At 41.2% G+C, this 144,179-nt stretch overlaps 5 protein-coding genes and 1 long non-coding RNA gene across 14 annotated transcripts; all 6 read right to left on the reverse strand.

Annotated features, from left to right (window-relative positions):
- Positions 1-35,759: 35,759 nt before the first annotated feature.
- raver1 (ribonucleoprotein, PTB-binding 1) lies at positions 35,760-54,446 on the reverse strand (the record flags this gene model as incomplete). Of its 6 annotated transcripts, none has more annotated exons than XM_080775661.1 (15): positions 35,760-37,968; positions 38,080-38,145; positions 38,828-38,944; positions 39,563-39,634; positions 40,072-40,211; positions 40,339-40,420; positions 41,584-41,768; positions 42,717-42,795; positions 43,364-43,438; positions 44,328-44,428; positions 46,347-46,467; positions 46,741-46,932; positions 50,660-51,129; positions 53,070-53,136; positions 54,063-54,446. In XM_080775661.1, the coding sequence occupies 15 exons, from the start codon at positions 54,444-54,446 to the stop codon at positions 37,822-37,824; spliced, it is 2,298 nt and encodes a 765-aa protein (XP_080631787.1). In that variant the 3' UTR covers positions 35,760-37,821. The 6 variants fall into 6 exon arrangements, with proteins under 6 accessions (XP_080631787.1, XP_080631786.1, XP_080631785.1 ...); XM_080775660.1 differs by having other exon boundaries at positions 38,086-38,145; positions 41,584-41,783; XM_080775659.1 differs by having other exon boundaries at positions 41,584-41,783.
- Positions 54,447-55,611: 1,165 nt separating this feature from the next.
- tyk2 (tyrosine kinase 2) lies at positions 55,612-69,428 on the reverse strand. 2 transcript variants are annotated; one of them, XM_080776178.1, is made up of 24 exons: positions 69,027-69,428; positions 67,933-68,148; positions 66,859-66,979; positions 66,643-66,769; positions 66,302-66,465; positions 65,822-66,200; positions 65,324-65,506; positions 64,918-65,075; positions 63,921-64,038; positions 63,336-63,519; positions 62,860-62,963; positions 62,581-62,751; positions 62,294-62,381; positions 61,773-61,900; positions 60,424-60,559; positions 59,688-59,839; positions 59,385-59,535; positions 59,199-59,290; positions 58,786-58,981; positions 58,259-58,377; positions 57,957-58,129; positions 56,805-56,922; positions 56,525-56,635; positions 55,612-56,162 (listed from the first exon to the last, which is right to left on the reverse strand). In XM_080776178.1, the coding sequence occupies exons 2-24, from the start codon at positions 68,126-68,128 to the stop codon at positions 56,016-56,018; spliced, it is 3,516 nt and encodes a 1,171-aa protein (XP_080632304.1). In that variant the 5' UTR covers positions 68,129-68,148; positions 69,027-69,428; the 3' UTR covers positions 55,612-56,015. The 2 variants fall into 2 exon arrangements, with proteins under 2 accessions (XP_080632304.1, XP_080632305.1); XM_080776179.1 differs by lacking the exons at positions 66,859-66,979; positions 69,027-69,428 and having other exon boundaries at positions 67,933-68,049.
- Positions 69,429-69,539: 111 nt separating this feature from the next.
- Positions 69,540-77,447, reverse strand: LOC308324199 (hsp90 co-chaperone Cdc37-like). Its single transcript, XM_080776180.1, has 8 exons — positions 77,116-77,447; positions 76,174-76,455; positions 75,409-75,514; positions 75,148-75,263; positions 74,158-74,280; positions 73,078-73,260; positions 72,467-72,538; positions 69,540-70,130 (listed from the first exon to the last, which is right to left on the reverse strand). Exons 1-8 carry the CDS (start codon positions 77,221-77,223, stop codon positions 69,990-69,992), a joined length of 1,131 nt encoding a protein of 376 aa, XP_080632306.1. The 5' UTR covers positions 77,224-77,447; the 3' UTR covers positions 69,540-69,989.
- A 1,151-nt stretch (positions 77,448-78,598) lies between these two features.
- LOC308323572 lies at positions 78,599-80,396 on the reverse strand. Its single transcript, XR_013964822.1, has 2 exons — positions 79,295-80,396; positions 78,599-79,207 (listed from the first exon to the last, which is right to left on the reverse strand). It is a non-coding gene; the product is annotated as an uncharacterized lncRNA (long non-coding RNA).
- A 1,207-nt stretch (positions 80,397-81,603) lies between these two features.
- On the reverse strand, positions 81,604-84,010 carry LOC308324238 (vascular cell adhesion protein 1-like). The gene is made up of 5 exons (XM_080776236.1): positions 83,854-84,010; positions 83,252-83,518; positions 82,776-83,108; positions 82,406-82,660; positions 81,604-82,157 (listed from the first exon to the last, which is right to left on the reverse strand). Exons 1-5 carry the CDS (start codon positions 83,903-83,905, stop codon positions 82,150-82,152), a joined length of 915 nt encoding a protein of 304 aa, XP_080632362.1. The 5' UTR covers positions 83,906-84,010; the 3' UTR covers positions 81,604-82,149.
- A 1,525-nt stretch (positions 84,011-85,535) lies between these two features.
- Positions 85,536-110,945, reverse strand: LOC308324699 (hemicentin-1-like). 3 transcript variants are annotated; one of them, XM_080776924.1, is made up of 13 exons: positions 110,621-110,936; positions 106,334-106,609; positions 104,704-105,036; positions 104,133-104,354; positions 103,286-103,522; positions 102,488-102,751; positions 100,328-100,585; positions 99,878-100,228; positions 98,156-98,392; positions 90,365-90,640; positions 89,467-89,787; positions 89,113-89,361; positions 85,536-88,823 (listed from the first exon to the last, which is right to left on the reverse strand). In XM_080776924.1, exons 1-13 carry the CDS (start codon positions 110,673-110,675, stop codon positions 88,702-88,704), a joined length of 3,201 nt encoding a protein of 1,066 aa, XP_080633050.1. In that variant the 5' UTR covers positions 110,676-110,936; the 3' UTR covers positions 85,536-88,701. The 3 variants fall into 3 exon arrangements, with proteins under 3 accessions (XP_080633050.1, XP_080633051.1, XP_080633052.1); XM_080776925.1 differs by having other exon boundaries at positions 85,536-87,396; positions 110,621-110,935; XM_080776926.1 differs by lacking the exons at positions 85,536-88,823; positions 89,113-89,361; positions 89,467-89,787; positions 90,365-90,640 and adding an exon at positions 94,181-96,469 and having other exon boundaries at positions 110,621-110,945.
- Positions 110,946-144,179: the final 33,234 nt, after the last annotated feature.

Here is a 144,179-nt window from a genome sequence, read left to right on the forward strand (position 1 = left end):
CATTTCATTAACTCTGCTCTTTTGAGAAATGGAAGACGGTGCTGCTCTATTTCCCTCTGATACACAGACATCTGATATTTGTCGGCTGGAAAACTCTCTCCCTCTTTCGCTCTCCATCACTTACTGCTAATGGTTGGCAGTGGTGGAAAGTAACTAAGTACGTTTACTTAACTACTGTACTTAAGTACAATTTTGATAAAGAATTAAATATGTAAATAAATTAATAAAAGTAAAAATATTTAGGACGACTGTTGAGCCGATTCTACTCTATGGCTCCGAGTCATGGACACTTTCAAAGAAACGGTTGGATGGCACTTACACCCGCCTTCTAATGAGAGCGCAAAATCTGTCTTGGAAGAGCCACCCATCGACTAATCTAATATACAGCAACCTTCCCCGTGTTTCTTCACTAGTCCGATCCAGAAGAACAGTTTGCCGGCCACTGCTACAGAGCTGACAATGAGGTTATACCTTCCCTGGAGTCCTGCCTCAAAGCAGACCAGAGGTAGAAAACTGTCATTCCCTGATGTCATCGGTATAGGGACACAGGCCTCAGTAAGCAGGAACTGGGGATGGCAATGAAGGACCGGGAAGTCTGGCGTGATATTGTGAAATCCACTATCTCAATTTCGAGGTATTTTTTACTTTACTTGAGTAATTACAATTTCCAGTACTTTTACTTGTACTCCACTTATTTGTAAGTACTGTAAGTACAATTTTGAAGTATTTGTACTTTACTTGAGTAATTCTGATTTCCCATACTTGTACTCAACTACATCTCGGATCCAAATATTGTATTTACTCCACTACATTTATTAATGAATAGATAGGTGATTATGATGAAGCCACATGAGATGTGCTGCAGCTATATCACTCACTGATTCCCAAGCAGTTTGTGACCAGGATGACCCATTTGTGGGTCACGGTCACGGACAATTTTTTTGGGTCACGACTCTCAAAAGATATCTAGGCTAATTTTTAAATAACTGAATGTAAAATAATTGTATACATTTTAAAACAAACAAATCTAAATAAAAATAATAATTAATTAAAATAGCCGATCTACAACACGGCATGAAGATCTGCTATTTTCACTAGTTTGGGTCCGGGGCAAACGTCTAATTTTTGGGTCTCGACCTGAAGGGTTTGGGGACCGCTGTGCTATATTAACTCTATTTGGGAAAATAGCAAAAGAAACAGCAGATCTACAATGTCACAGCACAGTGCGCCGTGAGCCATTTTGAATATGTGTGCACATTTTTGCCTATAATGACATGCCCAAAATAGGGACGCCATAGGGTGGAAAGGGTTAATAATGATAATAATGACCTGGCTCCAGCTGTACACTTAATGGGACCGGATGGGCAGACAGATGTGTTTAGCGGGTCCTTTTTAGGAAGCAGAGTGAACTCCGCAAGGCAAGGACTCGCTCTAATTGATGGCAAAATGATGGGGTAAGACGCTGAGATTGGTTAATGAGGCCTGAGAGAGAGATATGCTGGGAACTCCACTCTCAGTACATCTAACGGACTAAAACATCAGAGTGTGGGGGAACATATGCTGTATGTGAATCAGCAGCGTGTCCAAAAAGAATGGATGTCTCCCACTCTGCATGTCCCCGGACGCGCTCCGTCTCACAATAGCATCCGCGCCGGCGCGCATGCACTTTGAGCGCATGACACGCACTGTAATGACTCAGCCAGTGGCTTGGCCAGAACGGAACTTTGTTGCCTGGCTTTCACGCAGATCAGGACTCAACAATATAGCAGTGCATCAAAAACGGTGCACTCACTGCTGTATCGGTCTGAAAATAATCCTGATTATTTAATCGGTTCTAGAAAAAAAATATATATATATAATTTAATTTGTGTACTAATTAGTAGTCATTCAGTTGTGAAAACAGACACTTGGAAAAGAGTATCTAGGCTATTTATTGATTGATTGAATACTTGGGCCAATCCCCTATAGGCTTGTTTCCATTGTCATCCTCTGTATAATATTGGAATCGGTCAGAATCGGTATCGGCAGATATGACCCTGCAAATAATCGGAGATCGGATACCGATCATAATTTCATAATCGTGCACCCCTAAATTGCAGTTTACGCGACATGGCCAAAGCATTTCCGGGGGTCCCCATTGAGAACCCCTGCTGTAGGTGAGGAGGCAACAGAGGAGAGTGAAACCTACTAATCATGCTTCATTCTCTCATTAGGTTAACTTTAAATAATAGTAAAATTCAACTGTTTCATTAAACAGTTCCTCATTTTGCTGTATGGGGATCCACTGGAAGCCCCATAAGGGCCCCTGGGGGTCCTCAGACCCCACTTTGAGAAGCACTGATGCTGCTCCTTGGAGGTGGCAGCACAGAGGCTAAATGTACACAGACAGCGATGCTGCCCCTTTGGAGGTGGCAGCACAGAGGCTAAATGTACACAGACAGCGATGCTGCCCCTTTGGAGGTGGCAGCACAGAGGCTAAATGTACACAGACAGCGATGCTGCCCCTTTGGAGGTGGCAGCACAGAGGCTAAATGTACACAGACAGCGATGCTTGCAAAGAGAATATGTGAGGAAGCCATGACTCTTTCCACCCCGTGCCATGGCCTGCGGGGTGAAAAATGAACACATTACATACATTCTCACACGATACCCTCCCTATGTTCTCTCTCTCATGCGCACGCACACACACACACACACACACACACACACACACACACACACACACACACACACACACACACACACACACACACACACACACACACACACACACACACACACACACACACACACACACACAGCTCTGACATAGAGTGAGCAAGGGGCCAGACACACTCAATATCTCCCTCATACATATTGAAACGCAAGAAAGGAAACGGAAATGAAGCTCAATAAAAACATTGGGTGCAGAAGCTGGTTTGGTTTAATCTCATTAGATTTGATGCCTGGGGGCCTCCTCGCACCCTATTTATAGCATCCTCACGGAGAGGAGGGCAGGCCTACATGCCCGATTTCACTGGCTGGCGCATGAGTGACAGAGGACCGAGCCAATCACAGACAGAGCTAGGATCAAATTTGACATGGAAAAAAGGCAAAACACTGCCAATGATCTGTGATGACAGGCACCCTCATTCCTTAGTCTCCACACTCACGCTCTCTCACTCGGTCGTAACATTTTCGTTCCGTCTTTCTCTGAGGTTCCTTTGCACAGTAAAATAAGCTACAGACTACACAGGAGGGTTCCATTTGTACAAACAAAACAAAAAAATCACACCCGTGTGAAATGAGGGGCGCTCTTATTATTATACATCATCATACATCACCTGATTATTCTGGTGAACAACTGAATTTATGTGATTGGTTAGCCGATTTGCTCGTCTACATATGACGTAACTTTTCCCTTCATTGTCAATGGCTGGGTTTCCCGAATGCATATGGTGTCAGACTTGTAGTGCTGCACAGATGCCCTCTAGGCCGCACACAGAAGCCTGTGAACATAGACATCTCGTGCATAGATGTGCCACGCAATGGTAGGCCTCAGGCTTGAGGCCTGGTATGGTAGGCCTCAGGTCTACCATTCTGAAATTTAATTTAATATTTGGACTGCTGGACAGCTGACTCATAGGGTGTTTATTTCAAACTTCACAACATTAATGACACTCCATTAGTACCAAACAATAACAATGATGCAAAAACAAACAAACAATCCTGTATCTCACTACGCTAACCAGGAGCGCTAGGTCGGTGCAGAAAGCTACCATGGAACTCAAACAGTCATATTGTAGTACAGCAAGCGACAGGCAGGCACTCTGGACAAAATTAACCATTTCAAAGCTGCATCAACATTTGAAACTGCTTCAGTATTACTTCAACTAGTGTGAATTGTTGCATACAAACTAACAGACATTTCATACCTTGCCACAGTTGCCTTCACCCATGCAGTGCCTCCACTTGTCTCACTCTCTTGGTCTGCTCATGTGTTTGTGACTGAGTGAAGCTAACAGGCTTCAGCTATGTGCACTCTAAACAGGAAGTTTCAAATCAGGTGACAGGAAGTATCAAAATAACCAAGAAGTAACTAAATAAGACAAAACATAAGTAAAGAATATACAAACTAAAGAAATGATTGCAGAACCAAGTCTCACCGGCAGATATATATATATATATATATATATATATATATATATATATATATATATATATATATATATATATTTATATATATATTATATATATTTTTTAGTAAAGAGAGCCTACTGTCAACTGTCCTGCAGTCCAAATATTATTACATTAACTTTCAGAATTGTAGACCTGAGGCCTACCATACCAGGCCTCAGGCCTGAGGGCTACCATTGCGTGGCACATCTATGCACGAAATGTCTATGTTGTTCACAGGCATCTGAGCATGTTCAGCACTACAAGTCTTACACCATGAGTTTGGGAAACCCAGCCAATGACATTTAATGTTTGTGTTGCCACAAATTTACGTCATATTTGAGGCACATATGACCTAATTTCTCCTTTCATTGTCAATGGCAAATATGAGACGTGTGGGGACAAAAGCTGCATATAGGAGGGGCCAGCACCCCTAAAAGAAACAGGGGGGTGGGCTTACACAGTATGTGGTTATTGTCTTAACCACATACTGTGTAAGCCGTAAATACTTGTTTGCACAAACAAATCATAAATATTGGATCTAAAACTCACAACTGAAAAATAGTTCACAGTGTTCAAGATTCCTAATATTCCTTTCAAGATTCAAGACAGTGGGAACGGGGAGGGAGGTAGGGAGGGAGGGAGGGATGTTTTCTTCATTGATAAGATTCAAGACAGTGGGAAAGGGTAGGGAGGGAGGGTCGGAGGGATGTTTTCTTCATTGATAAGATTCAAGACAGTGGGAAAGGGTAGGGAGGGAGGGTCGGAGGGATGTTTTCTTCATTGATAAGATTCAAGACAGTGGGAAAGGGTAGATCTATCGGATGCAGAAGGGCGGGCTTTAAACCGTCCGGAACGCGGAAAAACAAATTAGTTTGTGACTCGTGGTAGACTGCAAGAGATGTAAACAAACTAAACATGGAGGTGGAGGAGACACCGGCACCACACAGCGTTAAATTTACATTCACTACTTGGAAGTATTATTAAGTATCATTATTACTTACTAGTGATAAGTAATTATATATTACCATTTTAGAGTAACTTTGACACTGATGAGTAAAAGAGAAGGCAGAGAGTGGGAGAGAGAATGAGAAGTAGAAACCACCTCTCTTAACTGCCTCCCCATGGCCAGCCGGGGCGCCTGATGGAGGGGAAAGGAACTGGATGGAATAACGTATTCCTTCCATGCGCTACGTCCAACCAGGGAAACACCCCCCACTGTCAGGGAGCGGCTTGGACTTATGCGTTGAAGGAACCATGAAGTCTGTCTGTTTTGATTGATTGATAGAACATTTTATAGTTTGTGGAATGGGTACTTGTTCTCCCCAGGTTGACAGAGGGAGTGTAGCGCCTAGGATTACACTAGACACTGAGAGAAAGAAATGGGTTACAAAAATCGTGGGATAAAAATAAAAACTTAGAAGAAGAAGAAGAAGAAGAAGAAGAAGAAGAAGAAGAAGAAGAAGTAGAATGTAGAGAAAGATAGAGAAAAGAAGACACAATGGGAGTTGAGAGAGACCCATGCAGTCACCAGTGGTGACAATTAATTTGTTTTCGTAAGAACAAATAAATGTCATCCTAGCTCTCGGCAGATGCCCACTGACTGCACACAGGCAGCGCAGCAGGGTTCGCGCCATTTAGATGTAATTCTCTCTGGATAAGAGCATCTGCTAAATGCCTATATTGTAAATTAAATGGTTAGACCGTACCATTCGACTCGCTATACAGTAGCCTAGTAATAAATCATGAGGTACCTCATGCATAATGTAACAGTGTTAAGTGATTCCCACAACAATGGGATCTATGGCATGCCAGCATTGTTGCTGTGTATTCTCAGAGTATGCTCGCTCCCTCTGCTATTGCTTTGTGGATTCAAAATGCTGCATTAAGTATGATAACAGACGGTGAACTGGGTGCATTGCTTTGATAAGCACAACGGCCAATGCTCACATCTACGCTGTATTCACACAAACATATGCCACTATGAATAATTTCGAGTATAGACAGATACTATTTTTGAGCGGTGCTAACTGCTCCATCCGGCTTTATGTGTTTGTACGTCTATGCATTATTATCCCCCGCAGTGACGTGTGGCTTTGTGTGATTGTGTGTCTATGCCCCCCATGATGTCATGTGGGCAATACATCATCATCATACAGTACATCATCATCATAAGAGGCACCGCTCATTTCACACAAGTGTGATTTTTGATATAATAAAATATTATACCGTAATTGATGACATGTCATTAACACCTTGAGAAGAGCTCCCTCTGTCTTCCTATTGGTTGACCCACATGACGTCACAGAAGGCCCCGGGAATAATTACGATAACAATAGTGCACTCGCTACTCAACCCCACAATTACTATAGTCTGGTTGTTGTTATTGCCTTGTTAGGGCCATGTTAGGGCAACCACAAAAATCACACTTGTGAGGGGCACCTTTGGGGCACAAACATAAGAAGTACATACAGTAGACTTGGCTGCCACGTGACATCACCGGGGGGCACACATCATGACATCACCGGGGGCACACACCATGACATCACTGGGGGGCACAAAGCCAGGCCACAAAAAGTACATCTGTTTCAATTCCACCATCTACTGTACATTCATAGTTTTCTAGATGCCAGTTAAACTCACGTAGCCACAGTAATTTGAGTTTTTCAAGTTGAACGAGATGAAGACATGACAAGACGTGTCATCTACTCCTCTCCTAATAGATCACTGCCTCAGGCTGTCTCCCATCGCATTTGACATGTAGTTAACGCTATTCTGAATTTGAATGGTTTTCATACTGCCACGGTCATCACATAATTATTCCCAAAATAGGCTCTGAAATGTGTGTGTATGGTAGTCCTTCCTTTCTAATTCTAAGCATATCATCCAATGACACTGACATCCTGCCATGTCATTTTGGGCAAGGACATATCCTGGGGACTTGTGTACTAGCTTTGATTGATTGATTGAATACTTTAGACAAAAATGTAAACATAAACACTTGGTCTGGATGGCACCAAAAAAAAGTCTTGTTTCCAGTCCTATGTATTCAAGTCATAAACATGACATGAAAAAACAACAAAATTCACTGTCATCACAAAATGTACAGAGTGAAAGAAAAAAAAGAAAAGAAAAGGGGTGTAAAGAGTGGGGGTGATCACCTGTCTAAGGGAGCAGTGTTTATTTCCTCTCCCTTTGGCATATTGATTTTCAGGCCTGTTTTAAAGAAAGCCAGTGATCAGCATTTTTTCAGGGAAAAACACTTGGGTGGCAGTGCTGTAGTAGGATAATTTACCCATGTTTGTTTTATAAGTGGGAGGTACCAGATTGTTGTTCTCACTCCCTCTAGTATTGTGGCTGTGGGTGTCACTCAGGTAGTGAGGGCACTTGAAGGACAAGGTTTCCAAGTCTCCAACGTCTCTACTCGACAGGTGTATTGCCGGTTCCTATACTGGTTCTGCTACGTGTGCATTTGTGACTGTGCTGCTGACATACAGCAGACAGAAGTTCATGTGTCTCCACTGAGACAGCAGGTTAAAGCACATCCAATGGAGTTTTCCCATAAGGTGAGAATGGGACTGGGGTACTGTTTTTGGGGGGTTCGACTCCCGATCCCGACGGCCTTTACTGCATGTCACCCCCCCCCCCCATCTCTCTTTCCATTTCCTGTCAGCCTACTGTCTGTCCCTCCATAAAAAATATAAAATAAAGACAAAAAATGTGTGTTGTGGTCTTGTGGAGCTGCTTGATCACCTCCTCCTCCTTTCCCCAAATTGCCAATCCCAATAAATCCAAAAGTAGTGTGAATACTTCCACAGCCTAATTACTAAAGGATAAAATATCAGTCTTCTCCGAAATCTGTCAATCTTTTCAACTCAGCACGTGTTGACAACGCATTGTAAACAGAAACAGAAGCCGTGTGTGTCACTTTAAAAGTGGTGACCTATAGAATCCTGTACATTAGAATCATCATGCGATCCTCACACAGCTGTCATTAATGAATGGTCTTGATTGCCTTGCCTATGCGTTCAAGTTATACAGGGTGAAAAACCGTGAAATGCACAGGCTCAATTTACTGGTTGGCTGCCACTGCAGGTAACACACACATTTCCAAGAAAGTTGTATCAGGGCACACTACTTGTCTGACAATTTGGATTATAGTTTGCTCACTTTTCTGTTGGTCAATGAGAAAAAAGGTAAGGACTGGACTGGAGGCGCTCTCTCCCTTTCTCTCTGTCTCCCTCCCTCGCTGGGGTGAAGACGTGCGTGTACTCTCTCGCTCTCTCTTTTCTCTATCGCTCCCCCCTCCCTTCCTGGGGTGTGTGCTACAGTATACTTCTCCAGTAGCGGTGCAGAACCGAGAAAGTGACACATTATTTTGGATGTAAACTGCGCAGCTTTTTGCTTTGTTGATCGGTTTCGTGGATCGGTTGATTTTAATCGGCCACCGATCGATCGGAGCATCCCTACACACAACCAATTTGGAAACAGTATTGTGTTTTACCTGCACACCACGTTGACCCCCCCAGACATAAGTATAGGGGTCGGATCGGCCATTCTGGACAACTGCCTATCCAACGCCAGGAATTACAACATAATTATAAACTGTGATAGTGAGAAGAGCCTTTTAACCATCAATTGGCAGCCTTTATACAGAGCAGAAAAGAGTCGGATGACGTGTTTTTCGCAGAATGCAATTGGAAAAATGACACAGCGTCGCTAAACGAAGCATGAGAGACGAGTTCCTGAGGAGATAAAGCACTGCACACTGTCAGTGGTGGGCAGTTTATTTCATTCATGGGAATCTGGAGGGATTGAAATGCAGAGACCGCTTTAATAGCTGAAAATTCATTTTTGTTTTACTTAATCCCACTGTACCTTCGACAGGCAGCCTCTGTATACATTTTTAAAGCACAGCTCAAGACCCACTTCTACAACATTGCTTTTAATTGATCTTTTATTTTTTGTTATTCATGTCCTCACTGTATTGCATTACTGCTTGTTATTTAATGTTCATGCCTTGCTTTTCTTTTTTTCTCCATTGCTCTGTAAAGCACTTTGAGCTGCATTTCATGTCATGAAAGGTGCTATACAAATAAAGTTTTATTATTATTATTATTATTAAGTAAAAGTATCAATAAATACTGCAATGTAATAATAATCTGATACAAGTAAAAGTCTGGAATTCAAAATTTACTTGAGTAAAAGTATTGGTATCAAAAAGTACCGAAAGTAGAAAGTACTCTTTATGCGGAATGTCTCATTTCAAGTTTTCAAATGTATAAAAATCTTTTGAAAATAGCAGATATACAAGCTCAGAACGCGTTGCATATAGCTACACATTGAACTTGCAGATTGGCTATTTTCAAATGGCCGAATAATCTAAATCTACAAAACAACTAGTATAGCTAAAGCTGTCAAATAAATGTAGTGTAGAGTAAAAATACAACCGAGTGGATCTGAGATGTAGTGGAGTAGAAGTAAGATTAATGGAGATTGGAGATACTCAAGTACCAATACCTCAAAATGGTACTTAAGTACAGTACAGTAAATGTACTTAGTTACTTTCCACCACTAGATGAGGGTGAGTCTGGTTGCTTGCGGATGATGATGTCGGTGTTCAAGAGGAGGGAGAGTGGAAAAGCCATGATAGATTTATGATGGAGACGTTGTGTGATTAACACAGCCAGTACAAGGCTATCAACAACAATCTCAGAGGCATCCGGGAGCCTCACAATGGGGAGACAAAGAGCAGATGAGAAGAAATAGAGATGGAATCGATATTTTCCCATTTATAGAGGGGGGAAATAATATGATGAAAGAATAGATCTGCATGGAGGCAATCGTCGAAGGCCATTTTAATGGACAAGGGAGCCACGTGAGCAATATTATTGGATGAGATGGCATTGAAAATGATTTATCAAGAGAACTATGACGACTGAATTTCCCTCGGGACTAACAAAAGCCATTCCTATCAGAATATGGGCATCTTGAAAGTGATAGAGGGCATGGAACAGATAGTGAAAACCAGCATAAGCAGAGGGACTGCGTATGTAAAGCACAGCATTGAATGGACAAGATCATACAATGAAGATGAACAAAAATGTGATTACATGGAACTAGGTCGGCGCCCACACTCAGGCGCCACACAAGTGGGGAAGTCGGGAAGGAACGATGCAAGTCAGGAACAGGACAGTGTTAAAACGTAACGATGCAAGTCAGGAACAGGACAGTGTTAAAACGTAACGATGCAAGTCAGGAACAGGACAGTGTTAAAACGTAACGATGCAAGTCAGGAACAGGACAGTGTTAAAACGTAACGATGCAAGTCAGGAACAGGACAGTGTTAAAACGTAACGTTGCAAGTCAGGAACAGGACAGTGTTAAAACGTAACGATGCAAGTCAGGAACAGGACAGTGTTAAAACGTAACGATACAAGTCAGGAACAGGACAGTGTTAAAACGTAACGATACAAGTCAGGAACAGGACAGTGTTAAAACGTAACGATACAAGTCAGGAACAGGACAGTGTTAAAACGTAACGATACAAGTCAGGAACAGGACAGTGTTAAAACGTAACAATGCAAGTCAGGAACAGGACAGTGTTAAAACGTAACGATACAAGTCAGGAACAGGACAGTGTTAAAACGTAACGATGCAAGTCAGGAACAGGACAGTGTTAAAACGTAACGATGCAAGTCAGGAACAGGACAGTGTTAAAACGTAACGATACAAGTCAGGAACAGGACAGTGTTAAAACGTAACGATGCAAGTCAGGAACAGGACAGTGTTAAAACGTAACGATGCAAGTCAGGAACAGGACAGTGTTAAAACGTAACGATGCAAGTCAGGAACAGGACAGTGTTAAAACGTAACGATGCAAGTCACGAACAGGACAGTGTTAAAACGTAACGATGCAAGTCAGGAACAGGACAGTGTTAAAACGTAATATTTTAGACCCACTTGGACAGGCAGCAGGGTTCAATGAGTTGTTGCACAACAGTTGGTTTAATAATATAGGACCATCGGCCTGGGACCGGCATCATACAGTATCAGTATAGTCCCACACTGAGAAGATTCAATCAGTGAGATCAAGAGTGGATAACCGAGTAGATGTCAAGAATGAAAAAAAATTGAAAGAAAGAAAGATAGAAAATGTCAGCCTACTTAGCAATAACCGTGATGGTTGTGCAGAACTGGGGGAAGTGGTAGTAGCAGATATATGATGTTGGAAGCATATGAGAAGAGAGAGAGAAAAGGCCCCCACAGCGCCTATGGGCACCTCCAAGGAGACAGAGTAATGAGTATAGACCAAACACAAGAGGAAGCCCCCGGAGGAGAGACGTGGAAGCCCGTAGTGTGAACAACCTGTTTGGTGTCAGTGTTAGAAAGACCCAGAGGGATGCAACCCGGGAAGCCTGGATTAACGAGAGCCAATCGTTCCAGAATAATAAACAGCCTGCAGTCACCAATTAGAAGTGAGGGCTGCGAGGAAGCACCGCTATGATCCACTGGCTTAAACAGATGCTTCTGTTATGATCCACTGGATTAAACAGATGCTTCTGTTATGATCCACTGGCTTAAACAGATGCTTCTGAAATTCTAATTAAGGCTCAAGGTGATCTTTATTGATGCATTGTGTATACTGTAGGTACATAGGACTACTGTAAGAGTAAAAGAAAACACATTCACATACAAAAGATTCCATTGATCCAAGCCAGAACACAATCGATTGATTGATCATTGAAATAAGCATGCTCTGAAAATGCTCACAGCATTCATCTGACCACATAACACTTGGTCAGCGGGTCCACTCTACTGTATCGTATCTGGGCCGATGGGTGGTCTGTGTTTTGAGATGTTCAAGTGTGCCCTGATCCAGAAAAGGTTGAGAACCACTGATCTAATGTAAACATAAAACATAGTATGAACAGGCAGAGACATGCGAAAGCTAGGTTTATTCATCACACAGCCTTGAGACAAATAACAATTAAATAAAAAAAGTGGTAATAAAAAATAAATAAATAAAAATAAATAAATCACAGTGGAGGTTGTGGATTCAAATCCACCATGATGCATCCGACTTTGTCGAACGTCAATGCGAAAACAATTAGCCTGTGTTCAGGGGAAGGAAGCCGGGAGGGTAATATTACACACTGCACGTATTCCTACTGGGCTGCCTGTCAGCAGGGAGTGTTGGGTAGGAGGAGTAGGGCGAAGGCTCTATTCCTCACTGGCAGGTGAGTCAGTAGGATAAAATTGCTATGCAAAAATGCTTTGAAAATGCATTTTCTTCTTAATAAAAAGCTGGAGAGACATGGAGACTCCTGTTACTGAATAAACACTCTATACATAGCAATGAGTACTCACATAATATAGAGCTTTTTAACACTTACTTTAACCAAAGAAAATCACTTTTAAAGTGCTGTAGGAAAGCAGTGAATAGCAGGATACTGTTTGAGTTTCGTGTCTAAGCAGCAGGGGGGCTTTAGCTGGTATGGGCCAATTGTTATTCCGCTTTTCACCTCATGAGCTCACAATTCATTGCCGTTGGGCAGAAACCTTGTATCTCCATATTTCTTTGTCATACTACAGTGTCACACAAATATTGCGAGCTAATGGATTTATTTTTGCTAATATATTTATATATACTGTTTTTTGTGAAAGAGGGAATTGGTTGTGTGTCTGTGGGTTCTATAACTATTGAACCAATGTAACGTATAAACAAGAGCTTATAAATGATAGCCTACACATTAATCTACTGTAACGCAGTCTTGACTTGGACATACAAGGTTTCCACCCGACAGTGGCAAAGTCCTATAATGCATGCATGGTGGTCGAGGCTGTGCATGCATAGTGACACATCACTAAAGCCTATCAGTGCCTGGAGGGTCTGCCTTTTTTTTGGATAAATCTATCAATTTTTTTCTACAAATGCACAAAACAAGTTACCATAGCAACGGAACTGCGAGGAAGAGCTATTTCTCTGGGTTCAGCATTGGTCATTCTTTCTCTCTGAAACTTCCCTGAGTGAGCAAATGTGACATTATCCCGTTAAAACTGGGAAAGCATTTGTGTAATTTTATATTAATTGTAGCCATATTTTAACCACTTTATACTTTGGCTATTCAAACAGATCTACAAGCTTGTATATCTGTTATTTTTGACAAATGGTGAAAATGTAATCTTTAACTCAAATCTTTTCTTCTGGTGGTCCCAGAAACAATATATTTTGAGATGGGGCTCGTGGCCAAATACATTTTGGGGGTCCTTGACATGGAAAGGTTTGAGCACCACTGATATAGAATAGAATTTGTAGAATCGGCTTCAGGTCTTAATGTGTTAACACTGATACGTGATTAACATGTCATACAAGCCTAATAGCAGTAGCGGAAGAAGTACTCAACTTTTCCTGTATTCATCATTTTATTTGAGTAAAAGTACAAAAGTACACACAAAAATACACTTTAAAAATTACTAAAAGTTAAAGTAGGCTACTTTGAATAGCCCATTTTCCTACTTGATTGAAAATAGCAGATCTACAAGTGAGTTGTGAGCTTGTAAAGCTATTTTTGAATAGCGAAGTATAATATAGGGCTTATGGTTTTGTATAATCAATAATCAAAATCTGAAAAGTAAATAAAGCTGTCAAATAATTGTAGTGCAGTAGTGCAGTAAAAAGTACAATATTTGTCTCTGAGATATAATGGAGAAGAAGTATACATTATCGGGGGGGGGGGGGGGGGGGGAAGTACCTCAAACTTTTACTTAAGAACAGTACTTGAGTAAATGTACTTTCTATGCCCAACAGATTTATTCAACTCACATAAAAACAAGAATATGCAAGCCTAGTTAAGCCGGACCCCGAGACATGGCGGTGTCTGTGTGTTGGTCAATTATGTGTGCACCATTATGCCTAATACATTGGTACTGCATGCATGTTGTAAGTTTGCACCACTGTTGAACTTAAACTGACACAGGCTTTTCGGCTACCTTTCTTTCCATGTTTTTGGGGGGGTTTTTTCTATTCATATTCATACAATTATATTCTCTGCCAGGTCGGGGGCCATGTCTTCGCTCATGTCCGCCTGAACAGAATAATACACAATATCTCCGTGGTCATGTGATCAAGATGTATCTGTCAGACTTTTTCAGATTACATTCCGATTGGCTATGACTGATCGACTTCCAATTTTGGCAACCTGGCAGTGGCCAGGCTGCCTGCCTGCACCAGTGCACTCTGAGGTGAGGAGTGCACTTTTCTTGTTCATTTATTGCGCTCTTGATCTTCTGTCTTAATGCTTAATGTTTTATGAAAATCACTTTCAATTGCCTTGTTGTTGAAATGTGCTATTAAAAATAAACTTGCCGTACCTGCCTTGTACCAAAAACTGTACAGTATTAAAAATCAAACATCAAATTTCTGCTCATTGCAATTACTAGACTTGACTCACCAAAGCACTTCTCTTCCTACCCATCATATATGACGGGTAGATATTTATATATAAATATCAGCTGCAAAGTGCAAAATATATCTTTTTACATGCGTGGATTACACATTATTATTACGTTAACTTCCATGTATACGGTACATTTCGTGGTTTCTTTCAGAGACATAATTCAATATGAAGTCAATGTAATGCGAAGCCATATGGCCCTGTCTACCTGATACATCAGCATTCCAGTCTGTTCCTATTCACACATTTGCCAAAGAAGCATGAAGTTTACAATCGGGAAGCGAAAATACATAGCCAGCCTTGTGCATTTAAACCTCATTGGGTGGTCTTACAGGAGAAATATTAGACAAATTAGTACCAAAATCAAGGAAATGCATTTTAATTAGCGATGTCACGATCACGTTATTTTGCTCCCGATCCGATGATTTGATTTTGAGCATCTGCCGATACCGATTTTTCCCGATCCGATATTTATATTTACGACATCCCAAATCACAGACAATTTCCAGTCTAATATCATGATATGGATATAATATTGATACTAGGGATGTCCCGATCACGTTTTTTGGCCCGATCCGATAATTTGAAAATGACGTGATCGGCCCCGATTTCCGACCCTAATTTTAATGTTTTTTATTCAGGTATTTATTTTTACTGTCCAAGACCTGCAATAAGCAGCCTACATGACTTGTTGAAACAAGTAGCCAAATGCACGTATTTCATCAACTACAGGGAATGAACAGCGCACGCACGCACACGCACACACACACACACACACACACACACACACACACACACACACACACACACACACACGCATGAATAGTGGCAGTTAGTGAACACTGACACTTGCAAAAAGCAATACTGTTTAAAATACCAGCAATTTCACATGATGATAGGAAGAGACAGCGGAGTGTAGTTTCCCCAGCCTTAGGGTTCCCCTGATTACCCTCAGGTCGCTCCACTTCCGGATCTGCTCCACTCGGCCACTCACTTCCCCTACTGGGAAAGTGACAGCCCCAGACAGACAGAGTGGGGAGGCCGTCACACAACATTAGTCTTGCGTGGCAATTTACATGCTTCCGGTCATACCCGTCTGGACTCTGGAGCACAGAAGCTCTGGTGATGATTAAGGGGGAAAGCAGATATGCCCCAACTCGCCCCACTTCCGTTTCGTCTTAACAGTCATGCGAATGTATCGTATGAAGCAAAATCATCTCTAAGTATATATAGCTTGCTGCTTAGCAGAAATGGAAATGAAAAAAGACAATGTATAAAATATATATTTATACCGGTATGTATTTGTTTGTGTACTAAAACTAAGTGTGGGGACACACAAATCTGTAAGTTTAAGATATGAGACTGAAAGCTTGCAGATTGTACTGCAGTCAATGAAAGCGTTAGTTCCTATGGGAAATATATTTAAATTATATTGTGAGAGAGAAGACGCTTGTATTTTATAATAGTGTTTCTCAATAGTTCTATTAAGGAAGAAAGCTTTCGCTTCCATACAGGAACCAATAATTTATTGGATCTGTGGTTAATGAGATTAAAGTGGTAGGCCTATATCAAATCACTCAGACTCTCAATAGAATATTAGGTCCAAAAAAACTGGTCAGAAAATCTAATAAACTTATTTTTTTTCATGAAACCATAGGTTTAAACACAGGTACTCTATATAGGTAAGCTCAGTGGCCTGAGACTGAGAGGTTGGGTTGGGGTTCCATCCCCATCTGGGTCATGCCAAAGACAAAGAAAATGGGGCCCAGTGCCTCCCTGCTTGGCACTCAGCATCAAGGGTTGGTAAGTCCCTGCGACATACTAGCGTTATGACGGGTGATTTACGCATGTCGGACCTTTGGTGTGTCGGATAAGCGGCTCAGGCTCAGCAAGGCTTATGATATGACCATCAGAAGAATTGACCCATGCATAACTTGCCATATGGTTGGTGAATTTTAATTGGACATGCAGAGAAGGTGCCATTGGGGAGAAATTGTTTTACTTTATACCTCCTTGCAAGGTGAGGCATATAGACCACATGTGTCCGACTGGGGTATTTTTGTCTGTTTAAACGGTTGCAGTTGCCCATCAATTGTCCACATTAAATAACTACTCCCTACTAACAAAAGCTGTTGATATGTTATGACTGTTTATAATATTGTGCAGGGCACATACCTCAGGCAATGTTTTAATACATTTTGATCGCATTTTAGCTGATAGATATTAAATGATAGATCTGCACAGTAGTGTCCTTTATGTGTCTATGTCACAAAGTACCTCGCAAGCCTGTGAGTCGTGCCCATTGGTCGAAACCCTTTAGCCTTTAGACTACATCCCATAACCTGAAGGGATGACTGACTGATTGGCGAGTCTGTTGCTAGGCATGCTGGACAAGACCTACGCTGTAGAGTAGACGGTATAAATCTTTTGGGGCGGAAGTTGTGGGATTTGGGCGGAAGTACCACTCAAGGAAATGACATTGACGCTTTACAAATCTGTTTACATCTCCGTGAATGAAACAAGTGTCGTGATTGGTCGGAAAAATATCATATCCGGGGGGAATACATCTGACGGATGTTCCGGCCCGACACTTTCGCCAATACCGTCTCTGCCTTAGGTTGTGACCAGGCTTTTCTCTTCACAGATGAGTAAGCCTGGGACCGAGGCTAGTTGCTAGGCCAAGTCAACTGGCTGACCAATAGTGTTGCAGCGAGTTTCCAGAAGATGAAGATGCTCCATATAGAGCCTATCAAAGCCTGCATGAGCTCAATGCAAGCTAGCCAAGTAGCCATAGGCTAAAACAAGAGCTGTCGGATGCAAATAGTTGTTCATGAAGCCGCCAAAGGCACCCTGGCTCACAGCTTCCATTATTCTGCCATTTTTGCCATGGACCCCCCCCCCCCCCACACACACACACACACACCCAACTGAAATGTGGCTCAATCCACCCAGGCTTCAGCTCGCATGCACACTCTGTTGTGTACAACCCACTCACATAGAACACACTACATCTTAGCTTATATACTACACTACATGAGTAACCATGCTCACATCCTCCTGAATGCTTGATCACAAACATGACCTATATGGTGCACAATAAAATCCAATGTGTTCGTTGATGTTAAGACGTATACACTTACACAAACATGTGTATGTGTGCACAGAAGTTATATGCATATGCCCAGAAAATAGCAGATCTACAAGCACTCAATTCATCACAGTGCAACGCATTGTGAGCTTGTATTCATGTGTGAGCTTTATTCTAATTATTCTGCCAAAAGAGCACTTTTACGGAACTTCAGCTGCTGCCTCTCTAACATTTTCTGCACATCCCTGCAAGCACGCACGCACACGCACACACTGCACGCACGCACACGCACACGCACACACTGCACGCACGCACACGCACAGTCACACACACAGTCACACACACACACACATTCACACACATGTACACTTGGGTGGACTTGCTGCTCTCTCTCCCCCTCTCACTCTATCCCATCATGATGAGCCGCCCACGGACGGAGTAGGGCAGGTGGAGTCACAGTCACAGCGTGCTGAACACTTGGACTGCCTCAGAGCTCCTGTGGACTAAAATACAACTCCAGTCGGTTGGCCCTATTCCCAGGAGCCTGCCTGCTGCATGCAGAGGCTTTCTGCTGTGGCACACGGAAAATACTTAAATCAATAAATCAATGACAGGACAGGAGAGACACCCGACTGGGTTCTTCCCAAGAGCCCCCCATCCCAACCTTGGGGGCACACACCATATTATTACTGTAATAATCATAATCATCTGCTGCCACCGCGCTGGAGGTCGACAAGCCTTCCTCGATTGACACTTGGAATAGGGGAGAACAAAAGAGACAGGTCATATACACCATACTGGAGGCACCACAAGATGCTGCAATAAGACACAGAATCAGAAGGAGAGAGAGCGAGAGAGCGAGAGAGAGAGAGAGAGAGAGAGAGAGAGAGAGAGAGAGAGAGAGAGAGAATGGTATGATAAACTGTGAATCAGAATATGTCAGTGTTTAGATTGGAATCAGGATGCTCTGAAAGATAGTGTATATTAGGCCTAATATGGCTAAAGGAGAATAGAGGAATTAGACCAAAATAATTCAAGGGACACTATCGTCTATGCGTGATGTGAGTGAGTAAAACCATTCGTTTGGAGATTATACAGGATATTTGTTGTGAGGGGACGGACTGAAATATTGTTTCATGACTCATCCACTGAAATATCTTTCACTATAGCTCCGATGCAGTAATCCACTGCTTGAATAGCATTTTTATTTTTCCGCTTTGATGATAGATAGCTGGGAGTATAACCTATAATGTATTGTATACTTTTAACTTTCAATATCACAAAATCCACCAGAGTCTGTCAGCGATGATTAGAGTCTGATACACCAGATTTCCAGACTTTTTTACACAAAAAGTATAGGCTACCATCTTTGAATTCTTAGATGCTTTTTGATAAAAGCCCAGATTGAAGGTATAGGAGCATCTAGCAATGATTTAAAGAAAATAAAGCCATCCATCATCCATCCATCCATCCATCAACAACGAACAACACTTGATTGATGGTATATAGTTCTGTGACACAGCTTGACTCCCAATTGTTGTTCCTTATAATGAGCCAAGTTCTGCCAACATGGCCCACGGACAGGCTAAAGGGCTATAGCCTGCATGGAGAGCGCGCAGTGACAGTGTTCATGTCCTACTCCTGCGAGGCATCATGCACGAACGAACGCACCACCACTAGACCTTTGATGCCATTAAAACGACAGAGCCGTATCTCTTATCAAAGCTCGGTAGCCTACATTTAACATGCACACGCTCCCATAAACGTTTATTGATATTTGCCCGATGCTGCTTGTGTGTTTCAGTGGGCGGGCGGGCTGCAGCATGCAGTCCGAGTCGAGTCCGACTGAGCGCTTCAAAACTCTTCCAAGACGCATAACGCATTACATTCACCACCACCACACCACCGTGCAAGCCCACGCGCACGCGTCCCGACTCCTAATACAGATTGAACACTTCATTAGTTAACCACCCGTCGGGAATTCACAATTATTAAGCACTCATTAAATGCATAAAGTAGGCTACATGTACCGTATCCCCGGTTTTACGCACAAGCCTGCCTTGTGTCATGTCATGTGGAGAAATAGGTTGTCGGGGTGCATGCACAGAAAACCCTCAGCCTACCGTCTGACAATGGACGTGGTTCCATGGAAGGAGGACGGCCAGGACATCCGAGACTTCCTCAGCCCCGGTCTGTCACTTGTATCCACGGCGTTGGAGCGCTCGATCTGCCGGCGGTGGTCCGTGTCGGAGTATCCGCGGTGTTTGATTTTGATCGGAGTCCGAGGTTGCCTCCAGAGATGTTGGGGAGGCTTCAGGGTCGCCTGTCCTTCTCGTGGAACGGGCAGCGAAAGAGAGAGGCTCTTCTTCGAACATGGTGGTGGTACTTCCATCATAGTGCAAAAGAAAATTAAGGATCCCTTTTTATCTGAACTTATATTGACAAAATAATAATTATGGCTATATTAGGCCTACTACTTAGAAACAAACACACGCTTCATGTCCGTGGCTGTACTTGATCTCCGTGGCCTGTGGTGGTGTTTAGGCTAATCATTAATCAAAGTGACCAAGTCCCGTCCAGAATTAAATCTTAATTGGTATACCTGAATAACTAATAAATAAAAAACGCCACTCGTTAACTATCACAGTGGTGACATGAAACTGGTCTCGTTGTTTTTCTGCCTCTCTATTTTAGCCAAAAAGATCTCAAAGGTTTTCTGCTGTGATCCTGTCATTGATTTATCCAAGTGGTCGGCGATGATGATGAGCGACGACTCTCACCGACACTGCTGCTCCTCCTGAACTTTGAATCCTCGTCGCCCATGGCGCACATGCAGCATCAGTTATTTGAAGAATGTATTGCTTTTTATCAACCCTCTTATTGCAGAGACACATAGCAGCCTACCGCTTTGGCTGCTGCGCGGGTGCGGGTATTATTGCTGCCTGTTACCTGTACATGTCTGTCTGCTCTGCTCGCGTTTACAGTCAAAGCAATCCTCTCGCTGTCTTCAAAGTAGCTACTCAGAGCTGTACAGCGTCTCAGTGCGCGCGTAGCTACCCCGAATCAGTGTCAGTGGGCGACTCGAGCGACTCATCCATAAAAATGCTGGATCCAGTCATTTCAGTGCGAGATTAAATTGCAGTTAAGCAGTGACAGTCTCTCATATCAAATCATGATTATCTGTCCAGAACCCCCATGCGATCTGTTCTCCGCCTTCAGCTCCTGCTCCTGCGTCTCCACAGTACATAATGAAAAGTAAAATTAACAATGTGATCCTTATGGTTGGCCATATCTACCCATTATGAGTTCGACGACAAAAATGATAAATGAATGCTTGGCCACAAGAGCGCTCTCTCTCTCTCTCTCTCTCTCTCTCTCTCTCTCTCTCGATCCCCTCAAGTGCACACGTGGTTGGTTGTGGGTTTTGAGCGTTTGTTATCCCATTATTTGTTTTTCTGAGCAGGCTATAGCCTAGGCTATGTTGTGCATTGCGCATTTCTGGAAATTTTGAATAGATAGAAATAAGTATAGAAATAAACACAAATTGTTCAATATATGTAATTTAGGTTTAGAAGTTCAAACATGTTAATTCACACAAATGACAGTGAAGAGTTTAGTTTTAATAGAATAATTTCCTCTGGCTGTCATAATATCACTTGTGATTTTATTGGCTAATCTGTGATGTATTTTCAAACAAAACAGGGACCATAGGCTATACTGTGTACCAAAGCCAGAGCTATGGATCCCTGATCAGGGCTTTTGCTGGTCCCATGCCCAGGGGGCCAAAGGTCAGGAGGACCCCAGAACACTGGTTCTCAACTCAAACACTGTGTCGGGAGTCGGGACCCATATATGTGGGTCGCGGACAGGAATACAAAATTAGGGTGCGTTCTCCATGTATGTTTGTCTTTTATACGGGAAAATACAGTATACACGCATATAGGTCAGTGTGATTGTGTAAGTCTGAGTTGACTTACCATTGGACACATGGTAAACTGTGCCTGTGTGTAACGTCCGTGTGAGTGCATGTGACAGATGAGTAAGCGACCTGTTGACTAAGTTACTATGTGTTAGAACTTAATACAATTTGAGTGATTGTGTGGGTCGTGCAGGGCGGGCTTACTGTGAGCATGTGTAGGTTGTGCATGTGCATCCGAGTGAGTGCATGTGAGTGCAATAGTGCATCATGTGACAGATGAGTAAATTAAATGACCTGTTGTGACCAAGTGTGTGTGTATGTGAGAGCTTCTGTTGTCAGCAGGGCTGACAGCAGGGCTGGCCTGTGACCTAAAACAAGTGGGCAGATGTGAGTCTACGTACGTCTCTCTGTGTGTGTGTGTGTGTGTGTGTGTGTGTGTGTGTGTGTGTGCGTGCGTGCGTGCGTGCGTGCGTGCGTGCGTGCGTGCGTGTGTGCGTGCGAGCGTGCGTGCAAGCGTGCGTGCGTGCAAGCGTCTGACACACTATTTTTTCCAGTAATCAAAGAAATGTCTGCTCTAGAAAATGATGTAGCCTACTCTTTCAGAGCCTGGCCCTGAATTTCAAAACCTGAACCAAAAAGACACCACTTATACATTTTATGAACTAGACCTGGGGCGCCATTGCACCAAGAGCAATGAATGGCCCAGTAGGCTCATTCAAGATGGTCAGAATAGGTTTTTTCTGCCCAGGGACCTAAAAATCTCAACAAAGGCTCTGCTCATTTAGTTTAGCTGTTCTTTCTGGTTGCCCATAAAAATCTACTCAATGATTTGTGATTTGCTTGATAGTGTCCAAGTTCCTCTTCTCTGCCTTTACTGTGCAGTTAATAATTAATGATTAAAGGAGCACTGTGTAACTTTCCTCTTCTACCCCGGATTTGAACGCAGTGTTGAAAGCTTTATCATTGAGCTAAGCCGGCCGGCAGCCGGCCTGCTTGCTCTGGGAATGTAATCTTGAACATCGGGTCAAATTTAGTGTCAGATCCTGTGTCTATAGTAGGTGAGACATGTATGACCTTTGTGTGTCTCAAGATAAGAGCAAGGGAGACACAATACAACCACAAAAATGTTATGTTATATTGTAAATATACTCTACCATACAGATACCAAATTACATTTTATTTCATAATAAATAAGCTACAAAAGTAGAGGCCTTCAGGCAGAAGGAGCACATTTAAATAGTAGTTGTCATGGCTGGCACACTTCCCCAATCACTTGATTGAAGCACGTACACTATGGACCAACATTTTACATCAAAAGTGGATTTGCTGAAGTATCAACACGTTCTCACAACATCCCCAACATTGATACAATGTTGCACATACATCCCCTTTCTCATAGGGGATGTACTGTATGTAACAATGTTGGGGAAGTTGTGAGAACGTGTTGATACTTCAGCAAATACACTTTTGATGTAAAACTTTGCCTCCTAATTAAAGCTCATGTTACTTTCTAAACAAATAGTGTAGTAAGTATTTGCATTGATTGGAGCGGACAGATGAATACACGACAAGCACAAATACATCTACAGGTATAATGTTCTCAGCATACAACAGCAAGTTGACGCGTTCAAAGTGTTGCCTTCCAATCTGCTGTTCTACTGAAGAAAACCTTTGGTTACAGTTGAACCATACAGTCTCATTATCACATATTTATTTATTTATTATCACATATCCAGTTCATTAGCAGTTTAGCACATTTGATTACCGGTATTATTATTTGTGAATAAGTTGTCTTTAGAGGAGCAGCTAGGTTGATGCAAGTAGCCTTCTGTAAACATTTGAATCCTCTGCTACTCTGTGTCCACTCCCATGAGCCCAGACGCAGGGCACTCTAGATTAGACTAGACTAGACTCTAGTCACTAGAGTAATGAATTTATGAATGCTTGTTTGGAAAGATGCTCCTGTTATCACAGCCAATTTATTATCACAATATTTTGATTCTTTCCACCAAGAGCCAAAACAAATCACATCACAGAAAACAATTAAATAATCTTTCTATATATACCTTCCTATATTTTAACTTAAGACAATAGAATATAGGTAAACTAGAATTTCGTGCGCGCTACGCGCGCACTCATCCCAGAGCTACTTCGCCACGCACTATGGGAAGAAATAAATGGCGGGAGTTGACTCCACATGTAGTAACGGATGGGTTATTGGAAATGTACCATTGTTTTGTCCTGAATATTTCCACAGCCTAATTACTAAAGGATTGTGACTGTGGGACACACATACAGTCTGACATACAATAGGCTACACGTGTGCACAGTGAATAAACAATGACCTATATGCCCAGAGTTCTTAAATTAACATAGTTGGATTTTAACAGAAAGACAATGCCATAAATCAGTCAAAGTAAGTGACAGACTCAACAGTAGGCCTAGCACACAGCATGCAAGGCAGCGATGCATGCATGCAAACATGTTTGTCCAGCTGAGATTTAGTGTCTCCATCTCTCTGTGGAAGAGGTTGCACATGACCTGTACGGCCACACTGAGGCGCTCCAACACAAACACAGACACAACACCACGCTGTTTGTCCAGTTGACTCAAATCAACACCAATACCTAGCCTGTTTGTCCAAAACACACTATCTGCTCGCCACGTTTCTACGTTGCCACAACCTAATGTTAGTAACAAATGTAGGGGAGAGCCGCCAAGGTTGTAACGCTTCACGGTTGTAACATGGACGTTATCTCTTGATTGGTCAACGCCACCATGACGCCATCGCGTCAGTATGTGTGCAGCAACGTACTCTACGTGGCCAGGAAGTTTGAAGTGTTTACCTGTGTCCTACGGGGAGTTATTGGCGAAAATCTGACTTTTTTCAAAATGCGTATAATTTTACACCTGGAGTATATGTGTGCTGCATTTTTTTTCTTTGGTTTTGGTGAATAAAAATCCACATGGATGTCTTCATGCTTATGTTCTTCATTAGTTAGCATCGTGTTTAGACGGAATTCACGTTCATTCTGGTCTGTAAGCAACGGCAAAGAAAACGTGCAAAAGCGGGTCATTTGTAACATGTGTTACAAATGGTCCGCTTCCATTCAATGCCATTGTATGTAATATTTACATATTTGACATATTGGCCTATATTATATGTTCTAAATTTGTATTGTATTGTGTAGTGTATTCTAAAATTAGTTTAGGGTTGTATAACATTGTACAACTCAATCAATCAAACTTTTGTTTAATCAATGTATTGCCCCATTGAAAAAAAAGAAAAGCCCAAACTGGTACACCCGATACTATTTCATATTTCCCTTATGTTTGATACATTTTCTTATCACATCCATGGTATGAAAACAATGCTAAGGAGTTGCTTCAATGAAATATAATTGCTTTAAGCTGAAAACGATATGTTTAATAGTGTTTTTTAGCGTTGTTACATTTATCATGCATGCCGTTACAATTAATCCGATATGCGCAGCAAATGTAACACTGAAACAGCGTCCACGTTCGGTGTAATAACTCCCGACCTGTTTTATCAAAAAAATAACTTGAAGTGGTTTATGGTAGCTGACATGTGTAGGTCCGTTGCCTGAAAATATTACATGTGTAGCTAAACGGATCTCTGAGTAAAAAAATGAAACGTGCAGTCACTCCTGTCAGTTATTTCGTCCTAATAACTTGAAGTGGTTTATGGTAGCTGACATGTGTAGGTCCGTTGCGTGAAAATATTACATGTGTAGCTAAACGGATCTCTGAGTAAAAAAATTAAACGTGCAAAATATGTTCTAAAATTGTATTGTATTGTGTAGTGTATTCTAAAATTAGTTTAGGGTTGTATAACATTGTACAACTCAATCAATCAAACGTTTGTTTAATCAATGTATTGGCCCATTGAAAAAAAAGAAATGGCCAAACTGGTACACCCGATACTATTTAATATTTCCCTTATGTTTGATACATTGTCTTATCACATTCATGGTATGAAAACAATGCTAAGGAGTTGCTTCAATGAAATATAATTGCTTTAAGCTGAAAACGATATGTTTAATGGTGTTTTTTAGCGTTGTTACATTTATCATGCATGCCGTTACAATTAATCAGATATGCGCAGCAGATGTAACACTGAAACAGCGTCCACGTTGGGTTTAATAACTCCCGACCTGTTGTGTGTAAGGAGCGTGGTTAAAAGGCCGTGTGTTTCTGTTGTAAACAACTCATGTGAGGTCTGCGCACACTGTATGTTGCTATGGCAAGCTGTCATCAAATGCTGCTAACGTTAGCATGTGTGCTATCAGGCAAAAGCTGAGATAGATATGAAACTACTACTGGGGAAAAGGTCATACAAAACACAACACCTAATTTCGGAATGTTATTGTGACCTATTGAGCACAAACAGACCATCATGATTTGCTTGCTGGACCTATAATTTATTTATTTGCATTAAATGTCCACTCGCCCATCTTAAAAGCAAGATGGCTGCGACAGATTGTGACTGTGAGCTCGACGGAGAGAACAGAGCTGTGTGTGTGTGTGTGTGTGTGTGTGTGTGTGTGTTGTGCTTGTTGGGGAGCCAATGGGAAGCCTGGCTCCAGGTTGCCAGGTTAGCGAATTGTAAGCGAGTTGTAGTGTGTGTAATTGCATTGGTCCAAAGCAAACGTCAATTGAAGTAAAATAAATGGTTGTTCATTTTCAGGTCATGTACGCTTTTCATGAGACAGAAATAAATGTGAAATGCAATGTATAGGCTATTGTAAAATCCCAGGGTGATATAATACCCAATCCTGTGTGATTGTAAGCGAGTTGTAATGTATGTAAGTGGCGTGGTTAAAGGCCTTGTTTTCTGGGCGTGTTGGGCTTGTTTGTGTCCCTGTGTTTGGCAACAGCATAGGCAGCATTGATTCCGTGTTGCGTGTAGGAAAGGCTCGGGGATGTGGGTGTTTGGGTGTTTGTCCCGAGAATGTGTGTATTAAAGAAATGCGTTGGCGGCGTGAGTGTGGAAGTGAGGCATTATTAGTGCCAATGCCGAGATTATTCTTTGTGGGCTGGTGCTGAGTTTTGTCGAACGACGGTTTTTGAGGAGATAGGCCAGGACCACTGCGAAGGCCTACGAAGGGTAAGTGTGTGACGTCACTGGCGTGTGAGTGTGTGTGGGTGTAGTGTGTAAGATGGTGTTGTGGGTGTTGCAATAGCGACGTAGCGGTTGTGGCTTTGGGTTTTTTTCTTCTGTATGGGTACTACTTCTCACTTGTATAAATAGATAGGTCGGAGAGGCAAATTGTCGGTATCAGCGGAGAACACAGGAGTCTATCCCTGTTACAATGTGCTATATAGACCAATGGGAGATGGAATTTTGAGATGGTGCGCCACACATCAGCTCCCAGTACTGCACAACTTGCCGCACCCCCAAGCGTGCTAATCATATGCGGTGCCCGGGATGGAACCCATGATGTTGTGGTCCAAAGACAAGAGCACTACCAGCTGAGCTATACCCGGACAAAGGATACAGTCAGCATAATGTCCATGAAAACCAGGCTTTTTACAGTTACTGCAGGAACAGCTGCATTTTTTGGGACACACCCAAGTCAAATGATTTCCTAGACAAGTATTTAAATAAATTTGGTATGCTTTCAGGCTTAGACTTGGCTCAGGGAAGAGGAACACCCCTGCCATGCATAGTCCACCGTGGGCACCACAGATGCAGATACAAATCTAGATACTTCATTGGCCGCTGCAATTCATTGGAGCGACGGGTATCGCACTATAATGCGGAAATCAAGCGGAAGTGTGGAAGGCACGCTACATCGCTGCCACTCAAGTGACTACTGGCCAATCATCACAGCACATATTTTCCGGGACTTGTCAATTCAATCCAAAGGAGCTTTATTGGCATGAGAAAAAACAAATGTTTACATTGCCTCTGATTGGCCTACCGCAATACCGCATGTCAAGCTTCCGTGTGCGTCACAGAAGCTTGCCTCGAGATACCCACGCCCCACGCAGAGCCGAAGGAGGCGCCGAGGCCTAGCAGGAAGACTATCCCTATAGCGTCGCAGTCCCGCCCCCTACCAGGGCCCAGGAAATGATTCTCCGTTCATTTTCCTCATAGACATTTCAAAGATCCTCCCACAAGTTTTAAGAGGAATATAAAAATATAAGTCATCATTAGGCAAGGAATTGAAAATGATTTCCTGCAACATTCTGCAGGCCATTATCTCTGTTATACACAAAACAGAAAAATCCTATCCACTAAAGCGGCTATCCTTTGGGCCAATTTCCCTCTTGAATTCTGATTATAAATTTTGTATAACCAAAATTATTTCCGAGAGTTTGGAGACATTTCTTCTGTTCGTGTGCCCTCAATCTGTCCACACCTCATAAAGCAAGACTGAAATCATTAACATGTCAGATCCTCTCTTGAAGCCAAATTTGTCATTTTAATAAAAATCATTGTAAAGTTCTTCCAAAGCCGAGGTTGTGGTAAATGGGATCACTTCAGACTATTTCCCCATCTTTAGGGGTAATAGACCTCTGACTGAGACTCAGAGTAGACACAACATAAGCACTCTTGAAATCTGGACTAAGGCGCTATACGTCCTCTCTGGGGGGCGGGGGGGGGGGGGGGGTACAACCTGTGAGTGGGATCGAGTGTTGGCTGATGAATGAATATTAGGATGTTGATATTCATTCATCAGCCATCAGGATGTATTAGGACCTAATACATCCTGATACTGGGGGGTCAAATTATGACAGGCAATTCCTCAGGTCAGAAGTGCTAGGGAGGGAGATATAGTCTGAAGAGATGAGTCTTCAGATTACGGTTTCAGATTGGAGGGTTGGATTATGCCTTTGGTTGCCTTGTAGACCAACCTCAGTGTTTTGTAAAACGTGAGCCAATTGAGGGAGCGGAAAAGTAAGGAGATATGAGGATTTTGGCTGTTTGAAGACCAGGCATGCTACAGCATTGATAGGGCTTAAGTGAGCATGCCAGGAGGCACGAGGAGGGAGTTACAGTAGTCAAGTTTTGAGATGGCTGAGGATAAGGAACTAAGATAACTCCTGGGTGTGGAAGAGTCTAATCCTTTGAATGTGATAAAGTGTGAACCTACAGGAGTGAGTGCTGACTGTCCAGGACCACACCCCCATGTTGACACAGAAGCCAGACAGGAAGTTGTCTATAGAAAGAGATCCTGCAGTGCATGAGGCAAGACTTACATGGTTTGACATCACATGCAACAGAAACCGCTACCTAATAATGTTGATTTGCGCTGATGTTACCTGTTGCCTAACAACACTAATTATACTGACATTGCGCATGTCCAGTCCAGCGTAGTATCAGCACACCCACCACGAAAGGTTGTTGCAGTCCATATGCCCTGATTATTAAAACCAAGCAAAGTCGAAATAATGGATGCTTGTCAGTTTATCCTTGTGAGAATTTGCATATAAGATTATACTGGAGGTGAGATTTAATCAAATGTTTATGCCAGGAGTTATCTCCTTGATTACACATGAATTGGGCCATGCTTTGAATATGTAACAGTCTTGAATCACTAATCTATTTCTTACTTTCAGTTTTTGTGAACATTTATGTATAACAAAAACTGTAATAGCAAAAATTACCACGGGCGAGTGCAGTATGGACTCAAGCTCTTCTAGCTTTATTCAGCTGCTCAGTTAATTTAGTGGGTGGCATGATTTATTATGACCAAGCCGAACAAATGGCTTTCCACATTATGCATTCATATTGTGGGACATAATTGAACTGCCAAAGGACTCAATCTGATGGTGCAGATGCCATGGAAAGACATGTAAGCCTAGCTACCTTCGCCCTAATTCATTCTCTGTGTGTGTGTGTGTGTGTGTGTGTGTGTGTGTGTGTGTGTGTGTGTGTGTGTGTGTGTGAGAGAGAGAGAGAGAGAGAGAGAGAGAGAGAGAGAGAGAGAGGGGGGGGCGCACAGCATTATTTATTGGAAGGCTATAGTCGAGACTCGAGGCAGACTGGTCCTAATACTCTTTTATTTTAAGATTAGTCAATATATTTTATAGTGAACCACAAATGGATGATCACAGAAAGACCTCCCGTTCGGCCTGGCCTTTGTTCCAAACTAAATGCACACACATCAGGGAATACTGGGAATTGGATCTCCCCCTTTCCTCCTCTGGAAGGCCATGAAATATTAATCCACACCTCTTTCCTGACAGTGAGGTATAGCCTGGCATCTAATGCACACATGTGTGTTTGTGTGCACAAAGTCTGCAGGCATTTCCACACGTGCAGGACCATGAAGAGTACTAAATGTCGTGTCATGTACCATAATTTGTTTCTCTGATAAAGAGAGAGAGAGAGAGAGAGAGAGAGAGAGAGAGAGAGAGAGAGAGAGAGAGAGAGAGAGAGAGAAAGATAGGGAGAGAGCGTGAGAAAGAGAGAGAGAGATTTTGTATTCCCACAGTATGTGGTGTAGTTGCATATATACATTCATGGTAGGCCTATATGTGTTCCATTTCAGTTATGTGTTGTGTGATCCCGGGACTTTTTCTTTATGTTATGCAGTGGTGGTATATTGGCCTGTTCATTACTCTAAACTGCATATGTATTTGCATTGTGTATGCGTGCACGCATGCATGTGTGTGTCCTACTAAATTCCAGGCTATAGTCACAGTTTACAGTTTTAGAAGTATCCATCCATCACTAACAACATGAAAGCAGCTCACAATACCTATTAATGGAGAAACACCCAAATGTACACCAGAGTTCTGGACTGGAAGCAAGGTCCATTTTCATTGATGTGTTTTCAAACAGAAAGAGGGTGTGTAGCTGACAGAGGACATGGGAGTTTGAAAGAAATTATCTCATGTTGCAGCATATGGAGTTGGTAGACCTCAAGAGACGGTGCTTTACTTTGGGGACACTCTGAATGCCACTCAGAGCTTCATAGAACCGGTATTGATGAGCCAGTGGAGCTAGAAATGCAACAGGAGCCTGGAATCAAGTGACAGACTGGCGACAAGGACACACAGTTTCCTCCCCCAGACTCCCCACCCCCATAAATTATGCTTCAAAATTCAACTCAACTCCTGACTATTGGATCTTTTCTGACTGTGTGCTACTAACAGACCATAGTAATAGAATAGCCCCCACTCTTTTGGGTTGTTCTTTTTTGTCACATTATGTACATAGGTGAAATTTGTCCTTAGGAGCAGTGAGCAGATATTCTACAGTGCTCGGGGGGAAGCAATTCAGAGTTAAGGGTCTTGCTCAGGGACACAGACACATTGCTGACCTGGCCTAAAATCGTACCTACAGTAACCACTCCGCTATGGCCTCCCACACCATCGCAGTGGCACACCACAGCATCGTATTACTTAACATAATGGTAACACACCTCCATTGTTGTGCTTTGTTTTATCTATCTTTTCTTTTTTCATTAGCAGCCACATTAAGAAGCCATTGTTAAGCATTAGAAAACACTCCCTAATTATGTTCCGGTGTAATCTCCATTTCCCTGAATGGATTTCTTATTCACTCCATTGGGTTACGTCTATGCTTAGGGGGGCTACCAATAGTGCTCTATAAGCACTGTGGTCCAAAAATAGCGTGGAACCCGTGAATTTGCGCCCTCTACCGATATTGACGTCAGACTTCGGTGCTCTACATCTCACTTCAAACCTCAAACCCTTAGATCTCCATATATGGGGCTGACCTGTTCTACTTCCCCATCCATCCTTCCTCTTCGATGTCTCCCTTTTGACTGGTACCAGTCCATTTAAACTCTAGACGGGCCGACCCCAAAGTTATTAGTGCAGCCACGCCTGGTTCTCAACAGGCCTGAAAATTAAGTCCTTAAGGCCCTCATCAAACCCTGTACACTCAAGACACTGCCCCTGTTGCCACCCTTAGATCTCCATATATGGAGCTGACCTGTTTTGACATTCCATGTTGATCTGACCGCGTCAAACCCTGTAACCACTCAAGACACGCTCCATATATGGCCAGTACAGAATTCATTGCGTTGATCTGACCCCTCCCCCATGCCAAAGCACCAGCAGTCTGCTGTCACTCAGGCGTGGCGTCTCACTGGTATTTGAAGTATTGCATCCTCTTCCTTGGGCAGTTCAGTCTGTATGAGTATACCACTTATATGCACTATAATCACGTGTGAAAAGCATTCTTTAGCTCAGCCTGTTTTTGCGTATTTTTTTTGTTTTATTCATTTGCACAATAAAAATCACACCTGGAAGGAAGGAAACCCATAAATGGCTTATAATAATAAACAAGTAGTTAAACACAGCGAAACAGACACTGAGGAGACAGCCGTCTCTCAGGTGTGAACGGTCACGGTGCCTAAAGCTATACATTATTGAAGAAAGTGGAGAGGCTTGATTCAAAAGCTCTCAAAGTTGAACTTGTAATGCCTCAGATTATTAATGAACGAGCAACTCTTTCTATCACAATTATTCATAGTGGATTAGGTCATTAGGATACAGTTAAGTGTAGAAATAAAAAAACTAAATCCGTTTTGAATTTAACAAAGGTAAACGTGCAGTTATCCCATGGAAAATCAATGTGTTCAACACTGTAGGCCTATTACAAAGATGGTGACACAAGGATTGTGTATTGACTAATATAGCTCAAAACAAATCCAATTTGGTAACACTTTATATTCATGCATTTTCTTTTCTTCTTTTTTTTTTAAATTCTTTACATTATGAGGTGGTAACCCAGCTATCATGTTGGAATGAGTCATCTACTAAGTGGACCAAGAGGATTCGTGAATCAACTTGATTTCTCTCATCTCTGACTATTGCAGCACTGGAAAGCACGGTTGTGCTACAGTACAAAGGCAGTCCTAGTTGTGACACCGTAAAACTGTACCAAGGCCAAATAATAGACACACCACTGTCCCTTATTTGTCTTCATTTGAAAACTGTTGATGATGCAGTGTGGGTGGAAATGGTGGAAATATGAAAGGCAGAATTCTAAATGTGTCTGACATACATCTACTGAGCCACAGTTGTTCCCTCAGAGAATCCTGTATAGACAGACAGTGGGCACGAGAACAAAAATAGAGATGCTAAAACAAGCATTAGCCTAACTGTCAATGCCAAAATAACATTTCCTATGACATATCCAGTGGTGGAAAGTAATTAAGTACATTTACTTAAGCAATGTACATTTGAGGTACTTTTAGTTACTAAAGAGTATTTCCAATACTTCTACTCCACTACATCTCGGATCTAGTTACTTTGTAGATTTGGATTATTATTACAAAATAATAATATACATTAACCACTTAATTTCGGGCTATTTGAAACTAGACGATCTACAATCTCACAATGCGACACATTGAGCTTGTAGATGTGCAATTTTCAAATGATTGATTTTCAGATTTTTATACATTTGAAAACTTGAAATGGGACATTCTGCATAATGAGTACTTTTACTTTACTTTAAGTACATTTTGAAGCCAGTAAATCTTGATTACCAGGCTTTTAATTAACGTAATAGAGTATTTCTTCATTGCAGAATTGATACTTTTACTTAAGTCAAAATAAAATCACTTTTTCCACCACTGCTGCAGAGCCATGCTAAATAAACTCAAATCAAATCACGTGGATCTTGATATATGCATGGGAACAGTGTGTGTGGGTGAGTGGCTCCAATGCAGATCTCGGACTGTGGATGTGGATGACAAAAAAATGTGGCCAAGTTTCAGCCCGATCAGAGTCCAATTGACATTATAAAATGTAGTTAAATAGCTCAAAACGTATAGGACATATACAGACAGTCAGTAATAAAATAGCCTTTACCTATAACCTGACGAAGATGTGACAGACACAACGAAACGTCAATTTTTACTTGCACCCTGTGAATTAAAAAGGGCTTAAACTGTCTGAGTTGCTACCGGTGCCTTCCTTCCTCTTGCTACCTGTCCTGCCTCTGAGATGCACCAGATTAGCCTACCACAGGCTTGAGGAGCAGTGGAACTCCCTTTTGCAGTAATAAAGTAGCCGTTAGACACATGCATTCAACTGTATTAGAGATTGAGTTCACAATTTGCATAATACCATGATATAAAAATGTTTAATTGATTATTAAAAAAAACACTTCAATGGGGATATTTATTAAAGGACCACTTCACCACTTTTCAACCTATCTTCATATAATAGGTCCTCACTAATAATCATGATAAAATGGCACGATTCTTTTCTACTCAGTCTGCGTCTCATAGGAGGGCTGTGGGCAGTTCAGAAACCGTCTTCCAGTGACATCCATCGATGGGGAATACAAGCCAATAAAAACTGCAGGCTTTCTAGTCCTGAAAAGTTGCAATGTGAAAATGGAAGCCATCGTTCTCACGATAATGTAAATAATCTAAACATTTTTGTAAAAAAAATCTTGTTTAAAAAATAATCTGCCTAATGATGTCACTGGAAGACTGTTTCTAAACTGCCCACAGCCCTCCTATGAGACAGACTGAGTAGAAAGAAATCGTGCCATTTTATCATGATTATTAGTGAGGACCTATTATATGAAGATAGGTTGAAAAGTGGTGAAGTGGTCCTTTAATCAAGTGCTGAACAAATTAAACATAAATAAACTTGTCAACAGCACGGCTCCACTGAAGGCAAAATCAGCAGCTAATCAATCATCAATCAGCAGCTAATCAAATCTCCTGATCACTGCCATTACAGGAAAGAGCTTTTAAATGCCAAACAATCCGACGCCTGGATGTGCATTCACATTGAATCCATTAAAAACAGACCTTGCTTGTCCCTTAGCATTCCCTGCTCAGCCAGAGTAGCAGGTGACATTTCAACTTGTTTTCCCTCTGTGCCCATCTTGATGTTATCAGCAGTCTATTCTTCAGTATAATCATAGCTGATAAGAGTTGTTTTTTTAAAAGGTTGTTTATTAATTAAATCCATCTCTAAATGTCAAACTTTATGGCTAACACTATCTTTGTGAAGCATCCGAGTTCAATAACTCCATGGCTGAGTCCTTTTTTCTGGGGATGTTGCACGACCATCTACTAGTGTTGGAAAAGTTACCTTCCAAACAAATATATTTTAAATTACTTTTTACTTCAGACTGCCCCATTTTATTAGATTTACATTTAGGGTTGCAAAGGCCAGGTTTACAATCAAGTTCAAGAAAGAATTTTGAGAACAGATGGGTGGATTTACATGACTTTGTGGGACCGATCAGTAGGCTGCCCCCAAGAGATTGTGTTTCTAGAGTTGAAAAGATCAAAGGTCAATGGCCCAGTTTCTCAAAGGACACTTCTTACACCATGGTGTAAGAAGTGGTGCTCAGTTGCTCCTCTAGGCACACATCTATGCATTCCACGCAATGGTAGGCCTGCATGGTATGGTAGGCCTCAGGTCTACCACTCTGACATTTAATTTAATAATATTTGGACTGCAGGCTCCCTTTACTCTAAATATATATATTTTTTAAGGCCTCAAGCCTGAGGCCTACGATTGCGTGGCACATCTATGCACGTAATGTCTATGTTCACAGGCTTCTGTGTGCGGCCTAGAGGAGCAACTGAGCATGTGCAGATGCTTTTTTCCAACCAAGTATTTAATTCATGAATGAACATATTTTCAGAAGGTAGCCATTTCGGCATCATGAATCTTTGATTGGTTTTAAGAATATTCTAATATTTTGACATTTTTATTAGAAATGATAGAAAGTGCAATATGGCTCCAAGGGTGAACTAAATTACAGTTTTGCGAGTAGTGATAAGCTAAAGCATAAGTCGTTACGTGACATAATTGCCATATTCTTGGTCTCTCAACAGCTCCCTTGGCTAAACCAAAATAAAAAATGTAATGAGACAATTATATGAATCGCATAGATTTGATTTCTTACCAGGGTCATGGACATTCTGGAAATTACCCAACTCGGATCTCTTTACCATGGCAACTATTCAAATGTGGATTTTAATAAAGAAACTGAAGGCAAGCAAGGCCTTGGATGAGCACGCATTGACAAATTGAGCATTTTCCCTTTCATTTCCCAGATGAGGTTACTACTTTGACATGTAAGCTCTAGACTATTAAGTGCACCCTTGATCGTGTGAAAGAACGAGAACACAACAAGTAGTTTTAAATACACATTTACTTCCTCACGTCTCACTCACACAGACAAGTCACAGTTGCACAGTCTACACAGTAAAATCAGTCATTGAACTCAGACTGTTAAAAGAAAAAAAAAAAGGAAAAAAGTGAAAAAGATAAAGATACCATTACCAAATGGACCCATAAAGGGTCAATTTTCTATTGCTGAGGATTTTACTGTGTATCAGTCATAACTAAAGCAGTGTACATTATGGATCATACATTAGAGCAGCATCTCTTGCCTTGGTCCATTCACACATTAGCAATCTAAACAGTCTCTCAAACACTGGCAAACGACACAAAAATCGAGCAGCAGATTCAAATCGAGGGGGGAGGGGAAAAAGAAAAACACCAGACCAGAGGCAGATATAAGAAAAGAGTTTAGGACTCCGAGGAAATTCATCAAGCTCAAGTATTTACACAGCAAACAGAGATATGAGAAATATAGTTCCAAGACCACACAGGGATAAGATCACAGAAAAAACTGTTAAGGCTCAAGTGTAATTGCAGTTCCCATCAAAATATCAGAGGTAATGGGTTATCACAATCAAACTGTCAACCAGGGCAATAATCAAAATACGAAACCGTCACTGACCAATCATTTGCCGCCACCATCTTCCACCAATACCTCCCCATGGCAGACTGAACTCCCACCGTTGTGTTTACTGGAAACTTGTGACTGGAAAACTTCAAACATCTCAAGTATTTAAATGCAGGCTGAACCAGTCATTGTCATCAGTAGGCTATGTAATCCAACACAAACTGCCCCAAAGATGAACACCTCCCTCTGCTGGTATGCAGGCTAAAGACAACCACACATTTGGGGACTAGCTGAGGCAAGATGTACAACGAAACATTTAGTTTAAGCCTCTCAGTGAGGAAGAGAATGTATAAGTGTCCCCATGCACAGCACCTGATGTGAGATCTATGATAAAAAGGCACGCCATATTCCTTTAACCATGCCATTCAGATGTGTCGCTGAGACCGCAAAACATCCAAAGTTAACGCAGACATAACTGCCACCAACACAAAAATCAATTAACTTCTCCACAAATAACAAGTGAGAGGCAAATTCCTAAAATGGCAGATTAAGACGGTAAGAACACAGCAGAGATGTAACCCGTGCCCTCCAAGTGGCAAGTAAATCACTAAACAACCAGTGCAGAGACCAAATGTTGGAACAAGACAAAAGGGTGCGGTTCAAAGACAAGAAAAAAAAAGAAAGTTGAAATAATATTCCAGTGGGTTAACGGGGTTTTGGCAAAAGCTTAAATACCTCAAATAATAAAAACAAAATAAACAGGAACCCAGTAAATGATTACTGAACAGATCAATGAGACTATGGGGATAGGCCTGAATCTTACAAAAGGAACAAATAACCCTGAACAGGTTGGAAGGAAAGAAATCTCTAGACTATCCCTTTAAACATACTGAACTTTAAATATATATATATACACAAATCCAGGGAGGCAGTCGGAACAAACAAAAAGGGTCAGAACGTTATAGAAAATGTTTAGTTCATACCGTGTCGTATAGTTGCCCCTTTCCTTGTGTGCAATTATTATCTAACATTGCGGTCCATGAGGCAAGGGTTATGAAGCCAACATGGTTGCCATTAAAATATTATTAGACTATACAATCTACAGCTCTGACCAGTTGACACAGGGTCACTAAACAGGGATTAACTAGATTAAGAACAACTGTTTACCATATTTTCTCATTGTACATGATTCTGAAAATATATAACAGAAAAGATATCGTCAACTTGGAATGAAATTAAAAGTCAAATAAAAAAAACTAAAAACTTAATTTAACACACTGAAATTATATATACACACAAAAAGAGGGAAAACACATCAAAAACTCCCATAGACTGGCACGCAACTGTCCGGATAGCAACAGGCTGCACTCCCTAACGCCCTCCAGGGGTTGCTAGCGGGAGCACACAGGAGAGAAGTCAATGGACTGCCACGCTAAAATAGAGCCTGAAGGAGCTCTGCAGAGCTCATCATGGCCTGGCTGTTGAAATGACTAGGAATACAGCATGAGGCGCTCCCCTGTAGTCAGAATATACGCTTGCGCTTCAGATACGAGTCTGCGTAATGTCCACCCAGGCCTTGAGAGTGCTGGCCCACGTAGCCCCCTTCAGGGCTCGGCTCGGGAGATGGGATCAGACGGGAGAACACGCGTTTGTGGCCACCGATGGGGGTCTGCAGTTAGAAACACAGGCTGTCAGTTCTAGAAATGTTTTCCAATGTGATTAATATAGATACAAAAAAAAAAGCTGAAGAAATACCAGCAGAAAAATAAAATAAAACGACAATTACCTTGATGCCTAGGCCAGGTGGGTAGCTGTTGGTGAGACTCAAAGGAGGCATTCCCACAGCCTGAGAAATAATCAATTTACCGTCACTGACTGAAACAAGTTAATACTTTGGGATCCTGAGTTATGCACAACAAATTCCTTAAATACATTAAGGTGGGGTCTTTTATAGTCAAACATGCCATTCATTGCTCTCGCATGCCAATTTGAGAGTGTAACAGTGATCAATGTCTTTGTAAATTTTAACTTAATTACAACAAAAGAAACTCGTATGTTGATATTAAAACAGCACGCCCAGCGATTTGCAGCTATGGAGCCCATTTCAAGGTGCACAAGGCGCCATCTTGGATGTAGCTGAAGTAGCCAAAACACCCACGAGGGGATCGACATCAATGGGAGGTATCCGGTATGATTACTTCTAACACGACAGGACCGTGATGGGCCGTCAAAAACTATTTCATTAGACTTGGAAGCATTGATTTAGAGCAAGAGTTACACGTTTTAAGATTTTTCCTCAGACTACTTTGGATGACGTCCCAACCGGAAATGACAGAATGTTGCTCAATAGGCACTCCCAGCCTGTGGAGCGGTGCGCTTGGTTATGGAATGATCAATGTTCCGTCTTTTGATTAATCTCCGTCCTGGGCATCCAACGTAATTAAATAATAAGGTGGAGACCTCCGGCCCAGGCCCTAAATGTTTGAAGTTGCACTGTAGCAGTCAAGAATGTACAGTTCAGGGCTTACCTTGTTGAGTTGGGTGGAAGGGGGGTTGGACAGCCCAGGTCCTGAGCTGAAGTATGAACTTAGGGGTGGACTAGAGTATCCATAGCTGTAGTCAGCATGATGAGACAGCTGCAGAGACTACAGAGGAAACCCCAGTTAGCCAGTTTTGCACACAACATTTGCCAGCCTGGATACATTACGTTATGTTACTAAATGTATCCTATAGTTTGAAAGACTGATGTCATAAATTCAGACTGCACGCACACTCCAGTTTTCCTCCAAGTCCCTTGCATGAGTGTATTGAACGCCCTCAAAAACCAGGAACAAGTCAGATTAGTTCATGCCCTGAAGAACTTTTCAAAATGCCCTTTTGGGATAGATAGATTGTACTAAAATGCACTAAAATGCAGGATTTTCTTGTTCTATACGTTCTTTAAACTCATCCAATCTTCAAGGACCTTTACCCTTTGGCTGTAGCGTCGTTCAATAACTTGCCAAATATTCATAGAAAAGCGTGTGTGGAATGTTGGAAAAGTGTCTAGTCAGCATATAGCCGCATGCCAAGATGGCCCAAATCATCATAAACAACTGTTTTTATGCATACAAGTCTGCTAAAGGTAAGGAGTAACCAGGAATCACATCCAAACGTCACTCTCACAGAAGCCATTTCACACATCTCGTGTACTGTATAGGTAGGGTCTCAGAGGATGACTGTTCACACCGTCATGCACATGAGGGGTAAGAGGATATTATTACCTGCTGTCCAAAGCCTGCCAAGGCCCCAGTGTCCAGGTTCTCCTGCTGTTCATACAGGTGGGCCAGGGGATCCTGAGGACAAACACCAGATGGGTATCAGACAGGTCACTGCAATGCCCAGCCAGGCAGGATGTGCGTCATGGTAAAGGTTAACACCCTGATCAGCATAAACGGAGTTCTCCGTCCTATCAAATAGTAACGCCCAGCACTCAGGACGGAGATTGATAAAAGGACGGATATTTGATATCAAAACCGATCTCATCGCTCCACAGGCTGGGAGCGTCTGTTGGGCAACATTCGATGTCATCCAAAATGTCAATTTCTAATATTATTATTATTTGGATGACCCCAAGGATCATAAAAACCCTTGAACGATTACTATTGCAATTTATTTTGGGTCAAATCCGAGACTGACTGGCCTAAAAGTATACAGGGTCAGGGTTTAGGTGGTCAATATCAAAGCCAGTTCATTGGCATGCAGTGGGAGCACGGAGAACAGGTTCGATTACCTGGTGACGGGTGTAATCTGGGCTGTACGACTCCTGGTAGCGTAGGTTGTAATTTGAGTGTATACTTTGGTTTGTACGCTGGTTGGACATATTGCTGAGCGTAGGCCTCTTCCTGTAGGGGTGGGGTCTGCAGTTCCCCCCTGTGCAATAAAGAAAGATTGGCATGAAAACTCAGTCCCACCTCAGGGTCAGTGCCGAGATCCAAGAAGGGATTAAGCACATGGCAGAAAGCATAGTGACTCATGAGTGGAAAAGGTGACATCTCACCTGAAGGAAACATGCTGTGGCCGTTAAAGAAGGTATTCTGGGAAAGATTCACTTCTTTAGGGCCATCTCCGAGTATTGACACCTGATGAGGAAATGGGTTTGTTTTAAAAGGCTCTGTACACATGTTCCACGGCGTGATGTAAATGTAATGTAATAATAAATTTAAATGTCATGTATTTTTCTCCCCCATGGAAATCTAAGCACAGGAGCTTATAGTACATTTTGTTACTCCATCTACTCATTTAGTATTCCATATTCTATGAATTATGTATACATTTGATCCTCCAGAGAGTCTAGAATGTAGGTAATCCACAGAGTCTACATCAAATGCACCATGACAAAATACAAGCCAGTCCACCTCGTTGTAGGGAGAGAATGCATGGTGCCAGTGTATCAGCTGTTACAGCTGTAGCAGGCGCAGCCCACATTAACCGCTAACAAACTAGCAAGTTAAAGTGGCAAGTGGCCGTTTTATATCACAGGTACTGGCCTAGTCCGTTTATACCCCAGGGAATAAACCTGGCCATAGCCTGGGGGGGGGGATTTATTTGGGCCGTTCCACCGGGTGGGTTATAGGGATCGCTTTTGTTGCATAAATCAATACCCCTCCATACTTTCTCATCTTCTATTGCTGCATTTGGTGAGGCTCTCACTAGTGTTCGGTTAGGCCGTCGCAACTTTTCTGAATTTGTATTCAGTGAGTGCCGTTCTGAAGACTACATTTTAGTTGTGAATCTATGCTTTGGACTGGAGATGTGCAGAAAGCAAAAAACTACCAGAGTTTGACAGGTTTCAAAGAGCTTCAGAGGGGGGGTACATTTTTAACCTTGGGTTACAAAGAAGGCAAAGAAACCGCTCTCAAAGGGCACCTACGGATGGCTGCAATTCGAAACTGGCCTCTGTAAAATCTGAATCCCCCCACCGCACCCCCCCCCCCCCTTCACTGTATATGTATCTTTTCCCTTTTTGCTTCCCATATGATGAATTCCTGTTCTTTTCCTTAACTACATAGAAGTGTCTATTTGTATGTCTCTAAATGTTTTGATGAATTGAACAATGTGGACCCTGTTGTAAACAAGTGTAATGCTTAATTGGGTCGTCCACTCACAGTTAACAGTCTTTATATTGAGTTTGTGCTTGAAATGTACTGTAATTCTACAAACTGTTAATAAATATTTCAATCAATCAATCAAAACAGTTGAGTAGAGGCAACGGGAAAGCATTGCCTCTGTATGACCACTTTACCCCTTGTGCCGTGAGACCCTCTGTCCCGATCATGCCACCCATGAGAGGCATAGAAATTCCCTGCAAGGTAGGAGACAGACTTTGTGGGAGGCTGCATGCTGTGGGAGACTCCTGCTCCCTTACTAGGGTTCTACCGAGAGATAGAGGCTTGAGGGGGCACAAAGGATCCGTCTGCAGGCCAAGACCTGGGACCACACCACCTGGGGACAAACAAAACAAGTCTATGAAAAAAAAAACACAATGACGTAAAATTGACACTGTCCATTTGCTCAGACGTAAAATTGTCCAGTCATTGTCAATGGGATTTAAATGTTTGTGTAAGACAAAGTTAGCACGCACAGTCGCACACACACACACACACCAAAAGCTGGATATAGGAGGGGCTAGCGCCCCAAACTAAAGCGCTACAAGGCATAACACAAAGCGCTGACAAATGACCAGGGGAGTCGTCAAGATTGTGACCGATGCAACGACAGTCAACCATGTAAAAATAAATAGGGCTGCAACCAGGGGTGAGTGCGGTAGGGCTGTCTGGGCACTGCCCTGGTAGTTTGAAGATTCATGCAGGCCCGCACAGCCATTCAGTTTTCACACCTCACTAACAAAATCCGACGCAGAGTGTCACAGCAAACAATAGGAATGACCGACCTTGGATGGATATCAATGGCGGTTCATCCATTGTGTCGACCAGCTAAGTTGCCTACTGTAGGTGTTTACGCAAGTAAATAGAATACTTTTTGGGGCCTACATTTACAAGTTATTGAAATCGGTGATCGCTCGCAAGCATGTGCACGCGACATATACAGGTCTATATTTTTGCACACATGGAATAAAGCTAAATAAAATCTCAAGAATGAAAAATCTAATGTTTTAGGCCGACCAGCTGAAGAAATCATAACATTTGAGACCATTCACGTTTTTGGAAGATGCTTCTAAACTTGTATTCTATTGCTAGCTTGATCACTTTAAATACTCATTTAAAAAAAGATTAATGACCGAAAATACAAGCAAACCCTTCACACTGCGACGTGTTATTTTTGGTGTGTAGACACTCTGGCTTCTATGGAATCCAAAGGATTGAAATCAGCTGTGGCTTTCATGGATTAATACTAATAGAAGTCAAGATGCCAGACCTTGTGGTAGATCTCCGAGCAGATGGACTCCCTGCTGTAGAGACAGAGCAGCCAGAGGGTTCTCCCCGATCAGTCCCGCCTGGAGGGGCAAGAGGAATGGGGAAAGGGTCAGTGTCAGCGCAGGGTTTATGTCACTGCTGCTACCGGGCAGAAACCTTGTGGTCATCATTTGGTCACAGTCTCTTGTTAATACTTAATTCGGTCTGTGGGTTTTATAAATAATTTAACCTGGTATCCCCATTTTGGGCATACTGTAAGCGAGCATTTTAGATAAAAATAGCAGCTCTACAAGCTTGTTGTAGATCAACAATTTGGTAAATCACAGATTTGTGATGAAATATAAAGGTTCTGCCCAACAGCAACACAAAATAGTCAATCTCTGCCACAGGACCAGAAAGCAACGCAGCTTACTCACCACAGATGTCCTGAGTGAGCCTTACTCATTTACACTTCTCTGCACAATAGAGGCACACCCACCACATCACTCAACAGCACTCAAAACTCGTCCCCCCCCAAAAAAAAGAAAAACTCCTCTCAGAGCACTTACCCACTCAGCATTTTGTTAATCGGCACAGCAAATTAAAAAAAAACGAGCCTAGCACTGCCTCACACATAAATAAAGTCAAACCCACATCATTATCACTCACACAAGGTACCAGACGGTTTTCTTTATTGTGCAGCACCTGAGCCCAGAGAAGATGATTTCCCAGAAAGGCTTGGTGCTAATTGTGAAAAACAAAAAGGAGGGCTGAGGATTTGTACTGTGCAGCAGGAATAGTGATACAGACAGTGTCAGATAGGGATTAAAAGAAACAGGCTGATGGTCTAAAACACGTTCAACGTCAGATCCGGGGACCACCAGTGGTCCAAATGAGTCATGACCATTAAAATAAAAATTGTAAACGAATGGTTTCAAAGGGGCGTCCAACGTCCACCCTTTTTATATCAAGGTCCATTATTCATTCAGAATTTGAGCCACAGACCACAATTGACCCAAAATTAAAGAATATTTTGTTTTCGTTGGATAGGATTTTGTCCACAATTCCATGCTGTATTGATGTGGTAACCATAGGACATAACGTTGACCAAAATAATTATACATTCTCCAATTGTGTAGACTTCTTGGAAATTATGTAATGAAAATGTTTAATTACTTAACTCTCGAGCATAAAATGAAACCAAATGGACCCACACTCAAGAGTAAAAGATCTATAAGGGTCCAGTTGGTTACCAACTCAATCATTTACCTCGACCCCCCCCCCCCCCCATGGACCACTGGTGGGTTGAGAATCAGTGTTCTAGAAACAGATTAATTTGAGCTCATGACCCAAGAGATTAGATGTTTGCCCTGGACTTAAACTAGTGAAAATGCCAGAGCTAAAAGCTCACAATGTGTCACTTTGCACCGCCTTGAGAGCTTGTAGATCGGCCACTTTCACTACGTTTTTCATTTTATACATCAAATACTTTTTATGAATTGATGAAAAGTTGTGATCCTTTGTTTAAACATTTAAATTTATAAAAAGAAAGTCATGTTTTTTTATGTAGGAAACAGAACTAACATATTTACTTGAGTCCCATAAAAGTTGCTCATGGACATGCATACTGTACCTGCTGGACCTGAGCCTGGTTCTGGAGCAGCATCTGGAGGAGGGCAGCAGATAGGGCAGGGTTGGCCAGGAGGGGCATGGTGGGGGCAGCTCCAAGCAGACCTACACACACAATATATCTATCAGTGGCATGGTGGGGGCAGCTCCAAGCAGACCTACACACACAATATATCTATCAGTGGCATGGTGGGGGCAGCTCCAAGCAGACCTACACACACAATATATCTATCAGTGGCATGGTGGAGGCAGCTCCAAGCAGACCTACACACACAATATATCTATCAGTGGCATGGTGGAGGCAGCTCCAAGCAGACCTACACAAACAATATATTTATCAGTGGCATGGTGGGGAAGCTCCAAGCAGACCTACACAAACAATATATTTATCAGTGGCATGGTGGGGGCAGCTCCAAGCAGACCTACACACAAACAATATATTTATCAGTGGCATGGTGGAGGCAGCTCCAAGCAGACCTACACACAAACAATATATTTATCAGTGGCATGGTGGGGGCAGCTCCAAGCAGACCTACACACAAACAATATATTTATCAGTGGCATGGTGGAGGCAGCTCCAAGCAGACCTACACACAAACAATATATTTATCAGTGGCATGGTGGAGGCAGCTCCAAGCAGACCTACATAGAGCACCGGTAGAGGGCGCAAATCCACGGGGTCATGTACTTTTTATTTGCATTGTAATCCCCATACAGGGATTTTAGATCACCTCATATAAGTACTGTGTTTGAAAAATAAACATGTCACCCAGCCGCTTCACTCATATGGCTATGAAGAATCAACTGAATGAGAGAAAACAGTATTGTTACGGCTACTGAATTTGTTACATTTTCGCTAGAAAAAGACTGCATCATATATGAGTGACTGACAGTCACAAACGATAGATACCTCCCTGCCAATAATGCAGACAGCGTGTTTATTTTTGGACCACCATTCAGAACCAGGGTATGACACACACACACACAATTAAATAATTACACCCAACGCCCAGTACGGAGATTGATCAAAAATATTAAAACATGAATAACTCTAAATCAATGATTCCTATTCCTAACCTAAGATTGTGTTTGACGGCCCATCACGGTCGCTTTGCTAGTCGCGTTAGAAGTAATCATACCTCTGTTGGTTGTCGATCCTCCAAAAGGGTCTTTTGGCTACATGCCATTATATCTAGCACTATCCAAGATGGCGCCGTGCCACCTTGAAATGGGCTCTGAAGCTGCAAATCGCTGGGCGCTTTGATTTAATGTTTCCAAATGACGCTGGGCATTAAGTGTTAAACCCCTTATGGCCACCCTAATTAACAGTGGATTGTGCCTTCTACCTGCACTATTCATATAATTCATCATTTTAATGCCAATACAAAAATCCGTGATATACACACTAACAATAACTAAAAATACATTGCATGGATGCACCTGGAACGTATCCTCAGTGATGTATCCTGAGGTCAACGGGGTTTCGGGTCTTCCAACATCATACCCCTCACTCAGGCGACCCAGCTGGGGTTATCAAGTCCCGACTTATGTCCCGGTAACTAGCCTCAATCAGTCCGACTAGGGCAAAAACAGGGCCACACAATCCGTTGGAACTACTCTGCCAGGGCTGGGAGGTAAACTTCTGGTGCATGGAAGGACTAGGCTCTGTGGGTTGTCTCCTGTCCGGGCCCCTCCTACGTTGCACCAGAGTCCCAGCACCAGACAACACACTACATCGTATTTTCACGCGGCAATCCTAAGGATTAGAGACCCAGTCCTGATGGTGGCGGCAACTTCACCATTATGCCAATTTTGACCCGGCCGCCCGGGCAAAGTCGGAGCTCCTAGGAAAGCAGCTGGGCTCTCGAATGCTCATTACACAATCAGAGACTTGGTGTAATGAGGGTACCACCAAGTATAGACCCCTGGAGCACCCTGAACAACAAAATGTATAGGGTTTAAGTGGTTAATGTTAGAAGAAAAATAATTGGAAGGTTGTGGCACGTTGCATGATGATCCTCACCTTGCTTGCGGCCCTGGTTAAGGGGGTTGAGGAGCATCTTGAGGGTGGCAGGGTTGCTGAGACCTGTGAGGATCTGCATGGCTGTGGGCTCAGGGAGGAGACCTTTCCCTCTGTTTACAGCCTGAAGAGACAAGAGGGCAGAGGATTCAGCAAAAGACCCAAATCAGCCTGCCAGAAAAACTGTAATTACAGCAGTCCAGACGACAATATGGACATTTCTGGGTGTCCTTGTCAGACAGCCCAGAGAATTTTGGCTGAAGACGATACATTTTCTGCTCAAGCAGACGGTTTACCACCTCAATTTGCTAATCTGTAATTTGCGTCGTTCTGCAGACTTTCCAAACATTCTCTCGATCTCAAAATGTCATTTTCAGCCGCAGGGGGGCAGCTTTACCATAGTTTGGGCAGCAATCAGAGCAGCCAACATGCTTCTCCCCGGGGGGCCGGGGGCACAGAATGACACCCGGATGTGTGTCCCTCCCAGCACTCTGCTGTCAGCCAGTCTCTGAACCTCCTCAGCCATTTCTGCTGTGGCAAACTCCATGACTGCGAACCGCCGGAAGCTTCCATCCTGTCCCTGAGCCAACTGTAGAATACACACACACACCGTATGAGGCACACCTCCATACCATATGCTCAGTATGGCCAACCCAAAGAGCCACGGCCATCAATAATGTGAACAAGTTAAATAACTAGATCCTCTTAGACAACTAGTTGCTAGGCAGATATGAAGCATTGAGACATCAGGATACGGCTTAAAATAGTCCATAACTAACTGAGGTGTTGTGTGTAGAGGCTATAAAAAGCATGTACCGCCATTCACACATTTTGTAGCAACATAAAAGTATATTTCATATATATACAGACATGTGGAGGTAGAATATAAAATACAGCCCATATAGAGCGCCGCAGTCCCTCCCCCTTTCAGAAAAACGAGTGGCCCAGGAAATGAAAACCCAATGGATTCTCCCATCGGCACTTCTTATTTAATTTATTTAAAGACGGTTACGTCGCGGACAAAGCTAACTCGGATCGTGACAAATCATGACAATGAATCATTAGAAAGAAGAAAAGAAAGTCAGGAGACAACACTATTTGTTTTGTTTTTCGTCTTATACATTATTTGATCGGCCCAAAACATTGTGTTCATTGTCATGATTTGTCACGATCCGAGTTGGCTTTGTCCGCGGCGTAACAGTCTTTAAATAAATCAAATAAGAAGTGCCGATGGGAGAATGTTACAAAATGAATTATCTAGGTTTGCCAATAAAAATGTTTTGAAATAAATGTGACCCTGGTAATATCAAAACTACACATTTTCTTACAATAAGGATAGCCAGGAGAAACCAAGATGAGGGTTTTGATAAGACAAGCAAATATTTCTGTGATCCTACACTGAAAATCGATCTCACAAAATAGGAAATGTTTTTAGGCAATATGAGATGGTGCAGTACTTAACACATACTAATCAAGCTCCTCTGGCCCATGAGGGTTATGAAGAGTTGAGATTTGTCACGGTTATTTGACAGTATCAATGTCGCATTAGATTCATGATGCAATGATCTTTTACCTTGCAGTACCTATTTCCCCCCCAAATCCTATGAGATAGGCCTACCAACTACCATCTTAAACATATGTGGGATGTTAGATCAGCATTCATTTGGATGCTTGGTTTAATCATCTCCCTTGTTCCAACAAATTGCACAGATTTTTGAATGCAACATGTATTGTGCAAATAAACTTATATTTTGAGTAATCGAATCAGACCACCCTCTTAATTCTAGATTAATTCTGCGAAAGCCCTAAATTCTGCATCCATCATGGATGCCCTCAAGTTAATAATCACATTTAAATCTTTAATCCTGCCCAACAGCTTCTTGTTAAAACGATTACTTGTGTTAGACAGATTCACAAACATGTGACTTGTGAGCTTTCGATATTGAACAACCTTGGGCTGGGTAATTAACCGAAAATATATCAGTTAGAACCAATCAGACTAACTCTTGCTCATGTAGGTTAATCAAATACAGAGAAGCAATTAAAACAAAAATCATATAATCGAATAAACACCAAAATATTTGAATTATTGAAGGACCCCTCACCACTCCACCAATGGCATGATTATATTCTACTCAGTCTGTGTCTCATAGGAGGGCTGTGGGCATGTTTAGATTTTCATTATCGTGATGGCTTCCATTTTCGCATTGCAACTTTTCAGGACTAGAAAGCCTGCAGTTTATATCTTGTATTCCCCATCGATGATGTCACTGGAGGACGGTTTCTGAACTGCCCACAGCCCTCCTATGAGACACAGACCGAGTAGAAAATAATTGCGCCATTTTTTCATGATTATTAGTGAGGAGTCGGACCTATTATATGAAGATAGGTTGAAAAGTGGTGAAGTGGTCCTTTAAGTATTTGTATAATCCATCGACTAACTCCATTAGTCAGATTAACACTATAGTATACTTCGTAGTACAATGTGTGTTACAAAAATACAAAATGGACTATCTACAAGCTCACAACATTTCACGTTTTCTGAGCTTGTATTTGCCATTTTTCCTTCGCTTTTTTTAATCGTTCAAATGATCACAATTTCTAACTTTTGCCTTGATTATGATTAATGAAGTGATAACGTACAGCCCTAGCACAGCTTTTGACAAAAGAAATTAATAATCTCAAACCAGTGGAACAGACAGAAAGTGTTGCTATGCACATCATGCCAAAGGGACACCACTCTCTCATTCCAGAAACGCCTGTTGAATGACACCACCTGGGGTAGTCAGGTGGTCATTGCCATGGAAACCAGCTATGTTCATCATCGCTATAGAAACTCTGGAGAGTGGCCACAGGAAAAGCAGGGCAAAGGTGAGGGCCATTGAGAAAACATATTTAATACAGAGTCTATGCATGCTAGGTTTAAGACTTTAATGCCACACGGAATAGGAATACTAGGATTAAGTGGTTAAATTAAATTCTGAGGGGGACATTTGCCAAAACATTGTGATCTTGGAGATGTGAAGCTCAGAGACTTTATAATTTTCACAAAGGCAACAGCTGTAATTCATGGATTTGAACTAGTGATTAATACTAAAGAAAAGAAAGCAGATACAACACCTAAAGTTTTGCCAGGCTGTAGCATTTTTAAGATCTTTGAAGTATGCATTTGTAAGGCATTAATGAAAGCAAATGCTTTTTACTAGGGATGGTCCGATTAATCTCCAATAGGACCCGGAATCGATTATTAAAATGAATAATTTTTTTAACATTTTTTTTAAGTCTGTTGGAAAGGAAATTGTCATCCAAACAGGACAGGGCTATAGGCCTACTAAAGTGTGCCTGGGATGTGTCCGTGTAGCTGCATGACTGAGAGGAGATCGATTCCAATCAAGATTCAGGTTTGGAGGATTTAGCAGGTGTTGGGAATTTACCTAAATGGGCCTAGGCTGGGGTTGCTATGGTGATCAATTGGCTCAACACTGGTCCAGGGACCACCAGTGGTCAAACGATGGAGTTAGGAACCAAATGGACCCTTAACTCTCACAAGTAAAAATTGTTAATCATCTAAATCAGGGGTTCCCAAACTTTTTTGGCTTAGGTAACCCTTGGAGGGAAGATTGTAGGGTTCAAAAAAGAATTAATCGTTAATATTTAATTATACAAATCCCATTGTGGTTTTGGAGCTGCCTGTGACCCATCTTCTAATCTAAGGTATAATGTATTTTTATCATGCATTTTTCACTGTAGGCAGCAGCAGTAGTCAACATCTAAAGCTCTACTTCATTGAAACTTTCCAACAGGTTATGGTTAGATTTAAACCAACAGCAGCTAGTAGCTGTACAATTAAACTTTTGATGAAATGTAGCCTAAATTGAGAGAATTAATACCAGAGGTATCTCCGACATAAAAGAAACATTCACACATAAGGGCTTGCACCTCAACAGGCAAATATACAATCACTCATGAGGACATGAGTGATAAGAGTGAGAACAGTGTGTGATTAACATTATTATAATCTTCCCACAAATATATACCGGTAAGTAGTATTTTAGAAAGACATTGTGGCAACAATTTACCTGGTCCTCATAAGAGAATCTTTTCTCTCGTTAAATTAGAAAGATTCATGTTGTGGTTAGATTAGACATTTTGGGATTAGGTTTAGGGGATGGGGTTTCGAGTTTATCATCTTTCATGTTTAACTGTTAAACATGAAAAAATGATAAATTGGTATGAAAATTCTGCCATTGACTTTTAAAGTCCTCACAATTATAATACAAACATGAGCGTGAGTGCATGTGTGTGTCACACTGGACCTGGCAGAAGATGGGAGCATGCGTGTCAGCAAGGGAATTGCGAAGGTCTTGGGCCGTCAGTACGCTGGGAGGGAGGCGGTCCACACACAGGCATCTAGAGTGCAGCAGAGGGTAGGTCAGAGAGCCCACCTCAGTCCAGTGGACATACAGCATTCGAGAGCCCAGCTGCTTTCCTAGGAGCTCCGACTTTGCCCGGGCGGCCGAGTCCTTTTTCATGTACTCTACAAAGCCATAGCCCTTGGAGTGGCCGGTGGAAGCACTGTACACCAAGAAGCAGCGCTCCAGGTTGCCGAAGGGGCGCACCAGGTCTTCAAACTGCTGCTGGGTGAACGCGTGGGGCAAGTTGGCGATGCACAGAAGAGCATCTGTGGGCTGCAGCTGCACTGAGATCTCCCGGTCACGCAGCACATACTGGTGGAACTCTTTGATGGCACATTGCGCCTGCTCCCCATTGAGCAGCGTGACAAAGGCTTAGGATAAGAAGGGAGAGATAGAGAGAGAGAGAGAGAGAGAGAGAGAGAGAGAGAGAGAGAGAGAGAGAGAGAAAGAGGTTGATTATTCAAAATTGGAAGTTTACAAAACACGTTCCAGTTGATTTTTTTAATACAAATGTACTAAATGTATTAATCCAGTTAATCACTTTAGTTTTACGACAATAAAATGATCCAATCTACAAGACCACATTGCAATTCAATGCGTTGTGTCCTTGTTGACGAATGAAAATTGTTATGCATTGGTTTAGGTAACGTTTAGGTATTGCCAGGTTTCACCAATAAACATTTGAAGTTTTTCAGAAAACTTGGGTCAAGACTCTGGTCTAAATGGGTTAACGCAGACTAGTCTCCCAAGGCCACATGCCAAATACTCACTGAACTGTACCAATGAGTATAAGCTGTACAGTTCCGACTCTGAGCTTCATGGAATAACCTTTTTAATAGGGCTGCAACTAACGATTATTTTCATAATAGATTCATCTGCCGATTATTTAAACAATTAATCGGATTATGACACTTATTTAGCTATCACCTTGTTCTAACTAACAAAATATAATTCATTCAAAAATGTATTTGATTAGCTGATTAGGCTGCCATTCACATAAAAGACAAAACTAAATAAAAATTCATTAAAGCAACTCATGGTGTTTTTAGGCTTATTCTGACGGCATACTTTGGATTAAATAGCTACACATGTGTCAGTCTAAAAGGAACAGTACTCTTGTGAACTCAAATAGGGCATTTAAAAATAAATATTCAAGCCAGAGCAAAAAACTAGTGGTTAGTTGCCGATTCGATTAATAGATTACTAAATTAGTTGAAAACTAATTGAATAATCGATTAGACTACGATTAATCGATGAATCATTGCAGCCCTACTTTTTAAACAACCAATGGCAACCCCCATCAAAAATTGAAAACAAACATGATTGGTCCACCTCAGCAGGGTAAGATTTCACTCCTAATCTGGATCTTGCCTAAATTGATTCGTTTTAATTACAATCCACTGGCCACAACCCCCCTATGGTAAAATAAATAAATACATGTAATCTAGTAGTGCGAATTTCACAACTCTTTTTTGAATAGAAGTATAAAACCAGACGGCATCGAATGCTGGATGGTAGCTAGATAAGTGCTAGTTAAGGATTTTGTGTCCTAGCATCTATAGTTTAATGCAGTGGACATATTTCACAGCTGGAACAATCTCTTCCTGTAATAAAGTTATGTATGCATGCTTTTCTGTGACAATGAAAAGTTAGAAAGGGGTAAACCGCTCACACCACTCCAAAAACATGGCTTCACATTCAAGAGTTCAGCAATCCAAGGGGCATTTCAGTCAACATCTGAACTGCAGCCTTCATAGAAATTAGCCTGAGTCAAACATTCTTGCCTGGTGGATATTAATTCCAGAATCGGCCATAAAACATGTACAATCCCGAGGACGAATCTGTCTGGGAGTCACTGTAGTGTCTGTTCAACATTTCATCCAAGTCACTTTAGTGTCCGTTCTCAACATTTCATCCAAGTCACTCAACATTTAATCTAATAACAAATATTTTAATTAAGTAATGTGGCTACTCATTAGGCTATTAATTAATTCTCAAGACAAGAGTTCAATGGCTGGGTCAATTCAGAGTCAATGAAAACTGCTTTCTGGTGAATGCCCGCATTGAACGTTAATTAGTATCATTGCCATTAAGAATGTCAGTAGTGTTAATTATGAACCGTTAACCTTTGAGAAAGTCAAGAACAGTCATGTAATCAGTTTGTTAATGAAACAATAACATTATCCATTAGAATCTAATACATATTAGCCTACTACCTAATAATTAGATTATATTGATCTACCTTTGAAGTGGTATGGACTCAAGCACACACTAGTACCAATACATCACACAAACTAAACATTATACCAACCTGTGCCCTTGTATTTGTCTACAAAGCAGTACTTCAGGTCATACTGGCTCAAGAGCTCATGCACCTCCTGAAATAAAAGAAAATCAGTATGTAATCACATTCTGAAATGTTACTTCACAGGTGCACTCACTGGCTATAGGGACATTGTTAAAGCAAAGTTTTATTATTAGACGTCAAATTATCAGCGCAAGAAAGAACAAAAATGTGGAGTAAATAATAACTGACTCATTGTTGTAGGAGAAATTGTTCTACAATGCCTTTGGCCTGTTCACAAACGAATGGCGATGCCGTCTAGCATTTTCCGAAAGGTTTTGTCCCTCTCTACGCCTTCCACCTTTTGTCAGCACAGCTCCCGTTCCCATCTCGAACTCCCAGCACTCCCATTCATACAATGGCTGGCCCAGCGTTCCCCACGAGTCAAGCACGTTCCAAACCGTGAGGGATCATGTGGAAAAAAACCTACTACTGCTGCCCAACAGCCAATTACACAACTAACTACTTAATTGATTGGCATCTCCTCTAAACGCCCGTGTCCCTGATCAATCAAAAGCCAATATTACTACGAGACATGTCGCATCATCTAATAATCAATGAGGTATGTTGATTATTATCTATACAAACACATACACACACACTAGGCCTGAGTTGGCAGCAGGTCATGGAGGACAATGACACGGTCATCTGTCAATTCACCATGGGTCATCGTTAACATGCTAATTTGATAGCGTCGGGCTTAGCAGCGGCAGGGATACATTCGTGAATTACGTTAGGTAACTTGGCAAAAACAAAAAAAAGAGGTCTGCAAATATTTTTTGCAGATCCTAATCGGAGCGAACTATAATATACTAAATAATAAACTCTACTTCAGCTAGTTGGAGCGTTCAATGGCAGGCTACCAGATAGCTGCTATGACAGCAGGACAGGCATGGAGATGGACTTTATGTCAGCCAAACAATCCCAACAAATAATGCCCTGGACATCTTCACATCTCACCTGATTGCTGACATCGGATGGCAGGTTTTTGACGAGGATCTTTCGACGATTATAAAATTCTCGTCGAGTTCTGTCCAAACGGCTCTCGATCTCCTCGGGGCTCAACGACGTCAACTCTTCAACGTCGACCCTGTTGCGCTGACACTCCTGCCCCGGCGAGCTGTCCTCGTCGCCGGGCAGTGGGGCCTCGGAGTGTCCGTGGTGGTGGTGTTCCCCCCTGGACATCCAGTTTGCGTGGTGGTCTCCGGCGGCGAGGTCGTAGTTGTCATGAAGAAGTGGACGGGATGATGATGAAGAAGAGGCGAACTTGTTGTTGCTGGGCCCCGTTGTTGTATCTGTGCTTTCATCTCTGGCAGCTGCGCTAACGGACACTGCGGCCGCCATCACTCAGTGTGGAAAGTTTTTCTGTGTATGAAACAACAAGCGTCTGATTTGAGCAGTTTAAACAATACACACATGGCCACAGCGCGGCCTCCCATTGGACGAGGGGGAATGCAATTCCCACGTCACGTGACGAGGGCGGAGTTGAGAAAATAGCAGACGAGCAGACCTACAAGCTCATCATCAGTATAAATCACAGTAATCACTTGTCTACGACTAATATTATAGTCCGGCTGCCGACAGGCTTCTTTTGTTTAAAGTGGGAAATGTGGTATAGACTCTACCGTAGTATTTTTTTTATTGGCCTGCCCTTTTTGTTCCATGCTGCTGCTCTGACAAAACTGTCAAATCACTAATCAGCACAACTGATGATATTTCGAATTAATTAATCCATTCTCAAATCTTCGATTAACGGCTAGGTGTGTTGTCATGCTCATTTCAGCACGGCTGGATAGCCTACCGGTATTTGAACCAATTGATTGGTCAGAAGAACTACCTGTAGTAATATACATATTTCATTGGGCGACTCCTCTATGTACCACCAGAGGGGGGCTCAAGTACCACATGTGGTACTAGTACCAGTGGTTAGGAACCTCTGCTCCAAGTAGCATGTGACATGTCAAACTAGGGGGTTTTCATGATTCTGAATCCATTCCAACTTCCAAGTATTAGGTTTGCACAAAAAACACTCCTTATTGGGCTAAAAACAGCCATAGCCAACTTTCCCAAAATGTGCTGACCTCATCACATTTGTGCTGATCTCATCATCACATTTGTCATGACGGCTATGGATATTTTTAGGCCAAGGAGTGCTTTTTGTGCAAAACTAATGCTTGGAATGGATTCAGAATTCAGCGCTGAAGGCAGACCAGGCCGAAACATGTACGTTGTCTGCTCATCAGAGGTAAATCAATCATGTGAAAAGTATTTCTTCATTTTATCATGTTAATTCATACATAAAAACAAATAACACAAAAATAAATTATCAACCAATGTCTTTGTTATATCACGTGCAATTTTGGCCCATGGAAGCATGTGAAAAAAACAAAACAATGGCAGCTACCTATAGCCTAAACACAGTTTGATACAGTATATAGGCCTACTGTAAGGTACCATACATACAGTAGCCTACAGTATAGTACAGACACAGACACACACACGCCTCAAGCATGTAACAAATGTGCAAAAAAGATTTATTGACGACAATATTATTCCATTGTATAAAAAGAAATTGTAACCTATATTTATAACTATAATTAAAAAGAAATTGCAGTGTGCTATGTGTTTTTTATACTTTCTCTGATATATGCAAATTATATAGGCCTATACGGTGTTTAATAATGTCAGAAGTATGCGTTCATCCACATGAACTCTACGCTATAGAATAGATGGCTGAACGGCTGCAGGCAGAGGGCATTGTAGGTTAGACATAATCTTATTAATACCAATTAATTGGGGGCCGAATTGCAATATCCTCACGGCCAACCAGTGGGCTCCGGCCCACAGGTTTGGAATCAGATCTTGTGGCAATATCAAAGGGGAGTACATGAGAGAGGCTAATATTGGTCCTCCTCATGATTGAACATGGGCCATGGAGACGTTTAAGTTCGGCTGGAAATCATATGTTTGGCGAATTGCTTTAATGCTGTCCATGAGAGAGCTGAAAGTTGGCCGTTCTGCATGATCCGTGTCCCAACACTGTCGCATCAGCATGTGCACCTTATGGAAAGAAGTATGGAATCATCAGCCTCATTCAAAATACAATGATGTATATTAAACACTTGAACTCTCTACACTCTGTACCCGTTTTTTTTTTCATTTAGGCCTACACCATATCTCTTTGCTGAAAATAGCCAATCTCCTTTCTGTTGGGGGAATGGAGCGCCCAGCATTACATTAGACAACTGACACTGGGTGAAAGAAATTGGTTACAAAAATCGTGGGATTAAAAACAAACCAAAAAGCCTATCAACAAGCTCGGGATCCAGTGCGAGCTTGTAGATGTGATATGTTCTGTGAATGTTCCCCCCAGAAAAGGGTTGCTACTGTAGGTTTCAAGTGGTTACTAGTGTGGGATTTACCTCATGTGGGCAATCTCTGGGACAGGGCAATCTCTTGTGTCCCTCCAGTAGTTTTATCAGTGTCATCACAGTCATCTGACCCTGAACGTTCCCCATCATTTCAAAGAACCTCTACAATAACAAAGCATATAAGAGTATGTTTCAACATTGAGGCAAGAGACTGCACATTTTCATGTTTGAACTTACAGTAAGTAAGACAACAGTGAAATCATCAGTACGAAAACACACACAAGTGTTAAAATAATATTGAGGATTTTACAGTGAAGAATCCATCACGTACTGTTGGAGGACTCTGGCGAGACTCACAGCGAGTCAGGATCTCATACAGTGTGACACCAAAAGACCAGATGTCAGAGGAGAAGGAAAACTTGCTGTCTTTCAGACACTCAATGGCGTACCTGTAAACAGTGATGGAAGTAAGAACTCACATTTTGTACTTATGTAACAGTATCAATACGCTATTGTAGACCTAGTCTGTAACACTTGCTATGCATCCCACGTTTATAACACATTATGAACACACTTATAAGATATTATAATCTTCTCTTAAACATGTATAATTATAATTATAAGCACTGATAAATAATCATTATACTTTATAAGCTTAATCATAACACATTATAAACTTTATTATAATAACTTATAATATCAAGTATTATAATACTTCATAACTTGCTATGTATTCCATGTTTATAACGCATTATAAAAAATCTTATAAGACAATATAATGTTCTCATAAACATTTATAATTATATAAGTACTTATAAATAATGATAACCTTTATCATAACACATTATAAAGCTTATTATACTGACTTATTAATGTCAAGTATTATAATACCTAAAACACTTTATGTTTGAAATAGACTCTTGTGCCCTGAAGACGATTACAAAATCAATATCAACATCTGAATACTGTCCAATACTTCGATACGGAGGGGGGTGGAATTAGGCAGTTACTGCCCCAGTCAAAAATAAATAAATAAATGAGTGAAATAGACACTTGTGCTGGTGTAATTTGGGGCCCTCATCGGTAACACTTGCTATGCATCCCAAATAAGCTTTATAATGTGTTATGATAAAGTTTATGATTATTTCTTATAATCATGAACTTTTTATAATAATTTAACATTTGTAATAATTTATTATAAACTTTTGAGAAAATGATATTGTCTTATAATATTTTTATAATGCGTTATAAACATGGAATACATAGCAAGTTATGAAAAGCCCAAAATTGTAGTGGAGCAAAAGCACAATATTTGCCTCTGAGATGTAGTGGAGTCAAATGATTGAAAATTGGAAATACTACTTAGTTACTATCCATCACTGCCTGTGAAAGTTACAGGCTTGTATGATTTACAGTGTAAAGCATACAAATACAGTATATAGTACAAGCGGTTGATAAACCACACAATGTTGCGTGAACCAACCAAAAAACAGGGCTGTCTCCGTCCTCGCGGACACGGTAGTAGATATCTCCTTCAGGAATGTACTTTGTCAGTCCAAAGTCCCCAATCTTGACCAAAGTGTCATTCTCTACCAGGACATTGCGGGCAGCCAAGTCTCGATGGATGTATCGCTTGGTGTGGAGGTAGTCCATCCCCTTTTTGAAAAGAAAAAACAAAATAGAGGAGAAGAGAGACATAGCAGGAAGAGTATTTTAAAATAGCAATTCATCCAAAAAAATATTGTATATCTCCAAACTCAAAGTTGGTACGGTAACTTAGCTTACCTGACAGATCTGCTGGGCAAAGTCGAGGCACTGGGACATGCGTAGTTTACGTTTGGGAAGGTACTCTCTGAGACTCCCAAGTGGCAAATATTCCATTATAAGCTGCACCACCTGTCCTCCTGCCAACAGAGAAACCATTTCTATCCGTGTCATACATGTGCTGTGAGTCCAGTGGGGATTTACATTTATAGCTCTGGTTCCTATTTCTCAATATTTTGTGTTGTTTGTTGTTTGAGTGATAATAAAAAGATATGTTATTTTCTTGAAATTGTGATGTACCGTATGTCTCAAAAATGCCTATCTCATAAAACTCTGAATTCTGAGATATACTGTAAATAACAGTTACTAGGAAAATAATGAACAGGGCCACAACATGGTCCTATTACTAATACTTCCGATGCGAATCAACTGAATATTGCAACCATAAAGGCACACGTATGCAGCATGACTTTCACACCGCAGGTTACCGTGAGTGTATAGCAAAAATGATCATAGTGAGATTAACAAGCTGAGTTTCTAAGACTCACCTATCTCAGTACAACAGCCCTTGTACTTCACAATGTTGGTGTTGTTGAGTGACTTGAGGATCTCAATCTCTTTCATCCAGCCCTCATGGAGTTCGCTGCCACCTCCATCTTGCTTCAAAGCCTTCACTGCCACTAGTTCTCCTGTGCCATCATTGGCTGGGTCATACAGATACAGTGTCACTTTTCCAAAGTGACCCTGCAGACATGATTAAGAAGATTATTTTCCAAAATGAAACACATTGCAAAATGTTGCAAACCAAGAAAGTGAACAGATATAGGGTAGTTAACTGTTATGAGGACGTGTAAGCACCTGGATTCAAACCCAGGTCTGCCACATGGCAAAACCATGCATCTACTTTGCAACCAACAGAATTGTGTTGACGAAAAAATGAGACCAAAAATTTACAATTCACCTCTCCTAAGTCCCGCATCTTTTTCATGTAGCGTTTGTGGAACACACTATGATTCGCATCCTGTTGTAACTCACTGGTAGGGATGTCAGGACCTGAGCACAGTTGTGAAACATTTGATTATTGACTGCAGTGACATGACTCGAAAGGAAACCAGCTGCACATTGCAGTTGATAAGAAAGGACCTACGTGTGTTCATGATGTCTATGAGCTCTCTGAGCAGAGCACGGAAGGAGGGCCTCTCCACGGGGTCATAGCTTAAACACATGTTGATGAAGCTGGCCAGCTCCTGAGAAGGGGGCACGGGTAAGCGCCCCCTTTGCCGATAGAATTGCTCTTTCTGTTGGCGGGAGGGGAGGGGAGGGAGTTCAGAGGTCAGATAGAGCATCTCGAGGCCCAAAAGAGACATTTTGCGTCTTCTCAGGACAGCAGCATCAAGGCTGCTGCTGTGAAACCAGGCATATGATAGACTGCCAGAGGCATTAACCCTACCTCAGACAATAAGTCACCACTCATGGGTAGATCACCATTGTTGCAGATTTCTAGCAGTGTGACACCAAAGCTCCACTGGTCGGCAGCATTTCGAATCCGTGCGTCATTTGGAATGCACTCAGGAGCTATCCATGGGATCCTGTCCAGACGCTCTGTAATGAAGACCATAACAAAACAAAACAAAAACACAATCACAAAAAACACAATTAGCTATGTGATCTCAAGAACAAACGATGTACAGAGGAAATCCATGTTGTTGCTGAAATGTATGGTCATTGTCAAATGTCAAATCAAGGCTGACATTGTGGAATGTGTCACAATGTGGAAACTATAAGGAAACAGGCTGATGCAATTATTCGGTTTCCCCCATTACAAGCAAGTGTTGACAGAGAAGGTGAGTGGAAATGAGTGGAAAAGGTGAGTGGTGAGTCTGAAAAAAGCTCAAGCCATTTAAACTTTTTTGGTGAAAATGCATTGTAGCCTGTCACTTTGTCACAGGCTCACAGCTAATGTGAACACAGTACAATGTGGACTACTACTGCATTTAACATCCTCTATGGTACATTGTGATATGATGAACAGACAAGGGGAAACAAACCAAAGGAAGTAGTATGTATGAAGCTTCCTGTGACTCAATCTGATTTAAATAAGACAGCAGTCACTCTAGATGAACTAGTTGCACTAGTTTCTACTGAGGTGAATTTGTCTCTGACAGTAAAGTACATACTGTACGTACCTTCCCGTGAAAGGACGTTCAGGTTAATGCCTGGATCACTCAGCTTAATGAAGGGAGAGGTGCCAGGCTCCAGACCGCGCCGTGCCACTAGAATGTTCTTGCCACACACGTTCCCATGAACTAGCTGCTTGTTCTCCTGTATTGATCAAATACAGATCATAGAAATTATATATTAGTATATAGTATACAGAGAATTGTTAAGACAAAGGACTAAAACCAACTAATAATAAAAAATAAACTGGTATATTAGCTAGAAATGCATGCAATATTAAACTTTGAGAATGAGTCTACAGTTAAGAGAGTTATGATAAAAGTTAAGACAAAAGCAATTGGAGGTCAGTACATGCGTACATGCATATAACACATCCATACAGTATGGTGGCATATTCAAAGTTTACTGCAGGTACCTTTTGTGTTTATTTGTGCATCATATACCTTTAGGAACCAGATACTGTTTCATGGACATCACATTTCATCACATTTCTATGTTTATTGCGACAGTAGGTCGCATTTACTATGAAAACCTGCATCTCCCGATGTCAGTTAGTTAGTCTCCCCACGCCAGTCCATATATGGTCACGCCTCGTGTCATCACACCTCCATATATGGCCACACCTCGTGACATCATGCCTCGTGACACGTCACGCCACCATATATGGCCATGATCTCCATATATGAAGATCACTAGTCACGACACTGACCTCATCATCTAGATCTGCATATATGGACACGGCCAGCAACTCTACATCTGACCTCAAACCCTTAAATCTCCATATATGAAGCTAACTTGTTCTGACATTCCAAATGTTGATCCGACCCCACCTGTCCATTCTGTTCTGACATTCCATATGTTGACCTGACCTCATCAAACCCTCTACACTCAAGACATGCTCCATATATGGCCAGTACAGAAATCATTCCATATTATATATCTGACCCCCATGATAAAGTGCCATCGTTCGCCCAGCAGTCTGCCGTCTGCCATCACCCAGGCGGATGCGTGCACGCGACCTAGGTCGCTTTTCGCCCTCAGGGTGTCTTACTGGTAGTACACTAAAGAATGATATCTGCAAATAGTGTTCAACTGCCACAAAGATGGAGGGACCAGATGTTCACACTGATCATGCACTAAACTGCACAGGATAGCCTAGGGTTCATGTGTTTTTGCAGGTGTCTCCTTTTGAGCATTACTTAATATACATACCGGTACTTAAAGAAAGGATAAAACACAAGCAAGAATGTAACGTTTGAACCTCAAATAAGGGAGGGGGGGGGGTGGACAGAGTAGAGTAGATTACAGATATAATGTATGCTTAATATGAAGAACACGTGTTATGAGGTGAACTCACAAGGTAACTGAGGGCGCTGGCAAGTTGTTTTGCGACGATGAATTTCCATTGAGGAGTCACAGATGCCCTTTCTTTGCGAAGGAAAACATCCAGAGGACCAAACTCCACGTACTCCTCTACTATTATGTCTGTGAAGAAGCAAGGGGGAAATAAAGCAGGCACAACTTGTCAGGGCCAACCACCTAGACAAGAGGTATATGTGAATGTAGAGCTGGGTGAAAATAGCTGATCTACAAGCTCACAACGCTTCGTGATGTAGAGAGAGAGAGAGAGAGAGAGAGAGAGAGAGAGAGAGAGAACCCTGCTTATTTGATTAAACTACATTATCAAGATTAAGGTTAATTGCCTTGGTTTCAAATATTGGTCAGCCCTATGAGAATGTAGAAGTGAGATCTAAAATAGGAAAGCTGGATAGTAAAAACTGATCCTGTGCGTGATGGGGAAGTGTTTGAGAAGAGGAACGAAGTCACACACAGTGGGACAGAGAAGCGCATAAAGCTCAACAGTGTTAATGCTCTTACTTTCAGATCCTTTCACCGACACACCGTGCACAAACACCAGGTGACTGTGGGATACCTGACTCATGAGACTGGCTGTCTCAAAAAATGCCTTGACAAAGAAACAGGAAGGATTATCAAGAGAGCAACCAACAAATACATGAAACACTGACAAAGTTATTAGACGCTAAGCAAAGGATGACAGTAAGAAAGTAATAGCCAGCACTCCGAAGTCTTTCTGGTACTTTAAATTCATAGACGCGTGGGTAGTGTAAGCAAAGGATCATATTGCATTACCAATGGTTACTTACTAAGTCTATGTCTTTGTGGCTCAGGTCTAGGATTTTGAGAACAACTCGGATCCCTTTGCGGTCGATGAGATTGTTGTTGTACTCATCCTCTTGTTCGTTCTCGCCTCCGCCCCACACCAGCAGACGTCCAGAATAAATGTTGGTTCTGGTACCACGACCCAAATGTTGCTCCTACTCGTGAAAAAGAACATCACAGAGTCAGAGGGAAGTATCAAAACCAGAAGGGTGCAACTAGAGGAGGTCCTACAGTAACAATGCCCACAGGTGGTTTCTTTTTACCTGTTTGAACTCCCCATCTTTGATCTGATGGAATCGCAGCTGGTCTAAGTTCAGTGCAACACAGTGGTTTCCCCTTTGCCTCATCACTAGCAGGTTGGATAGTTCTATGCAACGAGGAAAACAAACACAGTACACAGCGGTACATGTACATACATTTCTTGAGTTCTTTTCTCACAATTTTGTATCTCACATTTCTGAGACATAAACTAACAAAACCCTCAAAATTCTTAATTTTATCCAGTGCTGCGAATGGGCTTCCCTAGCATTTCAGGCCAAAACAAAGACAGATTACATAATATTGAAGTTTACAATACACACACACACACACACACACACACACACACACACACACACACACACACACACACACACACACACACACACACACACACACACACTCACACTCACACTCACACACACACACACACACACACACACACACACACACACACAAAAACACAAACACGCACACTAACCTGCTGGTCTAGGTAGAAGGCATTTCTTCACAGTGAAGCAGTCTGTACCCGATTTGAGTACAAATGTTTTGAGGCTGTCTGCCAGCTCCTTTACACTGGAGAATTCCCTGTCCCAGCCTTCCAGGCAAAACTTTGAGTCTTTCTGCTGAATTCGGAACTGCTTGTGTGTAGGTGCTAGTCCATTCTGAATGGTAGTAGGGTCCAAGCACGCACGCACGCACGCACGTACGCAAACACGCAAACACACACACACACACACACACACACACACACACACACACACACACACACACACACACACACACACACACACACACACACACACACACACACACACACACACACACACACACACACACACACACACACACACACACACACACACACACACACTCACGGAATAGAGGCCAAATCAAATACCCCAATATTTTTTCCCTCTGTATTGATATAGAACTTTATATTATGGAGATGACAGTGCTTTCATATCCCAGATGATACTATCTAGTCTCATATTACAATATCGAAAAAACATCAATATAGTATATAGCTCTTTGCTAAAGTAAAGTGCTTTATTTGTTCTCTCACCTGGCTTTTATTCAGCACAGCCAGTATGATTCGATGGTAGTTCACAACACTCCAGCGTAACAGGAAGGCTCCATCATCCGGATTCTCTTTCTTTAGCCTCATCAGCACAAAATCATCACTGGAGAGAGTATTAATATGTGTCTTTATTCTTGTGTGAAGAGAGGTCAATATAAATTAGTACTAGAACTAAAGGACTAAATTAAACAGAAAACAAGTATTACGGCCAGCCGTATTTTAGGCATGTGTATATTTTGTATTATTATTTGGGAGTTTGCATGTTTGTTTGTACTTTGTATTATTTGTTGTTTTCTGTTTCTGAAGGAGAGGTGGAGAACTGGAGGTGTTGAATGGCTGTCAGCTGCCTGTGGCAAATGGATAGTCAAGTCCATTGATCACTGGCGTCTGCCAGCTGCCCATGGAGAATTGGTTCCTTGACCGACTCTGATGAGCATTGGCTTGGAGAACACTCACCATAGATAGACTATAAAGCTGACTCAAAAAATGTACTATGGCGAGAGGACTGTCAGATAATCCCTTCCCCTGTCCTCTCACCCAAACCTTTTGATTCGATTTGGCCTTTAGAATTATTTTTATTTAGATCTGTTGTTTATGTTCCATTGTATTATCGGAACATTTTTGTGTAAACATTTACATTCTGTGGGAATATATATATTCAATTTTAAATTCCACTGTCATTGTCAATTTTATGTTACTTCCCCTAACCCTAGACCCTGCCCAGGCTCTGGGCAGGGGCCTCTTGCATGGCATATTTAATTACTTCAAATTACTTAAAAAATAAACAGGAATAGTGGAAATAAACAGGAATAGTGGAAATAGCCGATCTACAAGTGCACAACGCTTCACATTGCGCTTGTAGATCTGCTATTTCAAATACTTTTTGAAAATCAATATGGAAACAATTATGACGCTTATGCAAAATAATTGCAATTATCTCAAATAATTGCGATGATGTATTAATTGTGATAGGCCAACTCACAGCATAGGTCCATGCAGGCCATTTGCAGCACTCATCACTACCCTGGGAGATGCCACTTCATGACACAGATAGTGGTGGGCATCCGCAGTCAGTCGGAAGTATCCATCTAAGAGGGAGATGAAGGAACGAGCCTGCAGGCTGGAGCTCATCTTAGCCTCCTACATCCACATACATCATAAAACACACGTACACTGAATTACCAATTACCATCTGCACTACCTCCTACATATACCATACATGTGACAGTGAATGACATTAAGGAACTACACGCACATATAGGAATTGAAATTGGAGAATATTGCACACTGCACTTTCAGACCCTAATAGAGACCTATTATTCTTACATTCGTCGTTTAAAAAATTAAAACGTTACTGCTTTTAGAGAATGAAAGTCAAGTGCTCTTACCACAGAGTGGTTATCCTGTGTGGTAATGTACACAGTGGCTCCCTTAATGGATATGTGGGATATCTCAGGGAAGTCACAGAAGGAGGTCCATTCCGACGAGTCGGCATCCTCTTTGTTGGGCTGTTGCTTTGATTTCTTCATGCTGCCAGTATAATCGGTCCTGAAGTAATTGTTAGCCTGGGCCTAAAGGGTGACAATCAAAGGCAAAATGAAAACCCATACTCTGTCTGCAAAATCAGTAAAACCATAAATGAAAAAAGGGGCTCACAACTCTCTTTTAATGCTCCAAGCTGTATTCATAACAGCAAATAACGACAGTAGAAGCAACAAACGTTTTAAGCAATGAATGTCGTTCATTGCTTAAAAGTGAAATGCAAGCGCTTTTTTCATTCCTAGAGGGTGACAGACCACACCCAAACAACAATAATAAACTTTACATGATCAAAACACCAAGCAGAGCAGAATGATGGCATGGCACATTCCAAAGTTTTACCATACCTTCTGTCCAGACAATATCCGCCACTGGATTCCATCAGTGCCAGAAACCATTATTTCATGTGTGGCCGGGGAAGCAAAGTTGTCTTCTGAAACACCGTGGGCATGGGTGGTACTGAGATAAGACCCGCTACCCTCCCCGTCTTCCCTCAACTCCAGATCGCACACAGGGAAGACTTCTGTGCCAAATGCGAGTGACAGGTGCTCCAGGGTGGAGATGTACTTGTAGATGACCTCCTGGACACCCAGCCTCCCCACATCCACCGTGTGCTGCTGGAAGGTCCGCACAAAGTCATTGAAGACTCGCCGGATCCTGATCTTGGTCAAGAAGTTCTTCTTGGCAATGTGTTTGGCAAAGGATCTTGGAATACAGTGCAAGAAGCTGTGAAAAAGAGAATATGTGCATATAATCTGGTTAAAGCGTTGACACCATAGTTGGATGGACCTGATAGCACACTGATTTTGTCTTATCCAATGCATTACTTTGTTTTCTTGGCAGCTTCTTGTATGCTGCAGTCTATACGCATCGCCTGGTGCGCGAGGTGCAGCACTGCCATTCCCAAACTCTCGTTCTTGAAGCGATGTAGCTCTGCCTCAGTTTGAGACTCATCCATCGCCACGACATCGTTCACAAAATCTGAATTAGCCTGTTGAGGAGAATCGTAACCATTTCACTATCACTGTATACAGTACTTATTTCCGTTTATCTGTACAAGGAATTTGTACAGATGTACAATGTTAAAAAATGTGCTATATACAGTAGATTGTTATTATGATTAAATACCTGTAAACATCCTTTATAATTACTATATTATAAAACACACCTGAGAGTACAGGTATTCTAGGGACGTCATTTCCAAGAGAGGGGAACCTCTGTGCTCTGAACTAGAACGCAGAGCGTAACGGGAGACTGTTGGCTCATTGATCCCATGCCAGTTCCGGAAGTAAAACCTAAAAGAAAACAGTTGAAATATGAAGCTACCATACAGTATGTGAATGTATTCAGGATATTACCCCTACCTCCCTTTTAACCTACTAACCTCATGCGATAGTGCAGTTCAAGGCCGGAGTTCTCTGGGACAAATACGTGGTTGGGGCTATACCAGCAGCCCAGTTTTGGACCATAGAGTGCAAACAATGGATGGCATAGTGGAGTTACCTCTGGAGTGGAAACAGGCACGGTACACCCACTTGAGAACATTGTCTGTATAACTTGTTAAAATATCAAAACAATCCTCAAACCAAAGTCCTTGATGTTACGGGTCCATTCTTTTGTACACTCTCGGAGTAAATTAACTCTCAGGATTCTAGTGTGTATTTCAACCCATTAAAAACGGGAAAGCATCTGTGTGTCACTTTAAAATAAAGCCCTAACCACACCAAAGGGTCAAGACGGTTTTAGCGTTGTCCCTGCAGTGTGATGTCTTGTTGTACGTTGACCCTAGTGATTCAACGCATGGAATTCAATGGCCCAAACCACACCAAAGGGTCGAGACTTGAGACGGTTTTAGCGTTAACTGCGTTTGGACCCAAGGAGTTGCATGGTGACCCTTTTTGTGGTTAGGGCGTAAGATTGTAGCATTGGCTATTCAAAACGATCATATGTACAAGCTCACGGTGACGGCGCATCATTTTGTACCGTGCTGCGAGCTGATACATCTGCTATTCGTGAACCTTTTTAAGGCATGCACGATTAATCGGTAGCATAATCGGAATCGGCCATATCAGTATCGGAATGGTCTAAAAATAAGATGGAAAAACATGGACTTGGAAAGAGGCTTTTTATTGATTGACTGAATATACTTTATTAACAGGCTTTGGGCCACACCCCTAGTGCCTAGGCTTGGTTGTCCCCTGTATAATATCGGAATCGGTCAGAATCGGTATCGGCAGATATGATCGTGCAAATAATCGTAGATCGGATTTTGGTCATAATTTCATACTCGTGCACCCCTACTTTTTTTCTTTTTTTTTTAAATCTTGAAAGTGTTTTTGAATTACGAAAAAGTTTGCCTACTGATTTAGAAGGCATTTGTACATCGGCCTCAGGTCTTGATGGGTTAATAAAAAACTACTGTATATTAAATAGCATTAACTGGTGTCTTTTCTATTACCAACAGCCTCTGCAGCGCAGATACACAGGTCCTCAGCGGTGACCTGTCCTTCTGTGTGAGACAGGTAGCGTTCCCCTTCCTTCTTGGTCCAGAACAGGTAGACATGGATGCCAGGACTGTGAGGAGATTCACAAGGACCAGGATGAGCTCCTCCTTCCCTGGTGGTGGCGCTCTTGGAGATCCGAGGGCCAGACATTGTGTCGAGCTGTTCAATCACTGAACAGACAGCAAGTTTGTACGATTTGTGTTAGGAATCTGCAATCAGGAACTTATTTGAATGAATAAATTGTTATTTTCTATTTTCTGGTTCTCAAAGTGGGGTCAAGTTCCAGGCCTACCCAGTGGTCCAGGGAGTCCCCAGCAAAATCAGTTAATAGCATCACCATCAGCTATGCTTAAATACCGGTAACTAAATAACTCAATATCTTTTAAACATTTTAACAACACAAATCTTGTATGGGGGTTCTTGTGGGTGAGAAACACTGTTAATACAAGCCCAGCAGTCAGGTGCCCCCTCCCTCTCTCTACTCTTCCTGGTGTCCGGTAGGTAGGATAGATAGATTAACAAATTGTATTGCATGATGAAGCTCATAATGCAAAATCTCGACTGATAAAGTGAGAATGAAGAACGGACCGGTCTCTACGGGAGACGTTGGTTCAAATTCAGGATAGGACGTAAAAGTGCTACCATAATAAACACATTTATCCACACAAAGTTGAAGTACAGAGTAATATCAAAATCTGAATATCTACACAGCTGATAATTTATTTAGGCAGTCAATCATGTCGTATAATGGAATGGGGGGGGGGGGGGGGGCAGTACATATTGAGCGATTAATCCAATATATTTGTAAAGGCCTTCCGGGGTTGCAACCTGTTTGTTTACAGAATAGCAAACAAAGCAGCGTCAACGTACCAATAGTCCACTCACTGTAATGTTGATAGACTACTGCGTCAGCGAATGGCCGCCCACCCGCGTGTAGTGGGTCTTTAGTTATATATTAATTGTGTCGATCGAATTGTCAAGTCAGCCACATTAATTCTGAACTTGACAAGACATTAGTAAGTACGGTAATCAGGTCCAAGAATCTTACCATATGGAGATGAGTCTCAGATCTTCTATTGTCTTGCAGAAGCAAACAGTATTATGAACACCTCTGTCGCTTCATGTTCTGAATGATGACTGTATTTCACCCCCGCCTACTCACATGAGACGTGAAAATGAAAATGAAAATTGAATTCTCATGAAAGCCTAGTCGTGACGAAAACAGTCGCTTCTCGAAACCAGCCCTCGTAAAAGAGCCACTCCCATACAACCTCACAACACTGAATACTTGTCGTCTGACAAGAGTCGAACAGAAAGATGGCCTTTACCAATTTAAATAATTAATATGCCCGCGGCCATCCAACGCTACAGTATACTGTAGTTTGGACCTCTCCTTGGTAGAATGGAAGGTAAACAGAGGCACAGAAACATATCTTATTCTGATCAATTTTAGAACACCGGGGACGACACCTGCTGGTCGATTACAAATTAGCATGTCTTGGATTTCATGGTTTATCATTCATAGTCTAGATGTGGACTTTTCATTGATCATTTTTCCAACTTTAAATAGAACCAAATATGCAACAAATTTTATTTCTGCTATGCATCCTGGATATACAGAAAGGGAACTTGAGTAATACAACCATCGGAAATTTCACCATTCAAATATGTCATTCTACAGATATTCCATGATCAAAAAGAAAAACATGATTAAATAAATGACATACCAAAATAAAAGGCTAGATCTAAAAGTCATGGAGGCTATTTTGCCTGGCAAATCACAGACACCCATGTACTGACATGCACAGACAAAACAAAGTACGCAGCATCATACAAATACATTTTTACTGAGGCCTGAAGCAGAAAATGCCTTTTCTGAATGTCTTGGATAAGTCATACATTTTTCCCCACGTTTCTGGCAACAAACTAGTCATACATATTATTACATAATAGGGATTAGCAATACAGTGAGCACATTCGCGAAAACAAGTCATCATAAAAACAGTGTTGGTCATTCATTTTTATTTTCTTCCGCTTCCTGTTTCACCTCCTCGTAGGTACTATCTTCGTCTCGGTCACCCCCAAGGCCATCCCTGGAGTTGGGGACCCAGAGCCCTGACTCTATGCATCTCTTCATGTGAATCTTGGCCTCCTAGAGCACAGAACAACAATCATTAGATGAGCCATTTAAAGCTGCAATCATCCATCATGTTTTATGACTGAATTCAAACTCAATGTAACCGTCTCAATCATTTAAAACTGGAAAAACTGATAATTATCTCCAGATCATGCGCTTAGTGTCAGAATGTATACAAGACTATTGGTGATTTTGCACACTGAATAGGAAGTGTTCTAAGCATTTCCTCAAAATATAATTTAGATAAAAGTAAAGATATAAATTATAGAGTGGTCCAGGGTTTACTTTATTTATAGGCAGGAGGAGGAAGTTAGCATCTTCTAGGTTCCCTCGACATAAAGTCTATGGGATCTTTGCATTTGATTATTATAAGCTCTGTGGTAAATAAAAGTCAATGATACTTACATTTTGTTCAGCAATATAACATTCACAAATTGCACCAGTCTCATGACTTCAACATCACATCACAAATTCATGTGTTTGGCGTGAAAACATGTAAGGTTTCCAACAACCTCTGTATTCTCATTTAGCCACTTGTAAGTAATCAAGAGTTAGAAAATATGTGATAGCATTTCACCAGTGGTAGCTATGTATGTGCCGTCTTGTATTATAACACTACCAGAAAATGAGATTCCTATATGAATAGCCTATATGAAAGTAATATTTACTGGTTTGGGATAGTGGGGATCGTGAATACGTTTGGCACAAGGGGAAGTGTAAAGTAAGATTACATTTTTATTGATTGGAGTGAGTGAGTAGTGGCCCAAATCCAAAGCTTACAGGCATATTACGGTACATTAACTGTGGCTGGAACCGGCTGGATAATCGATACTTTTTACTCTGTCAAGAATGAATGAATGAGTTAGCAATTTTGCCAACCATAGACGTGCTGTGTATATATCAACATGTTTTTCTTTTTAGAGAACTGTTAGGATTTAGAAGGCATATGTAGAATTCATTACTTATACACTTACTGTACATTAGGCTATATTTTAGTTTATTGAATTTCATAATACATTTCCTTAGAATCTATGTATGTATTCATGGTATTACAACTTTAGGTTATTTCCAGAGAAAGCTGTGTGTAACATCTTGCGACAGAAGTACATCTTGTGTAATGTATAGTGACTAATATGTTGTCACTGCCAGTAATAGAGAACATATTCTGAGCTATACCACTGCTTTTAAAAAGGAGAGGAGAGGGGGTCAATAAGAGAGAATCATAAGTTTAGCAGAATGTAGAAAGTAGAATGATTTGGTTCCATGTACAGGTATAGGCTTGAAATTCCAATTTGGGATGCTGGCTCACAGACTATAACTGTGCTACCAACAGCAATTAAGACATGCGAATACCTTGACTCCTTCAAAACTGCTCTCAAAGGGCACCAACAGACGGCTGCAATTCCAAACTGGCCCACGTAAAATCTGAATCTCCCCCCCCCTCACCCACTTTTCTTTTCCCTTTTTGAGTGGCGCAACCACTCCTACAACCAGCAATGTCTGTGACGTTCACCTATGTATGTGACGTCAACCCATGCACCTATGTATGTGTGAGCAGTGCACCAGTAGGGGCGCTGTTGTGCCATGGAGAAACAGAGAGAGAGAGACAGTGCTGACAGACTGTTGCCTGCTAATATGAGAGAGAGAGAGAGAGAGAGAGGAGGGGGGGAGAGGGGGGGAGTTGCACAACTCGGTTCACACAGGTGTGATTTTTACCTCCTTACGTGATTTCCTGTTTTTTATATAGAAGTGTATATTTGTACGTCTCTAAATGTTCTGATGAATTGAAAAAGGTGTAATGCTTTTATCAAGTGTGTCGTCCACAGTAACAGTCACAACAGAGTTGTGCTTTCATGTACCCATTCTGGAAACAGTTAATAAATACTTCAATCAATCAATGTTAAAGCAGCACTATGTAACTTTCCTCTTGTACCCCAGAATCGAACCTGGTTTTGTGCTTAAGTGCTGACATTTTTACCATTGAGCTACTAGACTAGTATTAACATACTCTACCGTACAGATTGGAACATTTTGATTTTGAAGCCTTAACTGCACAGACCATTTTATTTCAGATATCCAACCAAAAATGCATAAAACAATAAAAGAAAAAATACTTTGAGATGAGGGAACCATAAAGTGCAAAAATGCTAACTTGATTTCTGGGTTTTAGGGCTACAAACTTTGGCATTTTGACTACCACGTTAATTTTACAGTAAAAGATACTTTTGACTGGTTGTGTCTTCGTCTTATTACCATTTAACTAGGTACAGACAATATAGACACTAATATCATTTTATCAGCCACTCCCATATAAGATAAATAAAAACGACAAAAAAACGAATCTAACTTACTGTCGGGTCCATTTTGCTGATCGCGTCCTGTAACATGGAGATGTCCTTGTCATCAAAACATTTCTGCATCTCCTGCAAATAAAAAGTTAGGGTATTTTAAAAGGAGAAAATAGATACCGGTAGAGAGATTTTTGGCCCGTTAAAAAAAAATACAGATTGTTAGTCAGAGTATCTGCAGGTATCAGGACGAAAATTAAAACACATTTTACATCAAAACATGTGATTTTTAAGGCATCAGCAATCTGTATCAGTAGTCATTAATCATAGCAATGCCAATGTAGGGTTGCCACCATTCCGGGATTAGTTAAGAGGGGGTTGTGGCTAGTGTTAGGGATGCTAATTGTGAGTTATAAATGACAGATAACCAACATTAATGTTCATTAACTGTTAGTCCCAAATTAACACCCACCAGGACTGCATTTGTGGTCATGAATCTGTTACAGGAACTCAGTATGGCCAAAGGTGGGTAAATATGGTCTATGGTATATTATGGAGACCGTCTGCCCCTTAGCCAGTAGAGAAATGTATTTCCTACTTATATATATATATATTTATTCTGTAAAAAACAGTCAACTAAGTATAGGGTTTAGGTGGCAATAGTAAAGTCTTACTTCTGGTAAGGTCTCGTAAACCTCTACAGGATCCAGGCCTCCAGGTCCTATGCGCTTTTGCCGTTCCTCTTCCTCGTACTCCTTCATAGCCTTCTCGATACGGATCTTAGCCCTACCACGCACCCGCTCTTTGAAGGACTCCAGCTCTTCATTGAAAGCATCCTGATACTGCTGATCGGCAGTCTATAGGGGATATGAATTAATGAAAACTTTATTGACAGCCGTAGCCAGTAGATGACAAATAACAATTAAAAACATACAAAACAGTTACAAATAAATACATTGGTTCATAAAACTCTAAAACGCTCTCATAAAAAAAGAAGAAAATCTATAAGAGGCATACGTACCAATGTTTCCACATCAAAGAGCGGTATCTAACCATGCTAAACCTAGGATTAGTCAACATCTTAATCACGTTATTAAGTGACCCATCAAGTCTGCTTTTAAAGCTGAACATGAGGTTTCTCAAGAGAGCCTGGAAGGTGGTTAGACCAGAGTCGCAGAAGAGCTGACTAGCACTGCCACCCCTAGGCTTCTTCAGGAGAATCCTGAAGAATCCACCTTTAGCTTGCGCAATCTCTTTTTTATAGTTCACACTTAAGGGGGCTGTATACAGCGGGGTGCAGTATGTTCTAAATAGGTTCACCTTGACCTCAACTGAACAGTAGTGACATTTCCTGGCTAACATATTGGCTTGGGCATAGAGCATTCTATGCTGTCTAGATATATCACTTAGTTAGGAAGTTGCTTTGGTGCTAAATAATGGAGCAATTGAGGTCCATGGTTTCATATACCACGATGCTGTTGTATTTCACTTCTCTGTTCTGAGTAACTCACTCGCTCTGGCATGACTAAACTTTGTGCGGTGGCACAATATTCTCTAGACTATCTTTAAGAGAATGCAAGCCTGGTATCAGGGGTCAGGCTCGACCCAACACAAAAGTAAAAGAATAAAAAGAAAACACAGACCTTTATGCATATTCGTACAGTATGTGTCATTTCTAAATCACCACTGAAAATTTCAGCACCAAAAACCTCTCATGTGAAAATATAGCACAGAACAAACACAGACACACTCACCTTTATCTTGGCAAAGAATTGACGGAAACAGCCACGGGGGTCCACCTTTAAACTCTTGGCCAGCTCCAAAATGAACTGCATGACTATAGTCTGATGAGCCACTTGGTTCATCAATGCGTGTTTCTATGAAAGAAGCAACATTCGTAGAATTTTACAATGACGGACAGTGTAAATGTATTGTTCCATTGAAATAAAAAAGAGAATCCAGGCAGAAGTGCATTTTATTTAGATCACTTTTGCCACAGCTATGGCCTATATGTGCAGGGGTGCACACTATTATTTTGGGCTAGTACTCAAAGGAGCACCTGCCCATGTAGTTTGGTGCGCACAGCGCGGGGGGTTGCGGTACAGACGTTTGTATCCTGCCACAACGTTATGCTGCATTCACACGGGCAGATGCAACAGTTGCAACGCTACACTAGTACACCTAGTCACAGACAGTGTAGTCGTTAAGCAGCAGGATCATCCCACCTGCAGCAGGTGTCCGTTTCTCACTAGCACAACCACAAACGTCCAACACATACAATGAATTACTCACCTAATGCTGCCTGCAGGTTCCATGTTTAATTTCAGCGTCTGTAACCTACATTGTTTAAGTGACCGATAGTTTTCATATTCTAAATATGGTCGCTAACGTGGTTTAGCAACTAGCACTTTGACAGCTAAGAAACTGTCATCTAGTTTGTTTACAACTGAAAACCACGTACTTCCTGTCCTCGTGACTTCCTCATCAAAATAAGAGCCACTTATGATGTAATGATTAGTCAACACTAGTTTTATTTCTAAGTCTACTCTTACAGGACGTTAACATCTCATTTGAGTTCCTTTTGAGTGCCTGTCAGCATTCTCTAAATCCCTGTCTCTCATTTTTACGACGCATGCGCACTGGCGCACCGCTTGTGTGCACCCCTGTATATGTGATAAACATTGTAGTGTGCCTTGGTTAGAAAGCTGAAATGATTCATTAAAGTATTTCTTTGTAACTTTTACCTCCTCAACTTCAAGGTCGATGCACATGATGACCAGGTAGTTTGCAGTCTCCTCACATACTAGATGGGAGTTGTCAGAAAGGTACTTCTGGCTGTCATCCCAACGTCGCATCATGCCTGTACCAAAAATAACACTGATGATAGATCCTCACTACTCTTAGCTACAGTCCTGCAGCCCTTCATCATGCAGTAAAGAATAGGACGATGTCTCTGACATGCAACAATAAGGAATGAGACACCAACGAGGGGCAATGCTTCTTACCGAAATGTTTGATCTGCTTCTCATACTTCTCCACAAAGGTTTTATGCTTTTCTTCTTTCTGCTCTTCGGTCTCCTCACCAATGTCTGGCTTGACGTTGACGACACTCTACAAGAGGGAAGCATGAGAATATGTCATCAAGAACTACAATGCTGCCCTAAGGTGCTTCTCAACATGTGTGTTGGGACCATCCCTACATGATTTGCGGGGGGGGGTCTTCAGAGGCTCAGATGACAGTAAGTGACAGTTTAAACTTGTCTTAGACCTCAAAAAAGAAAGGAAGGAAGGAAGGACGGAAGAAAGAACGAAAGGTAATGAACAAACTATAATAATCAGACCCGTATGAAGTGAGGGGCGCTCTTATAATAATACATCATCTCATATCAATTTGCATCCTTACTTTTTTGTCTTCAAGGTTTGTGTTTAAACACTTTTGTCTTCAATGTTTGTGTTTACACAAACCCTCAAAGGTGGACATAGGAGGGCCCCTCAAAAACTGGTCAAACAGTGGCCAAATTGTTAAATACAATTATTGTGAAAATAGCCGATATCGCATTGCAAGACCTTGTGAGCTTGTAGATCGGCAATTTTCACGATATTTATCTGTGGACCCAAGTCAAACTAAATGTAATGCCTCAACACCTTTCAAGTGCTTGTCAGGGTGAACTTGCTAGCTCAACTATGATTATTTTGGGGCGTCTCCAATTCAAATGAACTACTGCTCTAGCAGCTTAAAACTTGCAAACATAGCTCACGACCTGTCTCACCTTGCTGAATCCCTCCTTACTGAGCGTGTCTACATTCCACGGCATCTTCTTCTCTTCCCGCCGATGGTCGTCCACTTTCTTCTCACTTTCCCGTTCCTCTTTTTTCAGTCTCTTCTCCTCGGCTTGTGCCTTGCTTAACTCCGCTTTGGCGTCATCTGTCGCAGAGTTGGCGAGTTGGCTTGTTTTCTTCTTTGCATCAGCCAGCTTACGCTTGGAATCAGCAAGTGCCTTCTCTAACTCCTCAGTCTTTGTTTGAAACTCTTCCATTTTCTCCACACGTGCCTGCAGAAGAGCATGAGAAGACTAGATCATTATCAGGTACATCAAAATAGATACAGGCCTGATGAAGTGTATTGATTGATTGAATACTTTATTGGCAGAAATGTAAACAGTACAGAGTACAGTCACAAACTTGGTCCAAAAGGATATCACCAAAAGAAAGTCCTTACTGTCTTGTTTCCATTCAGGTCCTGGTATCCACCACATCACCAATTTGCTTAGGTTTAGCCATAGATGTATTTTATGGCGTCTTTTTATAGTTTACTTTTGTATCCATGATATGCAAATGGTAAAATTGATCAAATACATCTATGATACTCTTGATCCAAGGCTAGCTTGTTAGGCTCAGACTCTCATTGTTTGGGTGAACTCCCATTTATGGGCTATATAAGAAAAGGTGAATATTTGCATTTCCTGTTGCCATCAACTCCCTTACCCTCCTTGTATTATTTAAATATAACTCATTTGTCCGTTTTCTATCGTGCAAATGATGGAAATATGGTTGACTAGGGTTCTTCACCGTTCTGTGTCATCACTCATCAACATACATATGAAGTTAGCAAACGTTAGCAACCTAGCTATCTGGTTGTTTACGGTATGTTACTCATGTCACTATACATTGTCCAGTACCTTAACACTAAAACAAACACCTAGTTACTGTACCTGGTGTCTCCATCTGAAAAGGCTGGGTGTGTCGATGTTTGGATGTGTGTCGTCTTCATCATCCGAGACCTCAATGTTGTCCCACACGCTGTAGTCTATTCTGGACATGATGCTAGCAAGATGCTAACGCAAATAACGTCAGCTTGCAAGAATGTTCCGACTACGTAAATAATACGGATTAAATGTGTGTATAGCGGTGGCAATAAACGCTCTTTGGGGAGAATGTGATGACAGAAGCTTCCTCTGTTCTATTCTGCCAAAAACTAACACTTAGCAGATCAATTTTTCGCATCAACTCCTCCTGTAGTTTCTGGAGAATTCCAGCGGAATGATTTCCGCCTCGACGTCACTGCGTCATCCGTATTCACTCACGTAGGGTAGCAACGTCCAAAATGATTTAATTAATTTAGCCTTTTAAATCATGTAATCAATTCAGTAATTTGTGGGACAAATGGACAAAATGGTCCTCAATATTACTTTAAAACTTTCACTCGGTCATTCCTATTTTGAATAAATAATAAGTGTCACTCACAACTGAACGTATTGTATTGATATTATAGATCAGATATTTGCTTAAAGGACCACTTCACCATTTTTCAACTTCTCTTCATATAATTGGTCCTCACTAATGTTAATAAAATACCACACATTCTTTTTTCATTCATGGTGTTAACATCTTATTGTAATTTATTGTCTTAAATAAAAAAACATTTGATAACAAAAAAAATAAAATACCACACATTTGTTTCTACTAAGTCTCCTAGGAGGGCTGTGGGCAGTTCAGAAACCGTCCACCAGTGACATCATTAGGCAGATTCTTTGCACCCACTACCTTACGGAGCTATGTGTATGGGTGGCTGGCTGGCTGTCTGGGTGGGTATGAGCACAAAAACAGCATGGTTGTTTTTCACCACCTGTGCGCAACCTAACACACACACACACACACACACACACACACACACACACACACACACACACACACACGTATTAACTGTATATATATTGCTTTCGGATGTGCCAGTACAGTACAGTGACAGTACAGTACAGTAGAGGGACCGCCACACGGTAACTGTCATTTCTCAACTGTTTCGGACGCGGGGCGGCACGGCCCCCTGGGCGCGTTCCTGGGGGTCTGGAACTTCACCCAGCAGTTTCTATTAGCTTGGATTCCCCATCGATGATGTCACTGGTGGACGGGTTTCTGAACTGCCCACAGCCCTCCCATGAGACAGACTGAGTAGAAAAATGTGGTATTATATCATAAACATTAGTGAGGACCAATTATACAAAGGTAGGTTGAAAAGTGGTGAAGTGGTCCTTTTTAACAGTGGCTCACGGACTGTTACACTACAATGGATAAAATGGATAGTCTTCTAGAAACAATTGGAAATAAAATGCCTGCGGTCCCAAGGCTAATCTAGAAAAGACAGATCCAAAGGTCAAAGTCTAAATCCAAGTCAGATGCAATAATCATGAAACTTGATCTTTGTCTTAAAGCCATTTAATGTTATAGGATTACAATTTGTTACATTGTTAGTCAACATCCCAAACAAAAATCTGTGCGCATTCATTTTGCTGCCATCAAATACTTTAGATCAGCATTGGAAGAAGAAAAAAAACTCAGATCAAGACGTTTAAAGACAGGGCATCATATAATTTGAAACACTGGAAATTCAACTACGGTATTATGACAAAACTGTGCCTGTGTTAGAAGTTTCTCATAAACCATAAATCTTATTTACATTTTGGAAATCAGGTTTCATCCATCAGCAACATTTTCCATACTCAAGGTTGTGATGACAGGAGTGGAAATAGTATTGCCTTGCTGCTGCTTGACCGCACCACTCGACTCGACATACTTTATCATCATCATCAATATCATGAAATGTTGTACTCAATAGTAGAAGGGCTCCCAAAGGGTTGCAAATATAGATGTTTTTATAGCAAAATATTATACAAAGCCTACAGTCAATACAGTATCCTACAACTAGCAACTTCACCCACTTGTGATGTGATGTAATCAGTCTGCAGTCAGAACTAATCAATTCTGCTAGTCATCAACTTTCCAGATAATCACATAATAGATAAATCCCTAAACATGCTCTAACATGGTAACCCGGCAAGGCAAGATAGAGACTGAGAGGAAGGCCTAGAGCCATCTAGAGAAAAGCCACAGGGCAGGAGATGAAGGCGCAAAGGCTGTAATCATGGCAGCAACAGGAGTGGAGAGCACATGACTGAAGAGGAATTCCTCAAAGAATTTAGAAAGTGTACAGTATGTCAGGTCATAGGATTAATGGTAGCCTATCCATAATAGCTCATAGCTGGAGGAAATTAACTCACATTAAGAGTAATTATGATGGATTCATGCCGTGTGCTAAATATAGCCTTTGGGCATAACAACATGTCAACATTACATAACAAGTATTTACATAATCCATGCACAACCATCATCACTGAGTTGGAAGTTCCTGCCAACATTACCGGTAGACTCTGAAAAATCAGGAGACTTTCTGGAGTGGGGGTAAGGCTAGCCACAATTTGCAACTCTAGATTTGTCTAGAAATGCGATGAATCTAGAGTTGCAGTACCCTCCATTGACTCCCATTCATCCAATTTGCTTCAACTCACCAACATTGCAGCTCTAGGCCAAGCTTGAATTATCCTCTTTCAATCTGCCAAGCTTTTGCTTCACAAAATCCAATGTAGACCTGTTATGAGCTACTTTCTGTCAAGAAATTCTCTGATTCTTTTTCTAAGTGTTGGAGTTTGGCAGTGACTTCAACGAGTGCATCACCTGCAGAGAATTTCTTGACAGAAAGTATCTCATAACATGTCTACGGTGGATTTTTATGAAACAAATGCTTGGCAGATTGAAAGAGGATAATTCAAGCTTGCCCTACAGCTGCAATGTTGGTGAGATTTACGTTGTTTAATACAAGCAGATCGCAAAAGCAAATTGGTTGAATGGGGAGTCAATGGAGTGTATTGCAAATCTAGATTCATCCCATTATAAAAAAATCTAGAGTTGCTAATTGCGGCTAGGGTAAGGCCCTGTTTGGCAGCCTATTAATGTGGTGTGTGTAACAATAATGACACCACTCCATACTGACTGATGATGTTGTTATCAATGCATGTTAACTTTGCCTCTGATTTTTGGAGATCATGATCATCTTTGGGCAACCCAACCGAACCAACCACGCACAGCAGGAGTGTAAGAAATCTGGGTCTCCAGCTAAATTTAGGTGTGGGCAGGTATGACCATCACAACAATACTGTTATTATCTATGTGGCCCTGTTCACTGTAGGCTTCTGGTCCCTCAAGAATCCCTCACAGCAGATGGAGTGGTTACCAAAGAGATGATCACAGCATCGACGCATGTCCTTGATCAAATCCTGACACATGCTCTCCTTGTATTTGTTAGCTGCAATAGAGGGGAAAAGGCAGTAATTAAAGAACAATTTTTACTCGAGTTTATAGTTTAAGCAGAAATAAAAACATGCAGCATAAGAGAAGTATTAATGTACCTTGCAAACACGTTTGAATTGCACATGCTTGCTTCTGACACACGTCTTTATTTGGCATATCTGAAATGTAAATCAGTGAGTTATGACATTCAGACATTGTAACTTGTAGTGTTGTTATGACGCACCATGGAACTCATACTCATCACGACGTTTATTTATGCGCACAAAATGGGTTGAAATATTTAAAATACAATAACAGTACTTTATTGTGCACAGCGTGCTTAATCCCACCTTGGATGGTTTAGTTTGCCATAAAGTTGTCACAAAAGACGAAACTGGTGCTCCTGCTAGCAGCGTGAATTTCTGTTTCTTCTTTATGGGGTTTCTGGCGCAGGCTGGCTACATGATTGTTTTGATCACGTGAGAAAAACACTTCTTCTTCTTTTGTGTTTATTGGCGTTTTGCAAACCAAATGTGCACTACCTCCACCAACTGGACCGGATTGTAGAACAGTAGATAAATAAAAATGAAAACTAAACAAAAACAACTAGATTCTGTCAGAGAAAAAATAATAAAAATACAAATAAAATGAACAACACTGCTGCCCCATGCTCAATACTAAACGAGTGGTAGGCTAAATGGTGTTGCCTGCCAAAAATAATCTAACAACAATGCATCATGTTACACATTGCTCTGCAGTCTGCACATGCCTATCAAGCCCTAGTCCAACTTCATTTACTTGCAGTCACTCAGTATAGTAGCCTACAATAGATGTATCCACTATCCACATAGCATACATGATGCTGTCTTGTTTTGCATATACATGTATGTGAGAAACCTGTAATGTAAACAAATTAACGGAATGCTCACCAAATGCTGCCACACTGTATTGATTTTACGTTGCAAACAGAACTAAAAGGGGTGGCACAGTTTAAGAGTAAGAGCCTATAATGATAATGATGATGATGATGATGATGATGATGGTAAATCTCATTCTTAAATATCACCTTTAATGATCTATTATTTATTTATAAAGATAAACAATTAAGAAACAGTTCTTATTTACAATGATGGCAAATAACATCAACCTATCTATGCCTGAATGTTATAACACATTGTCTTTAATCTAAATTTGTTATTTCCCATAATCAATAATTAAATATTATTTAATTATTAGTACTATAACTTAAAGTGCATGCTTTTGTAATCATATTACATAATGTAATCACTGTATAACATTTTAGAGAGTATACCGGTAGGCTACATTACTAAAATTAGGACAATATTAGTGAATTCCAAATTTGATACTGCACAGTGCACACACCTTTGTTTTAAGACAGCCACGAATAATGTACAATTACCTTACCAATCATTAATTAGTCTATACGCTTCCCCTAAAATGAATTCTGAACAATAACAATAACATCCTCTTAAATATAATTGAGCCATGGAATACATGCTAGGTAGACGTTGATTGTTTTACTCTCCTTCCAAAATGGGTAGCACCATTTCAGTTTCTTTAGGGGAACACTTCTTTTATTTCCATGCAGCACAGTGGTCCTTGTTTTACGCACCTGTGTAAAACAACAACAAACATTTCTGTAACATTCATGCAAAATGAATAGCAATCATTTACAGTGCACACTACAGAGTCCACATTCCACACAGTGTTCATTTATTTACCCATTTAGAAATTTTTTAAAAAAAGCACACCCATGCATGTAAAGTGAGGGGCGCTCTTATCATCAAACATCATCCATTCATTGTCAATGGGAATTTAATGTTTGTGTAAGACGAAAATCTACACAATAGCTGATTTTACCTTTAGACTTTTCTTTGATGATGAATTGCTTGCTCTTCTTATCCAGTCTATTAGAGGCAGTGCAGGTATATGTTCCTGGGAGCATTGAGGAGGATGTAAAGACAGCTTGGTCCTCTGATGTCTCTGGCATAGAAACCGAGGACTGCCAGGTGTATACAGGTGTGGGATTTCCTGTAGCACTGCAGTCTAAGCTGACCTCTGCATCCACTTCAAAGTCAAACATTTCCTGCTCAGGATTGAGGAATGTTGGGGGATCTAGGAAGAGGGTCATTGGGATTACTGCATGCAGCCCCAACATTGAATACTTTCACAAACAGTACTCATTAAATAACTTATAATACAGCAGCTTGTGCATTGGCTCTTGACTCACAGTGTACAGAGGCATTAAGAGGCTCAGAAGACACCGTAGGAGGAGGGTGTGGTCCCTCTGGCCCCAGATCAAGCTCTGCAACACACCTGTACTGTACTCCGTTGTCAGCTTTGGACGGAGTGACCATGAGAATAGAAGACACTTGCACAGGGGAGGAAGGTGTGAGGTCTGCGAAGGAGTGGTTATAAACCTCAGTCTGCCCTCTATACCACCTCAGCGTGAGGTATTGAACAGGAGCAATATTCTGGACCTCGCAGAGCAGTTGGTACTCTTTTCCCTCTACCATTGGACCAGTGTGGTTCACAGCACTTATGGAGACACTGTCTGGAGTTTCTAAATGAACACACAGGTATTTTTGCAATATTAGTGCGTGTGCTGTGTCAGTGTCACAGACATGATCCATATTTGTGGTATTTACTTCCTCAGAGCTGATTCATGTTTACTGTAAACTACACACCTTAAAGGGAGGAACTTACTGTAGAGGATGAGGTTGAGTTTCTCCTCACATTGCCTCGGGGCGGTGAAAAATACTCCGTAACAGATGGGCTCTTCAATCCAGTCAATGAGACTGTCTACCTTCCACTGGACAGACAGATCCTGTTGAGTATGGGCTGCGCCAATGGCTGATTCCCAGCCCAGAACACGCACTGGGCGTACAGCTTCACAGTTGACTGACACAGGCTCCCCAAACGCCACCACAACCCTGGAAGGTTTGAGGACCAGGGAGCATCCTTCACCTGACACTGCATATAGTGCATATAAGATAGCAATTATTGTCAACTTGACTATAAACTTAGGCTACCCACCATCCATCCACTCAGCCCTGTTCATATCTATCTGCATACAAACTAGTCATTATGTAATTGTGTTATACTCAAGCACCATGTTTAGCCTAAAATTCACACTTGCAACAATGTTTATTTCACTTTTACATGTGCTGATGGGGATCTCTAGGCTATAGCCTATACTGTCGGCTTTTAGATGAAAATAACAGGATACTGGAACGAACTAACTCACTTAATAATCTAACGGTTCTAACTAATTATAAAACCCCGTAGCCCATTGAATTGCCTCTTACCCAAATAGAACATGCAAACCGTTACAATCCACTTAAAAACGTAGTTTCCCATCGTTTTCGCAGTGTGTCCACCGTTGTCGATAGATCGAGGGAAAGAAATTCCACTTTGGCCGTGCTTGGCAACTCAAAAGTGAACTATGTTGGAACAAAAGGGCCCCCGGCCTCATCCTGTTTGACTTTGTGGTGGCGGGGGGTGGGGGTAATGCCTCATTTATACTCCGTAGTAGGACGGTGTCTCTTGCAGACAAGATCTGATTTCAGCTATAGCAATCGCACCATCGTGCGATAAATGCAGCACGATAGCCTAGCCCGGCCTAGATACATCAATTGAATAGAGAGGGTTTTTTGACAGCTGATAGGCCTATGAAAAGACAGCCAGGAGTGTTCATAATTTAATCGTCATAAAATGAGATGTAGGACCTGCTACCTACTAGCCTATAGGAGTGGACAGCACTGCTACTCTCTGTAAAGGCTATCAAGAGATGAGAGCCTGCAGGGCAGATGTAGCTGTCATTGCATGATTTGAGCCTAGTAGGCCTACCTGGTAGCCTACCATATGCCTACATTTAATGATTACAAGTCAAATACTCAAATAGGCCTATTTGAACAGAATGTTTGGTTTACAGCAGGTCTATAGCCCACGTCAATCCATACTTCCATAGCCTATACTGCTGCACAAAGATTATTACATTTCCAAGAAAAAAATATATAATTTCCAATATTCTATCTGCATTTCCCACTTAATCTGTCATCATAAACTCCAATGTCAGTGTTTCACAACTGTCCAACTTTATATACGTTACTGTATGGCTGTATATGGCTATGGCAATACACAAGTAGGTCTACACATATAAATACCAGTTCAAATATTTCTTCCTAAACTTAATTGTTTTAAACTTAAAACAATTTTTATAGGAAGTCCATATAAGAAGTCATGTTCTATCGCTTTCACGGTGCATCACAGTTCCATAATTAACTTTACTATGAAGCTGCAAATCAAGTGAAGCATTTCTCAGTTTCCAAACTTTCCATACGTGACCTATAGCTTTTTAATTCCAAGCTTTAATTGCTAGCCTAAATCAGCAAGTGGAGCTTTCATGTTTATTACCCCTGCTGACTAAATTGCCAGAGAGAGAAAGTAACTGGATGCTTATTGGGATATTTATGGAAAGCGCAGCTGCTTATCTCAATGTACAGCGTTCTTGTGCACTTTAGCTATGCCATTCCCTCCAAGGTCTCTGCAGAAAAATATGTTAAGCCTGTGTGCCTATAATAAGACTTTTTTCACTCTGAGACAAATTGAACAATATGCACACTGCCAGGTTGTTATAGCAACACAGTCAGAGCATACACAAACAGTGTTTCCTCGAGGAATTCACAGGGAACAACATTTACTAAACATTAAGGACACTTTTATTTATTTTTTATTTTTGTAAATTTTTTAAGGGGGCTATTGACAAATATGGGGTAAAATGTCTTTCTTTACATTCACTTTTGTTTGCACTAATTAGTATGGCACTCTGAGCACTGGATAATGTATGCCAGATAGCATAAGAGAGGGGTCCAAAGGGGTGGACAAAAGGTGGCAGACACAGTTCAGTGAAAGCCACTATACACTAGTGCAGTAGTTCCCCAACTGTTTAGCCAGTGTGACCCAAAAGAGAAATGAGATGTTTGCCAAGCTGTTTACATTTTCTTTTTAATCGATTAACAAAATGCAGGAAACCAAAAATAAAGGGATCCAGGCATAAAAATGTGTCCCACAAAATAATGGATCCCAACCCAGTGTTTGGAAACCAATAATGCACTAGTGTGACTCTTCCTCAATCAGCATTCCAACCTAGAACATCATACATTAACTTGAGCTACTCTGTGAATCAATGCATTTAAAAACAAATGCAACAAATGCATTGATTTTCCATTGATTGGAAATTGGTTCTGTTTATTTACTTCACTTTACATGTCATTCAATCATTCATTTGTCACAAATCACAACAGTAAAATAACGGAACAAAAAAAGCTGTTATCACGTACAGAAACATTATTGGCAGTGGTCACTGTTTCCAGTGTTCGAATAAAGTCAACAACACATGCAGAACAGACATTGAAATGCATCAGTGCATAATATAAAACAGTATTATATCCCTGCTCACTGTCAAATTCTCAGCACCATTACAATTCTTTGACAAAATATCAACATAATATATGCATAGTACCCACAAATACCTGAAATGTAAACAAAGAAACTCACTGTTTTTTCCCCTCATTATAATAGACACATATAACCAGGGGTTATCTGGAACCTGAGGTCTAGGTCATGAAGCAGGTTAAACTAACTTTTGACTTTTAACCCATTCTTTATTCTTTATTCAGATGGATCCCCATCTGAATAAAGATCCCCAGATGGATTAGCTGCCACCGAAGTAGAAGCTACTCTTCTTGGGGTCCATGACAAACAATACATATAACACAACACAATAAAAAATAACACTGCACAATAAAAACAGGTGCAATCTTGAAAAAAATACATTCATAATACAAAATACAAGTGCATTTAAGACATTAAAAATACAGAGAAATAAAATTGGGGTAATTGATTGATTGATTCAGTATCATCATGACTTTACTATGAGGTATAATCTTATAGCATTCGATGGGGTGCTGTACAAACACATTGACTAGTTCTGGTTCATCCACATTGATAGTTTAACTGAAGATTAACCAGGCAACAGTCTTGTGACAAAGCTAGCTTGCAATAGTATATGAAACAAGAAATACAAGAAATATGATACGTTTTGTTCATGTTCACATATAAATCCTGAAGAAGGCCTCAGTGGTCCTATAACGTTGGTTTAATAAAGTTATACTCTGCACCGTAGCTACGAGCGTGCAACCTCCATTTTTAATTTTCATCTTTTACTCTGTGGTCACCGCCAACACAATACTGGTGTGTGTGTCCCTCTTTTTTGTTTGTTATTGTTCACTAAGACATCGGCATGTTGGTGGGGCAGAGGTTCTGCTCTGGCCTCCACATATATAAATGCACCATTTCCACAGAGTGAGTGTGTGTGTGTGTGTGTGTGTGTGTGTGTGTGTGTGTGTGTATAGTTTCACCTTGATCTGCCGGAGATTAGCTGTACAAATTGACGCTAAGTGACGGGCGGACACACACAGACACACACACACACAGACAGATGGGCTGACATATAGACTTTTACAATAAGTGTGAAAAGCTGAAAGAAAATATAAAAGGCAGCTAAGGTACATGCATTCATTCATTGAACAGGCACAGTGGGTATGTGTAATAACATTATCTTTAAGCATGCAAAACAGCAAATATCCTAGGCTAACGAGAAACTAATTACAAGCACAACTACAAAATGGCACTGCTTCCATTAAAAAGTCATGCAGAATTGTGCATCCATATGACAGATTACAGAATTGTTGCCTTTTTTGTTTTGTACACATACCCAATTAAAGCCAGGACTGCTATGGCCACAGGTGGTCCAACCATAGCCCAGAATGTTGTGCGACTGTGATTCACTGTGGAGGAAGTGTGAGGGGTTATTAGGTTAACCGTTGTTCTATGTATTATTGTTTATTTTCTCATAAACCTAAATAAACTTGACACTAACACTACAGTACTACCTCTATGCAGGTTGGATATTTAGGCTATGCACATTGCATATGCCCATATAAATAAATGTCCAAGCCTGCCTACTGATGATTTCACTTTAGGTTTCTGAACTGACCACAGCACCTCTGATTGCGCCATTGTCTGTTGTAACTGAGATTCCCAGAATTCAGACACAGACTAACCGCACCAAAACTAATGCTACAGTGTCCTAGTGTTGAGGATATTTTGCAATGCAACAATAACACATTTTAAGTTTTAAAGTTATACTGTGTACATTTTTCAATTAAAAGCATTCCACTGGCATATTTTTCAGAATAACATTCTGAGTGGTCACATTCGAGAAATGGTTAAACAACAATTTCACGTAAATGTGTTGTGAGGCTATGCACATTTCTAAATTATGGTGCTCAGGACGTAGAGTGGCCGTTTGATCTACGGCCTCCCTTGTGTTACGCAAGACACTGAAACGCTAACTGCTCTCGATGAGCAACATTGGATAAACGTGCTAAATAAATGCACCATGTTTTAGCATTTAAGTGCTATCTGCCGGTGTCTGCCCCATAACTTCCACCAGAATGATGGAGGCACCCACAGGACTACTACTTTGGAACTGGAAATGCATTTCTTATTTCATTTTTATTCTGTACATGTGTCTTACAAGGCCAACAGCAAAACCACTAAAAAAAGAACTTACACAGTATGATTTTAAAAGATTAAGACATTAACATCAAGAGAGTGCAAAATAAACACATTATAAAATGACATTTGAATATAAAGAAAGAGCTTAGAATAAAAAATAATAATAAAACAGAAAACAAATAACCCTCAGTAAAAGGCACTGGCAAACAAAACGGTCTTTGATTTTAAACAATTGAGAGTTTTAGCAAACCTGCACTTTGTTCCAGATATTTAGTGCAGAAACCTTGAATGCTGCTTCTAAATGTTTAGTTCTGAATCTGGATTCTGAAAGCAGATCAGAAGACCTGAGTGGTCTGGAATGGTTCATGCTGTGTCAAAAATATATTTTGTCCCTAAAAAATTCAAAACAGTAGTATTTTGTAATCAATCTCTCTGCTTTTAGCAGACAGGGAGCCAGAGTAGAGAACTAGAGTGATATTATCCATTTTCTTAAGATTTTGCAGTGTTCTGAATCAGTCATCTGCAGTGTCCCCAACAGTGGGGACAACGTTTGCCCTCAAAATATGTTTTTCCTATATAATATTATTTCTTACAGTTCTATTTCGTATGTAATAAACTGCAAAGCCAGACACTAAGACAGCCACAAAGACAGCCATAACAATCCCAGCAGTGGTCCCAGCCCCAGGGTGACTGCCTGATGGAGAATAGTAGCATGGAGGAAATTGAATTATAAACAGAATTAAAAACGGAAAGGGAATAGATTAGAATGTTAGTTGGTGATGTTAGTAGTAGTACCTGAGCCTACGTTATACCGTACGTCATCATACAAAGATCTTGTTTTCCCAAAATAACTGATTATAAAGGAACATTTTGCATTTTTCGCTTGAAAAACATTTATTTTTGCCAAGCAAAACTATCATACATCATCATAGTATAAATTAGGCTGTATAATATATGATAGTAAGTTAGTAACACTGTCTTACCTTTGGGTATATTTATGATGAACTGCTTGGTCTCAATGCCCACATCATTGGAGGCTGTGCAATTGCAAATGCCTGGAAACATCTTGGTGGTAATAACAGAATGATTGGATTGGAGAATCTTCTCCTGATTTGCATTAGAGCACTGCCACCTGTATGTGGGGGTGGGATTTCCTGTAGCGGTGCAGTCCAACGTTATGTCATCAGCTTGATCCACTGTTTCTGTTTGGGAACTGAGGAAGGTTGGTGGGTCTAGAGAGTAAATAAAATAAATCTTAGAGTGCAAAAATAACAAAAATGTCCAATGATAAGTTATTATGTAATAAATATGCATATGATTTAGGAACTGAAACTCACAGTATACAGTCATAATATGTGGCTGTGATGGAAATGGGTTTGGACCTGATGGTCCAATGTTAATTTGTGCTTGACAGTAGACCTGAGCTCCATTATCATCTCTGCCTGGGGTGATAGTGAGGGTAGATGACTCATTCACCGGTGTAACTGAAGTCAAACTGTCATATGACTGCATGTGGATGGTCTTATGTTCTTTGTACCAGATCACAGTGATATTCCTGACTGGTGCAACGTTGATAATGTCACACTGCAGCTGGTATGCAGTGCCCTCCACCATTGGTATATGACTTGAATGAGAGATGGACACGCTGTCTGGCTCCTCTGTAAACATAATGGTGGAAAAGGCCACGAAGAGTTAAATTGCAATAATGATAACGTCCAATTTGAACTTACTGTATTAAATTATCATAATCATAAGTTACTCACTATAGAGTGTGACTGTCAATGTTTGTAAACACTGAGTATCGTTGGCTGGAGTAATGGGCTCTATTTTCCAGTTTTTTATATTTAAAGTCTCTATTGTCCAAGTGACAAACTTCGTGGTCTGTAGAATAGATGACTTATGAAAAGAGAAGGGAACCCGCACACTCGTATGCTCCAAAAGATAACTTTTATTGACGACATTTCGAGCCAAGGCTCTTCATCTGGTCAAACTCAAGATGTCAGTGATCTGTAGATGACTTTACACTTGGTTCAGTTGGTTGCATGCTGTGTACTATGCTGTGATCTGCTACTTTCAGAGCGCAACTTTACAGATTTCTTCTCCACTATAGTGCCTCCCTAATATTTGTGTCTAGTTTGTATCTTTTAGCCTATATTTAGTCTTTTTTTAGTGGAAAAGGGTAGTCCACGAAAAAATGTAGTCTACGAAATTAACACTGGTACAATCAAGACTTACTGTAAACGACGACTGGTAATTTCTTGAGACACTGTTCTCCATCTATGATGTTGATGTAGCATATTGGACTGGCATCCCATTCTTGTAGATTTGCCACATCCCAGACAACACTGTTGCCGTCGTACACGGGTTCATTGTTCCCGGATTTAGACTCCCAACCCATGCCGTCATGTTGCGTTTCTGAGGTGGTGCAGTTAGCCGAGACGGACTCTCCATATCTCGCCACAACACTGGGAGGGTTCAGCTCAAGGGGGCAGGATGCATTCACACGTCTATCTACGAGTTGTACAATTATACAAAAGACACATAAAAAAAAATGAATATAAAAGTTAGAAAATATGAAAAATATACAATCAAGCTCTCTTGTGATATAAATGCTGAAACTGAAAAAGCCACACACCAAATGGCTCACATTATAGAGCACCGAAGTCCTGGCGTCACTGTCGGTAGAGGGCGTCAGTCCCCAGGTTTGTGTATTTTTTATTTGCATTGAAATCCCCATTTTAGATCTCTTCATATACTGTAAGAACTGCGTTTGAAAAATAAACCGATCATCCCAGCCTTTTCACTCATATGGATATGAAGCATCGACTGAAGGTGGAAATGTACAAATATACCCAAAGAGTAACAAAATAAGCGTTAGAATCGAGTCAAACAACCCAGAGACTACATTTCCGGGTAGGCGGATGGCTGCATCTGCCCGTCGCACAACAGAAACTGAATGTTATTTTTATTTTATTGATATTTAATGTTTCGTGGTTAGTACGAGTCGAGTCACCACCAGCTGAGTTTAGGTCAACGAGGAATCTCAGGAATGCAATGTGTTGACAGCTGGGCGTGACGTATATTAGCAGCGACATTGCCTTCATTTGTAGTTTCAAGGCTTTTGCGGACACATTAATTCCATTTTCTCCAGAAACTGGCTGTATCAAATATGAATGGACATCATTAACGACGCACAGCCACTCCCCTGACAGAAAGGCCGGGGTGGTCAGATTATTTTTCAAACACAGTTCTTATATGAAGCGACCTAAAATCGCCCTATGGGGATTACAATGCAAAATACATGAACCTGTGTATTGGCGCCCTCTACTGAAAGTGACGTCAGACTTCGGTGCTCTATACTATAGTTAAGAGTTAACTCCATTCTTTCCTATAGAACACTTTTATCGTTGCGACAACTCATGGCAACTCATGACAACAAACACAATATTTTGGACCAAACAAATAATTACAAAGAAGAAAAACAACAAAAAAAGTGTTGTAACCTGCAGTTTTTTCCTTCTTTCTAATTATTTGTTCGGCCCAAAAAATTGTGTTTGTTGTCATGATTTGTCACAACAAGAGTTGGCTTTGTCCACGGCGTAAACGTCTTTAAATAAATACTTTTTGAAAAGTCTATGAGGAAAATTAACAGAGAATAATTTCCTGGGCCCTGGTAGGGGGCGGGACTGCGACGCTCCATAGAGGATACTATTAATGTCTCATACTGTGGGATACCACAATTAGTTCCACACACTTCCTCTGACCTCTGCTCTGTGCCCCATGAGCATATTTTCTTCTTCTAGTTTAGATCTAGATTTTTATGGCACTTTCTTTAAAATGCTGATAAAATGCTTCTTGAACAGCATTGCAACTCATGATCTATTATCAAATGTCACGCAAATTAAAGATATGGCATATAGGTGCCACAATACACTTTAGCCCTGGGCAGTTCAGAAACCCGTCCACCAAAATAAAGCTTGAAACTGAACCTTGAATGCTGACATGCTGTTGTAGGCTATCATACCAGAGCCTACTGAGTAGCCTACTCTGAACTCTACTCTACTAGTGGGCGTTAGTTCTTTTAACCACATCTCCACTTTCAGTTTCACTTTACCTCATTCCTATCATTCCTAATTTACTGAGTCATGACTCATGGCCTGAAGGCATGGTGGGAATGGAGGGAGATTCCTCCCTCCATTCCCACCATGCCTTCATGTGTCAGCCAAGAGGATAAAAAGTCTGGAAAATAACTAGAATAATATTTCTGAATCAAGCAACCACGAGTCCACGACTTCGATAAGTTGGATTTTAAATGTTTTCATCCGTTTGTTATTTCACTCGGCGCCCCGCGATGCAAACTTCTAACACCACCGATTTCATCAACTTATACTAGACTATTAACTTTAAAAGAATAAAAGTCAGACCATGCTATTAGCTCTACTATAGCTACATAAAACAGGCTATTTCAACAACAGAACAGCATCAGTCATAACACTAATGACTTTAAAGTTAACATATTCCTTTAAACACTCCAAGACAGTTTGATAGGTTGTAATATTATTTTGTTCATCATGTGAAAACAACAAGACGTTGTATAACGTTTACCTGCTAATGCAATTATTCCGATCAACATAAACATGCCCGTCGGACTCGTTATTTTCCACATGTCGCTGGCGCGGTGCAATAAAACGTACATTTCAAGTACGGTCCCAGAGTGGGAGAACAGATCTGCAGCCTCGTCCTCAGCTCACCAACCGTTATCGCAACTAATCTCTTCCATAATGATGGGAGGGGTAGGAGCGATCCCAAAGGTCTCGTGTCCCCAAAAGTAGGAGGAGGATGTTTATACTATACTATGCTGTATCAAATAAGTGTTGGAACAACTTTAAAGAGCATGTGTGTTTCTGTTCATGGAGTTAAGCTGTGTAACAGCTTAATTGTCTGAGCCCATAAAGCAAAGCAACAACCTAAAACAATTTAAAAAGAGGCTCAAACAGGAATCATTGCATAGATATAACCTGGAATGAGTGGGGAGCTGAGCTATGTTTATGCCATGTAGTGTTGGACTAAAGTATAACATTGTAGCTTTGTCTGTTTTTGTCTTTTTTCCCCTAATTTTCTATTCTTCTTCTATAAATGGCATCTGTTTGTTTTGTATATGTTGATTGTTATGCATATCTTCAACAGTATTTTGGAATACGTTGAGATATAGGCACTAATAAGCTTTAAGCTTCTGCCTATGCCTTTTCGATCACCTAAAAAAAGAAAAAGTAAACTGTTTTTGTGTAATGTCTCCCTCTCTGAAAGATCGAAATAAACCATTCATTCAAATAGTTTTCTTTGCATTCCATTTGGACCAGTCCACTTCCCCATGCAGGCCTAATTCGTGCTATTCTATAAGGAACAGCAATGTCCGTCCGACTATTAGTACCATTAGGGGCGCTGTTTGCCAGAAACAGAGAGAGAGATAGTGCTGTACTGTTGCCTGCTAATGAGAGAGAGAGAGAGAGAGAGAGAGAGAGAGTGAGTAGGGGGGGGGGGGGGGGATAGGGGAGTTGCACCACTCAGTTCACACAGGTGTGATTTTTTAAGAATATATTCATTGTTTCCTAAAATTACATTAGGCATACATTCTTGAAGATCATGTCCAAAAATGTAGGCTATTACTAGCCTACTATATGTCATATTGTGCTTTAGGAATGGGATATTATGGCAATGGTGGAATATACTTTAATTGACAGTGGAAAAAGTACAGAATGTATTCATTTAATTAATGCCTGAGGACATCTTCAGAACTTGTTGAGAACAATTTGATATATGTGAAATAGAATTTCAAATGGTGGAATCCATTGTTATAATGTAGGCTGTGGATTTCCCCAATTCCAAATCTATCAGTATAAGTTTTGATTTGCTGAAAATAAGTTTATATACCACCGGACTAAACAGCATCACAAACAGGAACCGAGTGCACTGTTGATGCATGTGCTGAAATTTAAAGTGCGAATATCATTCTAACATTAAACTTCTGATGATGATGATGATATTTCTTAACAACATTGATTTAAGCCTAGTTCTTATAGATAACATTGTTCATGAAATATCTAATAAAACACTCAAAGATGTGTAAATGTTATTCATGTAAGGCAAGCCTTAGGACTTTTTTTTATGCCTCCTTAGTTGCATTGTCCAGACTGACAGTATTCATATATATATACCGGTAGTAACAGTCATGACATTTTTTTAAACAAAACTTTAATAATTACATAGTTTTACACCAAATTATGAAAAAGTACTTTACAGCAGTATTCACAAGGGGCTACCTCCAAATATCATATTGTACACTTAGAGGTAGGGCTTTAATACTTACAACTTATGCATCCCATCTCATTATTTGAAATAATCAAATATCAAGGAATGTCTAATTTTCTCATCACTCTTTCATTGCATCAAATCCCTCCTTGCAGTCCAATTTCCACTATACAGTGTTCTTGTCTCCAAAAATAAATATGATTGACATCGGCATAAAATATTGATATGACTGTACAAACATATTTAACATAGTTAGTGTTATGGATAGTTACTCATTTGGATCATATAGTTCAAACACATGTCTCTTCATAACCTCTGACCCTAATACTTAATCTATCCAGAAATTGCAGAGCTACAAGCTCACAAAAATAGCAGATCTACAAGTTCAACGCATCACAGGCTTATCTGCTATTTTCAGTGTGCAGCGCTGATGTAAGTATAAATTGGGCTTTACACACAGTATAACTACAGTATAAGACAGTAAAACAGTGAAGCCACAAAGTCCTATAGTGCAGAGTGAGTGCAGAATGAGTAGGCTAGTTACAAAGAGGTTGAGAAACTCAGTGGACTTGGCATGTGCAGGCACAAATGTTCACAGATCGCTCTACATTGGCATGCTCTTTCAAAGGATCAATGTCACACATTAAAGGAAGAAAGCAAGGGATGGGAGAGAAACAGTGCATCTCATGTTAGTGAAGTTTTGTCAACACTATTCCAAAACGCCAGGACATCACTTGCAGCTCTGTGCTACGATTTTGAAAGCTTTTACTGTTTATACAAACATCACATTACAGTGTCAGGATCGGAGGATAAGAACCCAAAGTCAATCTGAGATCAAATCATCAGAAACAAAGAAAGCAACCTTACATTATAGCATCGTGAGCCCTTTGTGGCGAGAGGACATTTTCTCTGACATGCCATAAGACTTGACTTGACTATGATATCGTTTCACCACTCCCCCAAATTCAGTTAGCTATACTTCAGTAGTACACTTAACCCAACATCCCAAGCTGAAACTACTGAATTTCATATTCAGGCTTTCCAAAACGAAATGGAGAGAGTTGATCGCCTTGGTGAGATGTTATCTTCATACAGACTTCATAGAAAGCAACGTGTAAGGACACAAAGTGCATGTACTATGGGAGGTTGACAGGGATCAGGGACACCTCCAGATGGATATGTATCTATTCCTGAGTCTTCCAGCTGATTCACATGGATTCAGGCAGACGTAGAGACACATGGACGAGGAAAAATTAGCAGTCCAACAGAATGGCACTAGGTAGTGTGAGGAATGAGGATGATGATGATTATAAAATACAATTATTTTTTTGATACGGTATGTATATGAATGCACCTTTCTCTCTATGATTAATTTTCAACATGGATAGTGAAGAACTACACTTTGTGTATTTGTGTTTATGTTTGTGTAAAAAAGGTACAGAAAGAAAGCCCACATAGGTGCATCCAATTCTGCAACAGCACAACATATATGGTGAATTTCATCAGCTCATACAGGAAGTGAAGACAGGTTTGAGGTATACATCTCGGCTGAATGTTTCTCAATTCAGCCACATCCGATTCTCGTCAATACCTTTGCTGGAATGTTCTACCAGCATCACCTAATTTTACAGTGTGCTCTCTCCCAGTATAATGATATACTGTTTGCCATCTACCGTCTGCCTGAATCCATGTAAACATAGCAGTATGTGGTATTCACCCCCCCCCCCCCCCCACACACACACACACACAACTTAAGTGTTTGAGGGGTTATGCATTCAAAGCAGTCATAGCCCTCCATCTTGTGGTAGAAACGGATGTGAGGCTAAGACAGTTTGGTCATGGGGATGGGGAGCTGCATGTCCAAGCCGTTATGAGCTACGTTGCCATTCGGGGTGCTCAGTTTGGGTTTTTTGAGACTATATCTTCGCATCCTGGTGTTCTTGTAGTAGATTGAGTAGATGAAGACGAAGATGACAGAGATCACCACTACAGTGAGGGCCACAAAGCCTGCTATGAGGGGAAGGTAGTCCTCTGCGATGAAAGAGACAGGAAACAAAGAAACACACCAACACCCCCATTAATATGCTAACAGGCCAATTAGGCTTGTTCACGTAGAAAGGACTCCATTTCTGACCCCTGAAGGTGTCAAACCTGTGCCATAAGGATGCAACTATGAAACCTGTGGTGACTGACTATAAGAGACTAGTGGTGACTCTGGAGGCTGAGGGATTATACAATTTCTAAGTAGTTACCAAGAAATATAGAACAGGGACAAAGGAGCACAGAGTAACTGATGAAAACCATTGGGAGAATTTTGAGAGCGCATCATTAATCGATTGAGTATTTATTTAATAACCCGGATAAAGCGTTGTAAAAGGAAAATATGGCAATGGTAAGAAGCAAGATGTATAAATGAACATTATGAAAAGTATGACACTTGCAAGGTTAATATGTAATATAAACTTTATAAAGCACAGTTTTAAAGGCCTCATTTTACTTTCTGCGTCCACGTGCGAGGGTAGACGAACAGCATATCGTTATTACAAAAAAAATGTCACATGTGCAGATGCACATGTGTACAAGAGCAAGAGCGACACGGCCCTTAATGCAATACACAATCTAATAATCTTCCAGACAACTGAAGGACTTGTGCAACACATTCTCACTCCCAGCTCGTCACATACTGATGCGGACGTGAAAGATAAAAAGGCGATGTTGCCATTAAAATCACACCCGTGTGAACTGAGTGGTGCAACTCCCCTCTCCCTCCCCCCCCCTCCTCTCCTCTCTCTCTCTCATTAGCAGACAACAGTGCAGCACTAATACTATCTCTCTCTCTCTGTTTCTGGCACAACAGCGCCCCTACTGGTACTCATTATACTGGTGCTCATTAACGTCACATAGGTGAACAACACATAGGTGAACAACACATAGGTGAACAAAGACATTGCTGTTCCTTGGAAAACACGTGCAAAACAAGTTTACAACAAGGCAAGCATGGCATCAGATGTGGACTTGAGCCCAGTGAGGCACGCCAGAGCAAGGTACCAGCTGAGCGAGTGACCGTGTCAAGCGAGTGTTCGCAACTTTGCACCAAGTGGTGCGATGTCCAATTTAGTTGACTTTGCAGCGTTATATTTGCATACCGATATGGGGGTTGGAATCAATTATGATCCGTATGGTATGTTTATTGTCAACAATATAATTATAATAAATACAATGGACAGCGACAGATCACTCAACCTATCCTCCGTACAACACAGAGTACAACACTGTCATAATATCTCTGATCCACACGGATGTCCCCACTGACATGAGCCTGTGACAATATTCATGTCATAAGACACTAGTGGATCCTCGCAGCTACACAGACATGTCAAGTATAACTTGGCCTTAACTGTATAAATCATGCAAATAGAAAACAATTGAACTAACAATAAACCTCTAAGTCTCTCTATAACTTAACTCTATTATTGCTGGTGGGTTTTGTTACACTAAATGTCGCATTTTACTGTTTTTTTTGTTATGTATGTCTTGACCTAAACAATATAAGCCACACAACTCAACTATGTATACTTTCTGGCTTCAAACAGTGTGCCAGAGATCCAGTTTTCGGGAAAATATCATATATTACAGAAGAACAATCGTGCACAACTACACTTTCTATCGATCATTTTCTTAAAACTACTAAATGATATATAATTAAAATATTGTTACCTTTTAAAATCACCTCCACCGTAAAGGCTCTGGAAGCAACATCGTTAGTGGCATTGCACGTGTAGCGACCGGCTTCGGACACGGTGAGGTTGCCTCCGGTCATACGGAGCACTGAGCTGCGTAACCACTGGATCTTTGGCGGCGGGTGACCATCGGCCTCGCAGATGAGGTCCACGGGATAACCTCTGAACACTGGTATCCTCGTTGGAAGTTTAGTGGTGTTGATTATGGGTCCATCTACGAAGAGAGAGAGTGACACACACAGGTATAGACATGAGGTATGTGGAACTGCATGGGCAGAGATTTTCGTCCTCTAATCTGGGTCCCAGGTGTAATATTTGTTCTTGTCTATATAGGCTGAAAATGTTTGACATGATCTGTACATGGCAATAATACTTTTGCTGTTACATGATACTCCATGGTTAGTATACTATGTACTTAAGTATTGGACTATGACATCTCAAACTGTATTTTTGAACATCCGCAATTCTCCTGAACATTAACATTTTAATGTGTCTTCATTCAGTATAAACTTTGACATCCTAATGTAACTATAATTCACTCAATGTCAGAATGAATGTCTGTCTTAATGAATGTCTGAAAGTCTGTCTGAATGAATGTCTGAAAGTCTGTCTGAAACACTGTCGCTGCTCCTCACTGGCTGCACCAATCGCTATCACTTTTCACACAGGCATTGACCATAACATTATGGAGGTCTTAACGAAGCCATGAATTCCATTTTACAAATAAAAAATTAATATATTAGTGAATGTAATTCCGCAGAGTTCTCGACTGAACACCAGGGCTGGACTGGATCAAGAATTCAGGGCTAACATTTGGCCCAAAACATATTACAGCAAGGGGGGCGGCCCATTCATTGGGCGGCCCACTGCCCACTGGACATAAAGTCAAGTGGCCAGTTCAGGCCTGATAATCACAGACAAGTATGCAAAGCAGTGCTTCGAACGATGATGTCATGTTGTCCTGTTTAACTTTCAATGTGATATATCCATGTGTGATATATCCATCGTGTTTACGTTAACTCAATGTGCCGCGGAAGTGTCATACTCTTTCAAGAAAGAGGGGTTGAGGAAAAGCCTTCTTGCTCTCGGCTGCCAAAGGTTGCGACGGATCACGCAAGGGAGCTGACGTAAGGGGTGAAATTTCCTTGGGGCTTGGGGACCTTCAGCTTGGGGACCTTCAGTCCCCAAGCCTCTAGCCTGGCTTTAGCCATACTGACAAGTAACATGGATTCACTCTCGCTCTCCCCGATATCATAGCAACAACTTTGCAATGTTCTAACATCACTAACAAACTCTGGGGCGTGTGCCATGCGTGCATGCGTGTCTCAGCCACACAGAGACGTATTTATGTCAGTCTCAGGAATACACATGCAGACCCCCCCCCCCCAGGGAATGTACGCACGCAGACCACTTGCCTAATAATATTAGTGCCCTTCCCAAGCTCATCCATTAACAATTCCCTCCCAATCAATAATGTCTATCTATTACATCGTATTCTACACACCGTATCTAATTTGGTGTTCATATATTAGAACAGGTAAGGACTACACACACACACACACACACACACACACACACACACACACACACACACACACACACACACACACACACACACACACACACACACACACACACACACACACACACACACACACACACACACACACACACACACACACACACACACAGCTCTCACAGTAGACGGTGATGTTTAGGAGACTGGAAGTCATGGTTAGAGGAGTCTGTGGTCCTTCTGGTCCCAAATCCAAATGAGCCTCGCATCTGAACTCTGCTCCATTATGACTTCTGTCCAGACTGATGTTAATGGTGGATGATACGTTATACGGTGCCCTTGTGGACGACGTGTCATATGCTGTCCTTGTTGTCTCTTCGCTGTATGGCGTTGCGTAGGTTCCGATGGGAAGCCACTTCACGGTGAGTTTCTGTACGGGAGCCACGTTGATGATGTCACATCGCAGTTGGTATGTCCCCTCAACCAGCGGTCCAGTTTGGTTCACAACATGGATGGAAACACTGTCTGGGGATTCTTGGGAGGAAATGTGTATCAAGTCAATTGTTGAAATTTGAAATTTCTCTATTTTAAGTTGAAACATAAAATAAAAACGTCATAACATTAAATACTTACTATACATGGTAAAGTCAAGAGCTTTCTCGCATTGTCCAATTCCGTCAAATGTTGCAACACAAACGGGCCTTGCATCCCAATCTTCATGGATGTTCACAGACCACTGGGTTCCAATGATTTTGCCTTGAGGGACCCTCCAGGATATTTCTTTGGAACTGGATATGGGGGCAATGGAGTTGCATGTTGCAACTCCACTGCCTCGATACTGTACCACCATCCTTTCTGGTGTTATTTTGATGGGACATTCTGCCGTCACACCTGTGGAATTAAAAGTGAGGCGGAAACTGTCATTGCATTCCTTTCCCTATATTCTCTCTCTTTCCATGTCTACACAACAACACTCCCATGTTCAAAGCTGAGATACAATGGTTAAGTCACTTAAAACAAAGGCTGTGACTCAGTAGACTAAAAATACAGGAAAAGGGCTCAGGATCAGGAAGGATACCCCCACCCACCCACCCACCCACGCGCACGGCGCACGCACACACACACACACACACACACACACACACACACACACACACACACACACAGTCACACACACACACACACACACACACACACACACACACACACACACAGACCTAGTATGTATCAGACCTAGCTTTAACGGCGCTATTTTCCTCCAGGTTCAATCCCTGGCCTTCTGAAGACCACACCTGACCCATGCAGCCAATAGGCCTAATTTCAACAATATGAACGTTTTCCTTTCACGCGTCACAGCAGCAGCATCTAGGAGCCAATTTGCCCGTATGGTTATATGCACGCGCTGCGTAGGCGAGCACGCGCTTGTTGCTCCTAAAACAAAGACTTTCTCCTTAGGTTATTTTATTATGCCAGTGTCGCGCCGAAAACAGCCGATCTACAAGCTCACAACGCGTTGCTATGCGACGCGTTGTGAGATTGTAGATTCATTGGCTATTTTCGGCACGCGACACACACACTGTCACCCTTCTTTCTAACTACCGTAATGACTTTTCAACCAAAACAAGGGAAACGTGATCTCAGTAATTGGCCCACTTTTACTTACTTCTTTCTGACCCGTTTGAAAGCGACAGCAACTCCAAAATCAAAACGACTGAGAGAAGAGCAACAGACTGAACAGAGTGCAAATCCTCCATTTAGATTTTAGAAGAAGAGGGTTTTCCGACGCGTTGAAAAGCTGCCGCCCCCTCCCGTTATGTTCCGCTTGAACAAAAGTTTTCCTTTGCTTTAAGTTCACTGCTGGCCGCAGACTCAGAGCCGTTTGCCTTGGGAAGCAGGCAGCCAGGCAGGCAGCTACTGGTGGTGGCCGTGCTGAGTCTATTACACGACTTCCAGCTAAATATCATAGGAGTAAAGGAGAGGAAGGAAAGAACCCTCCCCCACTAGGCTGCAGAGTGCAGACACCGCCTGTATCTATAAATGTAAAAGCCTGTTACAGTATGCCTACGCAGTGTGTCATGTCTTTTAGTGGTGCTCTTAGGATGATGGTTTAATACAAATCTTAACGGGAGAAAACTGCCAAATAACCGTAAATTCTAAATTTGTTTACTTTATGAAAACAATATAGCTCAGGCAATATTCTATGCTTATATCAGCTGCCACAACATAGCCTATACATTGTGGTGTAAAATCAGAATGTGTATCCTATGGCAGTGGTTGGTTCCCAAAGTGGGGTCCGGGAACCCATAGGGGTACTTGAGGGAGTTCCAGGGGTACCTAGCTCAATTAGAGATATAGTTAGGAACCAAATGGACCCTTATGGGTCTGAATCAGCCTTTTTAATTTCGCCTTTATCCAAGGCGCTTTACATAGATTGTGCATTACATTCTTCACACACACACATTCATACACCGGTGGCGGAGGAAACCCCAACCTGCTCACCACAAGCAATTAGGGGTTCATCGTCTTGCTCAAGGACACTTCGACACTAACTCTGGGGGAGCCTGACCCACTGCCGCCGCTCACGTCATTTTTAAATGATCGTAATCGGATCGGGAGCAAAAAAATCACTCCTGTGTGAAGTGACTAGTGAGGGGCGCTCTTATCATCATACATCACATACAATCATACATCATCACATTCCGGCCAATCACTTTTGTCCTCACTTTTTATCCCTAAATGACAACCCAATCAGTACAACCAGTGCTGTAGTCTACACAAGGACCTGATCCTTACCTTTAACTGTGACTCTGGCTGTTCTAGAGACATTTCCTCCGGTGTTCCAGGCAATGCATGTGTAGGACCCCATGTTGTTGGCAGTGGCATTGTGGATGAGGAGAATGGACACATAATCTTCATTTTTCACCTCTACATTGGCAGCCCGGAAATAAATCCAAGAATATTCAGGCCGTGGGTTGCTGTTGGAGACGCACTTCAGCTCCACAGAAGAACCAACGTCAACTTCATCGTCCTCAAGCTCAACGATTGCTGATGGTGGATCTGGAGGTACATGATACATGGTATGTTAGATCTAAAATAAAATGTCATATCGTCACTGTCAGGTGGAAACATTGTATATGTATATATGTCCAAAACTTTTACTTTCAAGAAAATGGAAGAAACGCTCTACTTTATCCAATGTAGTTATTATTTAGTCACAAATTTAGTCACAAGCCCTTGTTAATAAATACTTTTCATTGGTTCAATATTTATAAACAAACCCACGTGCGTACACACTTTCACATTAAAGTGACAGTGGCAAAAATAGCTCACAGTCACAGTAGGACCTTCAATTATGAAAAAACTAAAAGTTGAAATTTGGAGATACAAGGTTACTTTGTCATATGAGGAATAGCAAAAATAGACCATCTACATCTGCTATTTTCTCTATTTTAAGTGCCAATTTTCACCTAAAATGACATACATTGAAAGTGGATACCCCCCCTCCCCCCCACACACACACACACACACACACACAATGCAATTTATTCATCAGTACATTTTGAGATTTTTCAGTGATATGCAGTATCTTACATGAGACATCAATCCTCAGGTTGTGACTGACATTCGAATATCCGTTTGAAGCTATGATCGTATAGAGTCCTGCGTCGTGTCTTGATGGGTTCTCTGGGAGGGACACGACTTCTTCCCAGTCTCTGTCTCTGTATGTAGTTATAGAAGGTGGCGGGTATCCAATAAACCTACAGCTGATGTTGATGGGAGCATATTCAACACCAATGTAGGTGCTGGGACAATGTATCTCTGGTCCATCTGAAAGCAATCCATAAAGACAAAATCACACTTGTGTGAAGTGAGGGGCCACGGGCGCTCTTATCATCATACATCAGCCAATCAAATCATCACATTCCGTGCTACAAACACACAAAGCTATGTATAGGAGGGGCTAGCGACCTAGGGCTATATCTTGCTTTATTCATTAAAGTAAGTTCCGGATTGCAGCTCTAGTGATGATTCTACAAATGCCTTCTAAATCGTAACAGTTTTCTGAAACTTGTGTTTTCAGTGGTGCTCAAACTTTTTGTGTGAAGATCCCCCAGGCCTATGTATTTGTTCGGAGACCCCCATCTCAAAATATCTAGTTCCAGGGATCTTCAGAAGCAAATATTTGAGTTAAATATGTGCATAAAATATAAAGTATGTTAAAAGATTTGCACACATTTTCGATATAAAGCAGATCTACAAGCTCATAGTGTGGCATTATGAGCTTGTAGATCTACTATTTTTGAATAGCACAAAGTATAAAATATGGCTAAAATTTTAAATGACATAGATGCTTTCCCAGTCTTGATGGGAATGTAATTAAATCAGCCTATCTCCGTTATAGGCTCTGGTGTATGTGAAGGCTGAATGTGAGACTTACACATCATTAAGACATGCACAGTTCTGTTGGTATTGATATAGCCTTTAGCTTCAATGGTGTAGAGGCCTGCATCGTGCCTCGACAGAGCGACTGCTTGATCGATGGGATGTCCATCTTTAAACCATGTGATGTTTGGAGACGGATTTCCTGTCACAGAGCACTGGTCCTCCAAATTCTGACCCTCCGATATTAGCATGTTAGAACATGCTATGTCTGGTCCATCTAAAGAGAGTGGAACATTTTGCAACAAATTATTACAAATTCTTTGCAGAAAAGTATTGCATGAAAAGAAGAAAACAAAAAACAGACAGGTTGTTCTGGTACTATGTGCCACCAGCAAATGACTGTTTGGTCTTATAACAGCGTGGGGTCCAAGAAAGATTACTGAACAATTTCTAGAAGTAGCAACTTGTTCTGGGTTACTAACTACTATTTAATAGGTGTAAGCTTTATCTAAACTCTGACTTTTATACCACTGAATTCAAGAGGTTCAAATGTCAGAGCTAAGTCATTACAAAGCATTACGAAGCAACACTGTGTACGAAGCAACACAGTGTTGTGATATACTTACAGTGAACCTTAATCGGATACTCCTCTGAAAAGATAGAAAGCTGAGGTCCTCCTACTGGTCCTAGGTTCAAAGAAGCCTCACATCTGAAACGGGCTCCATCATACCCTCTACTGGCGTGAAAGGTGAAATTAGCGACCACAGTCTGGTTTTTTAGGCTGGTGAGATCAGCAAAAGATTGCGTGCTGAGTTTGGTGTCATTTCCTTTGTACCACGTCACAGTGAGATGTTGAACAGGAGCTATGCGAGGGATCTCACACGTGATGGTGTATTGCTCCCCCTCAGACATCACAGCAGAGTCTGAATTTGAGCTGATGCTGATGCTGTCTGGAAAGGCTGTAAGACATAAAATATGAGAAACTGTGGTAGAGCCTACATATAATAAGTATCATTCTGTGCTGTGCAAAGACAATACAATCCAGTGTTAATTTTGACAGCAACTTTTGATGTCGTTTTAGTCATATTTTATTAATCTGAAATGTTTTAGTTTTAGTCTAGTTTTAATCGACTAAATCTACAGTTGATTTTGTCGCCAAAAATGGATTTTTGCATGCCTTGATGGCGTCGTAATTCCTGATTTTACACTTGATTCAGTTGGTTGCATGCTGTGTAGCCTACTTGTAGATCTGCTACTTTCAGAGCGCAACCATACGTTTTTACAATCTACTGGATTTCTTCTCCACTATAGTGCCTCCCTAATATTTTTGTCTAGTTTGTATCTTTTAGCCTATATTACTTGGGCAAGCAGAGCGTGCAAGTAATGTTATCAGTCAGGTGCTACGATGCGTATGTCCCTTAGCAGCATATGATATGACGTCATATGCTGGCACGAAGCTGACCATGCAGGTATGTTTTCCGTCATGCTACAAAGCATATGTCCCATGACGTGATGAAGATATGTACCAATGTCCCTTAGAATGCATATGATATGACGTCATATGCTGGCCCCGGACATACGGAAGCAGACCGTGCAGGTATGTTTTCCGCGGATGTCTCATGACGTGATGAAGATTATGTACCAATGCCAGGGTATCATTGGTTTACGATAGTGACGTAATGATGATATGTTTCAGTGTCAGGTGGATTAAAAAAGGGACATACGCATCAAACCACCCGAGTAACCACATTATACCACTAATCATTCAGAAATTACATATACATACAGTTCATATAGACATATACACATATATAGACATATGAGCATATGACGTGATGAATATGTTTCAGTGGACTAAAAGTAATGCCCTTATGTATACATGTATGTAATCTGACACCACTGCCATAACAGGCATAAGTAATCATTACCATACTTCAAAATACTACTTTTTCTCCTCCAAAAGCAAGGTACGTAGCAAATAGCTAAACCTAATAATTCAATATTGCAAACGTTCTTTCACAGAGAGGCTGAGATTTGAAAGTTTGTAGCGGTCTACAGCACTTGCACGCTCTGCTTGCGCACTAGTAGGCCATTTATGGCCTACTTGTGTGCAACAAGCAAGTAGGCACTCGACAGAGTGCAGTTCTAGTTTAGTCTTAGTTTTAGTCATCATAGCTTAGTTTTTTTTCAGTGGAAAAGGGTAGTCCACGAAAAAATGTAGTCTACGAAATGAACACTGGTACAATCAAGACTTACTGTAAACGACGACTGGTAATGTCTTGAGACACGGTTCTCCATCTATGATGTTGATGTAGCATATTGGACTGGCATCCCATTCTTGTAGATTTGCCACATCCCAGACAACACTGGTGGCGTCGTACACTGGTTCATTGTTCCCGGATTTAGACTCCCAACCCATGCCGTCATGTTCCGTTTCTGAGGTGGTGCAGTTAGCCGAGACGGGCTCTCCATATCTCACCACAACACTGGGAGGGCTCAGCTTCAGCTCGATAGGACAGGAGGCATGGACTCCTACACAGCCAATGATAATACAAAGACTTATTATTGTTTGCGTTCAGTGGCAGTATCGACACTGCAATATAGAAATACTCCATTACCAGTAAAAGTCCGGAATTGATTGATTGATTGATTGAAGTATTTATTAACAGTTTGCAGAATGGGTACATTTCACATGAAAGCACAACTCATTACAAAGACTGTTACTGTGAACGACACACTGATAAAGCATTACACCTTTTTGAGTGGTGCAACCACTCCTATAGACAGCTATGTGTGTGGCTGTGTCCCTGGGTCTGTCCCTGGCTGTGTCCGAGTACAGTACAGTGAATCACACCCGTGTGAAGTGAGGACACTAATACTATTAAAGTCTAATTCATGTTGATTAGGTGATGTAATAGTGATGTGAAACAAACGGTGCCAACACAAACATTAAACGCCATTAACAATAAAGAGACAATATGACGTAATGAGGTACATTATGACGTAATGTTCCCTTCATTGTCAATGTATATATGAACCTTTATGAAAAGGATATCCCCCTTGAGATATATCATCTCGTTTTCGAGGGGGTCCAGCAACATACAGCAAATACAGAGCAATACAGTAGACAAAAAACGTTTTAACAAATACATCCATGCATACATAACAAAATAAAACAGAAAGCTCTCCCAAGCTGGCCGCTCCCACCCCACCTAATCACCCAGAGAATAAGGCACTTAATGCATCATAGTACTCATATAATGAACATAAATCAAAAATCAGAGATCAAATCAAAAACAGACTGTTACATAATTGTACTGTATGCACATGCAGTAAAATGCATTAACGACATGAAATAAGTACACATAACATAACTACAAACGTGCACATGCATAGATGTCAAATTACAGTATATTTGCAGGTTTGTATGTAAGAAACAAACTGAGGCAGGAGCAGGGTATTTGAAGATAAGTAAGGATAGAGACTTTAATTAAAGTTATTGAGGGAGTTAATCGATCTAAGAGAACTGGGGAGATTGTTCCAGTCATCCATAGCTTTGTATTTGAAAGCACGTCGGCCGACTTATTTTCTAATGTTGGTGGAGACAATGAGGTAGGCATACTCTGTGTTCCTCAGATTATATGGTGAGCTAAAGGGATGCAAATACTGTTTTAAATATTCAGGGTAGTTAAAGTGAATGCATTTGAAGATGAATATCAGCCAATGAAAGTGCCTTCTAGATTTGAGAGTTAACCAGTTGAGGGTGTCATGTATAACACAGTGATGGGTCATATAAGGACATTTTAGTATGAATCTGCAGAGGTTATCTGGGGGGAATACCCCACAGTGCTAGAAAATATGTGATAGCATTGCAGAGGTGGTAGCTTTCTGCGCGTTATCAATCCATTTATAATCCCATGCCACACATTTCAAATTTAGCCTATACCTGTACATAGAACCAAATTATTCTACATTCTACTAAACGTATGATTCTCTCTTATTATTGACCCTCTCCTTTTGAAAAGCAGTGGTATAGCTCAGACTGCATATATATGTTCTCTATTACTGGCAGTGACAACATATACATTACACAACATGTACTTCTGTTTTCAAGATGTTACACATCTTCTCTGGAAATAACCTAAAGATGTAATACCATGAATACATACATAGATTCTAAGGAAATGTATTATGAAATTCAATACGGTAAACTAAAATATAGCCTAATGTAAGTGTATAAGTAATGAATTCTACAGATGCGTTCTAAATCCTAACAACAAAATAGCAGATCTACAGTACAAGCTCGGCTATTTTCAAATGGCCAAAATATATATAGGGCTGAAGTGGTTACTGTATGTTTTGTAACGATAATCAAATAACAAAGACTTATTATAATGGTTGCTTTCAGTGTTACCTTGATGAGTGAACAGACTGAACACTATTTGTACAACAATGTATAAATTAATCTTTACTGCATTTGTACTGAAATTGACTGTTTCTGTCTTTGAAAGTACACCAAATAATCTATAATATTCTTACAGTAATTTTTAAATATTGGTCCATGGGTAATCAGAAGTCACGAATTTGGTGGTCCCTCAAGGACCCTCCAGTCGTCCTTGAGGGAGTTCCAGGGGGTCCCCAGCTAAATGTGTTGCATCAAAATACATCTAAATCTAAATATGTTATTTGGAAATAGCCGATCTACAAGCTCATTTCCACAATGTTTGCCTAATTCTTACGGAATATTTGAAACTTTGGCCAATTTAGTATTAAAAAGATCTTAAAAGTCCTTAAATTGTCGCATTAGAAAAGTGCAGATGCCCTGTAGCTAGGCTATACCCTGTTTAAGCTAATCATCTGGGGACCCCCCTGGGGGTCTCGACCCCCAGTTTAGGAACCACTGACCTACAGGATCTCAGTTTTTTCCATAACATTGGTGGAAATACAAATAAAATAGGCTTTAGAATTATATTCAAGCCGAGAGTGGCAACGTCAATCAATAAATAGAAGATAGAACATGGTTGGCTGCATCCATGCTATTGATTGGATATGCTTGCAGAAGGATTGCCAATCTTAATAAAGTTGAGTCAAACAATATGTAAATCAAACAGGAATTACTTTTTGTATAGGCAAGTAACATACCATACACATATACACGTACTCATTTCATACACATAACGGTCCAATCCATCTGAGACTTGTGTGTACACTATAGCAGTAGTTCTCAAACTTTTTTCATGTCAAGGACCTGATGATAATTGATAGGCCTCACACCCCCATCTGAAAATGTTTTGTGTCAAACAAATAACAGATGTACACGCTCGCAGCATGGAACAAAGTAGCGTGCTTTGAGCTTGTAGATCTGATATTTTTGAATAGCCAACATATTGGATAAAGTGGTTAAAAAGATTGTGATTCTATATTAACTGCTTTTGCAGGGGACTCCCTGGAACCCCTCCCATGGACGCCTGGAGGTTCCTGGACCCCACTTTGAGAACCTTTGAGGACAAGGAGAAAGTCTGGTCACCAACACCACCATATGGTCAGGTGCAAATAGCACATTTGTTTTAATGAATGTTTAGACCAGTTGAGACAGTCAACAACAGGTGGCCTACATTCATTACAAGTATTTACTCAAGTAGCTTTACTGTAGGCCTACTTAAGTAGGCTACAATTGTGAGGTATACAGGCCTACCTTTACTTTACTTAAATTAGTAAATTAAAGAAGTTATACTTTATTCTACTCCTTTCTCAGTGGCAAATATTGTAGTTTTTTACTCCACTCCACATTTGACAGCTTTTAGCCCACTTTGCAGAGTTAGGCCTAATAGATCATTAATACAAATGATGAAAGGCCTACAAGAGACCAAAGCCTAATGATCACATTTTTCGTCTCAACTCATTATAGTCCAAACAAATATTGTTAAATATTGAAATGTGCATTATGACTATGAGAAATCACATTTTTACGTTTAGCCTAGTATACTAGGCGTACTACTTTTTGTGGGAGTGCACATACCTTTCTCTCACTTAAGATTCTGTATGCAGTAGGGCTACTTTAACGTGTAAAAGCAGCCTATTTACAATGAAGGTGAACGAAAAACCCAAATGTTTATTTTGCTACAAACCAGATAAATCTACGCATTTTCACTACAATACCGCCCTCTTCTGGTTAAAACAACACATAGGTATTCAAAAAGTTGCCTAAAGTTTCAAGCTAAACTTGCGAAAACATACACTTCTTTGATAAAGTAGGTACACACTACACAGTGTATATAGTGTATTTGATTTTTCCCGTAGGCCTACCACTGTATGATGTTGATGTTGTTTTGTTGACAATCGTTTTTGAAACAAACTAACAGTCAGAATGTTAGGTCAATATAATAGGCTGTAATATAATATGATACTACAATAAAAATGCAATGTAATACAATGTAATGTACTATAATTGTAATGTGTGAACGGTTATAGTCAAACAAATAGATCACAAAGAGAAGAACATGCAAGCAATCCGAAAATGAATGAATTGGACATTAAACATACCTGTCGCACCGAGGAGAAAACCCACACACAGTCTTATAAATGTAATTCCACTCATTTGTTCAAACAAGTCCTTGAAACAACAGACAAAGCAAAGTGACACAGCAAAGTGATGCCTTAAAGTTTAAAGTCCAACTGAGCGCCCCTTCGCTTCGCTCTCCTGAAGTAAAGCTAGTGTGAATACTCGCCTATGAGCCTATCTACTAAACCTCGCGTCACCGACCAGACTACCTACAACTCTAACGGTAAAACACGTGGTTCACTGGAATACCCCCACAGCAGTAGTACACGCATCATCAAACAGAGTAGACTATATAATGTAAACCGCCTCCTCGCCCTCTCTCTTTCTCTCTCCGCCCCCACTCCTCCTCTCTGCAGTGTCTGCAACTCTGCACCCGTCTCTCTCCCTAAATTTTCTGTACTTTATGTGTAGGCACATCAGCTTGATGGTTTATGCTCTTGCTCTTTATTCGGCTATTGTATACATGTAACACTTAAGTTACTCTCAGACATTCTATTCAGAACTCATTCAATTTTGTAGTATAATAAAGTCTCCACGTCCAGTTATCCGAGGGTAGCATAGCATTATCCTTTTACTAAGATGACAATATACAAGTGCTCATGTTTTTCTGAGATTCATGCTGCTCATATCATTATGCCCACACTTGAGGTCAACCATGCATATATTTACTCCTACTCTCCAATGAAAAATGATATTTTGCTGCTCTAATATAGCCATATTTAGTTTTATTATTCAGTAAGCAAAGTCAGATAAGATTAATAGGCTATACTCACTCAATTCAGCGATCATATTTGCTTAACTTCAACATTCATGAGGGATGACATTTTTTGGGTTATAAGCTTAGATAAAAATGTCAGAGACATCAGTGGGACCACATTTTTTTGCAGTCATAGAATTCCTTAGGGTAAAGAAATTAGATATCATTGATATTTCATATTGTTTTGTGTTGGCTCTCTTCTCATATCAAATAAATTAGGATATTTGTGTAAGCTCAACTGCTATTATTCACTGAGGTCATGAGTGCTTTGGAATGTTTTGGAATTTCCAGAGTTGAGTTATCAAGGACAGATTTCTAGTAGGCCTTTGTGTCATTGGCTATTTTTGGCATGCTTCGCCATCATAATATGACGTATATTGACATATTGACGTACATGAGTATAATCATGATGGAACTGTGGCAAACGGTATGTCAAAGGCAGTGGTTCTCAAGTGACTCAGTTCCGCATTTAAATATTGTGAAACTAGCCAATCTATAAGCTCACAATGCCTTGTGTCGTGAGGTGTGTATTTTTATTTATTTATTATATTTTGTTGATTACTTTTGATGCAGTAATGGTCTTTTTTGTTGTTTTTTCCATTTCATTCCTTTTTTCTTTCTTTCTTGGGGGTCCTGACCCACAGGTTGAGAACCACTGCCTATGGCACCATAGGCCTACACATCTGTAATCCGCAATTTTTTTTTTGCCAACGGCTGATTCGGTCTGGTTTATTAACCAGGCTAGAGTCACTATAGGAGCACATCAACAAAACCTTATGAACTCATGTTCTCCACAGTTTCAAAACCCGGCAGAATGAAAGTGATAGAATTGTATAGGCAATTTGTATAAGAATCAGTTTGCTTGTTTTGTTTTTTTGTTGTTGTTGATGCTGCACAGTAAAGTTCTGTGATGATTTAATTTTGAGTGTCCAAATTGTTAAATCTTACTTACAACATACTCTCAGTGTTAAATTAACACATTTGTGTTATCTGTGTGTGATCAACCACGAAGCAATTTTGTATACAGAGAAGACCAAGATTTCTGAGAATTTACAGCTGCGCGCCCTTTGTTGTCTTTAATCTGGGTTATGGTCAAGGGTTATTAAAAATAAATATCAGCACAGGGAGTTTAATCAGTAGAAGAGCAGTAGATGTGTGTTGGAGGACTCCATGAAACAGTGGGGTTGTGTCAAGAAAACAAGCATTTGGATTCCAATCATGTCCTGAAAACACTCCCTATTCACAAGAGTATAACAACATGGAGGTGTGGCATGTCCTACTTTCCCTCTGCATTTGCAACAGAAAATCCATGCACACCCCGACTCGCATGACAAGAGAAGGTTTTCATTTGTGTGTTTCACACACACACTTTGATCTGAGCAAGGGCCATGTGTTTCCTGGCGACGTGGATTAAAGGCCCAGAAAAGTAAGCAGAGTGCTTCCAAACAAAACAAAATTGTGCATATCCCCTCACTCTCAAAACGATGCCCTAGACTCTGAACGTTATCATTTCCACTTTCTCCATGTCTCAATCTCTGTTGGATGTCTAACAGTATAATGCCAGACTGTGATGAAAGAAACCCATGCACGATGAAACAGAAAGAAATGTTTTCAAGGAACTGATTGAATGGAAAGGGGAAACGAAAGCAACCTCCATATGACATACTGTATGATTCACTACAAATCCCCTTAACCCATTCTGACCTGAGATCAGATTCTAAAAATGTCTTCTACATCCTGACAAATTTCTGAAAAAGCTATGTTTCGATTTTTCAAAAATAGCAGATCTACAAGCTCATAGCTATGAGCTTGTAGATCTGCTATTTTTGAAAAATCAATAGCTAAAGCATGACTATAATGCTAACACCAAAAGGGGTTCCCATTAGATTTAGGGGGATTGAGTCATATAAACCAAAGGGTAAAATGCTGTTAACTGTTGTAGGCTTTTCCCTTTTACACTGCTCTTGATGATGTGCACATGCAGTGAGTGCACAAAGGACAATGAAGAGAAGAAAAAAAGACTGGAATGTGATGAGCCCACTGGTTAGATAAGTACATAAAGTAATGATTCCAGGCACAACATTAAAGGAGCATACCAGCTTTTGTGATGTGTGGGTTCTATGTCACTCTTGATAAGTTCAGTTGATTAGGATAGGATGATTCATTAATCAAAACTTACCACACGTCATCAAAATGCCTGATGTTGGTGTTCTCATAACTTCTCACTTAGATTTTGTATTTAGGTCCACTGTGCCATAGGCTAATCCTCCAGCCCCATGCATGTACATACATGTGGGAGCTTATGGATTATGGCACAATGGACCTGAATTATGAAATCTAATTGAGAACACTGTGGAATCATTATTCATTTCACTAATTGTTATATTTTATATATATAATAGGCTACTTGATAATATCTTGATAATGATATTTGGTAGACTGTAAGAGCCTAGATGTCTCCACTAGGCCTGATAACTATATTGTTTATGTTAAAGCATATATCTTGCTATGGTTCAGCTTGTCCTTGAAGCAGCTACAGTATAGGTCTGAGCCCTGTGCGTCTCGGCAGAACTACCGTACCACCGACCTGATTGTTATTCTATTTCTCCCCATGATATCATGTACATTAAACTTTAATGATTAAAGCATAACCATCACATCTAGAATATCCTATTGCCTCATATTGCTGATTGATCCAGAATTCCACGACAACACCAACCTTAGAATAGCATTTTTATGAATTGTGGTTTTGTGTGATTTTTCAGTAGTTATTAAGTTTAAGATAAACGTCATACTTAACCCATTGAGACCTGGAACGCATCTGTGTCACCTTTATAGCTCTTAACCACTTTAACCAATTATTTTAACTTTATTTAAACTTTAACTTTAGCTATTTTTGAAAAAAATCCGTGAATATAATGTGCCGCAAATCTTTGAATTTTATATTCTTTCACAGCGAACGTTTTTAACTGAAATCTTTGCTTCTGGGGTGAAGAGGGTCCCTGCAGGTCAGGAACAACATATTTTGAGATGGGGGTCGGCGGATAATTTTTACATATAATGTTTTGGGGGTCCTTGACATGAACTATATAGTTTGAGCACCATGTGTCAGGATTTAGAAGACATCTTGTAGAATCGGCAGCCTCAGTCCTAAATGTCTTAACCCATTTAGACGTGAGAACGATTCTACAAAATGTCTTCTAAATCATGACAGTTTTCTGAAAAACCCTAGATGTTTCTAATATGTCAGTGATTCTCAAACATTTTCATGTCAAGGAACCCCAAAAATTATATGTAATTGGCCACTGACCCCCATCTGAAAATATGTTGTTCCAGCTGGGACCCCCGGCCCAGAAGCATAGATTTGAGTTAAAAACGTAATAAGAACGCTCTCTATTCTGTGATGCAGGTTATTGGCAGACACTCCCTAAGCAGGCTTCACGCGCGGGCTCTAAGGGCTTTGGTTATCCCGCCCCCCCCCCCCCCTCAAACTCCTTCGTGTTTGTTATTGTTAGTAAAACAGTGAAATAAACAAGTTTAAACGTACCAACTTCCATCCACCTCATGGAAGATGAGGAGAGATGTCAGTGTTGTCAGGGAGTGGAAACTGCCCAGAGACATGACGGTGACAGCAGGAGGAGAAGTTTAATTATCGTCCTTGGAAAAAAAAGTCCATTCCCCAAGAGACCAGGTGCGTTAGCTTACCTAGCTACTACAGTTAATTAGCTGCTTTAGCATTCATGGTTAATAGAGGTGAATTGTTTGTTTGTGTGTAATGTCATGTCAGTGACGTCACTAATTATATTTACAAAAAGTAAAATGAAAGAACTAGTCAGGATATAAAGCATTGTTTGTGTGCTGTGCCTGTGAAGTGAATAATATTGTGTTTGTTTGCTGTTAAGCAGAAATATCATATCCCAAAAATGATATGTAATATGCCACGACCCCCATTGAAAATATGTTGTTCCAGGGACCCCCCAGAAGCAAAGATTTGAACTGAAACTCTGAAAGAATATATATTCAAAGATTTGAGGCAAATTTTCACTATTCTTTTCAAAAATAGCAGACCTACAAGTTTATAGCGCGCTATGAGCTTGTAGATCTGCTATTTTAAAGTATAACGCCCCAAAATGGTTTAATGCCCTATACTTCTTCATACAAGACTGTCACACTAAAGTATGAGAATAGGCATTTCTACAAGCTATGTGCAAATGTTTCTTTTTAAATACTAAAATAACAATAACTGAACAAGTAGATTCAACTATAATTATTATTATAAGTCAATGTCAAACAATTTACAGTAATAAAACCATACAATGTAAAAAAAAAAATACTCTACTATAGTATATTCATGAAAGAAATAGCATGTTTTTGTTGATGTAAAGTGTGTTTTTTAAGGTGCTATATAAATTCAAGTTATTATTTATGATTTATGAACCCCTAATGGCCTTGCATGGTTTCCGCCGCCATCTGTGTATGAATGTATGTGTAAATGGGTGAATGTAATGCACAATCTATGTAAGGCGCCTTGGATAAAGGCGCTATATAAATGCACCATTTACCATTCATGATGTCCGCTCTCCTATATAGCTGTGAATGCTGGACCCTGAAGCCTGCTCTACCGTCCCTGGCCCCACTGTGCTACACCAGAATGCTATGTGCAGTGCTAAACATCAACCAGGATGAACACGTTACCAACATGCATCTGTATGGAGTGATACCGAGGGTGGGTGAGAGAAGATGGCCTCCAGGAGGAGGAGAATGAGGCTGGTCGGTGCCATTGACACTGGGATTAAATGGTAAACGGTGCCATTTATATAGCGCCTTTATCCAAGGCGCTTTACATATGCATTACATTCACACACACACACACACACACACACACACACACACACACACACACACACACACACACACACATTCATACACTGATTGCGGCGGAAGCCATGCAAGGTACCAACCTGCACATCTGGAGCAATTTTGCCCAAGGACCTGCTCTACCTCCTGAGCCACAGTCGCCACAGTCGGGATGTATGGAGGATGGAGAGGACTGGAGACCCCGCTGGAGGGCTCATCTGAGGACCAACTAAAAGAGGACTGCTCTATCTCTCTATCCATTGGTGGGTTCCAAACTTTGACCCTGCTGGCCGCCATCCCTTCTTCTACAACTGAAGTAGAAGACAGCTCAAGGTACGAACCCTTTTCCCCATCTTTGCTGCTGCTGCTGCTGCTGCTGCTGCTGCTGCTTGTGTTGTAAGCAAATGAAAGCTGTGTGTACACTTCAAGCTGTTGCTGTGATTTTAGGACGCAATGATTGGGTGGCAATTAATGAAACATGTTCAGTCAGTGACTGTTTGTGTCTCTGGGATTGGATGCTGCAGTCTGTGTTGTGTTGTGTTTCTGCTCTGGGATTGGACGCTGCAGTCTGTGTTGTGTCTGCTCTGGGATTGGGTGGATGCTGCAGTCTGTGTTGTGTCTGCTCTGGGATTGGGTGGATGCTGCAGTCTGTGTTGTGTCTGCTCTGGTATTGGGTGGATGCTGCAGTCTGTGTTGTGTTTGCTCTGGGATTGGGTGGATGCTGCAGTCTGTGTTGTCTGCTCTGGGATTGGGTGGATGCTGCAGTCTGTGTTGTGTCTGCTCTGGGATTGGGTGGATGCTGCAGTCTGTGCTGTGTTGTGTTTGCCACTGAACAAACTGAGTTGTTGTAACAGAGAATATTATTATCATGTGGATCTTGGCCACTTCAATTAGCCTTTTAAGTTCAAGCTAGAGGTTTTGGGCTTTCACATCATTTAAAAATGAAGACTGATGTTCATCTACACTACAGTTAGTAGATAGTTAGTTAGTGTTACTAAGTGTGCGGCTGCTGTGTTCAATTCAATTCAATTCAATTTTAAAGTTGTCTCAAGACACTTTACAACCAACAAAGATCCACCCAGAGCAAGCAACATTGCGACAATGGTAACGAAAAACTCCCCTTTAGGAAGAAACGTCAGGCAGAACCCGACTCTAGGGTGGGCGGCCATCTGCCTCGACCGTGTCGGGGGGGGGGGGGGGGGGGGGGGGTAGAGGGAGAGAGAGAGAGATAGACAGAGAGAAAAGACAGAGAATAGGCAGGTGGGCTCCGTGGAGGGGTCTGGTCCACATCTGGTCCAGGTCGAGCTCTGTGAGGCCGGGTCCAGGTCACACTTCTGGTGGGCTCCATGAAGAGGCCTGATCCACGGTCACACTCGGCAGTCAGTTGGGGGTTAATATTAGAGGTCCACAGAACTGCGACGGGGAGGACGAAAAGAGACTCCGGGGAGAGATTCCCCGGATGCTGGATTAGTGGCAGGCCTTACTGGAGCCTATATAGTGTATATTACAAGTACTGCTGGGAGACAAACCCACACAACAATGTACGACCATGGTATCCAGCTAGACCCGGAGACAAGTCTGGCCATAGGCTTTGTCGTAGAGAAAGGTTTTCAACCTTGTCTTGAATGTGCAGAGCGTGTCAGCCCCACGGACCGAAGCCGGGAGAAGGTTCCACAGCTGCGGTGCCTGGGACCTAAACGCCCTGCCTCCTATTGTAACTTTTGATATTTTTGGAACAGTAAGCATGTTTGCATATTGCAAACGCACTGCTGTTCTATTTGGTTTGTAGGGATCAATGAGATCCTTGAGATATTGTGGTGCCTGACCATTGAGGGCTTTGTAAGTGAGAAGAAGAACTTTGAACTCTATTCTGTATTTGACCGGGAGCCAGTGTAGGGAGGCCAGTGAAGGAGTGATATGGTCTCTTCTTCTGGTACCTGTCAACACACGCGCCGCAGCATTTTGAACTAACTGTAGGCTTTTCAGAGACTTGCCTGGGCAGCCTGATAATAGCGAATTGCAGTAGTCCAGCCTTGAGGTGACGAAGGCGTGGACAAGTTTTTCTGCGTCATTTTTGGACAGGATGTGTTGTGGGTGTGTTGAAGATTGTGTGTTGTGACGGCTATTGTTTAATGACTGGCTTGACTGCAAAACTTATCTCTATGTACTAGTCAATTCCTCATGGCCCGCCGTGGCCATAATTATTTCTTTCTTCCTTCTTTCTTTTCTTGCTCTTGCTCTCTCTCTGGTTGGTTCATATGACGCTGTCAATGTAGGCCTTTTCTTAAGTCCTGCCAAGCATGTAGCCTCATCCTTCTCTCTCTCTCTCTCTCTCTCTCTGCATGTAGCCTCATCCTTCTCTCTCTCTCTCTCTCTCTCTGTGTGAGAGAGGGACACTTCCTTTGTCTTGTATGTGTAGGACATAGTGATGCGTGAGTTCATACATGTCCAAGCACCCAATTATGTGTGACAATTAATCATAAACTTATATTTGTAATCGTTACAGCCCTACCATTTGGTGTAAGAGCGTGTGTCCTTATTATGGAGAGAAAGTGTGGGTACCTGAGGAATAAAAAATAACATACAAAACATAGCGGCAATACAAAATGCCATCCTACAATATTTAATACAATTAAGTTTCAAAATACATTTTAAACCCATGTCCTGCTTTCCTTTTTAAATATGCTTTATTTAAATTATTCATGGCACTCATCTTACATTGAGTTTGGCAGTACAGTAGTAAGGAATTGCAATACACACACAGAGTATTGGTATCAGTTTTTCTGTCTTGAGTCCAGGGTTCTCTGTCTTTTCAGTTCAGTTACTATTTGTATGAAGACCACCTCTCCAGAGATGGCCCTCCTGATCACTCCTGGTGTTCCAGATCTTATTGACCACAGTGCAAACCACAGCCCAATAAAAGTCTTGTTCCATAGCAGACATGTTTTTTATCAAAGACTCCATACAATACTGCATTATAAGTATAACGTTAATGTTAAAAACCGATCTGTGGCATTTTCCCCCATACATCTCTAGACCTCTGACAGTCCACTAGCAGGTTCTCTATGGTTTCATCTGGGTTACAGTTTGCATCCGGGCATTTAACAGTTTTTACAGTTTTTACAAAACAACTCCATTTGACCACCTCCCTTACTCCCTTAATGACATCCCTCTTTTTTATGGATATACTTTTACTACCAATGTTCTTTAAACATACCTGTTTTTGTTTTTCATCAAGATTTCTTTTTTTTCTAACTTGTATATATATTGCCATTATAAGCTCATTTACAGGCAATTTGTTAAATTTTATAAGACATTATTTTTCAGTGTGAAAGCAAAATAAGTGACATTACACTTTAACCCATTTTGTTATACGTTAGCTATTGAAAAATAGTAGATCTACAAGCTCATAGCTTGTAGAACTTGTAGGTCTGCTATTTTTGAAAAATCGTAAAAATGCGGCACAAATCTTTGAATAGGTATATCTTTCAAAAGTTTTTTTTATTTCGACGTCAGGCCTGAATGGGTTAAATGGCAAACATAAATAGACATACCGGTATCTCAGTAATGGAAAAATATAGCCTGCTCTACCGTATATATATAAAAAAAAAAGATGAAGCAAATCTTCTCAAAGTGTCATTTGCCAAAATGAGTCATATTCAAACTAAGCAGCAAGTTATTTTTAGTGAGAAATAAAGTGCCTTTGACAACTTTTCTGATGGACTGGAAGAGAGTACATATTCCTTCTTTCAAAAATGAATCGAATATTTGCATTCATTTTGCCACATATTAACTAGCAAATAACTTTCTTGCTCAAGTACAACTCATTTACTCCTGACACCAGGCAGGAGTTCTCCAGTGACTCTGCTCTGTACATGAGTGGTGTCATCTGTCTCAGGTCCCAGGTCTACCTCTGAGTTCTGCCTCTGACTCATACTATAGATAATGCTGTGAATGGACGCTGATAAGGTGACCTTGTGCTTGCCGCTTGGCTGGCTTGTTCAGAACGAAACCCGCGTCAGCTTTGGTGGCCACTGGCCAGTCCATGACTCCACCTCACTGCATGTTGAAAACACAGGCATTGAAATATTAAGTAACACAATTTGTGAATACAGAGAAAGAACCACACAACGCTACTACAACACGCTACAACAATATATCTGTTGTGGATTTACTGATTGGAGATGCCTGAAGAAGGTCTTTGACCGAAACGTTGCCTAAATAAAGTGTTCATATTGCAAGTGCAGACGGTGTGCAGGTCTTTGTGCACTTGTGCATATTTTTTCTGAAAACATAGGCATTGAAATATTAAGACACAATTTGTGAATACAGAGAACCACACAACTCTACTACAACACGCTACAACAATATATCTGTTGTGAATTTACTGATTGATTGATTGATTGAAGTATTTATTATTATTAATTACATTATTATTTTTAACAGTTTGGAGAATTACAGTACATTTCAAGCACAGCGCAATACAAAACTGTTAACTGTGGACGACACCATAAAGCATAACACTTGTTTACAATAGGATCCACCATGTTCAATTCATCATAACATTTAGAGACGTACAAATTTACACTTCTATATAGCCAAAAACAGCAAATCATCGTAGAGGAGGTAAAAAGGGAAAAAAACATATACAGTGAGGGAAAAGAGGGGAGGATGGGGGATTCAGATTTTACGGGGGCCAGTTTCAAATTGCAGCCATCCGTAGGTACCCTTTGAGAGCAGTTTGAAGGAGTCAAGGGATTCGCATGTCTTAATGACTGTTGGTAGGGCGTTCCACATTTTTGTGGCATAGGAGCTCAAAGAATTTAGTCCCTTTTTTGTGCCGAATCTCGGTTGCACATGGTTAGTTGAACTCCCTCTGGTGTTGTGGATGTGGACTTTGTTGACATTAAGGAAGTATTTAGACAGGTACATGGGTATCTTGGTGGTATATCGAATCTTATGGACCAGACCCATTGCAAGATGCTGTACTCTATCGTCAACCCTAAGCCATTCCAGCCTGTCAAAGTGGGCAGGGGTGAGGTGGATTCGGGGAGAGAAGTAGTAACCTGACCAATTTGTTTTGGGAAGCCTGGAGCCTTGTTTTAAGGGCCTTTGAGGTGCTGTGGTACCAAGAGGTGCATGCGTAGTCGAAGAAACCTTGTACGAGGGCTCCTGTTAGGGTCTTCAGGGTGTTTTTGTTGACCAATGAGGAGATCCTGTATGGGAATCTTGTTCTTTGGTTGACTTTTTTTGATTACGTTGGTGGCCATTTTATCACCGGAAAGATTTGCCTCCAGGATGGAACCTAGGAAGGTAATTTCATCTTTTCGTGTGATAATATTGTCAGCCTTGCTGAGATTATTATTTGATCCAAAGAGAATGGATTCAGTTTTTCCCAGGTGTAAAGATAGTTTGTTATCAGCGAGCCAAATGCAGATTCTACCGAGTTCAGAGCTGAGGGCCTTTTCAACATGCAAACTGCATGTTCCTGTCCGAGACCATGCAGCAGTGCCGAGTCATCTGCGAACAGAAACAAGGTGCAGTCACAAGTTGACTGGGCAAAAGCTCTACTGTAATATGATCATGGGGAATACATGAGCTCAACAGAGGTTCCTCTGTGTCCATAGATTCTTTGTGTTACTATTGGCATTTGAGGGGCCTTTTCTATGTTGGTTGAGTGGCTTGACCATGTGAGCCACTGGACAGGGTTTCCTGGACTTTGAATACTTACAGGAAAGGCGCAGCCTACTAACGAAAAGGAGAGCTCATACGACTGAAACAAACACCTTGGAGAGCCCTTCCCTGAACTGTAATACAAATACAATCACTGGAATTGATTATCATTACTACAGCATACAGACTGTCATTCCTTTTTACTCATACAGATTTTATCCAAAACGCTTACAAATTGGTCCACATTCATATTTGATTCTGATTGGCTAGGACTGGCTTCCAAATTTTGCGGAAGGTGCCAATTTTGACACAGAAAATTGTATTTGCCCCAAATGTTTTTTTTTAAAGATATTTTTGGGGGGCTTTTTGCCTTTATTGATAAATTACAGTAGGTTGACAGGAAACAGGGAGATATATGGAGGGGAAGACACAGCAAAGGTCGTCGGGATCGGCACTCGATCCCAAGAAACACTGTCAGGCTGGATTACCAGCCTAGGTGCCTGGACCGCTAGGCCGGCCTAGGCCATCTGGCCCAAATTCTAATCACACACTAAGCGGCCTCTAATGAGTGGAGAGACTATATATGTATGGGGCACCACAAATGCAACAAAAAGTCGCTGTTGCAGAAACGTGATTTAGTTTTTCATCAAATTTCTCTTGTGTGTCATGTGACAATAACGTGCCTATACAGCTTGCCTGTAACAGATTCAAGGTGGGGCCTATATTTCTTACAAAAACATAGCTAGTAATAATGCAAGCTCTCAACACCAGTTTGACATTAGATTGAGGCTGATGAGGCTGCTGTGAATGAGGCAAATACTTCCACCATGAAGAACAGCAGTGTTGTGCTTTCTCTGGAAGGAAAGTGATAGCCAATCTAGGAAATGTCACTAGGAAAAGGAGTGCTATGCATGTTGTCTCTTTCTGTCATAGTGACATTGTCCTGCATCAGATCATGTGTCCCTATCCAAATTAGGTTCTCCAATAGCATCTTCTGTTTTTTTGATTTTTTGATTTTTGGCGTGAGTATATAGACAAACTATTAGCCGACTCGCAAGGTTCAAGGTTTAATGTTACTTTATTTTGTCTCCCTTGGGAGAAATTTGTCTTGGAGACAAGAACCAGCAGCATACAATTTAATACAGTACAAAAACAAAAAACAATAAGGCAGACCGTGACACGTAGCCTACAGCCCTAACAGTCATTTAGGTCTACATCACCCAGCAGCATAATGTATCACCCCAACCAACCAACATACCTAGTGCAACACCTCGAAACCTTCTACCCGGCACTCTGCCCCTCTGTGTGATTGACAGAGGAACAAAACCTGCAGTGCTTGAACCTATTATAGCTCCACACAGAGACCCTGTACATCCCAGACACCCAACTCATACTCAACTCATACTCAGGGAGGGGTCAGACACAATTCTCTTTAATAGCCTGCCCAATGGTGGACTGCTCAAATGCCCATACTGCCGTTTTGAGCGTGTTTACTATACTCTCTCACCATAAACCTAAACAGTTGGTCATGCTTCTGCATATATGAGGCTTGAATTATATAAACGAATGGTAAGCATTTCACAACTACTTTCGCAACCATTATCCCCAATGGCAGCCGCAGTGTTGCATTGGTGCGGTCTGGCCGAAAAAGGAGCATAGCCACGAAGTGAAATAAGAAGTAGTTCATGAGGAGCACATAACTAAATGCATTTATTGCATTAATTTACATAAGCATTGTTCAAAGGAGACAGCATCCCCACATTATTGCATTATTTTGTTCTATGCTGTTAATAAAATAAAAAAATGGCTTGTCTATGTCTATAGAGCTTAGTTAAAATTATTAGCCATTTAGGATAACACTAGTGACAAATATAAACACTTATGTAAAGGGTTACCCATGATTCCATTCAATCTTTAGGGGATCTTCCCATTCTCAACTTTCTCACTTTCTGTTGTCTTGCCAATGATAGTAAAATAATCTTCACTAGTGTCAAACACTTCCAGTGAAATCTCACTGGTATTAATAGAGCTGTGATGAACAGTTGCCATTTCCTGGCCAGGACTGAATTCCCGGTGCATGCGGGGGGGTTGGGTTCAAAGCTTTCCCTATAATCACAGAGGCCTTCTTTAACATTCTTCTGAGGTGTGCAACATGCCCAAGAAGAGAAACCACATGGTTAAATAGTTAGTGATGGAAATTTTGGAGACCAGTCAACAATAATTATTACGGTAAGCTCACTGCTCGGGGAAAGTTTAATGCATGCAGGAACCAGATAAGGAACGGGAAACATCCACTCAAACAAATGGCAGACGACGACGTGACAGGAAGGCAGATTTCCAAAAGTCTGAGGCCAAAGTGTTAACTATGCTTTAGATAGCACTTGTCACGGAAAACATGGTTTGGATTTCATAGCAGCTTCCTATGGTCTCTGCTGAATGCTGATGGCATCCGAAACCACTATTTTACTATCCTCAGATATGCATCCCCTTCCTCCTCCTCAAACTCTTCCGTCACCTTCTGTCTTTCATCTTATGCGTTGACCAGATTGGTGTTTTGTTTGTCAGCATGAGGCAGTCATATGGGGGGTTGGCCTCAAATTCTTTTTTCATTAGCTCTTTTTTTTTCTTTGGGGGAAGGGGAAGAGCTGGGGATAGAAGACACAATTCTTCTTTCCACTCTGCCCCTTCCCCCATATCTTTTCTGCTTTCTGACTGTTCTCTCTCTAGCCTTTATTTTCTAGCTTTCTTCCTTTCAAGCATTCTTTCCTGTTTGGAAATGGAGAAGTGTGTTGATGTTGTCAATCTCTTGGGTGTCAAGGCTACAAACAACAAGTTACATTCCCATAAAGGGGCCTCATCATTACTCCTCTCCAGCTGAGTCAGTGCTTCTCCAAAAACAATCTGTGGTACGTCTTGTACTCGTGTGTGTGTGTGTGTGTGTGTGTGTGTGTGTGTGTGTGTGTGTGTGTGTGTGTGTGTGTGCCTGCGTGCGTGCGTGTGCACATGCATGCGTGTTTGTCTGTCTGTGTGGTAATGTTGAGGTGACCTCTTTTGCCCTTTCCTGCATTCTGATGATAGCCAGGTTTGACCAGCCTTCCTCCCCAGTGGCAGATAAGTGGAGGATGGTAGTCTAGTGGCCACTACTCTTATCTCTAGGGGATTGGGGATGTATAGGATGGTCCAAATTTTAAGTTTTGTTGCTCTGGAAACACAACACTTGACATCATAGTCATGTGGGAATAGTTAGCCTCTATAAACTAGTACCATACTCACTTTATACGAAGAATGTTCTTTGGCACAGAGACAACTTAGCATAGGGCTATTAAAACGTAAAGCTGGACTGCAGACAAAGTAGGCTACACAAACAGTGTACTTGTATTAAAACAATGGGACATTGTAGAGCACACTTTCCACAGATTAAAATAGCATGAACTAGGTTAAAAAGTTGTTGATGCATCACATGTTACAAATCAGTTATTTACATTAACAATTGTGCAATTAAGCATGAATCATGCTTAAGACTACATAAGTGGAGGGTATGTAGAGCCCAGGATCACACATAAGCACAATGAATATAGTGTAGCATATACGGATGATAAAAACACTGACTGCTGGTGAATGATGAACATGGACTTGCTGTATTATTTGATCTGCCCTTTTTGTGAAAGGGGGCTCAGCGTGGGATGTATGGGGGATGGTTATATAATACACCAGGGAAAATAAACTAAATATTGAAACGACTGCACAGTGTTGTGTATACTGTTCCTGAGAGAAAGACTCCTGCCCCTTCTTTTGGCACGATGTCCAAAACTCAACAATATATATGGCATCTGTCCATGAGGTGAAATGCATCCCTTGGTGGGAGGAGAGCATATGTGAACACAGGAAAAGCATAATGTGAACGTGTTGATCTTTTGACCTATGTTACTGGGGAGATATGTAAGCAAGGGCGTACTACAGTTATAGTTGCTGCAGCTGCCCTAGACCTAGAGTACACTGCATGCATGTATGAGCCAGGTATTCAACAGTGATCTGTCCCCAAACACAGAAACACTCCCGCTGATCTCTGGCTCCACCATGTGGTTCACAATGTTCAAAGAATCTCCAGTGAAATGACTCTCAAACCATTATTATATAAGTGTACAAGTTAGTCCATTTAGAGAATGTATCAGTTGTACAGTATGGACAATAATTGACCCTGAGAAAAATCTTACCACTGATTAGCTTACAGAAAGACTATAGCCTACGCACCCAAGTCATCATTCTGATTACTCTCGTTGAGTCAAATTATTTAGGCTGTATAGACACATTCCATATGACAATAGACTCATGTGCTTAAAAAATAATAAAGATCATACATGACATAACAGATGTTATATCATAACATATCAGATAAAATAAAACATAAAAACAAACCGACTTAAAAAGAATAAGTAGCCTAACAAGTTGTTATTATTGTTGTTATTATGAATTATTATTATTATTATTATTATTAGAGAATAATAGTATAATTGTATAGTATAGTTGTTCAGTAACCCACATAGGCTACCCAACAAAATGCTTGATGCATGATTAAAAGCTTGTGAAGAAGACATGCTGTATGTCTTCTTTTCTTTAAAGGTCAAGGTGGTAGCATCAGACCTTTCATAGTTGATATGGTACAGAATTCCAGATTCTTTTCAATTTGGCTCAACAGTAGATTTGAGACACCGTTAATGACCACCACTAGATGACAGCATAGCATTAAACAAAACTCCTATTCTAGACCTCCCTCTTTTTTTCTGCCACCCCTGTCTCACCCCTGTCCCGAATAGTATAGTATACTTGTAGGCTACAGAGGATGGTAGGAGAGGCCAGGTTCACAAGATTGTACTGTGCTCCCGGGCTCAGGTTTAGAGAGGGGGCATTTATAAATAGGTGTCCTATATGGATGGTTGGGGCGACCACAGCAACCACATACATGCTGGGAGGCCACAACTAAGCCCATGGGGAAACACAATTAGTGAGGTCAGAATGAACTGGATGGGAACATGTGATGGCTGTTTCTCACATTTACCTTTAATTCATCATTATAAGTGGCAGCCGGGAATGAGAATGCGTCACACGTGTGGCCGGGTTCCTACACCCTCGCTAATCGAAACCATAAGGAGATTGCTCATTTTCCCCCGTTGTCAACAAGCACATACTGAACTAAGCTGCGAGTCATCTTTAACCCATTAAGACCAGAGGCCGATTCTACAAATGCCTTCTAACAGTTTTCTGAAAAACGTATGTTGCTGCTACATCAGTGGTCTAAATTGAGTCCTTTAAATCCCACCTAAAGACCCACCTCTACACCTTGGCTTTTAACCCCGGTTGAGTTTCTATGGTCCATGTTTTGTATCCGTTTTGTATTTTTCGTGTGTTTGCTGTTGTTTTCTGTGTTTAGCTACAGTCTTTTATAGTAAAAACAAGCTTAGAGCTTGTATAGCTGCTATTTTTTAATATAGCCAAATTGTAAAATAATGGTTAATGTGTTGGTTAAGATCTTAGATGCCTTCCCAGTTTAGTGGGTTAGCCTTATATTATATTATAGTGGCCCCACATGTTTCTGGGGGGAACATTCGCTGGATCCATCTACTATAGGGCTAGGCCTAGCCTAGATTTTGGGGCATAAATAATATATTAGACGCTTTCGATGTCACCATGGGCCACATACAATACATTACACTGTACAAAACAAAAATAAAACGAACAAACTGTACAGAAAACGAACATTCAAAGGGGCTTTTCTGTCCAGAGGGCAAAAGGGCAGGTGCTTTAGCACCACTGGTGTCTATCTGTAGTTCTGTACACGCCCCTGAGACCAAGTACAGCCAACTTGCGTCTGATTCACTAAATAAAGAGGGTTTTATAGGGACATTTGGCAGGAAATGGTCAATTTCAAACATTTCGAAACTGAAGAAAGTTTGGTTACCGGTAATTGGTTTGCATCACAGTAGTTTTTTCAACTTTCATTTTTGTCTGAATTCCTGTCACGCAATGTGCCATTTTAGCTCAAATAACAATCATGGAGTGATTTTCAAATGGCTTTCATGACCTATTTCAAATATAACTTTTCCATTTCAGCAAATGCTGATTTAATTACTTTCAGGTTGTATAGGCAGTATAGTAACAAAAGTGTTTCTGTTATGAGTTATACTTTGTCAGCAGAAATGTACTAAGTGTATTTCCAAATCGGTATCTCATTTTGGAAAAGACTGTCCTTTTATGTAACAGCTTCTCTTAAGTAAGCCATTTAATTCACTGTTAACTGTTCAAAAGGACTTTCATGTATTCAGACAGGGGGCTTGGTTATTGATCGATAGTCTGTTAATAATTCCATAGGCCTATATAGTCCTGAACTGCTCTCCAGACAGTGGGGTACTGTGACAATTGGTTCCATTGTGGTTGTAGACAAACCACAAAATGGACTATTTCTCAGACCTTTCGCGATGGTAACATGGTAATCCCCTGTTTGCGAGTACTTTAAACATGGAGAGCGGTTGTCTTTCTGTGGTTTAATTTTAACTTGTTTGTTTTGGGCCAGTTCCAAAACTCGCTACAGATGGACACATTCTCACAGTGCTGCTCAGCCCGGAGGTTTTTTCCTACTCTTTTGCAGCCCATTTTCTCTGGTTTCGGTCTGAGGCTATGGCCTCACTCATGGCCCCAGGACCCACCGGACCCATGGCCTGCCATGCTGTTGTTGGGTTGGCTCACATCAGTGTCCCTGTGCCCCATGCCAGAAGAGAAATACACTGGTATGTGTTTCTCTTTTGGTTCATTTTACAGTGTGATGAAGAAAGACAGATCGACCCCCCACCCCCCGCCCACCCTGACTATCTGCTAAAACCACCGATCGCTATAGTTGCCAAGCAAAACGAGATATGGAGAGAATCGGAGCCCATAGGTTGAAACTAGGGATGGAAATTCTGGGCCGATGCCAATACACATACACAATTTGGTCGATACAGACACCTATATGTATACTTATTTCGTTTTTAGTGTAATTTATTCCCCCTTTTGTGCCAGGAAGAATTTATTTTCATTATAAAGAATAACTGTTCAACATATATACCCAACACCCCAACCTGGCCAGCATCAACAGATAAACATCTGCTACTGCCATCTGTGAATGTCAACGTATGCAGACATGCCAATGGTATAGTCGGCGAGGCAAATATTGGCCGATACCATTACCAATATGTGGCCGGCATATCGGTGCATCCCTAGTTGAAACCGATGCTGGTTTTAAAGAGGAGGATTACTGTAGTAGAGTCCATGGTCCCACAGGATCTGATATGGAGCATACTGATGAGGTATTTCACAGACTAATCGACCACAGCTTGGAACATTGTATGGGACGATAAATATGAACCTATGACACAAGATAACTTAGTACGGGACGGTCAATGAGGAGAGTTGAAGGAGGGAGCGTAAAGGGAGACCGTAATATAAGCAGCCTCTCGAGGCCGATCATTGATTTTCTACACTAGATAGCCACTGGAGTCGACTAATGGGCTGACCCCCCGACGAAATCAACAGATCCTCCACTGAAAATGTGTCATGGATGCAATGCGTTTTTTCCCCCCTGCTGAAGATCTGTTTTCATTGAGCGACAAAGTATGAATTAGTCGCAGGGAGCATGCTAAGGCCTAAGGGAAGTACAAAGGGAAGAGTGGTGGGGCTATAAAGAGGAGTGGCTGACACAAGATACCTAGAGGCAGGGTTCGACCAGCCTTTGCTTTTGTTATTCCTCCGCTGGTCATTAATTGTTATCGCCGGTGGGGATATGTTTCGGCCCTGCTTCGGCATTACTTTCAGAATCACAACACGTTGCGATGCGAGGTGTTTTTCCCATTTTCAGAGTTTGTTGTCGGCCTATGACGACATACAGGGATCATGTGGTTAAGAAAATGGCCCACCTCTGTACCTTTTAACCAAATGGAACCATGCCTAGAGGCCATTCCCATTTATCCAGGCAAACAAAACCAGATAATACGATTGCCACCACCCACCCACCCACCACCCGTCTGGCTAGGGGACAGCTGCAGAGGGACTCGGTTACAGTACCTCCTCCACTCAAATGTGATCAGGATGTGATTGTGAGCCACACCCATTTATGCGTCTTTTCATTGGAAATCCCACCAACCGGCATGGGGGCAGATCATTGATTAGTGATTACCCTGTGAAAGGGAAAGGAGGATGCATAGGTCTTTTTTTGCAGACCCAGCAGGAGGCTTGAAAGGTTCTTGTAATCCCCCCCAACCCCACTCCTCCCTCCTATCCCCCAACCCCCCTGGGCACCGTTAGCACTATGAGAGAGAGGGCGATGGGGCACTCACTTCCAAGGCTTGGCAACAAAAAAAATGCATGGAAGAATACGACAGCTAAACATCTGGAAGGCATTATGCTGTTACTACCCAGGGGTGAGACACAGGGAGGCGATGAGGGGGGAGTGTGTGTGTGTGTGTGTGTGTGTGTGTGTGTGTGTGTGTGTGTGTGTGTGTGTGTGTGTGTGTGTGTATGTGTGTGTGTGTGTGTGTGTGTGTGTGTGTGTGTGTGTGTGTGTGTGTGTGTGTGAGCATGTGTGTGTGTTTTACTGGGAATGGTTTAATTACATTGTTGTGTGTGAGTCTGGGTATGAAAGCATGACCTCTTGAGAAATACTTGGAGTACGAATGAGGGTGGCAGACAAGGATGCAGAAAGAAAGATTGAGATAGATAGTGCGTACTGTATGTGTGCAATTGTGCATGTACACGCATGTGTCTGTACAGCATGTGCATATGCATGCCCATGTGTGTGCTACGCTCGTATGCAGCATGCAGCGTCTATATGGGTCTTTGTTCATGCAAACTTGTTTGAAGGGGTCTTTCACAAGGCAGCAGGATGTAGAGATCATGGATCCTTGGCAACAGAGCACTTCCATCTGAGCTGGGCCGGGCCCTGCCTTCACACAAGATGGCTTTGTGTGCAGGGAGGGACACAGTCAATGGAGAACATCCCCTCCTTCCCTCTTGGTCGTACCTGCAGCCTCAGGCTCGGGACACCAGGTGGTTATCAGGCTGAGGCTCACAGCAGCAGCCCAGCTGTCCTCCTGCCCAGGGCCGCATGGGGGGAACAGGAGTCACCTCAGAGAAACCTGACCTTCAGCACACTCAAAATGAGAAGCAGACAAGCCGATAGGGAACAACATGTGACACAATGGGGTTACGGACACTTATTTTTATCAGATAGCAGACATTAACCACATGAACCCTTACTCTATAGTATATTATGGATGAACATCCGGGCGGAAATAGCAAGCTTGTAGATCTGTCGGCTATTTTGAGGAAGAGATTTGGTGTTGAGGGGAAAAGGGGTGGACCTACTGTAGTATATAGAGCCTTAGGGGACCCCGGCCAATAGGGTTTTAAGTGGTTAATGAGAAGCACAGTGAAATGAGAAGCAGACCAGCTGACAGGGAACAGCATGTGACACACAGGGTCCTGGACTCTCCATATCACATATAGATGGCCCTCAAGACCTTGAGACTGCATCGCCGTGACGGCATGCGAGCTGTAAACACTCACGGGACCATAATCGGGTTTATGGAAGACCCCACGCTGCCGGGCCATGTAACAAAGTCAGCCTCAGGGGGGTGAAGTGGATCGTTCTGCTTTGACAGAGCACTGATGCGTAGCAAGAATTCATAGATCGATTTACAACAACTGTGGGGATTTTTGCAGGGCCTCCCCCGTGCTCCCCCATGCCTCCCCCTTACTCCGTGGATGGCCTCGCGCAAGCCAATTACTCATAGAACCATCTGTAAGAAATGAAAATCAGCAGCGTTTCTCAGCCAGCCCTGGACCGGTCGCCGCCATTTCGTGAGATTTTCCTGGCCACGCTGTATTCACCCCCCCTGCCCTCCTCCGTCTGTTTTTTCTTTTCTTTTCTCTTTTTTAAGAGAGAACTGAGTTCTCTCCATAACGTGAACACATGCTGTGCTTTGCCTGGGGCTCACTGGAGACAGACACTGGACAGGCTTCTCTCCTCCTCCTCCTACTACTCTCTTCCAGTCCCCCACATCAACTTGTCATCCACCCCTCCATTGCTACATCTCCCCACTACACACCACCCTGCCATCGGAGCCGTTATCGAGCAGGCATTTCACAGACACTCCCACTGAGACTGGTGACCTCATCAGTGGGCAGGAAGTCAGAGGGTTCATGTTCCTCCTGTGAGAGTAATCCCACACATCCCCACATATTTTGATTCAAGAGAGAGAGAGAGAGTGGGGAGAGTGTTCTGGGGTCGTGTGGGGGTGTGGAGTCATTTCACTCGCTTGATTCTCACTAGCCGGCGGACCATCTTCATCTTCATCGTCATCGTCATGAGACTGTACTGTAGACCAGTGGTTCTCAACCTTTTTCATCTCAGGTCACCCCTGTAAATATCTTTTTCATCCACAGCACCCCTGAATTACATTGTTGCTTTATAGAACCTTACATTCATGCCATATCACGGTACGTAAATATGAAAATTATTTTTCCGTAAGATACAGTATGTGTCACGAGGAAACCTTGAGAGAATAGAGGGTATGCGCATGCTTAAAGTGAATGGCAAATCGAGTGGCAAAGCAACATGCAAAGTGAGTTTAATATTGTTTAATGTTGTTTAATGCAATTAGATAGGACTTTTCTGTTTGGATGTCTGGGTTGTCATGGCTAGAATTTCAGAAAGTAGTTTTGCCACTCAGTAGGCGTTCCTGCATAACTTCCTGGTTTGATGATGATGTCACACGCATACCCTCTATTGTATAGTTTCCATTATGACAGATTGAAAATAACACTTAACATTTAACCACTTGAACCACAGCATCCCTATTCTGGCGGGGACATTCACCAAATATAGCAGATTTACAAGCTTAGATCTGCTATTTTTGGCGAGGAGTTTTAGTTTAGTGGTAAATCTTACTAAGTATAGGGTATAAGTGGTTAAACTGAAGTGATATTGATCAATTCCAAAAAGGCACCTCTGGACTTGCGTCACAGCACCCTAGGGTGCCACCACGGCACCCACTTTGAGAACCTCTGCTGTAGATATGTGGCATTAACCATACTTGAACTAGCCTCGGTCCCAGGCTTACTTATCTGCGAAAAGAAAAGCCTGGTCACAACCTAAGGCAGAGAAGCTATCGGCAGTTGTATCCTCCGGAACAGCCGTCAAATGTATTTCCCCCGGATTCGATATTTTCCCGACCAACCACAACACTTGTTTCATTCGCGGAGAATGTAAACTGATTTGTAAAGCATCAACGATTTCACTTCCGCTAAAATCCCGCAACATCCGCTGATAGTCTTTTCAGCTTAGGTCTTGCCCAGGGTGTACTTGAACTAGAATGAAAGCTGGCTCCAGGTGTCCTGATGTCCTGATGGGGGGTATGTTACCAATGGAACAATGAGGAGGAAGTAGTCCAATTAAAGAGAGGAAAATAAAAGGAAGGATGAAATAGGAGACCGCTTTTGCGCACAATGAAAGATATATAGGGCATATTATTCAACCATCTGTAAACAAAGAAACTGATGTTTCTCCATAGTCTCACACGATAGAGTCATCCCTATTTTGAAACATCAGTGACACAGACCAACTGACCAGTGACTATTTCCCTCGACTGGGCCAACGACCTTCAATGTTTGTTCGCCTCTTCCTGCCAGTTACTGTTACTTCAACAAATGACATCAGTGCGGATCGAGGCCAACGCTGATTCAACGTGTCAACTGAACACACCCACCTGCCCACCTACACTTAAATTCTAGGTTATCTATATATACAAGTGAAAAGGTGTACCCATACTCATTCTTCATGCTCTATCTCCGACCGAACCACACTTTTACCACACATCTCTATATGCAAAATAAATTCGCCACCCTCCCCGAACTGACATAGCCTATTTTTTAGCCGTTCAAGTTTCTTATTTACTCTGCAAATATTACTTTTATGAAAATCACGATCGAGCCAGCAGATAAACGGGTGCCACAACACGCCGAGAAACAAGGAATTTAACCACGCTACTTGCATACACTGCAACTCGCTTACAATTCGCAAACCTGGCAACACTGCCTGCCTCTTACGTCACCAGCTCTGCTCCTCCTGGCCTCCGTAGTCCGTCGCGCTCACAATCTGTCGCAGCCATCTTGCTTTTCTTTTGGATGGGCGAGTGGACATTTAATGCTAATAAATTAATTATAGGTCCAGCAAGCAAATCATGATGGTCTGATTGTGCTCAATAGGTCACAATAACATTCCGAAATTAGGTGTTGTGTTTTGTATGGCATTTTCCCCAGTAGTAGTTGCATATCTATCTCAGCTTTTGCCTGATAGCACACATGCTAACGTCAGCAGCCATAGCAACATACAGTGTGCGCAGACATAACATGAGTTGTTTACAACACAAACACACGGCCTTTTCACCACGCAATACACACAACAGCTCGGGAGTTATTAAACCGAACGTGGACGCTGTTTCAGTGTTACATTTGCTGCGCATATCGGAATAATTGTAACGGCATGCATGATAAATGTAACAACGCTAAAAAACACCATTAAACATATCGTTTTCACCTTAAAGCTATTACATTTCATTGAAGCAACTCCTTAGCATTGTTTTCATACCATGGATGTGATAAGATAATGTATCAAACATAAGGGAAATATTAAATAGGATCGGGTGTACCAGTTTGGCCATTTCTTTTTTTTCAATGGGGCAATACATTGATTAAACAAACGTTTGATTGATTGAGTTGTACAACGTTATACAACCCTAAACTAATTTTAGAATACACTACACAATACAATACAATTTTAGAACATATTTTGCACGTTCCATTTTTTTACTCAGAGATCCCTTTAGCTACACATGTAATATTTCCAGGCAACGGACCTACACATGTCAGCTACCATAAACCACTTCAAGTTATTAGGACGAAATAACTGACAGGAGTGACGGTGCTGTGCTGTGAGTAAACTAATAGGGGAGAGCCGCCAAGGATGTAACATTTTGCACGTTTCATTCTTTTACTCAGAGATCCGTTTAGCTACACATGTAATATTTTCAGGCAACGGACCTACACATGTCAGCTACCATAAACCACTTCAAGTTATTTTTTTGATAAAACAGGTCGGGAGTTATTCAACCGAACGTGGACGCTGTTTCAGTGTTACATTTGCTGCGCATATCGGATCAATTGTAACGGCATGCATGATAAATGTAACAACGCTAAAAAACACCATTAAACATATCGTTCTCAGCTTAAAGCAATTACATTTCATTGAAGCAACTCCTTAGCATTGTTTTTATACCATGGATGTGATAAGAAAATGTATCAAACATAAGGGAAATATTAAATAGTATCGGGTGTACCAGTACCAGTTTGGCCATTTCTTTTTTTTCAATGGGGCAATACATTGATTAAACAAACGTTTGATTGATTGAGTTGTACAACGTTATACAACCCTAAACTAATTTCAGAATACACTACACGATACAATACCATTTCAGAACATATAATATTGGCCAATATGTCAAATATGTAAATATTACATATAATGGCATTGAATGGAAGCGGACCATTTGTAACACATGTTACAAATGACCCGCTTTTGCAAGTTTTCTTTGCAGTTGCTTACAGACCAGAATGAACGTGAATTCCGTCTAAACACGATGCAAACTAATGAAGAACATAAGCATGAACACATCCATGTGGATTTTTATTCACCAACACCAAAGACAAAAATTGTACCACACATATACTCCAGGTGTAAAATTAGACGCATTTTGAAGGTAAACACTTCAAACTTCAAACTCCTGGCCACGTAGAGTACGTTGCTGTACACATACTGACGCGATGGCGTCATGGTGGCGTTGACCAATCAAGATATAACGTCCATGTTACAACCGTGAAGCGTTACAACCTTGGCGGCTCTCCCCTACATTTGTTACTAACATTAGGTTGTGGCGAAGTAGACACGTGGCCAGCAGATACTGTGTTTTGGACAAACAGGCTAGGTATTGGTGTTGATTTGGGTCAACTGGACAAACAGCGTGGTGTTGTTTTGTGTCTGTGTTTGTGTTGGAGCGCCTCAGTGTGGCCGTACAGGTCATGTGCAACCTCTTCCACAGAGAGATGGAGACACTAAATCTCAGCTGGACAAACATGTTTGCATGCATGCATCGCTGCCTTGCATGCTGTGTGCTACTGTTGAGTCTGTCACTTACTTTGACTGATTTATGGCATTGTCTTTCTGTTAAAATCCAACTATGTTAATTTAAGAACTCTGGGCATATAGGTCATTGTTTATTCACTGTGCACACGTGTAGCCTATTGTATGTCAGACTGTATGTCTGTCCCACAGTCACAATCCTTTAGTACTTAGGCTGTGGAAATATTCAGGACAAAACAATGGTACATTTCCAATAACCCATTCGTTACTACATGTGGAGTCAACTCCCGCCATTTATTTCTTCCCATAGTGCGTGGCAAAGTCGCTCTGGGATGAGTGCGCGCGTAGCGCGCACGAAATTCTAGTTTGTTACATTGCAAGACTTGGCTACATCTGGGCAAGTGGAAAAACAGGCAAAAGCTGCTAATAATAGACATGTTATGATAAGAAATCAAGGAATGTAAATTTTTCGCTCTGGCTGCTGTGTTGCAGATAGAGCGATATAGTGACTCACTAAACATGAAACTGTTGAATGTTGTGAGGGTGACGGTGGTGAATTTCCACAGTATTGATTCTTATACTCTGACATGTGAGTACAGTCGATCTGTTCAGGGCAAAGGTATCCTCAGGGTAATGTACTGTATTATCACACACATGCATCCAGTCAGATACGTGTACAGGCGCATGTACAAACATGCACACACACTCACACTCACACTCACACATTTGTCAATTTCAGGTAGGCTACTGTGTAAATATGTAGATAATTGGTTTGTTTTTGTTTTTCTTGATTGATTTGTTTTCCCCTTGCTTCCCCTACCCCCATTCTTATTCCTCCCTTTTACTATGGAAATAAGTAATAACAATACGATGGAATCATGGAACTATGCATAAATGAATACAAATTTCAATTTCACCCACCTTTTTGCTTCCGTAAACCTGTGATGTGCCAGCACTATGTAACTTTTCTCTTCTACCCTGCATTCTAACCTGGTTTCCTGTTTAAGTGCTGATATTTGTATACCATTGAACTGATAGAGCCGGCCTGCTTTCTCAGGTATGTTAGATGTGACATGTTTGTAATTCACTACCGAAACAAATGGCAAATAAAGGCTTCTGATTCATAATCAATACAAATATCAATCAATCAATCAAAAGAAGAGCTGGGAGACAAAATAGGCTACCTATATGCATTAACATACACAGACAAAATGTAAATGAATTCATTCAAAAAACGTTATGATGCTTTAACCTTGGCCTAACCTAACCCTAGGCTATCCTAAACTTAACCTATGAGGTAATTAATCTCTAACCATAAAACAAACCCTAAACAAAAAAAAACGCTTCAAACTAACTCTAAGCAGAACACCTACATGCCTAACCTGAATCTTTTCATAATGGTAACCTAACAAAGAAATACCTCATGGGGGCCAGAAAAATGTCCCCACAAGGTGTTTTTTTTGTTTATGGTTTTACTATCCTTGTGGGGGTGGGGGTGGGGGGGTTTCCCCACAAGGATCCCCACAAGGATGGAAAAACAAAAGACACACGCATGCATATGTACATTGGAGATCACTTTCAAACAAATGTATCTAGCTTCCCAGACACACCTCTGCTTTTCTTAATCTCTTAAATGATACGAGGCTGAGCGACGTTGCAACACGTTCTGGTACCTGCATGTCTTGGTTTGGTTTGGCTGACGGTGCAGAAACACACCTTCAGCTCCAGAGGGCTTTGAACTGAAGCCCGTCTGGGCTTGGCCATCATGCACTCTCACAGCTTGCACGGCACTGAAGACTAGAGCTCGACCGATATGTCTGTTTGGTCGATATACCGACCATCATTTTGACAATAATGCAATTTTTTACCTTTTTAGAACTTTGAAAATGTTTTACGTGTATGTTATATTTACTCTTTTCCTATTATATTATATTATATATATATATATATATATATATAATAACTCGTTTTCCTTTGTATAATTAAGTTAGAATTTATTTTCATTCATTGAAGTTTAATATACTGCAAATATTTTTTTCCCTCAAGTTGATTAGAAAAAGTTTAATGTCTATTTCTTTCATTCTTTTTTCTTTTCTTTTTGAGTGGTGCCAAACACTATGGGCTGGATTTTGAAGGTGCGTTTTACCATGTGGTAATACATAAATTGGCCTCGCTCTGCGCACAATCGTATTATGAAAGCCTTATCGTCCCGTGTTGAACGCACACACATATGGAATACGACGTTGCTGAATATTTTAGCATTGTGGGAGTGTCCATATGTTAATTATTTTTAATAACTTTGCGCAATTTGCTATTAAGCCCCTTGACCTGCGCATAACGATTAGACGTGGGTCTAGGCACCTCATAAACGCAAAAAGAAGAAAAAGCACTGTTTGATTTTACACTTGAGCGGCTCTGGGACGCTGCTGGAGTGTTGCCAAGTCTGTTTATTATAAGCGGCTTCTTTTTCTGTAAAGTTGCTTGTAAATATTGGTAGGCCTAGTTGTGGTTGCTTTTCTTGTTTCTAAAGGTTTCTCCTAATGTTGTTTAAACCAGTGATCCTCACACAGCACATTCCCATGTCAAGGATCCCCAGAATGCATTTGCCCAACTAAGGACGGCTAATACAAAAATGTAATTAAAACTTTACTTTTGAAAATAGCAGATCTACCAGCTCACAATGCATCACATTCATTCATTAAAACTATGAACTCTGACTGCAGGCGGATATATAATGATCATTATAACAATGTGCAAGAAAATATTTAAAAAGATGTAAGAACTTTATATTTGTGGACAATCAAAATATGTTTTTTATTTTAATGTGGTGTCATTAAAATTAATCTGGATATAGCAGACTCACTATCTAGAAAATAAAAACATGGCACTTCATTTAAAATAGGTTACAGACCCCTGTTATATGCGCTTATTTTGGGATTATTTTTATAGACCTATTTACTTGTTTCTCTGAGACATGGCAACAGCGTCTTTTTATTGCGTCATTTTATTAAAATGTTGAGATTAGAAACGGCCATAATTCTTTCATTTCTCAACCTTAAAAAAAAACAAAAACATATCCATAATCCTTGGGAAGTTTGCTTTCATATGCTGTATCACACTCGATTCAAGTCTTCTTCAATAAAATGCTACGAGCGAAGACCATACCATCACGGGACCATACCGCATCACGGGCATACGCACAGTCCTCCAGGCATTCAACTCATTACTCATTTCAAATATAATATAATTATAATTTAAATTAAAATATAATTTTACTGGTGTTTCTCAATAGAAACAACTTATTTTGAGGCATAAAGGTGACAGCATGCAGTGCAATAGGAATAATTAACCCAAATGTGACAAAGTCATATGTCATGTCTTCTATGGTGCCAGCCTGAAGAAATGTAATAATAACGATCCCCAAAGTGCGCATTCCGTATGTGACATCAGCTGACTGGTAAAGAAAATAGTACGGACATGTTGATTGGGTAACTCTCAAACACGCCTTAAACACTCCCATGACTAATTCAAGGCCGTTTTGCGCACTCCACGGGGTGTCGAAAGCGCTTCTTAACATGCTTAAAATTGCAATATGACATACCTCACGCCCCCAGCTCATATTACTGTAATAGGTAAAACGCACCTTCAAAATCCAGCCCTATGTGTCTATGTCTGGTTGTTTGGGGTACGAACAGCTGCAATACCACCGGGTGACCTAAAGTGGCACTGTTGAGCAGCCTAAAGGGCCTTTCACACTGAGCATTATAACTATAACAATATAACTAATAATAAAACTGTACCGTACAGTACAGTACAGTACACTGACTACAGTACAGTAACTATCACAATAAAAGTAACACTCTTTCTAAAATATCGATCAAAACATCGGTATACTCTTTGGTCTAGGACTCTCTGGATCGGCATCGGACTCAGCAATCTGACATTGGTCGGTTTCTACTTAAGACATCGGCTCTGGCTGCCAGAAGGCCCACAGCAAATGTGTGGAAAAGGAGAAAACCAGAACAACCCAGAGGGCTCGCCATGCTATTAGGGAGATACTGTGAGCTGTTAAGTTCAGCTCATCACTGCCGTCTGCCCACAGGGACATTGGCGTGTTTGTTGTGCCCAGATGTGAGTGAGCATTTAGGCAGGGCCCAGTCAACAGTCATGTGCAGTGTCTGTGATTCACTTCCAATCACTTGAGGCATGGCTCTATTCAACAGATCTGTGTACTATTGTACTGCCAGGCAGTTCATCACCAGCTTGAGGCTCCAGCCCATTCTTGCATCGAAAAAGGAACGATGTCACCCATGATAATGGAAGAACAAGAAAACGCACATACGTATGACGTGTAGTTGTGTACACACATGCACCATTATGTGCATGGTGAAAAGAGGAAATAGAGCGCCGCAGTCCCTCCCCCTTTCAGAAAAACGTCTAATATAATTTATTTAAAGACTGTTACGCCGCGGACAAAGCCAACTCGGAGCCAACTCGGAGGGACTGCGGCACAAGGAAGCTAAACACGATCTTCTTGGGCTGGTGTTAGAAAGAGGTCAAAATTAGAACGCCGCCTCATGAATGTAGCAGTGAGCTCATATCCTCTACCGCTTACTGTCCATATAACACACAGAAAGAACACGTCTTCTCCTATTTATATATTATATGTCACATGTGGCTGTTGCTTCATCATGCAGTGCAAATATAGTACTTTTAGGTGGGCTACGATGTTAATGCATTTACTTTCTCAGGAGACTAAGGTCGTTTGAAGCAAACAAACAGATCCTGCAATTGTTTTTGTGATCTATTATACTGTACGGTGTTGGTGTTATGCAGTATGGAATCAGTGCATGGTACAGTTGTTTGTTTGTTTGTTTTTTCAAACTTTTTTGTTTGTTGTTTTTTCCTTTTCATTCACAGAAGAGGTTAATATCCACAGTGGGTACTACATCGATACTTAATAGCTTCCTCCAGTGCAAAAGAAAAATCAATACACATAGAATTATCACCTCATAGGAAAGAAAACAAAAGACCAAAACATACAGGAAATACAAGTTCAATAAAAAAGGAGAATAAAAGATAAGTAGAAAAGTTGTCTCTGGTTAAAACTAGACTTGGCTAGACTGCTCAAAGATTGTGGGTCAAACGCTTCAGTCAGGTTTTCAAGCTGTACTAAAATAATTCTGTCTCTGGCAGGTACCACTACATCCGCCCACTCTCATATTTTATTTGAAGAATATCATCTTGTGCCATCTAACAAAAGATTTAGAGTCCCACGGGCTCAACTGAGCAGACTGTGGAACTCTTTTGTTCCACAGTCTTTTGTTCCTCTGTGTTCATGTGTGTGGTCTAAGTACTGGCTGATGTAAAAGGGAGTGATTACATTGATACACTGCAGAATGTCTGGTGTAATATACTGCTGTATTTGTATTGGGGTTTTGTTCAATATTGTTTTGTTATTTAATTATGTGAAACATATGTCTTGGGACGCTCAAAGATCTGAGGAAGTGAAATCAAAATGTTGTTGGTTGTCTTTCACAATCAGTTTTCTTTGTGTTGTATGCACGTTCCATGTGGAAGCTAAGGGCTGTTTCTCTCATCCTACTGACACCATGCCAGTATTCGTACTAGAGTGAAACAGAACATTCACATAAGAGACAACAGTGAGACTGGGAGGAGGACATTCACAGATAAACTCTGAACCCTCACAATGAGAACATTCAGATTGCTAGCCGGAGATGGGCTGTGCTCACTCAGCACCCCAAATACAGATCACGGTGCCTCTCGTCTCGGACCCCTACAGAATCAGTGATTAGGGCATGTTTCCGTCATCGATTTGGAGATCTAATTATGCTGTTACTACCAAAGTGTGTAACTGTCTGGTGATGTTATCTGACATGCCAGAAAGAGATCCTAAATCTGGCGAAGGACGAAGAAAAGACAAAAAGATAAAATAACACTGTTTCTGTAGAGAGGTTCTGGGGGGGGTGGGGGGTATTGACCATGATACTGCCCATGATACCGACCATGTTACCAACCGTGATACTGAACAAAAATATTGAAGAAACGCTTGCACAAGGATTCTCCAAGGATGAATTTATTGCAACCTAAAGTGTGTGACGTTTCAGGCTCACATGACCTTCATCAGACTGGCATGTGGGCCTGAAATATCACAGCACCTTAGGGTATAATAAATAAAATGTTCATCTATAACCATCGCTTAATATCTTTATTCGACTTAATCTTTAATCAAACAAAATTATAATTCAGTTCAATTGACCAATCAGTATACCGGTATTTCAAAATGAAAATGTTCAAACTCGGATCTTTTAAAGTTCCTTTAAATGTCTCCAATTGGTCAAGTATCAAAAATGTTATCCCAAAAATAAATCGAACCAAAAATTGGACATTTTCTATTTTCCGAAAATCAAGTAATACATAAAGTAAAATAAAAACTCAATGCATTGCTCAGAAAAGGAAAAAAGTATATTTCCTCACCCAACCTTCAAGTCAGGAGGCGACAGCAGGTTCCCCTTTGTCCAAAACCTCCGAAGGGATTCACAGCATATCTCTCAGAAATGTTCCTTGACCAAACCTTTCTTCTTCCATATCTCAAAGTTTTTTTCTTCTGTGATTCATCAATTTCTGATTACAGTTCAGTATTGGCCTTAAAATAGTCTCTTTGACAAATCACAACCAAACATTCTTTTGGTCGCCTCACTTCCTGTACCTTCATAGATGTTCCTGCTACCTTACTTCCTGGAACTATTGCTAACATGCCTTTTCCTCACAGCTCCCCCTATGATCAAACCTTGTCAACAACAGAATATGAATGACTATGGTTTACAGTTTTTCACAATTGTTAACACATGTTTCTCAAAACAAATGCTAAACCCTGACACTCCTTTTGCATGATGACTCTTTGCCATCAAATCTCTTATCTCTTTTAATTTGGTACACACAGCCATGCACATCATTCATTGAGTACACACCTAAGCATTATGCTGCACACTACCAAGCATTTACAGCACAATGAAGTGCAAAATTGAAAACACAATCGTAGGAACACACCATATGAATGACAAATAGACAATGGAGAAGGAGCCATTTCTCCTTTTGTAAAATGACTAACATAGTCAAACTTAAAACAGCAGTCAAATATACAGCCAAAACTGTAAACACATTACTGTAAACCGGCCTGCTCAGCCCCGTCAGGCCTCAACACTAACGTTGCTACAAGCTAGAATGGCCTGGAGCAGTGGACCCGGCTCTGTTCCGTTCATATACCTCTAAGCTGAAAAGGATTCCGGAAAGGAGGGAGAATGTGGAGATTGTCAGAGTCTAACGCAGATAAGGGAGTGTGAAGTAGTGCAAATTGTGTCAAGCGATTACGTACTGTACATGAAGTGAAGGTTGTGCAAATTGTGCCAAATCTTCTATTTTTGTGTGTTAACAATAGTGAAAACTGTAACTGCACAAAACAAACAAAATCTTTTCAGTACATTCATTCAACCATATTTTACTCAATATATTCCCTTGTTATCAATATGTTATGTTTCATTTTCTTTCAATACTCATACCAGGACAGAAAATACATTTCTTCACACAATTATCTGGCAGTGTCACATATTATCTTTTGTTGAATATTGTATTGTCTTATTTAATTTAATTTGGGGGGAGAGAGATAGAAACAGAGAGACAGAAACAGAGATGGAGAGAGAGAGAGAGGCAGAGTGAAACAGACAGAGAAAGTGAGAGATTGAGAACAGAGAGATGGAGAGAGAGAGCATGTGAGAGAGAGCGTGCGTGTGTGTGTGTGTGTGTGTGTGTGTGTGTGTGTGTGTGTGTGTGTGTGTGTGTGTGTGTGTGTGTGTGTGTGTGTGAGAGAGAGAGAGAGAGAGCGAAAGAGAGAGAGAGAGAGGAGGAGGAGCCTGTTTGAGGAGATTAGTAAAGGTCAGTACATTAGCGTTTGGTTGCTGTGGTCACAGGGGTCAGTGTGTGGAGTGAAAAGTTGGAACGTCATGAGTCG

This window comes from Protomyctophum bolini (genome assembly GCF_963924005.1).
Source record: "Protomyctophum bolini genome assembly, chromosome: 11".
Classification (NCBI taxonomy): domain Eukaryota; kingdom Metazoa; phylum Chordata; class Actinopteri; order Myctophiformes; family Myctophidae; genus Protomyctophum; species Protomyctophum bolini.

Bases quoted from the DNA above. Each gene is read 5' to 3' on its own strand.
- tyk2 (XM_080776178.1), bottom strand. From the start codon at position 68,128: ATGTCTGGCCCTCGGATCTCCAAGAGCGCCACCACCAGGGAAGGAGGA. The intron at 66,980-67,932 runs GTAATAGAAAAG...TTTCCACTCCAG, and splicing joins CTGCGCTGCAGAGGCTGTTG to AGGTAACTCCACTATGCCAT. The intron at 66,201-66,301 runs GTAATGCATTGG...TCTTTTTCACAG, and splicing joins GAAGCTGCCAAGAAAACAAA to CTTCTTGCACTGTATTCCAA.
- LOC308324199 (XM_080776180.1), bottom strand. From the start codon at position 77,223: ATGTCCAGAATAGACTACAGCGTGTGGGACAACATTGAGGTCTCGGAT. The intron at 75,515-76,173 runs GTGAGACAGGTC...TCCCTCTTGTAG, and splicing joins GTAAGGAGGGATTCAGCAAG to AGTGTCGTCAACGTCAAGCC. The intron at 73,261-74,157 runs GTGAGTGTGTCT...TATCCCCTATAG, and splicing joins AATTCTTTGCCAAGATAAAG to ACTGCCGATCAGCAGTATCA.
- LOC308324238 (XM_080776236.1), bottom strand. From the start codon at position 83,905: ATGGGAAACTACGTTTTTAAGTGGATTGTAACGGTTTGCATGTTCTAT. The intron at 83,519-83,853 runs GTAAGAGGCAAT...CACTATATGCAG, and splicing joins GGTTTGCATGTTCTATTTGG to TGTCAGGTGAAGGATGCTCC. The intron at 83,109-83,251 runs GTAAGTTCCTCC...GTGTTCATTTAG, and splicing joins ACTCAACCTCATCCTCTACA to AAACTCCAGACAGTGTCTCC.
- LOC308324699 (XM_080776924.1), bottom strand. From the start codon at position 110,675: ATGAGTGGAATTACATTTATAAGACTGTGTGTGGGTTTTCTCCTCGGT. The intron at 100,586-102,487 runs GTAAGGATCAGG...TTAATTCCACAG, and splicing joins AGCCAGAGTCACAGTTAAAG to GTGTGACGGCAGAATGTCCC. The intron at 88,824-89,112 runs GTAAGACAGTGT...ATTCTCCATCAG, and splicing joins CATCATAAATATACCCAAAG to GCAGTCACCCTGGGGCTGGG.